The sequence below is a fragment of the Dendrobates tinctorius genome, unplaced genomic scaffold, assembly GCF_039654945.1.
Source record: "Dendrobates tinctorius isolate UK_male_01 unplaced genomic scaffold, ASM3965494v1 ptg000016l, whole genome shotgun sequence".
In the NCBI taxonomy this organism is placed as follows: Eukaryota; Metazoa; Chordata; class Amphibia; order Anura; family Dendrobatidae; genus Dendrobates; species Dendrobates tinctorius.
The window spans coordinates 39,976,644-40,120,822 of record NW_027361684.1 but is presented as its reverse complement, the minus strand read 5'-3'; the positions used below and the strand labels follow the sequence as shown (position 1 = coordinate 40,120,822).

General features: G+C 46.1%; 1 protein-coding gene across 3 annotated transcripts; it reads left to right on the top strand.

Annotated features, from left to right (window-relative positions):
* Window positions 1-70,311: 70,311 nt before the first annotated feature.
* NCBP3 (nuclear cap binding subunit 3) lies at window positions 70,312-138,761 on the top strand. 3 transcript variants are annotated; one of them, XM_073565710.1, is made up of 14 exons: window positions 70,312-70,721; window positions 87,586-87,651; window positions 103,465-103,570; window positions 103,976-104,101; window positions 105,426-105,545; window positions 106,820-106,923; window positions 112,672-112,788; window positions 112,951-113,059; window positions 122,005-122,104; window positions 122,998-123,095; window positions 134,762-135,014; window positions 136,093-136,238; window positions 136,573-136,743; window positions 138,320-138,761. In XM_073565710.1, the coding sequence occupies exons 1-14, from the start codon at window positions 70,530-70,532 to the stop codon at window positions 138,556-138,558; spliced, it is 1,947 nt and encodes a 648-aa protein (XP_073421811.1). In that variant the 5' UTR covers window positions 70,312-70,529; the 3' UTR covers window positions 138,559-138,761. The 3 variants fall into 3 exon arrangements, with proteins under 3 accessions (XP_073421811.1, XP_073421810.1, XP_073421812.1); XM_073565709.1 differs by having other exon boundaries at window positions 70,314-70,721; window positions 134,744-135,014; XM_073565711.1 differs by lacking the exon at window positions 112,672-112,788 and having other exon boundaries at window positions 70,314-70,721; window positions 134,744-135,014.
* The last annotated feature ends 5,418 nt before the right edge of the window (window positions 138,762-144,179 follow it).

Sequence of the window (144,179 nt, the reverse complement as noted above, 5' to 3'; positions counted from 1 at the left end):
TGTTTTCCGGGGGGAGAACCTCGGGAAGAGCCTGTACCCATCCTCCAGAAAGGGGTAGTGGTCTCTGCTCTCACGACGGAGGTCGAGGCGGAGATTGCCGAGGCCCAAGAGGAGGTACCACCAGGACTTCCCGCCAACAAATCATTTGTACCCCTGCATCTTCGGCTTAAGCTGTTGAAGGAACACCACGACTCGGTACTGGCTGGTCATCCAGGGGTGAGGGGCACCTTAGAGCTGGTATCGCGTCGTTTCTGGTGGCCCAAAATCCGGCAGGACGTGGTCTCATACGTGGCAGCTTGCATCACGTGCGCTAGGGCTAAGTCACCCCGTACCCGTCCTGCTGGCACGCTACAGCCTCTGGGGGTACCCAATAGGCCATGGACAGAAATCTCCATGGATTTCATCACTGACTTGCCAGCCTCGGCGGGGAACACGGTCATTCTGGTGGTGGTTGACCGTTTTTCAAAGATGGCGCATTTTGTGGCGTTGTCTTCATTGCCCAATGCTAAGACATTGGCTCAGGTATTTGTGAAGGAGGTGGTCAGACTCCACGGAGTACCGTTGGACATAGTATCTGATAGGGGTACGCAATTTGTGGCGAGGTTTTGGAAAGCTTTTTGCTCACATTTGGGGATCAAGTTGTCACATTCATCGGCGTTTCATCCACAGTCTAATGGACAAACTGAGCGCATGAACCAAAATCTAGAACAGTATTTACGATGCTTTGTGTCCGACAAGCAGGAGGAGTGGTCTACTTTCCTTCCTCTGGCCGAATTCGCGTTACATAATCACCGCCAAGAGTCATCGGGAGAGTCTCCATTCTTTTGTGTGTACGGTCAACATCCTCAGTTTTGTACCTTACGTCAGGGTGACTCGGGGGGTGTCTCGGAGGAGGATCAGCTAGGAGCCCAATTGTCATCAGTCTGGAGGCGGGTGAAACAGCGTTTGTTGAGCATGAGTGCCAGGTACAAACGGGTGGCTGACAGTAGACGCATGCCAGGTCCGGACCTGTGTGTGGGTGAATGGGTGTGGTTAGCTACGAAGAACATAAAACTCAAAATTCCATCTTTAAAACTGGGTCCAAGGTTTATTGGGCCTTTTAGGATTTCTGCCATCATTAACCCAGTGGCTTATCGGTTGGAACTTCCCGCGGTGTACAAGATACACAATGTGTTTCACAGGGCTTTATTGAAAAAGGTGGTAGGCTTGGTGGACACGACGCCGATGCCACCTCCAGTCATGGTGGATGGCGATTTAGAGTTTGAGGTTGCCAAGGTAGTGGACTCTCGAGTAGTACGCCGTACTCTTCAGTATTTGGTGCACTGGCGGGGGTATGGTCCGGAGGAGAGGTCTTGGGTTCCAGCCTCAGACATTAATGCGGATCGGCTGGTCAGTTCTTTTCACCGTCGTCATCCGGACAAGCCGGGTCCTATGAGTCTTGAGGGTCCGGAGGTCCCTCGTAGAAGACGGGGTAATGTCATGTCGGACGCTGTTCACACCACTGCGTCCGGCAGGCAGAGGTAGTTCCACCTCCAGCCACTATAGCCTCAGTGGCGCCGGCTTGATCTTCAGGCTCTCAGGGGTTAATCCTGCTGGAGACCAGGTTGGATGGTTAGTCACGCCCACAGTCTTTAAATAGTCATGCTGGCCTATGGGCGTCGCCGATTATAGCTTGTGTTTCATACCAAGTGGTTCCGGTCTGGAGTGGAGGTGTTGCAGAGAGAGAGAGATTCGTGTCTGGTGGCGTATGATCCGTTGTTTTCCTTTCTCCTTCCCATATTTGTGTTTAGTTGTTCCCTGTTCACATTACTGTATATTCCTGTGTGTGTGCGGCGCAGTGCAGTTTAAGTTCTCCCTGTCTGTCATATTTGTGTGGGGGCTTTGGTGTTGTGACTCCTCACTGGGTGGAGGGTGGAGGGTTAAGTGCAGGGCTGAGCAGGAGATAAGGAAAGGGTGGAGGCTCTGGCATTTACACCATCAGCAAAAACCCTGGGTTGAGGGTCAGACAGGGTTTCCCCTAGTTATAGGGACATCACAGGGGCCCCGGGAGTTACAGCCTTAGTTGAACTAAGCCCCCCGTGACAAGGGGTCTGCAATCTGATAGTTGCCAACTTCTCTGGTTTTCTGGACTTAGCTTGTATTTCTGCTTTTGCCTCCTACGGTGACTCATTCATAACAGAATCACCCGCCATACCGCAGATCCTAGGGTACTCAATAGCAGGAAAGAATTGTAAAAAAAAAAAAAAAGGTGTGTGTATATTTTTTCCTCTATATCTCTGAGGCCGTAGGGGGAATATTTTTTTTCTCTCAATGGAGATAAAGCAATTGTCTGATCGTGTGGAGCAGCTCGCTGCGGAAGTGAGGGGAATTTCCGCCTACCTTGCTCATTCACATGCTGCTGAACCAAAGATTCCTACACCTGATGTATTTTTTGGGGATCGGTCTAAATTTTTGAATTTCAAAAATAATTGTAAATTATTTTTTGCCTTGAAACCTAACTCGTCAGGGAGCTCCGCGCAGCAGGTTAAAATTGTCATCTCTTTGCTGCGTGGCGATCCCCAGGATTGGGCGTTTTCTTTGAAACCAGATGATCCTATTCTGACTAATGTGAACGCATTCTTTCAAGCTTTGGGGTTGTTGTATGACGAACCTAATGCTATTGATCAGGCTGAAAAGACCCTGTTGGCATTGAACCAGGGTCGTGATTCTGCAGAATTGTACTGTCAAAAATTCAGAAAGTGGGCAGTACTTACTACCTGGAATGATAATGCCTTGGCTGCTCTCTTTCGGAAGGGGTTGTCAGAAGCCGTAAAAGATACTATGGTGGGATTTCCTGTTCCCTCTGGTCTTGACGATTCTATGTCATTAGCCATTCAGGTTGATTGGCGTTTGCGCGAACGCAAAGCTGCACGAGAGGTGTTGCCACCTGTTGAACAAATGTCTGAACCTATGCAATGTGATAGAGTTTTTTCCAGAGAGCAGCGTCAGGAGTTCAGAAGGCGTAATAAGTTGTGTTTTTTCTGTGGAGACGCCTCACATATTATTTCTGTCTGTCCTAAACGAGAGAAACGCTTTGCACACACGTTTTCTGTTGGGGGTGTTCAACCTAAGTTTCTTCTGGCTATTACTCTGATCTGCTCCCTGTCCACATTTTCCGCCAAGGCTTTTGTGGATTCGGGAGCAGCCCTAAACCTAATGGACTTGGATTTTGCTAAACGTTGTGGATTTCCGATGACACCTCTGCAGACGCCTATCCTTTTGAGGGGGATTGATGCTACTCCTTTGGCTAAAAATAAACCCCAGTTTTGGACCCAGGTGGTAATGCGGGTCGCCCCAGACCATCAAGAAAATTGCAGATTTTTGGTGTTGCATAATCTGCATGATACTATTGTTCTGGGGTTTCCCTGGTTACAGATTCATAATCCAGTTTTGGATTGGAAATCTGTGTCTGTGGTGAGTTGGGGTTGTCGGTGTGCCTTTAGTGAGGCTCCGGTGTTTTCCACCTCTCCTCAGTCGCATGATGTTCCTGATTATTTGGCGGACTTTTATGATGTATTTAGTGAGAATGAGTCTGCGTCTCTGCCTCCTCATAGGAGTTATGACTGTGCAATTGAACTGAGCCCGGGGTGTAAATTTCCCAAGGGTCGGCTCTTCAATTTATCTGTACCCGAGCACGAGGCTATGCGATCCTATATTAAGGAGGCGTTGGAGAAGGGTCATATTAGACCATCCTCGTCACCCTTAGGTGCCGGGTTTTTTTTTTGTAGCCAAAAAGAATGGATCATTAAGACCTTGTATTGATTATCGTGCCCTCAACAAAATTACTGTTAAATATCAGTATCCGTTACCCCTGATTTCTGATCTATTCTCCAGAGTTAAAGGTGCTTGCTGGTTTACCAAGCTTGACCTCAGGGGGGCGTATAATCTTATTCGCATTAAGCATGGGGATGAATGGAAGATGGCGTTTAATACTCCGGAGGGACATTTTGAGTACCTGGTGATGCCTTTTGGGCTCACTAATGCCCCTTCTGTCTTCCAGTGCTTCATGAACGATATTTTCCGAGATTTTGTCGATAAATTTTTGATTATCTATCTGGATGATATTTTGATCTTCTCCAAGGATTGGGATTCTCATGTGGAACATATTCGGACTGTGTTCCGGATCTTGAGGGAGAATTCCCTGTATGTCAAAGGATCTAAATGCCTTTTTGGAGTACAGAGGATTTCTTTTTTGGGATTTATTTTGTCCCCGTCAACTATTGAAATGGACCCGGCCAAGGTACAGGCCATTCTCGATTGGGTTCAGCCCACTTCTTTGAAGGCCCTCCAGAAGTTTTTGGGTTTTGCTAATTTTTATCGGAAATTTATAGCAAAATTTTCTAGTATTGCCAAGCCATTGACTGATTTGACTAGGAAGGGTGCTGATGTGTTAAATTGGTCTCCGGAGGCTGTTTCTTCCTTTCAGGAGCTCAAGCGAAGATTCACCTCCGCCCGGTTTTGCAGCAACCTGATGTCTCACTTCCATTCCAGGTAGAGGTGGATGCTTCTGAGATTGGTGCAGGAGCTGTTTTGTCCCAAAAGGATCCTGTAACATCTAAAATGAATCCCTGTGCTTTCTTTTCCCGAAAGTTCTCTCCATCTGAACGTAACTATGATGTGGGGAATAGGGAACTGTTGGCCATGAAATGGGCATTTGAGGAGTGGAGACATTGGTTGGAGGGAGCTAAGCATCAAGTCGTGGTCCTCACTGACCACAAGAATTTGATTTACCTAGAGTCGGCTAAGCGCTTGAACCCTAGACAGGCTAGGTGGGCCTTGTTTTTTACACGTTTTGATTTTGTGGTTTCTTTTCTTCCTGGAACAAAGAATGTCAAGGCAGACGCCCTCTCTAGGAGCTTCTTTGCTGATTCTCCTGTGGTGACCAAGCCTGCTACCATCTTAGGTGAAGGGGTAGTTCTTTCTGCCATCTCGCCCGATTTGAGACGTGCTCTGGAAGAGTTCCAGGAGGACAAACCTGAGCATTGTCCCAGTGGAAAGTTGTATGTTCCTGACCAGTGGAAGAAGAGAGTGATGTCTGAAGCTCATTGCTCTGCTTTGGCTGGTCATCCAGGTATTTTTGGTACTAGAGATCTGGTGAGTCGGTTTTTTTGGTGGCCCTCCTTGTCTCGTGATGTCAGGAATTTTGTGCAGTCCTGTGGGACGTGCTCCCGGTCTAAATCGTGTTCTCACTCTAGTGTGCTGTTGATGCCTTTGCCTGTCCCCAAGAGGCCATGGACCCATATTTCAATGGATTTCATCTCTGATATGCCTGTCTCTCAGAGGATGACTGTTATTTGGGTGATTTGTGATAGGTTCTCTAAGATGGTTCATCTTTTACCACTCCCTAAGTTGCCGTCTTCCTCTGAGTTGGTGCCCCTGTTTTTACAACAGGTGGTTCGTTTGCACGGGATTCCTGAGAACATTGTATCTGACAGAGGAGTCCAGTTTGTGTCTAGATTTTGGAGAACTTTCTGTTCCAGGCTGGGAATTCAGTTGTCCTTCTCCTCTGCTTTTCACCCTCAGACCAATGGGCAGACGGAGAGAACAAACCAGACCTTGGAGTCATATTTGAGATGTTTTATTTCTGCTGATCAGGATGATTGGGTTTCATTTTTGCCATTGGCCAAATTTGCTTTAAATAATAGAGCTAGTTCTGCCACTTTGATGTCACCTTTTTTTTGTAACTTTGGGTTTCATCCTCGATTTTCTTCAGGGCAGGTGGAGCCCTCTGCCTGCCCCGGTGTTGACACTGTGGTGGAGAGAATGCACCAGATCTGGGACCAAGTGGTGGATAAGTTATCTCTCTCGCAGGAAAAGGCCCAGCGGTTTTCCAACCGACATAGGACCATTGGTCCCCAGTTTAAGGTTGGTGATATGGTGCGGTTATCATCAAAAAATATTGCTATGAAGGTGGCTTCTCCTAAGTTTAAGCCTAGATTTATTGGACCTTACAAGATTGTGGAGATTATTAATCCGGTCTCTTTTCGTTTGGCTCTTCCTGTCACATTTAAAATCCATAATGTGTTCCATAAATCTTTGTTAAAGAGGTTTGTTGAACCTGTTGTTCCGGGGGTGGCACCTCCGGACCCTGTATTGGTTGAAGGTAACATGGAATATGAGGTAGAGAAAGTACTGGATTCCCGTCTGGCTAGACGGAGACTCCAGTATTTGGTTAAGTGGAAGGGTTATGGTCAGGAGGATAATTCCTGGGTCTCTGCCTCTGATATTCATGCCAAAAGATTGGTGCGTGCCTTTCATCGGGCTCACCCTGATCGCCCTGGTGGCGTAGTTGAGGGTTCGGTGACCCCTCCTCAAGGGGGAGGTACTGTTGTGAGTTCATTTTCCCCTTCATTACTGAGGCCCGAGGAACTCCCTCTTCTGGTGAAGAAAGGTAGTGAGCCTGATTATCAAACACCTGAGGCTAATTTCGGAGCCTCCAAATGAATGGATATGGGTCGCCCTCCCAGGGCTGTGGGGTACTCGGTACTGGGACGGTCTCTCAGAGGGGAATGTCACAGCAGCGGTGACCCGGTCCGTGGCTGTTGTGAGTTCATTTTCCCCTTCATTACTGAGGCCCGAGGAACTCCCTCTTCTGGTAAAGAAAGGTAGTGAGCCTGATTATCAAACACCTGAGGCTGATGATGATGACTGGCTGAGTGGAGTTACTGACTGGATATAAGGCTGCCGACGCCCTTCTGCCCTGCGGGTGATTTCTCTGTGGGATCCTTGGAGACCAGTCTGAATTCCTGCTCCTCTATAGCTAAGTTTGCTGCTCGGCCTTTTGCTTTGGTGCTTTGACTTTGTTTTGCTTTGTTTTTCTGGATTTCTGCCATTCCCTGCTGGGGTGTGCTGAATTCATTTGGCTTTGTCTTCTGAAAATACCTGAGTGCTGATTTAGTTTTTGAAGCCTAGCTGCTTCAGGGCCTTTTTCATATCAGCTTGTTGGCTTATGTCTTTGATAGGGTTTTGGCAGATTGCAGACAGCAGCCTTCCTGTCCTCTCCTATCTAGGTAGTTTTGGGCCCCGTCTTTGCTCAAGTCTATCTTTCTGTCTGTGTTAGTATTTTCATCTTGCTTCCCCATCATTATATGTTGGGGGCTGCCTATTGCTTTGGGGTCTGCTCTGGGGCAGTTTAGATTTCCCCTTTCTTTCTTTAGGCCTATGTAATTCTCCGGCTGTGATCGAGGGGTCTAGGGCATCGTAGGAACCCCCCACGGCTACTGCTAGTTGTGTTGATAGGTTCAGGGGTCTGCAATCTGATAGTTGCCAACTTCTCTGGTTTTCTGGACTTATTCAAAAGGTATATAAGCCAGCTCACCGACTTTCATAGGAGCACGGATCACCATCCCACAATGGTTGATTCAACGAAGAAAAGGAAAAAATTATCCAGCTCCACACGAAATTCAATTTAGGAATTTATTCCAATGAAGACAATGTTCAAGTCAGCTCCAGGGTTGCATAGCTCACACAGGAGCGGCATTTAGCGACGCGTTTCGATCGCTGGATGCGATCTTTATCAAAGCTGCTTCATCAAAATCACACACAGATTAAAAAGGAGCAAAGACCAATCCAAAATCCGATATAAATCACATGATTGGAAGGTCCTGTTCCATTGGTACAATACATACAGACAGCGAATTTGTGAAAAATATCTCAAAAATACATATGAAATATACAGAAAAGACACTATATGAATATAAAAAACACCATCAATAGAAAAGATTCACAAATTTGTCAAAGACAAAAAAACTACAAATATAAATTTATAAATCATGTGACCGCAAAAGCTGACGTAGTCAGTGCAAAGATCAATTAGCTGTATCACATATATTTATCACAAAACATGAAAAATATCATGCACAAAATATATACATGCAAAAATAAATATAAAAAACACCATATTATGAACATGCTCTGAAATACTAATAATGAAACATGATTTCATTCTTTCTGTTTAATCCATCCGGAAATCTCGTCCCCAGGTTAAAAATCCAGAAAGCTTCCCGGGTGAGCAGAGTTCTTCTAATGTCACCACCCCTAGAAGATTTCTTAATTTTTTCAATACCTGTCACCTGCAAAGAAGCAACATTACGAGAATGGAAATTAATAAAATGTTTGGCTGCAGAAGAAATGTTACGGACTCCACTTGTGACATTAATCACATCATATAGATGTTCAGATATCCTAGTCTTTAATTTTCTAGATGTACAACCTATATAGGATTTATTACAAATAGTGCAATCAATTTTGTACACCACAAAATCGGTATTACAATTAATAAAATTGTTAATTTTAAACGATGTGGATTTGTCATTATTGTGAAAAATTTTAGTTTTTACCATATATTTACAAGTCCTACAATTATTACCTCCACATTTGTAGTTGCCCTTATTATCCAACCAAGTACCCCTGTTGTTTCTAGAAGAAAACAAACTTGGTGATAAAATATTACCTAAAGTGGGAGCTCTACGTGCAACTATATTACATCCCTCTCCCAAAACAGCAGCCAAAATGGGATCCTCATATAGTAAAGGTAAAAATTTATTAATAATTTTTTTGATTTCAACAAATTGAGGACTAAATTGAAAACATATAAATGGATTTTTAGACATAACAGATTTTCTATTCTTATTATCAACTAAATCACAACTATCCTCTGTGACTAAATCCAAAGCTCTGTTCAACATCCAATTAGGATAATTTCTATTTTTCAATTTATTACAAGACCTATTAAATTCCTGCTGTAAACTGTTATTATTCTTACAATTCCTTTTAATTCTTGTAAGCTCACCCACAGGAATCGACTTTACTGTATGTCTCGGATGACTGCTGTTAGCATGCAAGATAGTATTTTCTGCCAATGGTTTAGAGTAAGTACGGGTGGAAATAAGCTGACCTGGAACACCCTGCAAAAATAAATCTAAAAATGAAATTTCATTTTTATTGTGGACAAAAGTAAATTTTAAATTGTAATTATTAGAATTAATATATTCCACAAAGTCTGGTATGGCAGACACATCTCCTTTCCATATAATTAAAGTATCATCAATGTATCTACCATACCAGACAATGTAATGGGCAAATTCATTAGACAAAGAATACAAAAAATTATGTTCTCAAAAGGCCATAACAATGTTTGCCAATGATGGTGAAAATTTTGCACCCATCGCTACGCCTTTACATTGTAGATAACAAATGTGATCAAATGAGAAAAAATTGTGAATCAAAAGATAAGAAGTAACCTGTAACATAAAATTGATTAAATCAGAAGAGTAATTACTATATTTCACAAGATGGAATTCCAAAGCTTCTAAAGCAATGTTGTGGGGTATATTTGTATAAAGAGCTGTGACATCACAGCTCAGCCATGAATAATCTAATAGCCACTTTTTCTGTGTCAAAATGTCAAGAACATCACCAGTATCCTTAATAAAACCAGGAATCATACGAACTAAGGGTTGCAATAGGGAATCCAGCCATTCACCCAGATGTTCATTAATGGAACCAATTCCCGAGACTATAGGTCTCATAGATGGAAAATCCTCATTTTTATGAATCTTAGGTAAACCATGTAAAATAGGCAAAACCGGATTTGACACCTCCAAAAAATCTGCTTGTTTCTTCGTTAACACCCCCAATGACAAACCTTCCTGAAGAATTTTATTAACTTTAATTTTATATAATGAAGTAGGATTATTAGGCAATTTTTTATAAACAGAAGAATCAGAAAGCATTTCTTGAATTTTAGCATTATAATCACAGGAATTCATCAGCACCACTACTCCACCTTTGTCCGACATTTTAATAATAATATCCGTCATGTCCTTCAATTCTTGTATTGCCTTTCTTTCTTTAGTAGATAAATTGACTCTTCTACTGAGATCATTTTTCTTATTATGTAGAATTTTTAATTCATGTTCAATAGCATCTTGAAAACGATCCATACACTCTGAACGCGACTGAATTGGATAAAAAAATGGATTTTTCCTTTTTAACGTGGCAGATTGATTGATAGAAACATTCTCAACAATATTACTTCTTGACAATTCTTTCAATGATATAAGAGAAATCTGCTCCTGAAAATCCAAATCATGATATTCATTGAAAAAAACCGCGTCAGAATCTTCCAAAACATCAGGAGAACCAGTCCAAAAATGCTTCCTAATGGTCAAATTGCGGATAAATTTATTAACATCAAGCAATGTTGAAAAAAGATTAAAATCTTTATCAGGGACAAAATTCAAGCCATATGCCAAAACTTTAACATGATCAATAGACAAAGTCCTAGATGAAATATTAAGCACATTATCATTTATTTCCTTCTGTAATTCTTCCTGCGGCGAGTCAGCATACCAAAGCTGTTTTCTATGTTTGCGCCCACCGCGCCTTTTACGTTTTTTGACCTATTAAAGTTGACTGAACTACTGGAGGATGCTTCTGATGTGTCCAAATTATTTTCAATAGAATCTCCTTCTGATGAAAAACTGACATGCTGTCTAGAATGCGTTCTTTTGTGGTTACCTCGCCTCAAAATGGATTTAGGTGATTTAGATATATCCCAGGTGTTCCAATCAAACACTTTATTCTGGGAGTAGTCCTCTAGATCTCTCTGAAATTTGCATTTTTTCCGTTGCATGATTTCATCCTCTAATACATTCATATTGTCCTGAATATTTTTAATCCAACCTTCATACTTAATCAAAGAATCTGGTGCATTAAAAGATTGTTTGATATCGGAAATTTCTTTTTGTATATCAATTAGTTTAATCTCCTCATATTGTATGATCAAACGCATCAAAGTAAGTGAGCAATTACTTAAAACTGCATTCCACTCATCCACAAATTTATCACTGAAAAACGTAGTACATCTTTTCTTAATTCTTAATCCACGAGGAATCATATCCTTAGAAACATAATTTTGCAACGTAGTCAGATCCCACCAGGTCTTCATCTCCTGTGTCATCAGTTTATCTAGCTCTACATAAGAAGCCGACACACCAGAGGGCACATTCACATCCACAGGTGCATAAGAAAAAACCTGGGCGGCTTTTTTTATTCTATCCATTGATGGATCAGACATGTTTCAAAATTGGACACAATCGTGAAATTGATAAAATGCCGTCCTGATATAATGAGAGCAGAAATAAATGCAGTCCCATATAAGTACAAATGCTTGGAGCGCAGTCAGGTGCTCGGCTAGCAGGAAAACAGTCATTCAAAAGGTATATAAGCCAGCTCACCGACTTTCATAGGAGCACGGATCACCATCCCACAATGGTTGATTCAACGAAGAAAAGGAAAAAATTATCCAGCTCCACACAAAATTCAATTTAGGAATTTATTCCAATGAAGACAATGTTCAAGTCAGCTCCAGGGTTGCATAGCTCACACAGGAGCGGCATTTAGCGACGCGTTTCGATCGCTGGATGCGATCTTTATCAAAGCTGCTTCATCAAAATCACACACAGATTAAAAAGGAGCAAAGACCAATCCAAAATCCGATATAAATCACATGATTGGAAGGTCCTGTTCCATTGGTACAATACATACAGACAACGAATTTGTGTAAAATATCTTAAAAATACATATGAAATATACAGAAAAGACACTATATGAATATAAAAAACACCATCAATAGAAAAGATTCACAAATTTGTCAAAGACAAAAAAACTACGAATATAAATTTATAAATCATGTGACCGCAAAAGCTGACGTAGTCAGCGCAAAGATCAATTAGCGGTATCACATATATTTATCACAAAACATGAAAAATATCATGCACAAAATATATACATGCAAAAATAAATATAAAAAACACCATATTATGAACATGCTCTGAAATTGAATTTCATGTGGAGCTGGATAATTTTTTCCTTTTCTTTTCTGGACTTAGCTTGTATTTCTGCTTTTGCCTCCTATGGTGACTCATTCATAACACGTGGCCCTGGGTGCCCATGTAAAAGGGATTAAGTGATGGAATAAAGTTTATGAGTGAATGATTCGTGACGCCACCTGTGGTGTTCGGCAATGGAGATGTTAAGCCGACGCTGCAAGTAGATCCTCTGGGACAGATGGTGTAGTGCAGTAATGATGGTGTGGCCCCCCACAGGTAGGGCTCTAGTCCCAGGGCAGAGTAGATGAAGTGACGGCGAGGGGAGAGACATGGATGGTGCAGTGTTGGGCACAAAGATGTAGCAGTGCGGAATGGGTTGGCGCAGGAATAAGCAGAGGACACCAGGGCATGTAGTTCCAAAGCTTTACTCACAGTCTGTTGTGCATACAGGTGCCCGCATCCATGCTGTGTCCTTCAGGTCCGGGGCCCAGCCAACTTCCAGGCAAGATGAAGTACTCCCTTCCAACACTCCGCCAACATATGTGCCTTTTCTGAACGACTCCCTTTTGCGCCTATAGTGAAGTACTCTCAGTACTGAATTACACTGGAGTTCCTCCTGTCAGATGTTCCTATGAACTCTACTTGTACGGCAGACAACTGTAGCCTGCTTCGGGGACTCCTTGCTATTAAGTCCCGGCTCTCTCTCATTGCTGTTGGGCCCCCCAAGTCTGGTGTGGGAATAAAGTGGTGACAACTTCTATTCCTCCGGTGTCTGCTGCAGGACCATTAGTATCCATACAACCTCGGGGACCGGACCCCGGCCTTGCGCTGTGAACTTGGGAAGGGTTTTGCTCTAACCCTTATCCTTAGTCCTCCTCTCCTTACGTTCCATACTAATCCTTCCTTATTATGGAGAGAGTCAGGCTTTCCATCAATGTTCCTCTCCTGTGCCAGCTGACCCAGGTCACTGAGGTCGGCTGCAGCACTTCTCTCATCCATCCCACTCAGGGGATCTTCACTCTTCCACTGACTCTGTCAGACTGACTAAATCCTAAACTCTTCCCGCTCTTTTGGTGCCAACTAAACTCCACCCGCCTCCAGCATGCTTCGTGTTCCAAGCAGGGAGCCACCAAAGGGTGATTTGCTACTCTACTATGTTGTGTGGGATGCAGGTGTTGGAGCATGGTCAGGTGTCTCCACCTTACCTGAATGGTGGGGTACCACACCTCAGGAGGAGGTGCAGTACTTCTGTGGCGACAGAACCCTCTGGGGCGCCAGAGATACACAGGAAAGCTGCAATACAAAACAGCCAACTATGGGTTTTAAATTCAGCAGCATATGCTGAAAACCACTGATTACTTTCTTTATTTCATTTCTGGAAGGGTGCACTGGTTCTCACTAAGGAGATCCAGCAGGTGTATGGAGAATTATGGGCAATGCACCAGGAAGAAATAGTATGCAAATTAGCTCTTCATACCTTTGAAGAAAACTATCTCAGCATGCTTTTTTCTAAGGCCATTTACATTCATTATATTGTGTCATATTGCATATTTTTGGTGTGTAACTTTCATTAAAATTGAACGCAAATACCGCATATGTGAATACAGTCTAAGACTTAGGAAATTATAAATATCTGAAAATACAGTTTATAGACAGATATATAGACTATATTATATATACACATCCACAGGAGTGTACGGTTACTGCGCATACAAATGTCTGCCTGCAGCACATGGTGATAAACTTACTGACCAAGCTCTAAGTCTGGCTGATTGCTCATGATATAGACTTACTAATGACATCTAGCCTGGTAACAGTCCCAACAATCTGAAGAACGGATGTGACTCATATGAGTTTGTGCCCCGACCATTGGCTAGCACACTCCCACCCTCATATATCTTCTGGGTAACAGGTGGTGACATAGAGAAAAGATCCATACTCCTTGAACAGTATGGCGTCTGTTGGCATCAAAACAGAGTGTCAAGTTCATCCTGATCTCTTGTCTACAGTGGGATCCATGATCTGGAAGGAATGAGGAGCCATCATGGAACGCTTTGAGATGCGAGATCATGTAACATTGAACGTGGGTTCCTGGAGCTTCCACATACAGACCTCATGCAATTTGCAATTGTGTTCTTCTCAATTTTATTAAAAAATAAAAAAAAAATCTCGCCAAAGAGTTCTGTGGATAAATAAAACAAAGAATAATAATAATAATAATAATAATAATAATCTTTATTTTTATATAGCGCTAACATATTCCGCAGCGCCTTACAGTTTGCACACATCATCATCACATCATCACTTCCATCCAGAGAGATGAGTGCATCAGTATAATCTGCGTGAATGAAAAATGCCCATTAACTTCTTAAGGACGGGGGGGGGGGGCAATCTGTAGTTTTTGCGCTTGCTTTTTTTTTCTCCCCTTATTCCACGAGCGATACCTTTTTTATTCTTTTGTTGGCATTGTATGAGGACTTGTTTTTTGTAGGTCAAGTTGCAATTTTGAATGACACGTCTCATTTTGACATTCAAAGTACTGAAAAATAGTAAAAAATTTCAAGTGTGCTGAATTGTGAAAACGAGTGAAATTCTGCCAAGGATTTTTGGGTTTTGTTTTTACCATGTTCAGTTGGTGGTATAAATTACTCCAAAACATGATTCTACAGGTCAATTTGATTATGGTAGACTGGAAGTTGTTGTTCATAGTACTTGGTGCCACCTTCTGTAACCCGCTACCTAAGACACTGGACCAGAGGTCCTGTTCGCCTCACCGTGTAGTTTGCCGTCCAGCACCCTGCGGTGGTCACACGTAGCTAAGATCTGCCATGACTATAATTATATGATTTGCATACAACTGGCATCTCATCCACTTGTCTCAATGCATACTGTTAGGATTCGGCTCTGGATACAGAAAATTTGCACTGGGAAGGAAAACTCTTTAACACTGTCAGGTTGGCAGTGTCAAAGTTGAACATACAGAAAAATAGAAGAGCCATATTTCCCCAATAGTAACCATATACACCCTGTAGTGATGTGGGTTCGACACAATATATGATGAGGATCTAATAGGTATATATATCACAAGATCCAAAATTGTGGTAATATACCTATATAATCAACCGCATCTTTACTGCATATAATATAAAGAGCCTAATTACTTTTATAGCATGATAGCCTCATTAGATAATAACTTTCCTAATAGTTCCCATTCTCCTGATAAATATTGGTTATCAGCATATATGAGGACACATAAGTAAGTTAGTTGTATCTTGATTATGTATTACTTGGCCATATTAGACTAGATACTGTATGTGTGCTTCAATGCACCTCCCTGGTCACACTGGTGAACCAAAATATGGTACATTCAAATCTCAGTTGCCTGCAGCCATTATGGGGGAAATATTATTAACCTTATTATATAATAACTGTCCTATCATGCTATAAAAGTAATTAGGATCTTCGTATTATATGCATTATAGATACGGCCAATTATATAGGTACCTATGGAACGTCAGAAGGAGGTCATACATAAAGCATAGAGTGAGCCGGCCAGTCAGAATTGTTGTGACATCACTGAGAAGATAAGAATAGCACTGGACACCAGAGAGAGCAGCAGTAAGGCCTCTTTCACACATCAGGTTTTCGCCGTCAGGCGCGATCCGGCGCTTTTGACAGAAACCGGATCCGTCGAAATGCAATGTCGGATCCGTTTTCCCCCCCATTGACTTGCATTTGCGCCGGATCGCGCCGGATGGCCATGCGTTTCATCCGGTTTTCGCCGGATCCGGCAATGTGTCGCGATCCGGCGTCTGGAAAAAACGGTGACTGTAACGTTTTTTGTCTCCGTCGAAAAAGCCGGACACGCCGGATCCGGCGCGTCCGGCTTTTTCACACAATGAAAGCCTATGAGCGCCGCAATGCGCCGGATCCGTCGGCCGGATCCGGTTTTTTGGTCTGAGCATGCTCAGTAGCTCTGCCCACAAGACATATATAAAAGCAAGACAGTGGGACCCACAGCTACACCCAACATGCCACCCAAGACAGCAACCAGGCGCAGGAGAAGGCAGGAGACCACTGCAGCACCATCCGCACCACCACCACCCCAAATGGAGCAGCAAATAGAACATGCTGAGGAGGGGAGGCCAGCAGCAGATGAGAGACGGTAATTATCAAATCCCCCATTCCTCCAAACTAGGGCTATTGAATATCAAGATATTCATTGGCCCTTTGTTTCTCTTTATTCAACAGCCGCCCAAGAGATGCAGCAGCAGCAGCACTGGCTTCACTGGCAGCAGCTGTAACACCACCCACAGCCATGGAGTCTGGCCAGCAAGAGGACAGCACATCTTCTGGGAGCCCTCCCTCGCATCGTCAGCGTTTGACGGTAAGTTTTTATTTCCAAAATCCATCTTCTCTGTAATATATGTCTATTCATTGCCTTTTATTTCAAAACAGGAATCACAAGATGAAGAGGAGCTCCCAGAAGAAGAAGGAAGGGGTGGACAGACACTTGGAGTGGGCTCACAATTCGTAAGTTTTTTGCATCAAACGCAGAAACACAACATCACACTACACACAACACATAGAAAACAATGTTCTGCAGACCACACACAGCAAACAAATGCCTACATCCAAAGACATAACTTTTTTTGTTTTCTTCTCTAGTCTTCCCAATCTGGTGCTTGGCCAAGAGGTCCTCGCAGTGCCTCCCAGGGTCGTCGGCGACAGCAACGCGGCGGTCACCAGCGTGTAAGTATAAATATTTTTGCTTTGTTTTTTTGCACTTTTTATTTCATTTCTTTTGTGGAGGCTAATTATGTTATTTTTGTCTTTTTCTTTAACAGCCTTCACAGCGTGCTCCCGACTCTGACGGTGAGGATGGAGGGATTGATGTGGACCGCCTCATCGATCTCGTCAGAGAAAGGGAGCCGCTCTGGAATATGGCTGACCGCCGCCACGCTGACCTGATTGTTACCCGACGACTCTGGGAGGAAATCTGTTCTCTCCTTGTGGGCCGCTGGGAGGACCTCGAAGCTCGGGCCCAGATTAAAGAGCGTAAGTATATACAGTACCGGTTGCTTGATGTAAACCAGTGTTTCCCGAACTCCAGTCCTCGTGGTCCCCACGGATCATGTGTTCAGGATTTCTATTTACTATAGAAATCATGAAAACATGACCCCTGGGGACCATGAGGACTGGAGTTTGGGAAACACTGATGTTGTATACTAACCACTTTGTCCTTTCTCGTTTCAGGGAACAGAATTGTGAATCGGTGGCGGTCTGTGAGGGATCGTTTCAAGAAGGAGTTCAATAAAGAGATGCGGGCCCCGAGTGGATCTGGAGGACGCAGGAGCAAGTACAAGTACGCAGAAGCCCTGTCGTTCCTCCGGGAAACAATGGTCACCAGAAGGTAAATATTACACACCACATGTGAAAAAAAATGTTATATGTAAAAAAAATTTTCAGCCAGGGCCATACCATGTCAGTATTTTAATTGTTTTTTTTTCTCTTTATTCCACAGCACGGTGAGCAGCACTCGGGAGCCGGCACGATTGGACCCTTCTGAGGCGATCCCTGAGGAGACCGGCACCGAGGGACACTTCGACCGCCCCGGTACATCTGCACCTTCCCAGCCTTCCCACACATTCGACCCATCTGTCCCATCCACCAGCACAGGAGCATCGTGGCCGCCTACATTACATGAAGCTGCTGGTGAGGAGATCGCTTTCCCTTTACCCCACCCTTCTGCCCCTGCCACCTCTAGTACACCTGCGGGTACTGGGCGGCAGCGGCAGAGGGGTCAGGAAAAGACTTATGCGCCAGAGTTCTTGCATCTGAATGCATCTTTCCAGAACTGTCTCAAAGTCTTGTCAGAGCAAATCTCCGCAGGCTATCAGCAGATCAACTCCAGCATTCTGGAGGTGAAGACACTTCTGCAAACCATGCATTCAGAAGCAAGATCTTCGCCAAACCACACCTTTTTCAGGTCTGTTGTGGAGCGCATGGAAACGCTCTCTCCTGCCCAGCAGATGCATGTAATGCATTCATGCCACGCTGCTCTCCAGCAAGTTACCTCCCAACCTCCTCCTCCTCCCACCACAGTAGTTCCTCCACCTGCACCCCCTCCAGCCACTTTCCATCCTCCCCCTCCTATTACATCTACACCCCCTCCAGCCACTTTCCATCCTCCCCCTCCTATTACATCTACACCCCCTCCAGCCACTTTCCATCCTCCCCCTCCTATTACATACCATCCACCTCCAGCCACTTTCCATCCTCCCCCTCCTATTACATACCATCCACCTCCCCAGCACCATCCACCTCCCCAGCACCATCCACCTCCCCAGCACCAGCAACCTCCCCAGCACCAGCAACCTCCCCAGCACCATCAACCTCACCAGTACCAGCAACCTCCACAGTACCTGCAAACTCCCCAGTACCAGCAACCTCCCCAGTACCAGACATCTCCCCACTTCCAGCAACCTGCCCCGTACCAGACATCTCCCCACTTCCAGCAACCTGCCCCGTACCAGACATCCCCCCACTTCCAGCAACCTGCCCCGTACCAGACATCTCCCCACTTCCAGCAACCTGCCCCGTACCAAACTCCTTCCCCATACAACTTGCCATCAACATCATCTGCTCCTACAGTCCCTGCCCAACCCTCCACTCCACCACCCACCACCTCTTCTGCTTCCCACATGTCCACCCATTCTGTAGTTTTTTCCACACCTTCACCTCTAACTGTTCCTTCCCCACCACGATCCCAGTCCTCTCTCCACACTCCCAGTGTCGAAGTGTCCCGCAGCCCCTACAGCAGTATTTCCACCACACACTACACAGAATTATAATGTGTGTATTTAAATAAAAATGACCAGTTTTATGGTTTCAGTTTTATAGTTTCAAAGTTTTATTAAACAAGTTTATTAAAATTTTAAAAAAGTTTACTAAAAAAAACATTTTTCAATAAAAGTTAAATTATTTTACACTGGTTGTCTGTCATTTCTTTCTGCGGCGAAAAAGGTTAAATACAGGGTATTTAAAAGGTGAAATGGTATTCAAAACTAGGTATATAACTGTGGGTAAATTTTAGCTTTTTGCCACAGTTGTGTTCCTGGTTGTGTTTGAAGCAAAGTATTTCACCTAAAAAGTTGTGTTTATTGTTGGTGATTTCCTAACAATGTACACAACTTTTGTTAAAAGGTGAAATACTTTGCATAAAACACAACCAGGTACACACCTGTGGCCTAAAGCTAAAAATAGAGACCATGACAAGATAGCCAACTTTGGTTGGCAAAGGTATATACTGTTGGTCCAGAAGGTACACAAGTTTGGTTAGGGCACAAATCTTTCACACTCTGTCATCCTGCCAGTGTACTCTGCCTTGAGGTGACATAAAGTATAGTGCAAAATTGTCCCTCATTACTGAAACCGTCACAGAACTTCTAGTGGTAATGTCATGGTAATCTTGCAAGGTGGTTTCTTCAGAGGTGTCCTCAATGGAAATGGGTTCCTTGCAGATAACAAAATTGTGGAGTACCACGCACGCTTTGATCACCTCGTCCACAGTTTCTGTCTTGAGGTTGATCGCATTCAATAGGACCCGCCATTTGGCTGTCAGAATACCAAAGGTACATTCAACCATTCTTCTTGCTCTTGTGAGGCGGTAATTAAAAATGCGTTTTGGTCTTGTCAATCCTCTGCTAGAGTACGGTTTCAAAAGGTGTTCTGACAGCTGGAAGGCTTCATCCCCTACACAGACAAATGGCATAGGTGGACCAGATGTTTGCGGCAGCGGTCTAGGTGGTGGGAACTGGAAGGTGTTTCCATACAGTTTACGCCCCATGGCAGACAGTTTGAAAACTTGAGAGTCATTGGAGCGGCCATAGGCCCCAATATCAACCGCAATAAATTTGTATTCCGCGTCAGCGATGGCCATGAGGACAATTGAAAAATATTTCTTGTAATTGAAATATTCCGATCCCGATCCGGCTGGCTTTACAATGCGGATATGTTTCCCGTCCACAGCGCCCAAGCAGTTTGGAAACTGACATATCTGTTGAAACTTGTCAGCAATTTCAATCCACCTCTCTGTTGTGGGCTCTGGTAAAAACTCTTCAGCTAAGGAGTCCCACAGTGCACGGCATGTGTACTTCACAATTCCAGATATGGTGGAAATCCCGAGTCTGTACTGGAAATGCAGTGACGAAAGGGATTCTCCAGTTGCAAGAAATCTGTGGGGAATTAAAAAACAATAAATTAGTTTTAAATCACAGCATTACATACCAAAACTGACCTATAACACTTGGAGATACAAATTACCACCAACAAGATTGCAGTGAAAGTGTGCTCTGATGCGATCACATCCAATAAATGTGGCTTACCTTAAAGTCACCATCAGACGCTCTGCGGGTGAAACAGAGAAGCGGCAATAGGTGTCCGCTTTTCTTATGAGGTGTGCAATGCGCTCCACCAAGTAATCAAAATTCTCCATTTTCATCCTAACATATCCAAAAAATTTATCCGGGTTTCGTCGAAGGTCCATGCATAGTGTAGAATAGACCCCACGCGTCATTCTCTTGGCTGTGATGGGGTGGATCCACAAACGTCGTCTACGATGCCTGATGCGCTGCTGTCTCGCTCTCTCCTTCTCCAGAACAATCACCCTCAAACGATTCGCCTCCGCTGTAAAATCCGCCAAATTCTTCAAAATATTTCCAATCACAACATCCATCTTCGCCAGTAACTTGCTCTTCTCTCCAACCTGCACTTTCTCCTCTACAACCTGTCAAAGAAGGGCTGTAGGAACACGCTATATATAGTTTTCCAGTAGCCAATCCCGTTCGGAAGGCCACAAGGGTCAATTTTAAAAACTGGATCCGGCGTAATCCGTCGAAAAAACGGATAGAAAAACGGATGAACCGGATGAGACGGATCCGGTTTTGTCTGTCCAGAAAAAGACGGATCCGGCAGAAAACCGGATCCGTCACATCCGGTTTTCAGAAACATTTGCCGGATCCGGCGTTCCGGCACGACGCCGGATCGCGCCTGACGCCGAAAACCTGAAGTGTGAAAGTAGCCTAAGTGAGTATATTAATAAATATACATTACACACACATATACACACATGTAACAAAAAAAGATACATGGTAGGGCTTATTTAAAAGTAGAGAACAAGAGGAAATCATGTTGACAATATACAGAATAAAATAATATTCCAGTAAAGGAGTGCATGGAGTTGTTCGGAAACTCAGGCCAAAGAACAGGTAATATTAGTTTAAAGTCAGTGTGAACATGACATTGGGAAGCTTAGCACGAGTAGTGATATATGAGAAAATATTGGAAAAAGCTTGGAACCCCCTTGAAATGACCTGGCGTTCTGTAACTCCTACAATGTGATGTTATCATTCTTCATCTAACTCATAACAGTAAACAGAAAATCTAATTTAGCCAACACAGGATCCATCCTGCACCACCACAAATAATGAACAAGACGATGTTTACCGTGAGAAGGTTAACGGAAATATTGTCCTCCCTCATATTTACTAACTAATGTAACATCGATATAGTCAGTTACATCAAGAAAACATTTTCTGAAGTGGCTGGTAATATGTCACCTGAGGAAGGCGGAGGTATTTTGGCTCATTGTATCTCATTTATAGAAGATGTTGGCATCTTGTTCATGTATGGTCTGCTATCAGTCACATCAAAAATTGTTGGTGGGCTTTTTTTTGTACTTTGACTCTTGTTTCACCCTCGAAGCATTGTGCTCTTTCTTTTAGCATTTTTAGATAAGAGATGACCCATGGCAATTTTTACATGTTCCCAATGCATTAGTTTTTTTGTAAAGCTGATAAAATTATGCCATATTATTATAATTATTATTATTATTTATTTGTATAGCGCCACTAGTTCCATGGTGCTGTACATGAGAAGGGGTTACATACAAAGTAATAGATATCGTTTACAGTAAACAAATCTACAATGACAGACTGATACAGAGGGGAGAAGACCCTGTCCTTGCGGACTTGCATTCTACGGGATAATGGGGAAGAGACAGAAGGTCGGGGTGCAGCAGCTCGGGCGGTGGAGAGGCGGCAGAATCGTCATTGCAGGCTGTAAGCTTTCCTGAAGAGATGGGTTTTCAGGTTCTGTCTGGAGGATCCGAGGGTGGTGGATAACCGGACGTGTTGAGGCATGGAGTTCCAGAGGATGGGGGATATTCGGGAGAAATCTTGGAGGCGGTTGTGTGAGGAACGAATAAGTGTGGAGGAGAGTAGGAAGTCTTCGGAGGATCGAAGATTACGTGTGGGAAGATATTGGGAGATTAGCTCAGAGATATAGGGAGGGGACAGGTTGTGGATGGCTTTGTAGGTGACTGTTAGTATAGCCATATCAGTAGGGTATGCCGTCACTTTGTTATTTGTTGGTCTTTGACTTCCTGGGACTCCCACTGATCCCAAGTATTAATAATTGTGGACAATCAATAATTGTGGACAACCATTTTTAATAAAGTAAAAATACTGTCTGTGAATATAGGATATTCTGAAGCACATCTTGTAGGGCTTTCCGGTGGCTAGGATAGGCAGTGGGATTAACAAAGTCCAGTTCCAAGCTCCTGAAAGAGGCCTCTACTTGTCTCTGACTTCTGGCCTATGTCTGGCTGGCTTCCTGCCAGAGTTGCTCTTGCATAGATTGCAGTAACAGTGTCTGTCCACACTAAACATGCAGATATTAAAGGGTTACTCCCAAAATAATAATGTGGTTTCAGTGTGCCATACACGCAGAAATAATCATGTCTACCAATACAACCTATTTTTACATCATCCCTGATTTGCAGCGATCACCCCCGTAATGATGACCCACCCCCTAGGACTATCTTTACCCTCCATTGCCATTGAATCTGTCTTTCAGTAGTTTAAAGCTGTCGATTCAGCGTGCTCACATCACCTAATGACCCTGTGCAATAAAGTTATTTGACACAGTTGTATCACAGTTCAGCTGAAGATCGTAATGATACCATCTAATTTTCACACCAAATGTCTGCTTATTACTGGAAAAAGACTTAATTGACTGATATATAGATTATTTCTGGAAAACACCTGTGGCATGCATAGCTTTATGACTGAAAGCTGGTGGTTCCCTGGAGGAAATAAGCTAATTTTCTCTTTCAGTATGGTGGCTGGGCAGCATTGTAACACTCTTTACATGCAGAGTCATCCAATATTTGCAGGTAAATAGCGTCTCCTGACCGGTTCTGAACTTCCAAAGAGATTTGTAGCATGATGAACAAATTATAAAACAAAACAAAAAAAAATAGTTTTACTCCTTTACCAATCCTCCACCATTCATCTGGTATCACTGCACAGGTCCACTTTCAGCTCTGTAAATCTTGGTTTGCTGTTACAGACAAGTAACCACTGCAGCTAATCGGTTTCTGCAGCGGTCATATGAAGCCAGAAGTCTGCCAGGCGAACCCAGGAAGCGGCACCAAGGTAATTGCAGGGGATCTGTAGATGAATATAAAAAAAAAGTATTTGCCAACTTTTGTAAAAAAAAAATTGTGGACAAACCTCTAACATCTTAAAAACTGCTAAGATACACAATGACAAACAGAACTGGTTGCACTATCATGCATCACACATTCTGATAAATGTATTACTCCAAAATGAGGACCTAGAAATACATTTCCTTATCAGAAATGGAAGCTGCCGTCTGATTAGCTGTATGGGTAACGTGAGCCACGGCAACTTTTAAGTGTTCCCAGTGCATTACATAGATTTTCCCAGCTGATAAAGAAATGACATATCCCTAGGATATACCATCACTTTGTGATCTGTTGGCATCTGACGTCATGGGAAACCCATTAATCCTAAGGATGATGGGGCCACTACCCTGATTTAGCGCTGTGTGTTGTGCAAGATGTGCAGTGTGGTCCAGGCGCGGACACAGACAGATGAGGGCCCCTGTGAAAGAACAAAATATGGGCCCTCTGCCGTACAATAGTTCATCATAATGCACAAATCCACCAGCTTTGGAGGTAGAGGTGGTAGTGGCCCCTTACCTCTTTGGACCCTTTGCGGCTGCACAAGTAACACCAACGGTATGTCTACCCCTTGGCGTGGCCCTATTCACTTCCATAGGACTATGCTACACTTTCCTGCTTGGTCCAGTTTTGCAGCGACAGACTTGAATTGGGCCGTGTAATGGCTTCCTGAATAACCAGTGACCATGGTAGGGGTGAACCGTGAGGGGGCCGCAGTGTTAAACCAGTGCTGTCATCATTTCATTCTCAGGATCCGTTTGGTGGCCTAAGGTGATTTCATAAGGTTTTAAGCATTAGAAAAAAATTCCTATAACCTTAGATAGGAAAATCACTTTTGACCTATTGCTGTTTTAGGTTTGCAGAATCGCAGTAAATTGAGAGTCATGCCATAATAGAGCACAACGGGGCATAAACTATTGGATATTTTATCTATCAGTTCTGTATTCTGCCTGCAATAGCTTAGAAATAATGTAACCATTAGCACTTGTGCCCTAAAACAGTGAGGCTATTTCTGGAGTAATGGGAACGTGGATGTGTACCTCCCTCTCTACAAGCTACATTGTAATATTATTATAACACTGCTTGGCAAGACATTCTTTTTTCTAATCTGTAAGTAAAATATACATTCCCATGTTAAGTAACATTTTGGCTGCAGGGTTGCCCTCTTTTGGATTGCTATTACAGTCTCATTAATTAAATCCCATTCTGAGTTCCAGGAACATGCCGCTAACACTTTACATGTGTCTATATAATTATACTGGGAATAATCGGAAATGCGATCTGTAATACGACATAACAGAACAATCCCCGCTGCTGCCCTGTAGGACTTGCACATGAAAGACGGCGTAGCATGTTCGGACACAGAGTATAATCTTTACAAGGGTCTTGGCTTTTTCTTATGACATGTAAAATAATTATATAACAGTATTAATTCGGAAAATCATTTCTCTTGCGTCTCATTAAATCGGGGGAGAAGAAAAACATAATATACCATTTTTTTTTTATTTCTTCAGGCTAGAGTTCGTAGTTGCAATATAGGGAATATATGGCAGCAATGGGCAGTAAAAAGACTGTAGTTTTTCTGCCATATTACAAATTGGAAATCCACAATACATTTAATGGCACAAGCATCCCAAATAAAAGATTCCACAATTACAATTCCTTTTTGCTCATTGCTCGTTATACTATTTGCACTTTTGGTGACTATATTTTCTATAAAATCTCTAAAACTGCTCCTACGCACCTGCATGAAGGTGCGGTGTGGTTCAAGGCATTGGCCATGGGCAGTTTTGGCACTGCTTATGGAAAAACTAGCTTAGTTTTATAATCCTGGATCACACATTTCACGTGAATGTCCATTTACCTAATGCCATTTTCATATTTAATCTAATTTGTGGAGAGGAACTTTCGCACACTTAGGCTGAGTTCACACGTACCGGAATTCTCGCGGAAATTACCGCGAGAGTTCCGGAATTCCATTCCGCGGGAAAATCGCATTTTAAATTCCCGCGATTTTCCCGCGGAAAAACTAGCATTTTGCAAGCATAATTAGCTTGCAAAATGCTAGTGTTTTCCAAGCGATCTGTAGCATCGCTTGGAGAACTAATTGACAGGTTGGTCACACTCGTCAAACATAGTGTTTGACGAGTGTGACCAACTTTTTACTACTGGGGCTGCCTATGCAGCATCAGTAGTAAAAGATAAAATGTAAAAAAATAATAAAAAATGGTGTTATTCTTACCTTCCGACGTCCCGCGCAGCCGTTCCCAGTAATCCTTTGCGAAAATGCCCGCGATGACGTCCGTTCTCGTGGGATTGCGATGTCTCACGGTAATTCGCGATGACGTCGTGCGAATGACCGCGAGACTTCGCGATCCCGCGAGAACGGACGTCATCGTGGGCATTTTCGCAAAGGATTACTGGGAACGAGAGCGTGAAGAGAGGCGGGAAGGCTGCACGGGACGCCGGAAGGTAAGAATAACAATATTTTTTATTTTAAATTCTATTTTTTACAGGGATATGGTACCCAAAGCCCAGAGGACAGTCTCCTCTCCTCCGGACCGTGGGTACCATCCGCAGTTGTTCTGCTTACTTTCTGCATGGTGTGCACAGCCACATGCGGGAAGTAAGCAGAACAATGCATTCCTATGGGTGCGGGATCGCCGCGATTCCGCAAAATTAATGAGCATGCTGCGGTTTTTACCGCGAAGCGATTCCGCCACGGTAAAACCCGCAGCATTAGCATAGCATTGCGGAATCCCATAGGAATGCATGGGATGCTTATTTTTCGCGGCAAAATCGCGCGGTTAAAACCGCTGCGGAAACGCGAAAAAAGCGCCACGTGTGAACTCAGCCTTAGGGCTTGTGCACATGGTCGTATTTTCGGTCTGAGTGCAATCCGACAAAACATGGGATTGCACTCGGACCATTGTTAGTTTATGGGGCCATGCATATGTCAGAATTTTTCTCGGGCGAGCAGGTCCGATGAAAAAAAAAATCACTGCATGCCATGGTTTGATCCAATATTTGAAATGCACACGGCCATGCAAGTCAACGAGTCTGCGGAAAACATCACACTACACTTCAATTACATCTGAGTGCAGTCCAATTTTCATGAACTGACAGAATGGTGAAAATGAAGACTTTGTTTTCCATTTTCTACTCATCTGAGAGAATCAGATCACACTCTGAAGAAAACACTGATCAGCATAATCAGCCCAATTCTCTGACAAAAGAAAATTTGCTCATTTGACCCCAGACCTAGCCTTATACTTATTGCCATGAAAATACTATGTCAATGTAGGAAAAATATTTTAGGTCCCCTGATGCTTTTACGCTTCTCCTATTGTCACGCTGGGTGAGAGAGAAGCAAGGTGCACAACAACAGGGAGAGGGAGGGGAAGCCCAAACAATAGGGAAGGAAATAATGGGGAAGCCCAAACAATAAGGAAGGGAGTAATGGAGACCCTTTTGCAGATCTCACTGCATCCTGTCTCGCTTGACATCCCTAAATAGGTTCTGCACCTATCGCCAAGCAGGAACCTAATCCCTGCCTGACCCTAGCAATGGTACCTGGATCGGGAGGGGACGGGATATGCGCTAATCAGCCCCCACTACAACTAAAGACAGAGAAGGTGGACAAACGAGGGGATAAACTTAGCTTGAGAAGACCACCGAGATATCAAGTTAGCAATCCTCCAAAAGTATTCCGAGAAGACACTAGCCGACAGCTAGTACTTCCAACCAGACAGAGGGAAATTGAGCTAACACCAGCACCTTGCTGAAGAGACTGAAGGTATTTAAACCTTCAGCAAGGTGTGTTAATTAGCAACAGAAGGTAACTGTTGGGTCCTAGAGGGAGAAGGATATCACTCCGTAACAGAGATGCAAAAATCAAGAGGGTGCTTGTAGAGCTAATCGCAATAACCTTCTACAGCCACATCCATGATGACTGTCTGTCACAACCTGACGTACCCGTGACACCTATGACCTGTTAGAGCTTTATTCAGTAAGTATAGTAATGGTTGTATTGTCTTATGGTTCCCTAATGCTAGACATGTGGTACTGAAACAGCAAGGGAATCCCAGATTTATGAAAGAGGTGGGAATTGGAACTAAAAGATCCTACAGTGTGAATGGAGATGGATTGATAGAATTAGTACAGTCACTTCTGAGGGATTAAATGAAAATATCAGCTTCAGCTGTTCCTTTAGAACAGTTATACTGTATATATTGTAAGGTAGCGCCCAGTGTTCATGTTGAGGGACACTCACTCGGCAGCGGATTAACCACGTCAGGCACGGGTTGTTCACATAAATCAGTCCATCTGGTTTATTGTGCAGCATAAACCATATAGCAGCAACAGTCTTACATCAGACCAAATGAAGATTTAATGTAGAGCTCCGCTCTCTTAGCCCTGTGGTCACACAGGCTGCGCTTTGTCCAGCAAACAGGCTCTACAGTCTCTCAGTTAATTCCCCTGTCCGGGGTTACCTCTCAGCTGCTTCTCAGTCCTGACGTCCCTTCCCTCCTGGGGAGTGTCCAGTACTCACAGGCTATTAGACACAGGCCACACACGGTCAGCGGCGTCCACATGTGCGCTTCAGGAAGGCAGCGCACCTTCTAACACGTCGGCCTTCCGGGAACTTCCACATGGACTAATCAGATCCAGGCATTCACTCATGTGACCTACCCTGGTCACTTTATATGGTCCGTAGCCAAACCCACAGCATCACATGGCTATGACCTCATTGCAGGTCCTTCAGATTCACAACCACACACATAGGCTTTACTTCAGACACACGCCCCTGGGTGGGTTTGTAGGTGACTGGTCCCACCCGTCTCAGCAGCCACCTGGAAGTCTTCCCTGATACACTGTAACAAAAACCTCAGCAGTACCTCTGCTGAGTAACACACATTCAAGCTTCCATCCCAGGGCCACCCACCCTGGGATACATAACGGTCATTTACCAATCCTGCCGTTCATCCTATTTCCATGACCACAATGGACATGCCTGTATGCCTGTCCTGTGGCACCCACACAGTGCCCCCTAGCGGACACAGTGGTCACTGCACCACAATATTAAATGAGAAAAATACAAATATGAGAATTAATATCTATCTTCTTTTAGATCCATGATGCTTTATAATATTTAGCATAGATTATTTGGTCTGATATTTTTAGTTCTATTTTGTGCTATTTATATCTGTGCTAAAATTTAATTTTCTTTAAGTCTGATATGTATAATGATTCCATCCACGCGTTTCAGGTTAGTACACCTTTAGTCATGGTTATTAGTTATTTTTCTATCACAATATTTTAAATAATTTGCACTGGATTTTGCACTAAAATAAGGTCAACTTTGGTTGCATGGCCATGTAGCCATGGTCATGAAGCGCACAGCACCTCGCTCCCCTGCCAGTTACCGGGCACACTGCACTTCCCTCTCTGTAATCCCCGCTGATGACGGCGGGAGTCCACAGACATGGGCCGGCGTAGTCCCGGTGCTCAAAGGACGGAACACTTTCCTGTTTCTGCTGCGCGCTGCCTGTTTCCGCCAAGACTTACTGTCTCTGCGCGCTCTGTGGCTGTTGCGCTTAGCCACACCCCCTGTTTCCCAGTGCAAAGGTCTGACCCGTCTCTTACTCGTTCCCCCGGACAACAGAGGAGACAGCCCTGACAGTTCCGGACCTGGCGTAGGACAGGTACCCACGGCCTAGTTCTCCTCCTTAGATAGCCACTTACATGTAAGACACATTTCATGAATTTGAGAATGCTTTTGGTGATAACTAACGTTAAGATACTATATTGTACAATTTAGAAACTTTCTTATCACAAAGTAATAAGATAAAAGTAATGGTTACAGCATCAAACAATAACATGAGATGCCGATCTAAAGTTTTAAGCTTGCTTTAGCTATACTGAGGTAAGGGTCATACTGTGTATTATTAATAGCCAAACACTGACACCTAGTGACACTTTTTCAATGGCACGTCCTAATGACATGCTAAGTAAATTGAGCCTAGAGGCATCATTCTGTCATTATTTTCTTGTCTACATCGTGCAGCACAGGCTATTATTACACAATAATGTGAAGAATGTGGGGTATTCTTATTTTATTTCATGTGTCATTTATGTCATCTGACATCCTGATCCATCTTCTCACCTAGTGCAGCCTATATTTTTTATGATATTTGATTTTGACACCCTGAGTATTCTCATGAACAGTGTCTTTCTTTTCTTTATTGAAGTAAAGCAAACAACTAGTTCAAGACCAAGCCATTTACCCTTCTCTATCTGAATATTTGCCCTTGTTAAAATAAAAACACCCATGCTCACCTCCGGTTCCGGCACTGTTCCGGAGGTGTCGGCAATAGCCTTCATGGGGCTCATGTGAGGTTGTTAAATCACATGAATCCTGCGCTAAATCGGTGCTGGTGTCAGTGACCCGTCTTTAGCCGTATAGGTAATCAACATGAAATGAGAGCTGTGGCTGGCGGCTAACTTCTTCTTGATTATTTACAGTGGGGGAAAAAAGTATTTAGTCAGCCACCAATTGTGTAAGTTCTTCCACTTAAAAAGATGAGAGAGGCCTGTAATTGACATCATAGATAATTATTCTTGGCTATTAGCAGAAACCTGATGCCTTTATGGGTTTCGCAGGTCTCTGTTTCCCAGTTAATGTCCAGGTAGGTAAAGTACCCATAACAAGGACCTCATTATGGGTTGCAGCTTCATCTATCTGCCTTAGTAGTAAACTTTCCATGATTTCTGTTATATTTGGGGGTTTGTAACAGACCCCAAAGAGAATTTTATTACTATTTTTCCCTCCATGTATTTCAACCCATACAGACTCGACATCCTCATTCCCTTTGCTAATATCTTCCCTTAAAGTGGACTTTAGACAAGACTTTACATAAAGACAAACCCCTCCTCCACTCCGATTTTTACGATCCTTTCTAAACAGACTGTAACCCTGTAAGTTAACTGCCCAGTCATAGCTTTCATCTAACCATGTCTCGGTTATTCCCACTATGTCATAGTTACCTGTAGATATTTCTGCTTCTAGTTCTTCCATGTTGTTTGTCAGGCTTCTGGCGTTTGCGAGCATGCATTTTAGAGAATTTTGTTTTGTTCCAATCTCCTCCCTGTTGATTGTTTTAGAAATTTTATTACCTCCCTTCTGAAAAAGTTGTCTTGGATCTTCTTTGCCACACCTCATATCATTCATCAGTATAATATCTGGTTTCATGTTCGTGTCTAACGTTTTTCTTCCCATCCCCTCTTCTTCTAGTTTAACGCTCTCCTGATGAGTGTAGTGAGTCTTCTGGCGAATGTGTGTTTCCCAGGTTTGTTGAGGTGTAGTCCGTCTCTGGCGAGGAGTTCATCGTACAGGTAATTCACACCGTGGTCCAGGAATCTGAATCCTTCTCAGCTCTTAAGAAATGTTTTATGTCCGCCCCGGTGTTGGTCCAGCCAGACCCGTCCAAACCATTTATTGTGGAGGTGGATGCTTCTGAAGTAGGGGTGGGGGCAGTGTTGTCCCAGGGTCCGGCCACCCTTACCAATCTCAAACCCTGTGCCTTCTTCTCCAAGAAGTTCTCATCCGCCGAGAGAAACTATGGTGTAGGCAATAGAGAACTTCTTGCGGTCAAGCTGGCATTCGAAGAATGGAGGCACTTTTTGGTAGGGGCAGCTCACCCTATCACTGTTATCACTGATCACAAAAATTTGGCATACCTTGAATCTGCTAAGAGGCTTACTCCTAGACAAGCCCGTTGGTCACTTTTTTTTTTCACACTTTCAGTTCTCCATTACTTTTCGACCAGGGTCCAAAAATGTTAAAGCGGATGTCCTGTCCAGAAGTTTTGACCCGGTGTCTCCCCCCCGAGCCGCCGTCCTCCATTCTTCCCCCAGGGGTGGTAGTGGGGGGCTCATCAGGGTTAGAACAAGAAATTTTGAGGGCTCAGGCCCTAGCTCCGACAACCAGGCCAGGGGATAAATTGTTTGTTCCAGATTTATTGCGGCCTAGACTTCTGCAGGAATTTCATGAGTCTAGCCAGAGTGCTCATCCCGGTATCATGGCCACTAGAGAGGCAGTAGCCAGGGTTTTTTGGTGGCATTCAATGGGGTCCGATGTCAAGAAATTCATTGCGGCTTGTGGAGTTTGTGCCTGTTCCAAAAGCTCGCATAACCGGCCGGAACTCATACCTTTACTGGTTCCTGATAGGCCATGGACTCATCTCTCCATGGATTTTATTACCAGTCTTCCACCTTCCTGGGGCAATACCGTGATCTGGGTGGTGGTGGATAGGTTTTCAAAACAGGCCCATTTCATTCCCTTGGCAGCACTACCCTCAGCAGAAACATTGTCAAGGTTGTTTGTGCAGCATGTGGTCTGATTGCATGGGGTACCCCTGAATGTGGTGTCTGACAGAGGTGTGCAGTTTGTGGCCAAATTTTGGAGGGCATTCTGTATGAAATTGGACATCTCACTCTCCTTCTCGTCGGCATATCACCCGGAGAGTAATGGTCAGACGGAACGCACCAATTAATCCCTGGAACAAATTCTCAGGTGTCTGACCTCCGCGAGACAGGAGGATAGGTGTGATGCGTTACCGCTGGCGGAATTAGCTTTTAACAACCGGGTGAGTCAGTCCACCAACATGTCCCAATTCCTAATCAATTATGGGTTTAATCCTCATTTTGGGGAGTTTTCACGGGTGGATTCCGGTTGTCCAGAGGCAAAGGGGTCCGTCCAACGGTTAAAAAACCTCTGGGCTGAAGTCCAGCGTAATATCTCTCGGGCCCAGGGAAGGTACAAATATTTTGCTGACAAAAAGAGGGCCCCGGGACACATGTTTCAGGTGGGGGAGAAGGTTTGGCTTTCCACATGTAACATCGACTTGAAGGTACCGTCAGCTAAATTGGGACCAAAGTTCATTGGTCCTTAAGAGATTGTGGAGATAGTCAACCCGGTGACATATAGGTTGCGTCTCCCCGCCTCCTTAAAGATATCCAATGTGTTCCATAAATCTCTGTTGAAACCTGTGGAGTCTGTCAAGGAGGACTCCGAATCTGTTGTTCCTCCAGTGTTGGTGGAGGGTCACTTGGAGTATGAGGTCGGACATATTGTAGACTCTTGGCGGGTGCACCGTTCTTTGCAGTACCTGGTCCACTGGAAGGGATATGGACCGGAGGATCGCTCATGGGTCCCTGCTCACTCTGTACAAGCAGATCGCCTGGTTCAGGCTTTCCATGCCAAGTACCCAGGGAAGTCTGGGGGTCCAGAGGCCCCCTGTTGAGACGGGGGTACTGTCATGATCCCAGTGCAGAATTTTGACCTGTACGTCAGGGGTTAATGTGTTGAGCTCAGTGCAGGCTTTGACCTGCACGCCTGGGGTTAATTAATATGGCCTCTCTTTGGTTCAGGGAGAGCTTTTTATAGCCCTGAGATCTCCAATCCCTGTCAGTTATACTTTTGCCTTTGGCCGAGTGTTTTGACCCATGCGTGCCTGTTCGTTGTCTTATAGCTTGCTTATATGGTTCTGATCCGGTACTGTCCCTCGTTGTCAGTTTGCCTGTTGATTCTGTACTGTATATCTGCTTCTCTGGTTTCTGACTTCTTGGCTACGTCTTGACTATCCGTTCTGTCTAGCCCTTTGGTAATTGTCGTGCTATCTCGTGCTTTGACCCCGGCCTGATCTGGTTTATGTCCCTGTTTATGCCAATTAGTGACTTTGTTCCGTACTTACCATTCTAGTAGTTTTCCTGCAGCTCCTAGCTCTCTGGAGTTTAGGCCCCCCAGCAGTCACGTGCTTCAGGTCCTGCGGGTCTGAAGCACGCATCTTCTCTGCTGTTGCCCGCTCCACAGGTATCTCTGAGCACAGTTTGTCTTACTCAGGACACGCGCACTGGCTCAGTGAGCAAGTGCAGTGCGGTGTTCCTGACACTTGTCGTGTTTGGAGGAGACAGAATGCTGAGTTACATCCAAAGAACACCATACCTACTGTGAAGCATGGGGGTGACAACATCATGCTTTGGGGCTGTTTCTCTGCAAAGGGACCAGGATGACTGATCCATGTACATGAAAAAATGAATGGGGCCATGTATTGTGAGATTTTGAGTGCAAACTTCCTTCCATCAGCAAGGGCATTGAAGATGAAACATGGATGGGTCTTTCAGCATGATAATGATCCCAAGCACACCGCCAGGGCAATGAAGGAGTGGCTTCGTAAGAAGCATATGAAGATCCTGGAGTGGCTTAGTCAGTCTCCAGGTCTCAACCCCATAGAAAACCTTTGGAGAGATTTGAAAATCTGTGTTGCCCAGTGACAGGCCCAAAACATCACTGCTCTAGAGGAGATCTGCATGGAGGAATAGGCCAACATACCACCAACAAAATATTAAGATGAACTTTTGTTAATGACCCAATATGTTTTTTCCACCATAATTTAAAAAAAAAATCTTGCCAAACCAGACAAGGTGAGTTTCTGGATTTGTTTTCTCATTTTGACTCTCATAGTTGTGGTCCACCTATGATGTCAATTACAGGCCTCTCTCATCTTTTTAAGTGGGAGAACTTTCACAATTGGTGGCTGACTAAATACTTTTATTCCACCCTGTATATGTCTGAATGCAGGTGTCATGATCCAGGACGGGGTTTCGTTTTGGCCAGTCCTAGTCAGACTGGGGGTTAATTGTTCTGCCTCTCTCTGGCAGAGGGTGGCTATTTAATGTTCACTGGACCTAGGCCCGGTGTCAGTTATACTCCTGCCCTCGGCTGAGTTAGTTGACGTCTTGTATACGTGTGCCTTGTGCCTGATAACTTGCTGCTTGTTTGGTTGTGATCCGGTTCTGTCCCTGTTACGAGTTCTGCCTGCCCCTCTTGCACCGCACCGCTCTCTCTTGTATGACTCTCTGCTTGTGACTCGACTGCTCTCTGCTCGTCCCTTTGGTACCGCACCGCCCTCTTGTGTATGACCTTTGGCTTTGTCTGACCTCTCGTCTGTTTACCCCTCCTGTACCTCGTTTGCCCGTACTGTGTATGACCTCTGTTTTGCCCGACTCTGAGTTTTCTACCTTCTCTGAAAGCAGGACACTAAGCCCCGCCCCCTTGCAGTCACATGACCGTAGGTCCTGTGCCGGCTTGCTAAACTTCAGCGCTCAGGTCCTGTGCATCTGTACATTCTGGCTGTTCTTGTCCCCAGGGGTCCCTACAGTGCGGGTGAGTCCCTGCTCAGCGGAGGCTGTACGCCGGTGCTGTCAGGATCCTGATAGCAGGGACAGTGACGCCAGCGCTAATTGTGCGCAGGGTTCACATAAAAATTCAGATCGAGGTGGGGTTGCCACACATCTAGATAAGTTCCTTAGGGGATCTACTTTCCAAAATGGTATCAATTGTGGGGGTTTACACTGTTTAGGCAAATCAGGGACTCTCCAAACGTGACATGGCGTCCGATCTCAATTCCAGCTAATTTTGCATTGAAAAGTCAAACGGCACTCCTTCCCTTCTGAGCTCTGCCTTGCACCCAAACAGGGGTTTACCTGCATATATGGGGTATCAGCGTACTCAGGACAAATTGTACAACAACTTTTGCGGTCCAATTTCTCCTATTACCCTTGGTAAAATGAAACAAATTGGATCTGAAGTAATTTTTTTGTGAAATAAAGTTAGAAGTTCATTTTTTTTAAAACATTCCAAAAATTCCTGTGAAGCACCTGAAAGGTTAATAAACTTCTTGAATGTGGTTTTGAGCACTTTGAGGGGTGCCGTTTTTAGAATGATGTTGCTTTTGTGTTTTTTCTGTCATATAGACCCCTCAAAGTGACTTCAAATGTGATGTGGACCCTAAAAAAATGGTTTTGTAAATTTTGCTGTAAAAATGAGAAATCACTGGTCAACTTTTAACTCTTATAACTTCCTAACAAAAATAATGTTGGTTCCAAAATTGTGCTGATGTAAAGTAGACATGTGGGAAATGTTAATTATTAAGTATATTGTGTGACAAATATCTGTGATTTAAGAGTATGAAAATTCAAAGTTGGAAAATTGCGAAATTTTCAAATTTTTCGCCAAACTTCCATTTTTTTCATAAATAAACGCAAGTCATATCAAATAAATGTTAACACTATCATGAAATACAATAAGTCACGGGAAAACAATGTCAGAATCACCGGAATCCATGTAAGTGTTCCAGAGTTATTACCTCATAAAGGGACAGTGGTCAGAATTGTAAAAAATTGGCCTCGTCATTAACATGCAAACCACCCTTGGGGGTAAAGGGGTTAAAGACCTTTTAGAAGGTTTGATTGAAATATTTATATTTTCATCTTATCTCCCTTGTAACTGGGGCTGGTATATTAGCTCTAGTTATAAAGGGAAATGCAGCTTCCTGGCAGCATAGCACACCTGTCTGTATCTCCAAAGACTCAGCACCGAGTAGCTCCGGCTCCTTACCTACACACAGTCATCACCTTACCGCTGGACCTGGAGCTTCTTTAGTGCTGTGTATACAGCTATCAAGAAGACACAGACAGTAATAAACCATTTCTGCCCTCTTAATGACAACTCTGGCTGTCTCTGCTGACAGTCGGATCCCTGTGTCCGCAGCTACACATTTGCCTGCATTAAAGACAAAAGGAACAACCAGTCACCTACATACAAACTAGTAAATATAGGTTACCATTTGTTATAGATGTGATTACAAATCTATAAGAAGTTTCTTGCAATCTAACAAGCTACCTTTACATGACCCCTATGCCACTGACCCCCTCCTTTGGAAACAGGTAATTGTAGCACTATTGTCCCCTTCTCCCTCCATGCAGGGACGCCATCTTACTCACTGCACCAGACTTCGGTGCAGTCCCCGACGTGCTCCTGTCTCCTGTCACTTCTTGGTGTGCACGCCACACTGTGTCTCTACGGCATGCCTAGTGCACGCACTCCCCTGTTCTTAAAGGGACAATGCACACATGGTAAAATGCCCCCAGCTGTCAGCTGTAGCCCATGTCCTGGATACGTCTGTGTGTGGTGGCTCTTGAAGCAATGACTCCAGCAGCAGTCCACTCCTTGTAAATCTCCCCCAAATGTTTGAATGGCCTTGTCTTATCAATCCTTTCAAGGCTACGGTTATCCCGGTTGCTTGTGCACCTTTTTCTTCCACACTTTTTCCTTCCACTCAACTTTCCATTAATATGCTTGGATACAGCACTCTATGAACAGCCAGCTTTTTTAGCAATGACCTTTTGTGGCTTACCCTCCTTGTGGAGTGTGTTAATGACTGCCTTCTGGACATCTGTCAAGTCAGCAGTCTTCCCCATGATTGTGGAGCCTACTGAAACAGACTAAAGGACCTGTTTAAATGCTTAGGAAGCCTTTACAGGTAGGTGTATTTTGGTAATTATTTTACTGAGATAATGACTTTTGGGTTTTCATTGGCTGTAAGCCATAATCATCAAGATTGACAGAAATAAACACTTGAAATACATCACTCTGTTTGTAATGACTCTATATAATATACAAGTTCCACTTTTTGTATTGAAGAACTGAAATAAAATAACTTTTTTAAGATATTATAGTTTTGTGAGAAGCACCTGTATATATGAACAGGTAAAATCATGATAGGAAAGATAACGGTAATATCTTCCTCCAGGGGCAAAGATATTGTAAAAGTTGGGAATCTCAGAATTTTCTAAGACGCATCCTACAGTTCTCTTAAGTTCAGCCCTGTTATAAGTCACCAGACGGGAGATATGTGTGCGTTAATGAAAATGAAAACCCAAAGCCAATTATGATCCTCGTTCAATGCCAGGAAAATACATTGCTGTGCAGGATTGATCCACGTTTCACTGGAGTTCTTTCCTCCATAAATCTGAGCCATTTCCGTGACTCAGGTTTAGTAATTTTGTTTGGTTATTACTCTTTATTTTTTGTTATTGTATATGCTGTATTGTTTTGTCCCTTTCTAAAAACACTGCCTACTTTTCAGATTAAATATATCAAATTTAATAGTTTTGTTCCTCTTGCTCTATAAATCGCATCACCAAAGTCATACCCTATAGGTAACAAGTGTCAAATCAGCCTGTAAAGCGATTGGTGGATCCAAGTAGTATGTTTTTTTGGCTTATTGTGGCGCTTGGCAGTGACCATACCGGGGTATATATAAATATAGTCCATGCTTTGGAATTGGTGATGTATTTACTATATGGTCACTGTGAGTTTCCCAATAATCCTCGTCCAGTATTTCAGCTGATGTTATTTGCAGGGGTTTTTTTGCATCACAAACAATTTTCCTGGCATTTGTCACAGGTCACAGGTGAGGATGTTACCTTTAGTAGCCATTTAAAACCATTTGCGTCAATTTCTGTGCATGTTATCAGGCCAAAATCAACAGGGTATGTGAACTTTTGATGAGGGTCATTTGAATATTTTGGGTTGTCATTATGATTTCAAGAGAGAAAACACAGGAGTTTGACACTAAATGGCTTCACCCAACCAATAACTATGAGTGGAGAAAAAGTTTTGGTGTTATCATTCATATTCTCTGAAAAAAGGCCAAGAAAGCAAAAATTCTGCCGGGGTATGTAAACTTTTGAGCACAACTATAATTCTTTCTGTACTTTTAGTTTCACTTTTGACCAGCAGATTGCGGTGTTCGCTTGCAGTTACTGTACCCGTGTTCTCTCCTGTCCACCGCGATTGAGAAGGCACAAACGGTAATAAACCATTTGTGCCCTCTTTCTGAGGACTCCAGCTGTCTCTGACAGTCATAGAATCATAGAATCGTAAAGTTGGAAGGGACCTCCTGGGCCATCTGGTCCAACCCCATGCTCAAAGCAGGATTCGCTAAATCATCCCAGGAAGATATCTGTCCAGCCTCTGTTTAAAGACTTCTATTGAAGGAGAACTCACCACCTCTCGTGGCAGCCTGTTCCACTCATTGATCACTCTGTCAAAAAGTTTTTTCTAATATCTAATCTGTGTCTCCTCCCATTCAGTTTCATCCCATTGCTTCTAGTCTTTACTTGTGCAAATCAGAATAAAGATGATCCTTCTACAAAGTGACAGCACATGATATATTTGTAGACAGCTATTAAGTCTCCTCTCAGTCTTCTCTTCTGCAAGCGAAACATTCCCAAATCCTGCAACCTTTCCTCATAAGATAGGGTTTGCAGACCGGTCACCATTCTGGTCGCTCTTTTCTGAACTTGCTCCATTTTGTTGATGTCTTTTTTAAAATGTGGTGCCCAAAACTGGACACAGTATTCCAGATGAGGTCTGACCAAAGAGGAGTAGAGGGCAATAATAATGACTTCACGTGATCTAGACTGTATGCTTCTGTTAATACATCCTAGAATTGCATTTGCCTTTTTTGCTGCTGCATCACACTGTTGACTCATATTCAGTCTGTGATCTATTAGTATACCCAAGTCTTTTTCACATGTGCTGTTGCTTAGCCCTATTCCTCCCATTCTGCATATGCTTTTTTCATTTTTATTGCCCAGCTGTAGTAGTTTGCATTTTTCCCTGTTAAAACCATTCTGTTAGTTGCTGCCCACTGCTCCAGTTTATTTATATCTTTTTGAATCCTATCTCTCTCTTTTCTCTAGTATTAGCTATCCCTCCTAGCTTTGTGTCATCAGCAAATTTAATCAGTTTACCCTCAATTCTTTCATCTAAACCGTTGATAAAGATGTTGAACAATACAGGGCCCAGGACAGAGCCCTGTGGTACCCCACTTGAGACATTCTTCCCTCTGGATGTGCAGCCATTTACGACCACTAAGCCAGTTATGAATCCACCTAACAGTTGCCTTGTCCATTCTATACTTAGCCATTTTCTCAATAAGGATTGTGTGAGATACTTTGCCAAATGCTCTGCTGAAGTCAAGATATACTATATCTACAGCATTTCCCTGATCCACCCAATCAGTGATTCTATCATAGAAGGAAATTAAGTTAGTCTGACATGACTTATTACTTGCCAACCCATGCTGACTCTGTTTAATCACTTCATTCTTGTCCAGGTACTTACATACATGTTGTTTAATAATTTGTTCAAAGATCTTTCCTGGTATAGAAGTCAGACTCACCAGCCTATAGTTGCCTAGGTCCACCTTCTTCCCCTTTTTGAAGATAGGAACAACATTTGCTCTTCTCTAGTCTTCTGGGACTTCTCCTGTTCTCCAAGAATTTTCAAAAATTATGGAGAGGGGTTCAAAAATTTCTTCTGCTATCTCCTTCAGTACTCTGGGGTGTAATTCATCTGGACCTGGAGACTTGAATTCATTTCAGTTAGCTAAGTGTTTCCTCACTATCTTTCTGTTTATAGATATCCTGGATTCTTCTATTCCCTTAATAGGACAATGAAGAACAGTTGATGTTACATTTCCTTTATGAGAGAAAACAAATGCAATATAGGAATTTAAAAGTTCGGCCTTCTCAACATCCTGTCTTACCATTTCATCATTTTCATCCTGTAAAATCCTATAGCATCTTTGACTTTTCTTTTACTTTTGACATATCACCAAAATCCTTTATTATTGCTTTTGACGTCTCTTGCAAGCCTCAATTCATTGTCAGCTTTAGTAATCTGATTTGTGCCCTGCAAGTTCTGCAGACAGCATTGTAATCTTCTTTAGATATGCCTCCCTCTTTCCATTTTATAAACATTTCTTTCTTCCTTTTTAGGATGTACTTAAGTTCTGTGTTCATCCATCCTGGATTCCTATTCTTCCCTCTTTTCGGAATTGTAAGCAATTGTGCTTTGAGAATTACATTTTTCAAGATTTCACATCCTTCCTGGACATTTTTGTCCTTAAGGATATCCAGCCATTGGATCCCTCCAATTCTCTTTCTGAATCCCTTAAAATCAGCTCTTCTGAAATCTAACCTTGAAGTCTGAGTCGTCACAGGTCTTCTTCCTCTAGTTATCCAAAATTCTAAAAGAGCATGGTCGCTACCTCCTAGGGTCCCAGCCACTTTTACCTCCTCAACCATTTCCTCCCTGTTTATAAGGATTAGATCCAAGGTAGCTGTTCCCCTTGTTTTCTCCCCTACCTTTTGGGAGATAAAGTTGTCAGCAAGAGAGGATAAGAATTTCCTTGACCTGTTAGTTTTTCCTGAGAGAGATTCCCAACAAATGTCTGGATAGTTGAAATTTCCCATGACAACTATGTCATTTTTTTGGAGAACTTGGCCATTTGATGCATAAAGAGTTCATCTATATCTTCAGCTTGCACAGGCGGCCTGTAGTAAATGCCTACAATGGTGTCCTTTCCATTGTTCTGTCCTTGTATTCTTACCTAAACAGTTTCCACAGAACTCCCAGTCTCTAAAGCTTCAATCTCTGGGCAGATATACGCGTTTCTAACATACAATGCGACACCTCCTCCTCGTTTATCAAGTCTGTTTCTAGCAAATAAGTTGTATCCTTCTAGCCTTGTATTCCAATCATGTGTAATGTCCCACCAAGTTTGAGTGTTTCCAATGACATCATATTTCTTTTCCTGTGTTAGCAGTTCCAATTCTCCTTGTTTGTTGCCCATGCTTTGTGCATTTGTATAGAAACATTTTAGTTTGTGATTGGTTTCTCTTTCTCCAGTACTTTTATTATTTAGATTCTTTTGTCTTTGTTCTTCCTTCTCACTTCTAATAGCAGAGTTCTCAATAGCATTTGTCAGGTGTGTGGCTTTTTCTGGCCTTTTGCTTCCCTTCCCACATTGTTCTAGTTTAAAGCTCGCCTGATGAGTGTAGCAAGGCGACTTCCAAATACATGTTTCTCTCTCACCCATGACAGCACCACGGAGAGAGGGAATCCGCCCTTCAGGGACAGGAACCTACAGATAAAAAGGGCGGTACCTCTCCTCCGCCTTCAGTTGGGTTCCTGTCCCTGACGGGGGGACCCACAGTACGGCGTACCTGCGTTTCAAGAGAGTCCGGATCCGGGGCCGGCCTGTCCGTTATTCGGCAGTGGGGAGGCCCCTGTCGTGGCAGGAACAGTGCCCGAAGCCGCCACCGCTAGGGCCGATGCGGGCTACCGGTTGAGCGGGGGGAGACGCCGGAGTCGCCACTCCGGAAAGGAGATTGGGGCTCGCGGGGACCCGGTGGAAGTGAGGGCAGAGCCATGGTACAGAGAGTACCAAGATGGCCGCTGCCCCAGAAGTAGAGGCGGACTTCCGGGTCCCTGAATCAGGCGCATGCGCAGGAGCGCGCTCCCCGACCAGCGCGATGCAGGATGGGAGCGGTGACGTCACGGGGGCGGCAAATTTAAAGATGGTGACTGCAGAAACTCCTGGCTGGAAGCGATCCTAATAATGGAGGATAGCGACCAGCAACAGGAGCAGCATGCCAGACAGCAGCTCAAGCAGCAGCAGCAGCACCACCACCACCGACAAAAGGAACAAAAAAGAGAGGGCCGTTCCAGCAGTCACTCCACGCGGCGTAGTACGTCAGCAGCAAGGAGCAAATCGCCACCAGGAGGTCAGCCTATACAGGACCTCACTCCGTCTCCCGAACCGGTACCTGCAGCCGCGCACCTTTTGGGGGTAAGTGATCTTCGTGAATGTTCACCTTTGTAATACAAATCCCTCTCCCTTAGGGAAAGAAGAAAGCGAAAAAGAAGAACAGGGAATGCCCCACTTGCACTAGACCCCTACCGGTATCATGGGAGAAAAAACTATGTGATTCCTGCACAAAAGAGATTCTTTGTCAGGAGACTCTGGATTTTGCATCCGACCTAAGGGCCGCAATCAAATCAGAAGTCCAGAGCTCCCTCGTATCCCTTAAGCATAGGGACAAAACGAGGAAGAAAGACACGATAGAAACCTCCCAGTCAGACTCTTCCACGTCCGGAGAAATTTCGTCTAAATCCTCAGAATCCGGCTCCTCATCCTCAGACGAGGAAACAGGAGGGCGTCACTGTTTTCCCCTAGAAGAGGTAGACAAACTAGTAAAAGCTGTAAGGTCTACCATGGGGGTATTGGACCCCAGGCCGGATAAAACAGTCCAGGACATAATGTTCGGGGGACTGGGCCAGAAAAAACGGAGAGTATTTCCGCTTAACGAAATTGTCAAGGGTCTAATTAAAAAAGAATGGGATAAGCCAGACAGGAAAAATACTACGGTCACTTCCCTTAAAAGAAAATATCCCTTTGAAGAGGAGGCATCTACGTCTTGGGATAAAGCCCCGAAGCTAGACGTAGCAGTCGCAAAGGCCTCAAAGAAATTCGCCCTTCCCTTTGAGGACATGGGCACCCTCAGGGACCCCCTAGATAAAAAGGCAGATACCTTTCTAAAGGGGGCATGGGAGTCAGCAGGCGGTAACCTCAGGCCAGCAATAGCGGAGACATGTACTTCAAGGGCCCTAATGGTGTGGGTGGACCAACTTGAGAAACAGCTGAGGGAAGGGACACCAAGGGAAAAGATCTTAGATTCTATCCCAGTAATAAGGGGAGCGGCTGCCTTCTTAGCAGACTCATCGGCCGATTCAGTCAGGCTATCGTCCAAAACAGCAGCACTTTCAAACGCGGCCCAAAGAACACTATGGCTTAAAAGCTGGCCAGGGAACCTACAGACCAAAATTAAATTATGTTCAATCCCCTGTGAAGGGAAATTCCTTTTTGGGGAGACATTAGATGACATCCTCCAGAAAGCAGGGGATAAGAAGAAAGGGATCCCAAATTTGGGGCCAGCAGCATTTAAAAGACCCTTTCGGAATAGGAGTTTTTTTCAGAGGAGACCACCGAGGGAACAAAAATGGGATGACAAAAGAAGAGATAGAGGGTTCTTCTTTAGTAACTCCTCCTGGGACATAAAGCCCCCCAAGTGACAGTACGCCCAGGGTGGGGGGAAGGTTAACCCTTTTTCTTCCAGCCTGGAGGAGAATCTCAAACAACCCATGGATAGTAAACCTAATCCAGGAGGGCCTAAAAATAGACTTTCTCTCTCTTCCACCCCAAAAGTATGTAATAACGCCGCTGAGATCCAGTATGAGAGAACAGGAAGCGCTGGAAAGCGAGGTCCTAGGCCTAGTAAAAAAAGGAGTCCTCCAGGAGGTTCCCCTGCAAGATATGGGCAGAGGGTTCTACTCCCCACTTTTTTTAGTAACCAAACCGGACGGCACCTTTCGAACGATCATAAACCTGAAAAAGTTAAACGAATACGTCAGGAATCAGAGCTTCAAATTGGAGTCGATCAGGTCCACCACCAAAATCCTGTTCCCAAACTGCTACATGACGGTGTTAGATCTAAGCGACGCCTATTATCACGTCCCTATACACAAAGACTCCAGAAAATATCTCAGGTTAGCCGTTTCAATGAAGGGCAAGGTCAAAGAATTCCAGTATAGAGCCCTGCCGTTCGGAAAATATCGATAGCCCCACGGGTATTTACCAAAATAGTAGCAGAGATGATGGCTCATATAAGGGAACAAGACATAGTAATAATCTCGTATCTAGACGATTTCCTAATAGCAGGCAGCTCGGCGCAAAAATGCAGAGAACAGAGGGACAGGGTGATGGACACTCTACAAGGTCTAGGCTGGCTTCAAAATCTAAAAAAATCAAGATTGGAGCCCAGCAGGGTACAAGAATTCTTGGACCTAATACTGGACTCAAACATTCAGGAGTGTCGCCTCCCAGACCACAAGAAGGAGAAAATCGCTCAAATTACAGCAAGAGCAATCCAAAATCCCTCTATGACATTAAGGAAAGCTATGTCACTGCTGGGTTCCCTATCCACCTCCCTGCCAGCAGTTCAATGGGCTCAGTTACACACGAGAGATCTCCAGTGGGACGTATTAGCCAACCAGGCAGCAATAGGGGGACACCTAGAGGGTCGCATTACCCTAAATTCAAGAACTATTCATTCCCTAGCTTGGTGGGGAAACCAGGAAAATCTGTCCAAAGGGATTCCCTGGGTAACAAAGATAACGCACATAGTGACAACGGATGCCAGTCCCACGGGATGGGGAGCACACATGAACAACGAGGTAGCTCAGGACGTGTGGGGAGATAAAGAATTAAAAGCCTCCTTAAACCAAAAAGAGCTTCTAGCAGTAGGCTATGCACTAACACACTTCCTACCCCTGCTCCAGAATCACCATGTCCGCATTCTTTCGGACAATCGAGTCACAGTGGCCTATATAAATCATCAGGGGGGAACCAGGTCCCAAGCCCTAATGGACACATCCGCCAGAGTCCTCAAACTAGCGGAGGCAAACCTGCTATCTCTATCAGCCCTACACATCCGGTGTGCAGAGAATCAAAGGGTAGACTTTCTGAGCCGCACCCAATTACGACAAGGGGAATGGGTACTAAATGGGTCCATTTTTCGGCAGATTGTAAAAATGTGGGGGACCCCGGATATAGATCTATTTGCCGATTTCAAAAACAAAAAAGTAGAAACCTTCTGCTCCCTAGATCCCAGAGGGAATCCTCTAACTCTGGACGCGTTTATGCTCCCGTGGACACAGAGTCTAACAGATGCCTATCCCCCAATCATGCTCCTTCCAGCGGTCCTAAGGAAAGTCAGGGAGGACGGGGCAAGAATGATACTGATAGCCCCTTTCTGGCCCAAAAGAACCTGGTTTTCCTGGCTATGAATGCTCTCAGTAAACGACCCATGGATACTACCGGATCTCCCGGACCTGCTATCGCAGGGCCCAGTGTTACATCCTCGGGCACCGAACCTCCATTTAACAGCATGGAATTTGAGAGGGCAATGATGAGGGACAGGGGGTTTTCAGAGAACCTTATAACTACATTACAAAAAAGTAGGAAACCGGTTACAATGAGAGCTTACGGCAGGACATGGAAAAAATTCCTATCCACTTCTAGGGAAAAGGTCCAGGACGGAGTGCAGATTGATAAGATCCTAGAATTTCTACAAAAGGGCCTAGAACAGGGTCTGGCGGTTAACAGATTAAAAGTCCAAATAGCGGCGTTAGGCGCCCTCTATAACCATGATGTGGCAGGTGACCCTTGGGTAGCACGATTTATTAAGGCCGCAACCAGATCTAGACCCATAGCTAGCCAAATGTTACCGTCATGGGACCTGAATCTTGTACTATCAACACTGACAGGCCCTCCGTTCGAACCAATTCACTCGGCACCCCTAAAAATCCTATCACTTAAAACGGTGCATCTGGTGGCACTAACATCAGCCCGAAGAGTGAGCGATATCTAAGCCTTATCAGCAAGGCCTCCTTTTACAAACATTCTAGAGGATAGGGTCATCCTAAAACCTGACCCGGCCTATTTACCTAAAGTGTCATCACATTTCCACAGGTCCCAAGAGGTAGTCCTTCCTTCCTTCTGCCCAAATCCAAAAAATAAGGGGGAAGAAAAATTCCACACTTTAGATGTTAAAAGGTGCCTAGTACAGTACTTAGAGGCCACCAAAAAATGTAGGATGGAAGGCTCTCTCTTTGTGTGTTTCCAGGGTCCTCGGAAGGGGCTCAAGCCATCCAAGAGTACCCTGGCAAGGTGGATAAGGGATGCGATTGCCCTGGCATACTCATCCAGTGGAAATACCACCCCGGAGGGGCTGAGAGCCCATTCCACAATGGCAATGGCGACCTCATGGGCTGAAAGATCTGAGGTATCAATAGAACAAATCTGTATGGCGGCGACCTGGTCATCACCTTCAACCTTTTTCAGGCACTATAGATTAGATCTAGCCTCTACGTCTGACCTGACCTTCGGGAGAAGGGTCCTTCAGGCGGTGGTCCCTCTCTAAGCTACCAATCTCTGTAATTTTCTCCGTGGTGCTGTCATGGGCGAGAGAGAATAACTTAGTTACTCACCGATAACGGTGTTTCTCGGAACCCATGACAGCACCCGGTTATTCCCCTCCGATTCACGAGTGTGGTGAGCACGTTACTGTTAGTAGAGTGTTTCCGTTTAGGCACGGTGCTTTTGATAAATAAGCAGTATGATAATGTGGTGTATATATATTTCTGTTGTCTAACTAACATGGAGACCCTCTGATGCTCTGTAACCAACTGAAGGCGGAGGAGAGGTACCGCCCTTTTTATCTGTAGGTTCCTGTCCCTGAAGGGCGGATCCCCTCTCTCCGTGGTGCTGTCATGGGTTCCGAGAAACACCGTTATCGGTGAGTAACTAAGTTATTTCCAGTCTTCGTAAGGTGCACCCCATCTGTAGCAAGTAGTCCATCGTATAGGTAATTCACTCCGTGATCCAGAAATCCAAATCCCTGCTGATGGCACCATCGACGTAGCCAGTTGTTCACCTGCAGAATCTTATTCCACCTCCTTCTTCCATGGCCATCCACTGGGAGGATGGAAGGGAAGACCACCTGCGCTCCCAGTTCTTTCACTTTCTTACCTAAGTTTTGAAAGTCACTGCAGATGGTTTCCAGGTCATTTCATGCTGTGTCATTTGTCCCCACATGTATTAGCAGGAATGGGTAGTCTTCTGTAGGTCTGAAGAGTTCTGATATCCTGTCAGACACATCTTTAATTTTTGCACCTGGAAGACAGCACATTTCTCTTGAGGTTATATCCGGTCTGCAGATAGCGACCTCTGTTCCTCTCAACAGGGAATCCCCCATGACCACCACTCTCCGTTTCTTCTTCACAACATTTTTCTTTCTCCATCCAGGAGGATTCTGAGGGCGTACAAGGTTGCTGTTTGTGGGCAGATCCCCGTGCCCGCAGCTACACATTTGCGTGTTTCTGTGTTACTATGCAGTGACATTTACTAGACAGTTACATTTATATGACCAGTAAGAGCAGACCGATGGCACAACTCTCTAATTGTGGTGCACAAGTAGGATCCCCAATTCGTGACCAATCTTAATATAAACTTGGCACACATATGTGGAATTCAATGCAAATAGTGGTTTAATAAGGTACAGTACATACAGTACATACAGTACAGTGCACATGACTTGTGGTGGATGCTGTGTCCATGCTGTTTCCTGCACTGTGCACCTTCAAAGGCAAACTGGCCCCAAGCCGTTCCCTTATATTGACTACGAATTCTCCTTTTATTGCCCTGACAATAGGAACCACAGTGTTTTCTTAGGGTACATTGATGAAGGTCATACAGACCGAAACGTCATTGTATGTACTGTACCTTATTAAACCACTATTTGCATTGGATTCCACGTGTGTGTGCCAAGTTTATATTAACACTAGATGGTGGCCCGATTCTATCGCATCGGGTATTTTAGAGTCTCTGTTAAAATAAAAAATAGTGATATACTCACTTCCCGACGGCCCCTGGACTCTTTCTCTCCTCTCACCACGCGCCCGGCATCTTCCGGTCCCAGTAATGCTTTGCGTGAAACACCGCTGATGACGTCGTGCTCTCGCGAGAGTGACGTCATTTCCAGCCCTTCTCGCTAAGCATTACTGGGACCGGAAGAGCGTGGTGAGAGGCGGGACAGAGTCCGGGGGCCGTAGGAAAGTGAGTATATAACTATTTTTATAACTATTTTTTATTTTAACAGAGACTCTTGAATACCGGATGCGATAGAATCGGGCCACCATCTAGTGTATCATACTCCTGTTACACCCGGAGCTGCTGTCACTGTTCTGCTGTTACCTAATGTATTGTACTCCAGTTACAGACAGAGCTGCAGTCATTGTTCTGCTGTTACCTAATGTATTGTACTCCAGTTACACCCAGAGCTGCTGTCACTGTTCTGCTGTTATCTAATGTATTGTACTCTAGTTACTCCCAGAGCTGCAGTCACTGTTCTGCTTTTACCTAATGTATTGTAGTCCAGTTACACCCGGAGCTGCTGTCACCGTTCTGCTCTTACCTAATGTATTATACTCCTGTTACACCCAGAGCTGCAGTCACTTTTCTGCTGTTACCTAATGTATTGTACGCAAGTTACACCCAGAGCTGCAGTCACTGTTCTGCTGTTACCTAATGCATTGTACTCCAGAATATGTACAGGACTGTGCCTGTGTAATGAGCAACGCAGCAGTGATGCCTTTAACGGCTGTAATGTGCCTGTACAATAAGCAATGCGGCCGTGTTGCCGCTACGACTAAGCAACTGTCGCTGATTGGTCGTGGCAGTTAGGTCGCGACTAATCAGCGAGGCGATATTTCCATTACAGACAGACAGAATTAGACAATTATATAGTAGATTTATATGAAAACACACACTACATTACATGCACATATACACATATCTAATAAAAATTATAGATGGGAGGGCTTCTTTAAGTGGAGAACAACGCTACCATAAAAAGCCATTACTTCCTATGAGGTTTCCATAGGAAGGTTTCCATTTACACTTTCTCTTTAGACAAGTTTAATGGATAAATATTACTTCCACAGATGCTGCTGATTTTCTGAAAGGTCACAAGTCCCTGCATTTGTGTAAAATTGCCTGTTTAATATGTTGAGTTCCTGTTTCCCCACTTAAAATGCTCATTTTATTTTTGATTTGACAACCAGGCCCATAATCTATCTATGGCTCCCTCTCACGTTAATGCTCTTGCCAGTGAGAATCCTCTCACTCATAGAAATGGTGGTAGAAATAAGAATTTATCCCACTTATAAAGCTCAGTGTCCTCATATCTATCTCCTATTACAACCTTTTGACTTTAATATTGGCAGGGGGCTGGAATGGCATTGCACTAATCTAAGGCATCATATCTTACCTTGATTGGCAACTCTACTTGGAAAATGCACTGACCTGGAAGTTTGATCTCTCCTTCATCAGACGGCTGACGCAGAAAGGCTTAACTGCAAGTATCGTGAATACAGTCATTTCCAGCCAGCCCCACATATCCAACATTCATCTCATTTATTACATTGCTGAGGTTTATTAAATCATTTCGATTTACAACTTTCTTCTGTTAAAAAAAATCCCAATAATTCTTTAGAAGGAATCTTTCACCAGGTTTTTACTACCTCATCTGAGAGCAGCACGATGTGGGGACTGGTCACTTACTGGGCTGCGTGCTGCAGTTTTGATTAAAAACCTACCGTATATACTCGTGTATAAGCCAACCCGTGTATAAGTCGACCCCCCCCCCTAATTTTGCCACAAAAAACTAGGAAAACTTATTGACTCGCGTATAAGCCTAAAGTTAATGGTGGTCCAAGAAGATGCTCCATAGATAAACCCCCCCATATGCTGCTGCACAAGGGTTAATGCTGGCCCAAGAAGATGCTCCATAAATACCCCCTCATATGCTGCTGCACAAGGGTTAATGCTGCCCCATTAGATGCTCCATAAATACCCCTCATATGCTGCTGCACAAGGGTTAATGCTGCCCCATAAGATGCTCCATAAATACCCCCATATGCTGCTGCACAAGGGTTAATGCTGCTCCATAAGATGCTCCATAAATACCCCCCATAATATGCTGCTGCACAAGGGTTAATGCTGCCCCATAAGATGCTCCATAAATACCCCCATATGCTGCTGCACAAGGGTTAATGCTGCTCCATAAATACCCCCCATAATATGCTGTGCACAAGGGTTAATGCTGCCCCATAAGATGCTCCATAAATACCCCCATATGCTGCTGCACAAGGGTTAATGCTGCCCCATAAGATGCTCCATAAATACCCCTTATTTTCTGCTGCTGCGATTAAAGAAAAAAATATGACATACTAACCTGTCAGTCGCTGGGGGCCAGGTGCCGGTGTCCTGAGCCCCCAGCACTGGCGATATTTACCGGTCCCTGTTCCATCCCTGTCCACCGCTGTGTCTCTCAGGTCTCTGCAGTGACTTCAGCAGGGGGCACGCACTGACTACGTCATCGCGCCCTCTGACCTGAATGTCACAGCAGGAGGACCCGAAGACACAGTGGTGCACAGCTATGGAACGGGGACAGGTGAATATTGCTCTGCCCCGTCATACTCACCCCCTCCTGGCACACGGTCGTCTCTGCAGCCCCTGCTTCTCCATCGGTCATCTGCTTCCTGCATTCAGCAGTCACATGGTACCGCTCATTAAACTCATAAATATGCGCATATTCATGAGTTTAATGAGCGGTACCACGTGACCGCTGAACACAGGAAGCAGACGACCGAGGGAGAAGCAGGGGTTGCAGTGATGTGCCAGGAGGGGGTGAGTATGGTCTCTAACACCCCCGCTCCCCCTCCCTCACCCACCCCCGGTATATGACTCACATATAAGCCGAGAGGGGGACTGTCAGACTAAAAAAATGGGTTGAAAATCTCAGCTTATACACGAGTATATACGGTATTTATCTGCTTCAGATCTACCAGTACTCTGAATGCTGAGCTCTGTATGACCCCGCCCACACCACTGATTGGCAGCTTTCTGTGTACACTATGCCTATGCTACCAATCAGTGGTGGGGGTGGGGTTAGGCAGAGCTCATGAATATGGTGGACTACATGGCAGCAGGATTACTAGTCCTCTAGTGATAACCTCCTGCTGATCAGTTATTTTATCAAAACTAGAGCAAGTGAATGACACACTGCTGGAATCAGGGTCTCTGTTTCTACATTATTCTGGTCTCAGATTAGGTAGCAAAAATCTAGTGACAGATTCCCTTTAATAAACTGTAAATGTATATAAAATGTGCTTGATCTGTATTAGGTGTATTGAGGAAGTGGAGCAGTGGAGGATCAGTAAGGTGAGTTTCCTTTATTTTAATCATAGCTGTTACTGGTACAGCACCGGAGAAAAATATTTTGGATGCAAATGTTAGTGCTTCAGTAGACCCTTAGTGTGGTCAAAAGTACAGTGCACAGTTACACCCCTTCATTTTGTGTGTTGAGGTCTTTTTCTGGTTAACAGTCTTCCAGAGTAAGCACTTTCTGAACTCACTCAGCCCGTCTGTGTGGGTGGGCATTTTCTCCCCTTTACATTGTAGGAGGCTAGAGTTGGGCTGTCAGACATGCTCCATTTTCTATTGTTAAAATTAGAGATAATTTTAATTGTAGTCGTCTAACCCAGATGCTAATGGGGACTGCAAGGTCTCCCTCTGTCACCAATTGACATCCAACAAATGTCACGACTTCCATGGCAGCCAGTGGTCTAACTTTAGCTTCCAGGCCAGCAATGGCTGCACACCCATTAGATAGGAAATATGTTGGCAACAGATTATTCAGGATACTGTCCAAGCTTGTGACAACAGAGCTTCTTTATTCAGGAGCAATATATGATACGCTTAATAGATCAGGAATAAATTATTTGTGTGTCTCTATCTGTGGAGCATCTACAGCAGGCTGCTTCTCTCATACACAGACACAGCAAAAACAGGAAATACTTATTCTGTTATGTATTTCCGGTCAAGGATCACACTCCTTGGATATCTCCAGGCTTGTTTATTACATGAGACTTGTGATACATTCCTCCATTACAAGATGTCTGCTAACAACTAACCAACAAGTTCTTACACTCTATAGTACACACATCAAAGTAGTGAGACCCCTAGAGGCCACATCAACATATAACATATTGCTACATCCTCTTTTAACTGAAAGAACAATAAAATTAATAAACAATGTATACCATGACCAAGTAAGAGCTATAACATAATAAGTCCAGTTAGATATAATCCTTGAGGTGCGCCGGTTTTCTGATAATTCTGCCAGCTCTAGTAACATAAGATGTGTCACTGCCTACATCTGGTAGTTCTTCTGATTCTGGTAATATGCCTTCTGATATTATCTGTCTCTGGCCAGAATCCTCACCCTGATGGTCAGCTGTCACTGTTGGTACTTGACTTGTACTTGCTGCCTCATTGTCTTGGGTGTCAGGATACTGCTCAAAAGGCCATGAAAATGAATTATCTCTTTCTTGTGATTTCCTCAGGTATCTCCGATTTCTCCTTAGTCTTCTTCTTTCCTCTGTTAGAATTTCGTAGGACCGAGGTCCTAGTTTCTGGACAACTTTTGCCTTTTGCCAGTGTTTGTCAAACGAGCTGCTTTGCTGCAGCCGAATGGTGTCATTTCTCTGGAGCTCAGGCAGATCCTTTGCAGATTTATTGTAATAGAAAGCTTGCCTATCTTGATTCTTCTGTAATTTAGCTTTGATGTTTCCCAGCAACTTTGGCTTTAACAGATGACTAGCAGTTGGTAAGAGTGTCTTTGTACGCCTACTCATGAGCCTTTGTGCCGGACTGCTGTCTAGGCCTTGAGTGGGTGTGTTTTTATGATCCAGTATAGACAGATATACATCAGTACCTGCTTGTTTTGCTTTCTGCATGAGTCTTTTGGCTGTTTTTACTGCTGACTCTACTTTTCCATTACTCTGAGGATATCTGGGAGAAGACGTCTGGTGTTCAAATTCCCATTTCTTGCTGAAGGTTTTGAACTCTTCCGAAGTAAACTGCGCCGCATTGTCCGAGAAAACGACATCTGGAATGCCATACCTGGCAAAATGGGCCTTGAGTTTATAAATCACTGTTCCCGCCCTTGTGTCCTGCAACAAATCAACCTCCCAGAAGTTAGAGAAATAGTCCACTGTAATCAGGTATTCTTTGTCATTCCATGTGAACAAGTCCGTTCCTATTTTCGACCATGGCCTATGTGGAATTTCATGTGGTTGCAATGTCTCCTTTGGTTGTTTATCACTGCAGGATGCACATATTTCATATTGTGCTATATAATTTTTAATGTGGTCATTCATACCTGGCCTATAAACAGATTCTCAAGCTCGACGTAGACATCCTTCCATGCCTAAGTGGGAAGAGTGAAATGTTTTCAGTATGTCTCTTCTGAGAACTTCTGGTATAACCGCCCTGTCTCCTTTAAAGATGATTCCTTGCTGCACTGACAATTCATCTCTTATGTGGAAGAATGGTGAAACTTCCCTTGGAGCATGTTGCTTGTATTTTGGCCAGCCCTGCAAGATGACAGTCTTTAAACTCTGGAGACTTTTATCCTTCTCTGTGAAAGTCTGGATTTTCTTCAACTTTTCTTTTGACACTGCAAGATAGTTACACATATTGATGGTTTCAATGTCTTTCTCCTCATCATTTGTGATAGGAAGGTAAGCGCTGCTTAGCGTATCTGCAATCAGTAAGTCTTTTCCTGGACAGTACCCGATGTCAAAATCATATTTCTGAAGTCGTAACAGCATGCGCTGTAGTCTCTTTGGGGCATTCAGTAGTGGTTTCTTTGTAATGCTCTCCAACGGTTTGTGATCCGACTGTACTCTTACCCGTCGACCATAGGTGTATTGGTGAAACTTCTCCAACCCAAGTACTACAGCCAGTAGTTCTTTCTCAACCTGAGCATATCCCTGCTCTGTTGTTGTAAGGGCTCTGCTTTCAAATGTGAGTGCATTTGTTCTGCATTAATGTAGCTCCAAGGCCTTTTTCTGAAGCATCACATTGTACCACTACTTCTTGATCTGGATCGAAATACTTTAGGGTTGCTGCATCTGCAATAGCTTTCTTTACTGATTGGAAAGCAGTCTCCTGGATTTCCGTCCATTCCCAGAGCACATCTTTGTGGGTTAGCTGTCTCAGTGGCTCACACATGTCTGACAGATGACTGCAAAATTTGGAGAGATAATTTACCATGCCCAAAAATCGTTTTACTCCACAAACATCAGTAGGGGTAGGCAAATCTTGTATTGCTCTCACCTTTTCAGGATCCACTTTTACACCGTTTGAAGTCAGACGATGTCCAATATAAGCCACTTCTGTCATTTTCAGTTTGAATTTGTCCAACTTCAGCTTTATGTGTTTTGCTCTGCATCTGTACAAAAATTGTATCATCTTCTGATCGGGATCCTTGATTGCAGATTCCATATCTTCACCTTCTCCCACTATTAGTATATCATCTGCTATTGTCTTCACTCCTGGAAGTCCTTCCAAAGCCTGCATTAATGTCTGCTGGAACACCTCTGGAGCAGGTTTTAGTCCCACGGGCATTCTCAGCCATTTAAAGCGTCCAAATGGTGAAGAAAATGTTGTCAATAAACTGGTAGAACATCATCTAATGTCGGCATGGGGTAATGATTTCTTTTCAGCGCCTTGTTGAGTGGCTTAGGATCAATGCATATTCTTAACTTGCCAGATGGTTTCTGCACTATGACCAAACTGCTGATCTAATCCGTGCTCTTATGGACTGGTGCTATCATGCCTCTTCTCTGTAAATCTTGCAGTTCTACTTTCAGAGGTTGCATTAAAGCTACAGGCACTCTCCTTGTAGGTAATCTGGTAGGCTGCACGGTGTTGTCAATTTCTAGCCTATATTTACCTTCAAAGCACCCATCACCTTCAAATAAATCAGCATACTTCGTTTTTATTTTCTGAATATCCAAGTTGTGCTCTGCATTTAGTTTGGGATTTGGTATATCCTGGGAAACTTCAACAGACATAATATTCTGTGACTGTACTTTTATTAAGTCCATTGCCTGAACAGCTTTTACTCCCAATAATGGTACATGGTTACCACCACGCAACACGGTAAATTCAACTCTATAACTCTTTGTTACATGGGTTCCGTATTTTGAGCTTTCAGAACACTTTTGTTGTACATCACCAGTACCTTGTCAGTTGGCTCAATAGAAACCTGTTTGTTCAGCAGAGCAGATGGAATTGGGACGTCCTCACACCCAGGGCTGTGGGGTACTCGGTACCGGGCCCAATGAGCTTCCATGGGAGATGTCACGGCAGCTGGGACCCGGCCCGTGGCCCTGGGCGCCCATTGTAAAAGGGGTTGTTTCAGTGTGCTTAAGGTGATGAAAGTTTATAAGTGATTTGTGACGCCACCTGTGGTGTTCGGTAATGAAGATATAAGCCGACGCTGCAGACAGATCATCTGGGACAGATGGTGTGGTGCAGCGATGATGTTATAGCCCTCCACAGGCAAGGCTGTAGTCCCAGGGCAGTGTAGGTGAAGTGACACGTAGATGGTGTAGTGTCAGGCGCAAAGGATGTAGCAGTGCTGGGCAGGTTGGCGCAGGGAATAAGTGGAGGACACCAGGGCATGTAGTTCCAAAGCTTTACTCGCAGTCTGTTGTACAAACAGGTGCCTACCTCCGTGCCGGGTCCTCTGGGTCAGGGACTCAGCCAACCTCCAGGCCAGATGGAATATTCCTTTCCAACACTCCGCCAACATGTGCCTTTCTGAACGTCTCATCTTATAGCGCCTTTTAAATGAAGTACTCCTAGTACTGAGTTACACTGGAGTTCCTCCTTTCCGATGTTCTTTGAACTCTACTTGTACGGCAGACAGCTGTAGCCTGCTTCGGGGACTCCTTGCTACTAAGTCCCATCTCACTATCCAGTTGCTGTTGTGCGCCCAAGTCTTGTGTGGAAATAAAGCGGTCACTACTTCTATTCCTCCGGTGTCTGCTGCAGGACCATTAGTATCCATACAACCTCGGCGACCGGGCCCCGGCCTTGCGCTTGGAACTTCTAGGCAGGGTTCTCTTCTAACCCCCGTCCTCTGTTCCCTTTTACTCCTCACGTTCCGTACTAATCTTTCTTTTTATGGAAAATCAGGCTTTCAGTCTATGTCGCTCTCTCTCTCTTCCTTTCCCGTGCCAGCAGACCCAGGTCACTGGGATCTGCTGCAGCACTTCCATCCATCTATCCCTCACTCCGTGGATCTTCTTCTCTCTCTTTCCTCAACAAGTGACCTCTCTGCTCAACTCTTCCCGCTCTTTTTAGTGCAAACTAAACTCCACCCACCTCCCAGCATGTTTTGTGTTCCAAGCAGGGAGCCACCAAGGAGTGCTATGCTACACTCCAAGCAGGGAGCCACCGAAGGTGCTTTGCTACACTACTTTGTGGTGTGGGGTGCAGGTGTTGGAGTGTGGTCAGGAGTTTCAACCAGAGGTGTATCTAGGCGTTCTGGCACCCGGGGCAAGAATTCGGTTCGGCGCCCCCCCCCCCCCCCCTCTGCCCAAGTACATATGCGACTTGCACACTTAGCCATGTACCTGCGAGCTGCTCTTCCTAATGCTCTCAATGTTCAGTAAAAAACTGAGAGAAGCAGGAAGAGAAGCTCGATGTCACAGGACCATACCTATGAAAATCGCATATGAGTGAAGTGTCCATGTGATGACTACTGCAACCGGCAGAGCTGAATCCTGACATTGCAACTTCTGAATTCACACAACGAATGCACTGCACACTTTTAGGATTCTCCCTTGCCGATGTACAGTCATGTCAGCACAAGCATGTGATTTATATACTTCTGGCCACATTCCGACTAGACGTGCCCGGCCTCGCTCTGTTCATTTTCATTGAGTGAGGCCACACATGTCTAGTCAGCATGTGACCGCATGTATGTAAATTACCGGCACGAGAGAATCCTGACAGTGTGCAGTGAGCACTGTGAGAATTCAGAAGTCTGCAGTCACATAGAATGACTGCAGACTCCGTACAAACCTGGACAAACCCTTTAATGTTCCTAACAAATAAAAACATGAGAATAAGTCAGTAGCACAAATAACATTTACATCCAGGTACCTTATAGATGACGTCGTCTCTGCAGTCAGTCACCTTTTCTTCTAGACCCCATGATGAGTTTTCTCATCCACATCTCGTCTCTGTAGACTTCCATCTTCTCCGGTCTTCTGCAGCAAATCTCCACACGATCCCCTTAAAGATAGAAGCGTCATTATAATGCCCCTAAATACAAATATCTGCAATATACTGTCGCCTCACACTATTCCCCTCTAGCATCCCACCTGTTCACCTTACTGTCTCCTCATATATTTACCCCCTCACTCTCTATACTGTCTGCTCACACATATCCCTGACTCCCCATACTGTGTCCACTTACATTAACCCATTCGCTCCCCATACTGTCTGCACCAATCCCCCATACTGTTTCCTCATACATACTCTTTATCTTGTGTCCTCAAATCTCCCCACACATTAAATCCCCCCATCCCCAATCCCCCACACACATTAATTACCCCCCATCCCCACTCCAAATCCCCCCCACACATTAAATAACCCCCCATCCCCACTCCAAATCCCCCCACACATTAACCCAATCCCCACTCATTAACCCCCATCAGCACTCCAAATCCCCCCACCCCCACTCCAAATACCCCCACACATTAACTCCAACCCCACTCATTAACGCCCCCACACATTAACCCCATCCCCATTCATTAACCCCCGCACACATTAACCCAATCCCCACTCATTAACCCCATCACCACTCCAAATCCCCCCACACATTAAATAACCATCTCCACTCCAAATACCGCCACACATTAACCCCCATCCCCACTCATTAACCCCCATCCCCACATTAACCCCCATCCCCACTCATTAACGCCCCCACACATTAACCCCATCCCCATTCATTAACCCCCACACACATTAACCCCATCCCCACTCATTAACCCCATCCCCACATTAACCCCCATCCCCACTCATTAACGCCCCCACACATTAACCCCCATCCCCATTCATTAACCCCCACACACTAACCCCCATCCATTAACCCCCACACACATTAACCCAATCCCCACTCATTAACCCCCATCACATTAAATAACCCCCATCTCCACTCCAAATCCCCCCACACATTAACCCCATGGCATCCCCACTCATTAACAACCACACACATTAACCCCCATCCCCACTCTAAATACCCCCACACATTAACCGCCATCCCCTCTACAAATCCCCCCCATCTCCACTCATTAACTCCCCCTCATCTCCCATCTTCGGTGGTTCTTCAGCTCCACAGAGGAGCACACTTACCACCAGCGTTTGCGTTGGGCGCCGGGGAGTGACGTCAGCAGCGTGATCACATGACCTGATCACACTGCTGACGTCGCTCTGGCCCGGCGGTCAGAGCTTCATTTGTACTGGCGTCTGTATTGACGCCAGTACAATTGTTCCCTGGGAGCCGGCACGCGCTCCTTCTCTGCGCCGGCTGACAGCTTGACAGCTGACACAGAGAACCGCCGACTCCCAGGCCGGGGGTCGGCAGAACGCAGCCGCCAAGGAGGACACTGCGGACCGCTGCATTAGGCGGCCCGACTGCGCCCCCCTGCTGGCTGCGCCCGGGGCATGTGCCCCGGCTGCCCCCCCCTAGATACGCCCCTGGTTTCAACCTTACCTGGATGGTGGGATACCGCACCTCATGAGGAGGTGCAGTCCCTCTGTGGCGACAGCCTCAGGGGCGCCACACTCGCGCTGTTGCCGGCAGAGCAGGGAGAATGACAGCCGCATTCAGCACCACATGCAGGGGAACAGTGCTTACTGTAACGCTAGATACCCTGCGGCCGTTCGTGTGATACTGATGCAGCACACAGGCGTCACACGTGTGCCACACGTAGTACACACACGGACACATAGACATGGATATCTCCAGTACCGGTTTTTCCGGTACCGTAAATATCAGGACATGTGAAACCGGCCTTAGACAATCCCTTTAAAAATAGTTTTCTCTCTCAGAGTTTAAGGTCTCCAAATTGTTCACAGAAAATAAATTAGCTCTGGTGAAAATCAAATATAAATAATTTCACCGATAATTTATTATAACTTTAGTTCTGTTTCCAGCAAAAACAGACACCAGCCAAAACATTAAAACCCAATATTGTGTAGGCTTCCTTTTATAAGTCAAAATTGCTTTGTCTGATAAGGTATAGATTCTGCAAGGCTTTCAAAGGTCCTGTGGTATCTGGCACCTAGAGGTTAGGAATGTGTCATAAATCAGGTTTCATGTTATATGCAGTGTTTTTTCTTTTAATTTTCCATTTCATTATCTATATAAAAATCTACATTTAGAAAAATACATTTAACACAAAAATTTGATTTTTACAATAAGTTATTTTCTAAAGAGTCCCATTTTAAAACGTGATGTGAACATAGCCTATCTTTAAAAGGGAAATAGAGCCCTCTACTGGTCATTATTGGAACTTTGATTATAAAGGCATAATTATAAAGGTCACCAGAAAACCTGTTTATTTTAAGGAATTTACAGTATAGGATGCCCCAATAAAGACAAGGAGGCTGAATCTCATCTGCTTATTCACATAAATCAATGAAATGTCACTCAGCAGTACTTGGTTCTATACATATACCCTACCATACTAAATGACTTTTTTCAAACTGTTATCCAAGATGTATGCACCTGCATGTCTATGATATAGCCATCGAGTTCCATAAGACTATACTTATTTTTGCATATAGTATTCATAAGCATGGATGACTGAGATTTCAAATACAGCTAAAGCAGAGGTCTTCAACCTTTCTGACATTGAAAGCCACCATCAGCTCTAAAAGTGGGTCGGGATCCACATCCAGCTCCTGCCCCACTCACAGTAGTGACACCCAGAGTCCCCTATTACTGGTATAATGACAGCTAAAGCTTTCTCGACTGAAATCACAACACGGCAGTGTGCCAAGCTCCTGGGTTTCCTATCTTACCCCCATTCAGATCTGCTCTTCTGTGCAGGGCTACCCACAAAAGTCTAGAGATTTACAATTGATAGTCGTTTGCTACACCTGATGCTAATGCACCAAGCTGGCAGACGCGAGCCTCACATCACAAGCCGGCGAGTCACCAGGGCTGCCACCAGGAATTTCAGGGCTCCGTATTGGTAACATTTTTGGGCCCTCTTGAGACTCCACCCAGACTCCACTCCAGCTCCGCCTCCATCCCGCAAACCTTCCACAGTCCCACCGCCCACTCTTGGAAAAACATCACTTTTGTACCACGACATCACCAATCACACATTAACAGTTCCCATTGAATACCATATCACACACACAGCTATCAGCTTTAGTTTTGGTCAAAAGATTTCTTAAGCCATCACCATGACAAGGTAGACTCTTTTAGCAGGGCCCTACTCTACCCTACTAAGGAGTCGTCTCCATCCTGCCCCCTGGTGTCCTCTCCATCCTGCCTCATGTGTTATCCATCCTGCCCCATATGATCTCCCATCCTGCCCCATGTGTCGTTTCCATCCTGCCCCCATATGATCTCCCATCTGGCCCCAGGTGATCTCTCCATCCTGCTCCAGGTGTCCTCTCCATCATGCTCCAGCTGTCCTCTCCATCCTGCCCCCAGGTGTCATCTCCATCCTGCCCCCAGGTGTCATCCATTCTGCCCAATATGTCTGCTTTAAGTACAAAAGGGAAAAAAAAGTTTCTCCTACCTGGCCGTGGTCCAGCGGTGGCCTCTTCCCCATCCATTTGAGGTGCAGATGCGCTGGCGCTTGGTTGTGACATCATGCGTAGGCAACATGCGCGCCGACGCATGGCTGTTAACTGTTGCGGTGCAGGAAGCTGGTGGCTTTCTCTACAACAATAGATTTCAACTGAATATGTGTCCAAGGTTTGGGCCCCTCCTGCCCACTCATCCTCACCGGGCACCATACACCAGTAAGGACAGTAATGCCCTGATGGCAGCCATTCTCTAAAGTACGCAAGTAGGCAATCCCAGTCTCGGCTATCCTTCTCCACAATCTTCTTAAGCATGGACTTCAGGGTTTTATTGAACCTCTCCACCAGGCCGTCCATTTGTGGATGGTATACCGACGTCCTGGGTTGTGTAATCTGGAGAGCCATACATAGCTCTCTCAGTACTTTGGACATGAATGGCGTTCCTTGATTGGTTGGGATCTCCTTTGGCAGGCCCGTCTGGGAGAAAATATTGACTAGCTCTCGGACTATACTACTGGCAGAGAAGTTTCTCAGTGGTACTGCGTTGCATAGTCTATGGGTACTGTCACACTTAGCGATGTACCAGCGATCCCGACCAGCAATATGACGCAGTCAGGATCGCTGGTACATCGCTAAGTGGTCGCTAGTGAGCTGCCACACAGGCAGATCTCACCAGCGACATCGCTGGGGTCAGGGGTCGCTACTTACCTATCACACTAGGCGATCCTGCGTCCTCCCGCCTGGCTCCACGCTCGTCGCTCGTCTCTCCACAGGAAGTGCCGCAGGAAGCTGACGACAAGAAACAGTCCAGGACGTTCTCGCACGATCAGCGATAACCAGCGGGGGAGCGGGTCGTAGGTATCCTATAACATCACAAGTTATAGCGATATTGCTAGCGATATCGCCTAGTGTGACAGTACCTTATGACCAGCGGGATGTATTGGTGCCCCCTGGCAGAATTAACTAGGGGCCTGACAAGGTCCATGGCAATCCAGTCAAATGGGGCCTCTATAATGTTTAACGGTACTAGGGGACAGCGGAAGAGGAAGACGGGAGCACTTAGCTGAGAGGTAGGACAGGACCGGAAATAATTAACAATCCCTCTTGACACCCAGGCCAGTACCACCTTTGAAATACCCGCTCTTGGATTTTGTCTATTCCTCGATGCCCAACCAATACATGAGAATGGGCCAGGTCTAGTACCCTACGGCATTAGGGTCCCGGTATTAACAGCTGCTCTAATACTTCCCCTCTCAGTTTAGTAAGCCTATGTAGCAAATCATCATTTATCAAGAAATATGGAAACCTGGTGTCGGCACCTTGGGCAACCCCATTTATTGCAGTAACATTGTCCCATGCCCATTTTAACGTAAGGTCCTCCATTTAAGCAGTCCCAAAATTCCCCCCAGAAACTCCCAACTCAGGAATCTTGGCCTCATGGTTCACCGTCTCTTCGTCGCCAGTAAGGACACTCAGGGGGAGCTCATCCACCTCCGGGATTCTTCATGGGTTATCTGGCTCGAGTCTGAGTAACTTAGCACCCCCCGACTTTTGCCAAAAGTCCCAGAATAGGCTGAAGTCCCGTCCTATTATAACTGGGTGCAGCAGGTCTTTAACTCCTCTGACCTCATGGGGTTCCATGCCCAGTTCAATTTTGCAGTGACTCTGGCGACGCAGTAGTCCTTTGCATCCCCATGAAAACAGCGTACGCCCAAGAGGTTTCCAGGGATCAACTGGTGGTGTAGTGTGGCCCTTACCAGGGTCAGTAAACTCCCCGAGTGTTAGGGCTGGTGTAACGCACCAAATTATGAAGCAGTAGTAGGTGTGTTCGCAGCCCGGGGTCCACCGTGCAGAGGTGGTACACTGCTGCTAGAAAATGGCGGTAGAATAGAGCGGCGTAAAAACAGTCACACGTGGGTTACGTCACCCAATGTGAACAGGAGCGAACTCTGTTAATTCACAGATCCGCGCAGCCGCTGAACGTGGATGCCGGAGCCTGTTTAACTCACAGAGCCCAGCCAAAGAGCGCACAGCAAGTGGCCACAGAACTCTACCCCAAGGGGACGGGGTTAGAGTCCTTCTAGGCCCACTGAGCGTGCGACGTCGGTGCCACGAGCGCCGCTATAGACACTGGCTATGGAGTGTGGAGCACGGGCACTGAGGCGTGCTGAGTCACTGATGATGAATAATGCCTGACTCAGACTCTGACCTACCTACGCCTAAGCCTGGGTGCTAGCAGGCTAGGCTGCACAACACATGCGTACCAAGGGTAGGGGTTTCATAATGAGTCAGTCACCAGAGACATTCATACACACATTTCTCCAATTTGGCATAAAGAGAGTTGGCCCGCAGGAGATCGAAAACTTTGCGAACATCTCTCCGGTGGGAGTCAATGTCTGGAGAGTAAATGAGAATATCGTCCAGATAGACTACTACCGAGGTGGTAAGCATATCCCGGAAGATGTCGTTCACAAAGTCTTGGAAGACGGCAGGAGCGTTACATAGCCCGAAGGGCATCACCAGGTATTCATAGAGCCCGTCTCTGGTGTTAAAAGCCGTCTTCCATTCGTCCCCCTCACGGATGCGAATCAGGTTATAGGCTCCCCGCAGATCAAGCTTAGTAAACACTCTCACTCCCGTAGCCTATCAAACAGTTCTGATATCAGGGGCAGAGGATACTTGTTCTTAACGGTTATGGCGTTAAGGCCCCTGTAATCGATGCATGGACGCAACTCTCCATTCTTCTTTTGGACAAAGAAGAATCCCGCTCCCGCCGGAGACACCGACTTCTTAATGAATCCTTTTGCCAGATTCTCCTGATATACTGAACATGGCCTCTGTCTCTGGGAGAGATAAGGGATATACTCGACCCCGGGGAGGCTCAGCACCGGGCAAGAGGTCAATAGGACAGTCGTAAGGGTTTCTGCCGCCTTCTTGGAGAAAACGTCTGCATACTGCTGATATGGCTTGGGAAGCAAGGAGAGATCTGCAGGAACCTCAGAAGTTGCGACCTGTACGCAGTCCCTTAGACACCTACCCTCGCAGGACTTGCTCCAACCGAGGATTTTTCCCGAAGACCACTCTATGTGAGGAGAGTGTGATCGTAGCCAGGGAACCCCAAGGAGGACCTGGTCGATATCTTCGGGCATAACCAGGAGAGACAGCATCTCCTGATGAGGAGACAGTGAGAGTCTCAGTGGAGCCATCTGGTGGGTGATTTGGGATGGGAGTGTCGCACCATTCACCACTCTGATGGTGACTGGTTGAGGTAGCAGGACCAGGGGGATTGCCTATTGTTGAGCGAAGGCAGATGACATGAATTTGCCCTCCGCCCCAGAGTCCACGCAAACCTCCACAATCAGAGTGGAAGAATTAAACTCTAATGCCCCTTTAAACGGGAGCTTGGAGGAGAAAGTCGCGGTGTCTAGTAGGCCCCCTCCGATAACCACTAGAGGGGAGCGTTTCCCGAGCGCTGTGGGCACTGGTTAGCAAGGTGCCCAGTCTGCCGACAGCGGAAGCAGACTGGAGGTACCCGCGCGGACCGGACTCTGGACCCCGTGCGGGACACCTCCATGGCCTCAGGAGGCTGACCGGGAGGATCCAGTAGCCTAGCAAAATTTGGAGCCAACTTATAACGTTGGCGAGACTTGGAGCGCTCCAGCCCTCGCTCAGTGAAGCGAATGTCAATTCTGGTGGAGACCGTAGTGAGCTCCTCTAAAGTGGTGGGCACCTCCCTAGTGGCCAGGGCGTCTTTGACATGATCAGCCAGGCCTCTCCAGAACACAGGTATGAGAACCTTATCTGGCCACTCCAGCTCCGAGGCCAGAGTTCTGAAGAGGATGGTGTTATGATTGAGTCACTGTAGGAGGCAAAAATAGAAATGCTAGCTAAGTCCAGAAAACCAGAGAAGTTGGCAGCTATCGGATTGCAGACCCCTGAACCTATCAACACAACTAGCAGTAGCCGTGGGGGGCTCCTACGATGCCCTAGGCCCCTCGATCACAGCCGGAGGACTACATAGCCTAAAGACAGAAAGGGAAATCTAAACTGCCCCAGAGCAGACCCCAAAGCAAAAGGCAGCCCCCCACATATAATGACGGTGAAGCAAGAAGAAAGAACAAAACACAGACAGAAAGATAGACTGAGCAAAGATGGGGCCCACGCTAGCTTAGATAGGAAAGGACAGGAAGGCTGCTGTCTGCAATCCGTGAAAAACCCTATGAAAATAAGAGCCAACAAACTGACAGTAAAAAAGGCCCTGAAGACGCTAGGCTTCAAAAAAGCTATGTCAGTACTCAGGAATATTCTGAAGACAGAGCAACAGGCAAAAGGAGATTCAGCTCACCCCAGCAGGGAATGGCAGAACCAGAAAAGCAAGGAAAACAAAACACTAATGCAAAAAGGCAAAGCAGAAATCTTAGCTTTAGATGAGCAGGAATCAGACTGGTTTCCTAGAAGTCCACAGAGAAATCACCCGCAGGCCAGAAGGGCGTCGGCAGCCTTATATCCAGTCATTAACTCCACTCAGCCAGTCATCATCATCAGCCCCAGGTGTTTGACAATCAGGCTCAATACCTTTCTCCACCAGAAGAGGGAGTTCCTCGGGCCTCAGTAGTGAAGGGGAAAATGAACTCACAACAGGATGGCATACTGGCTGACCAGAATTGAACCCTGGGTTAGGACCAGCAACTGAAGTGCAGTATCGTGCGTGACCCGAGGACCCAGGAACACCTGCTTCAGAGTGACCAGAAAATGTGTGGCATTCTGTACCAGGGGACCCCCGTGCTCCACAGCAGGGTGGCCCACTCCAGGGCCCTGCCCGACAGGAGATGATAAATCCCACCTTGGCCCGCTCAGAGGGAAATCGTGTGGCCAGCAACTCCAGGTGAATGGAGCACTGACTCACGAAACCCCTGCATGAAGCACTATCACCCGAGAACTTCTCGGGCAGCGGGAGGCGGGACAAGGTCGGGGCAGGACTGACCGTGGAGACACGGGTGACAGCCTCTGTAGCTGCTTGAATGGCGACCGAGGTAACATCCGCAGCTGAGGTGGAACGCTCTAGCGCTGCCAACCTACCCTCCAGCTACTGGATGTACCTATGCAGTCGTTGTTCGTCCGCCATAACTAGTCAGAACCTGGCGCTAGGATAATGTTAGGGCTGGCGGAACGCACCAAATTATAAAGTAGTAGTAGGTGCGTTCGAAGCCCAGGGTCCACCGTGCTGAGGTGGTACACTGCTGCTAGAAGATGGCGGAAGAATAGAGAGGCGGAAGAATAGAGAGGCGTAAAAACAGTCCCACGTGGGTTACGTCACCCAATGTGAACAGAAGCGGGCGGCACGGTGGCTCAGATGGGCGGCACGGTGGCTCAGTGGTTAGCGCTGCAGCCTTGCAGCGCTGGGGTCCTGGGTTCGAATCCCACCAAGGACAACATCTGCAAGGAGTTTGTATGTTCTCCCCGTGTTTGCGTGGGTTTCCTCCGGTTTCCTCCCACATTCTAAAGACATACTGATAGGGAATTTAGATTGTGAGCCCCATCAGGGACAGTGATGATAATATGTGCAAATTGTAAAGCGCTGCGGAATATGTTAGCGCTAAATAAAGATTATTATTATTATAGAAGCGGACTCTGTTAATTCACAGAGCCGCGCAGCCGCTGAACGTGGATGCCGGAGCCTGTTTAACTCACAGAGCCCAGCCAAAGAGCGCACAGCAAGTGGCCACAGAACTCTACCCCAAGAACGCCACGAACGCCGCTATAGAGGCTGGCTATGGAGTGTGGAGCACGGGCACTGAGGTGTGCCGAGTCAATGATGATGACTAATACCTGACTCAGATTCTGACCTACCTACGCCTAAGCCTGGGCACTAGCAGGCTAGGCTGCACAACACATGCGTACCAAGGGTAGGGGTTTCATAATGAGTCAGTCACCAGAGACATTCATACATGCATACACCACTCACTCCTTATAATCTGAAAATACAGTCTATCCTAGCGCATGGCGAGCGGCCATGCGAACCTTTTATAGCCGGGACCTTCCTGGCTTCTCGGATGGGCCAATCCGAACACAAGCAGGACCTGAGCACGTGACCTTCGATCTCCAATGGGAGATCACTCCACGGGCATGCTCAGTGGTCCGACATGAGGACTTAGTCCCTGGAGAATCTCGCTGCTGAGCAGCATGCATTGCCAGTTTGCTAAGCAACCTCCTCTGCGGCTGGAGAGGAATGGGTGACCGCCGGAAGTAAGGCTCGGGATTCCCACTGTGCAGCGACAGGAACCTAACACCGAGTACAGGAGTCCAGACACTAGTGCTCCATTTTTTGTCATGGGACATGCCTGCAGCCCCTATCCATACTGATAGTCCACACTGCAGGCTAGATAGGCATGATATGAACATGCAGTAGTCCATCTTTTCAGTGGAGATAGGACAATTGATGGCTATGTGTTCAGGACCGTGACATCTCAAACAAATTAAATCCTTAGTAGCGGCCTTTGACGACTCCTTGGGACCTTGGACTCCCTCCATTTGTGGCTCTATTACACTTTTTTCAGTGGCAGGCTCCTTTTGTGTACCCCAGTATGGAGATGCAACAACACCCGGTTTCCTTAAGAACTTCTCGACTACCTGGCACCTTTCCACTAGGCCAACCAGGTCGTCCACATTCCGGGAGTCCTCCTGGGTAACCCAGGTCTGCACTGGCCTAGGGCGGGAGTGGATAAATCTGTCCTTGACAACACGCTTGATCATCTGCACAGGGGTGGAGGACTCCGGCTGCAACCACTTCTGTGCAAGATGCAGTAAGTCGAACATTTGGAAGTAAGGGGTTTTGTCACTGCAATGCGCCCAGAGGGGACCCTTTGTGCTCTGACAGTCACTACTGAGAATGCCAATATCTCAGCTTTTAATTTGGCATACTCTTGCATCCTGTAAGGCCAGGACATAATAAGCCTTTTGTGGTTTACCAGTTAGATAGGGGGCCAGCATCTCCGCCCACTTCTCCGGCAACAGCTTCTCCCGTTCTGCTTAAAAGCACGGACGTCGGGGGGTAGCCTCATCAGCTGCTCCAGTACTCATCGTGCTGGAGGCTGCTTCATCCTTGGTACGTTGCTCACTTCTGGGGTTCAAAAGACTGTAGGTAGAGGCTGGAACAACTTTAAACAGTTCAACTTTATTTTCCTCAGAACACAGCACATCCAGCACACCTTTAGGACTCTTGACACGGTACCAGCAATACATCTTCTACAGCAGCACCTAGCTTCTTCAGCTACAACAGGGTGGACCACACAATGACAATGGAATGAGGAGCCCGGTGAAAACGGCACTTTGATCTCTCTTCCTGCGACTGACTTCAGCCCACGAAGGTACCCGTCTATTAGGTCGTCCACCCCCTTTTGGTTATCCTGTCCGTGCACTCGGCTAGTGGCCCACTCGACTCCTTGGTCAGCTCCCATACACTGGCTGTCATCTCCACAGGGTCTCTTCTACTGTACACCCTGTCTCAACAGCTCCCAGATTCAGGCTGACTTCTTCCACAGTGACTCATCCACTGGCTTCACTATCTCATCAGCTCCCAGTCTCAGGCTGACATCTTTCCAGTGGCTCTACCACTGGCTGCTGCTGTAGGCACCACAATCTTCTTCTCACTAAGGATGGCTGAGGGACTCTGCTTTCAGACTAGTACCCGAGGCACCCCCGACTGAACTGAACTACACCTGGAAATCTATCTCCACTCAGTTCCCAGTTAACCACTCCTCTAATGTCCCCCTAGTTAACCCTCTAGTGTCCTCCTAGTCTGCTCCCATATGGATGTGCTCAGTGCCCCAATCTTGTGTCCATTCTCTCTAACTACACTGTCTCTACCTAATATACCTATATAACACAATATGGCAGTGGAAACATATACACAAATTACATATAATGCACAAATCAGTGCATACAGACATGTCAATCATAGAAGCAAACAGTAATAACAATATCTACAGGGCTAGGCCCTGGCACCTCCCCTACACTGCTACCCTTTCAATCACAGTCAAAAATGCCTCAACATCATCACCTGGGGTCATCTTTAGTAAGGCATCGTCTTACCACCTCCCAGACGTATGAGTCTTCATCTGAACTTGGGGGCGTTCCATCTGTCATATAAGCACCTCCTGTTGCCTGTTGTCCCTAAAAAATGGTTTTGTAAATTTTGTGTGAAAAATGAGAAATCGCTGGTCAACATATAAAGGGAACCTGTCACCTCGTTTTTCAGCTATAAGCCATTCGGGGCTTATCTACAGCATTCTAGAATGCTGTAGATAAGCCACCGATCTAACCTGAAAGATAAGAAAAATGAGTTTTATTACACTCACCTGGGGGTCCGGTCTGATGGTCGTAGCAAGTCCGGTGCCACCCATCTTCACACCATGTTGTCCTCCTCCTTGCTTCGTGTCGTGGCTCCTGCGCAGGCGTACTGATCTGCCCTGTTGAGGGCAGAGTAAAAAACTGCAGTGCGCAGGCGCTGGCTTCTGTGACCTTTCCCGGCGCCTGCGCACTGCAGTACTTTGCTGTGCCCTCAACAGGGCAGATCAGTACGCCTGCGCAGGAGCCATGACACGAAGCAAGGAGGAGGACAACATGGTGTGAAGATGGGTGGCACTGGACTTGCGACGACCATCAGACCGGACCCCCAGGTGAGTATAATAAAACTCATTTTTCTTATCTTTCAGGTCGGATCGGGGGCTTATCTACAGCATTACAGAATGTTGTAGATAAGCCCTGAAAGGCGGTGGCTGCAGCTTATAACTGAAAAATGAGGTGACAGGTTCCCTAAATATACATTTTGCAATTGTGTTTCAGTAAAACTGTTTCACTTTGTGCATTCCATAACCTTTCCTTTTTGTTGCTCAGTCTGTTGCTGGCTGCAGAATAAGTTAACTGTGGATATGTCAGTGAGCTCTTCTGACAGTCTAACAGGAGAGTTTGTAACTCTGAGGCTACTGTATGTGTCCACGATCCGGAACTGGCAGCGCTGTGGATGCAGAGCATGTCCAACTATTGAACGCAGGTGAATCCTCATGTGATCCTTGAACCGTGCGGATTCACCGCGTCCAATGCATTGTACGGGTGACATTTCTCTTGTGGAGAAGCAAGATAATTAGACCTGCTGTGGTCTGGAGCGACGCGCCCCATGTCCGCCTCCCTGGCATCTGTGGACACATAGTGGGCATTGGATTTCCTGAGATCCCATCCACTGTGCTGTAACATCTGGCCGCAGCGATCACTGATCGTCTGCACATACATTACTGAGCTCCTTTCAGCTGCTTTTAGACGTCAGATTACATCAAAGCTGAATGTGCAGGAAACAGAGAGCCTGGAAAAGCAACACAGTGCAAAATCTGTACTGAAACACAATTGGAAAAATTAATCTTGGCCCCAAATACACGAATTTAAGGAGCTATGTTAATCTTTATTTCCTAAGTTGATAGTACACATGAAAATAAGCTACTTTGTAGTATATCTTATCACAGAGATCTGCTTCTTTCTCCTCTGGGACTGATCATTCACCTTCATTTCTTAATTCATGGACACAATCTGTATTCCGTGAAGACATATTATTACGTTACTGAGACAGGATGCCGCAGTTGGTGCTGATTAAGTTCTATGGAGGGAGGAGCTCTTTCTCTGGCCCCTCCCCCTACACAGACTCTTGTCAGTAACATCTTCTATGAGGCCGGTGTATGGGGCATTGTTCATCACATGACCAGGACAGATGTTTATTTCCTTCCAATGTAAATGATTACAACCTGTGCTCATTACACAGAAGCGTCACGTGCTCACACCCGGCCCCTGCTGCCCGCGCTGACTGGAAAGCCGGACTCCAAGGGGTTAACAGCGAGGAGGACTGCAAACGCCGACTGGCGCAGGCGGGCTGACATCACGTGACACGCACGTAGCCAACGTCCCGGCAATGTTCCACAACCAAGATGGCTGCCGCCCCTTCACCTGAGGGTCATGTGCTGCGTAACGTCTAGCCAAGGCAACTAGCACTCTATGACCACCGGGCGGAAGACGGAGAGCCTGTCTGCGTTTGTCGGGCTAGCCGAGGAGATGGCGGCGGTCCGGGGACTGCGGGTGTCCGTAAAATCGGAAGTTGGAGGCGTTAATGAACCGGAACCTATGGAAGTGGAAGAAGGGGAGGTGGAGATCGCGCCAGACAAGAGTTCCCCTCCGGAGGAGGTTTTGGTATGTGAGGAGCTGCTGGCCGGTTACATCCTGTCTGTGCCGTGAGAAATGGGATCGCCGTGGAGAAGAGCCTCTTGTGTGCGGCCATCACAGCCGCCCGGAGGAGGCTGCACGGCAGGCCGAGCCCATAGGGACCGGGGCTGGAGGGGGGGATGGGTGCACTATGGACCGGGTGAGGGTGAATAGGGACGTACGGGGGATGGGCTCACTATGGACTTGGTGTTGGGGAATATGGACCGTAGGCAGAGTTGGACTGGCCCATCAGAGAACTGGAGAATCCTCCGGTGGGCCCTGCCTTATCCTTCAGGAGAGTTCATAGTGCAGACCTTGCAGCTGCTATAGGGCTCTTGAGTGGGGGAGAAATGGGGGCCCAATGTTCTCCAGTGTGATGCTGACCGGAGGTGGGGGGCGGCTCACTGTGAACCAGGTGGGGGGGTATGGACAGTAGGGGGGGGTGGGCTACCTATGAACAGAGTGGGTGAATATGGATCAGATAGGGGGGATAAGCTCACTTTGAACCGTAGGGGGGTATGGACTGTAGGGGGGTGGGTTCACTATGAACCGTAGGGGGGTGGGCTCACTATGAACCGTAGGGGGGTGGGCTCACTATGAACCGTAGGGGGGTGGGCTCACTATGAACCGTAGGGGGGTATGGACTGTAGGGGGGCGGGTTCACTATGAACCGTAGGGGGGTATGGACTGTAGGGGGGTGGGCTCACTATGAACCGTAGGGGGGTATGGCTTGTAGGGGGGGTGGGCTCACTATGAACCGTAGGGGGGTATGGCTTGTAGGGGGTGGGCTCACTATGAACCGTAGAGGGGTATGGACCGTAGGGGGGCGGGCTCACTATGAACCGTAGGGGGGCGGGCTCACTATGAACCGTAACGGGGTATGGACTGTAGGGGGGCGGGCTCACTATGAACCGTAGGGGGGTATGGCTTGTAGGGGGGTGGGCTCACTATGAACCGTAGGGGGGTATGGACTGTAGGGGGGTGGGCTCACTATGAACCGTACGGGGGTATGGCCTGTAGGGGGGTGGGCTCACTATGAACCGTATGGGGGGTATGGCCTGTAGGGGGTGGGCTCACTATGAACCGTAGGGGGGTATGGACTGTAGGGGGGGTGGGCTCACTATGAACCGTAGGGGGGTATGGCCTGTAGGGGGGTGGGCTCACTATGAACCGTAGGGGGTATGGACTGTAGGGGGGTGGGCTCAATATGAACCGTAGGGGGGTATGGACTGTAGGGGGGTGGGCTCACTATGAACTGGGTTGGGGGAGATGTGAACCGTGGAGTGGGATGGGTTCCCGATGAACCGGATATGCCCCCCTCCAATGGATCAATGAATATTGACTGGAGAGGGGTGGGGGGTGGTAACTATGGCCCCAAGGGGGCAGAGATCTCACGGAGGCTATATGTAGTAATGCCAGTATAACTATATTGCGCCGCCATGTTCTGCAGCGCTGTCTCCTGCTCCCATAGACCCTGAACAGAGCAGCAGCCCCCCAGGCTCGGCCAGCTCTTCATTCTAATTAAGGGCATGGGACCCTTGTTCTCAGGATTGCTGGGGGGCAGCAATCTCCGGTCATGTGACGATGTACTAAATGTTGATTCTGGGAAGACCTTCTGAAGGATTTTTACAAATTGTGTGAAATCTGCAGAGAGGCAGCTGCACTGCTAAAATGGTAAAATAATACCCCCCCCTTCTCCGTTCCAGCCCTGCGTCCTCGCCGGTGTACCACTTATTGCAGGCGTCGAAGCCCGTAGACCCCCATGTGACTGCGGTGTGCGTCCCGGGGCCAGCGATCGGCTGCAGACATCACATGGGGTCTCCGGTCTGTGACGCCTGCTGTGTGATTGTGTAGCGGCCTCTCTGCAGAGCTTCCCATAAGCAGAGAGAAGAGCGTGAGCGAGCGCAGACACCGGCTGGCTCCGGAGAGAGCGCTGGCTCAGGGCAATCTATCGCCGCCCATCACTAAAGGCGGGGTACCCAAATACATGCACTGACACTGCTCGGCCATGCAATCGGGGCACTGAGACCTCTAATTAGCATAAAGCAATAAAAAGCTTTTCTTGCGCAACAGAGGGACAGTTTTCTAAAGTAAAAGTGTGATTTTATTTTATAGGGAGGGAAGTGCCCCTCATGAGTGTGCTCAGTGTGCGTTGTGTTTTGGAGGTGATTGTCTCCCTTTAAACAGCAAATGTAAAAAAAAAAAAAAAAACCCTGCTTGTCCCCCCCCCCAGTGATCCAGCGCTGGCCATCCTCTCCTTGGGTTACGAGCAGGCAGCCTACTGGCATCAGGGCCCCGATGGCTGAGCATTGATGCCACAGGCTAACCTAGTACAGACTGGATCACCGGCAGAACAAACAGGGGCCGACTGTTTGATAAAATTATCATTATTCTAAATCAGATATTCCCTCTATTTAAGAAATTAGCATTGTCTGTGTTTTATTGTTGAACACAAACAAGTTTCTTTGTTTTCAAAGAAGATAAGCCCCCACTAGAAGTATTTGGCTTATGCTCCTCTCCCCTCAGACAACTCCTGCAGGCTCACCAGACCCCAAGCACATGTATGGGGACGGGATCAGTAGAGAAGACTGTCGGCTGAGTGAGCGTTCAGCCATCGACTGTCAGGCATCTTACAACTCTCTGATTTTGACACTGTGAGAACAAAATGACAATTGCTCTTTGAGGCAAACACTGGTCGTTCAGTAACGCATTAGAGTCTATGGAGGCAAAGCTGTGTATCACGTGTTACCTGTGACCAAAAATACAACAGGATCCTAGTGCAATCCCAATGACAATCCTGAGGTGTGACCCTGCGATCTTCACGTGACCTGGCCTAATTCTAAACTGACCTTTTTGTTGGTTCAGGGTTTAGGAAAGGTAGATGGAAGGTTATGAATACCCATTATTTGGTGTGGATGGGTCTTGATATTTTTGTGGGACGGTTAATAACCTCAAGATGTCGAATTTGGTATGAAGAAGAACTACACTTTAGACCCCCTTCACACATCCGCTTTTCCGGTACGCGTGGCGTCATTTTTCATACGTACCGGAGACATGTACACCAGCACATCCATTATAATCTATGGGGGCTGCACACATGTGCGTGTTTTTACATGCACCATGTTACCCTTATGTAGATATCATCCGTGCTGCCAGAAAAAAAACTGACATAATACATATTGTACACAAGACATCCGCGTGCCGTCTGTGTGACATACCGGAATAGAATGCTGAATCAGGCTTTCACACTTGGCATTTTTATGCACTTTTTTATGCAGATTTTTTGCATTCTACAGTACCAGCAAAGTCTGTGAGATTTCAGAAATCTCATACGTTGCTTTTTTTTTTTTTTGTCCTCCGTATTTTGTGCAATACCTTGGTCTTTGCAAAAAGCAGCATATCTCTTCTTTTAGTGTTTTGCACCCATTGAAAGTAACGAGTGGTGCAAAAAAACACAGGTATCCGTTTTTGGTGTGAAAACCTGATGATCTAGAATTGGATTTTTTTTTCTTTTTATGCACTAAACTTTGTCAGCATGCACACGAAAAAATGTAACATGGGAAAAACACAACAAAAACTAAGCAAAAGCTGCTTTTTTAAAGCAAGTTTCTTACTGCCAAGAGAGCAGATTTTGCCTGCAGGAAAATGCATTAAAAACGCAACGTGCGAACATAGCCTAGAAATGAAAGATTTTTAATTGTTAAAGATGTGAAAGATATGATGTAAATAGATAATAGATATCTGTGAGATATATAATTAGGATCTGTACATGGATTAACCTAAGAAATGAAAAAAAAAAAAAACCAATGTGGGGTCCCCCTCTCATTTTTCTTAACCAGCAAAGGTAAAGCAGACAGTTGAGAGCTGATATCAGGCTTTGAAGGTCGTTGGTTATTGGACCCTTCGCAGCCTAAAAATACCAGGCTTCAGCTCAAAAGTGGAGCTGCACCAATTGTGGCGCTTAACTTCAGCTCTTCCCGATTGCTCTGGTGCGTCAGCAATTTGGGTAATGGTTAGAGTTGAGCGAAACGGGTCGCTCAAATTCAAAAGTCGCCAACTTAAGCTAAAGTCAGGTTTCGCCGATCGAAACCCGACCATAGCGTGAGGTCGGCCATAAGGTCGCCGACCCGAGCGCCAATGTCGCCTTTCAAATAATGCTTCCAACGCCTGTTTTCAGCCAATGATGGAGAACGCACACTGTGGGCAACGCGATGACGTGGGCAGTGGCCACCACCATCTTAGGGAAGGACACTTAAGTGATTGGCTGGCTTTTTGTGGCGTCACAGTGGCTATAAAAGGCCATGACCACCATCTTCTGCCGATCTTAGAATAGGGAGAGGTGCTGCTGCTGATTCTGAATAGGGAGAGAGTTAGGCAGGTAAGAAGAAAAAAAAAAAAATAGCTTCTGCTGATAGTGCTTTTCACTGTACAGTTAGTGTGCAGTGAAAGGGGAGGATTTTGTTGTGTGCAGCAGCGCTGGTGGTTATTAGGTTGCCTTTTAAGGCTACCTGATAGCTGCATTGCTGTGTGCACACTGCTGTTCAAACTGCTTTTTTCGAAGCATTCAAACTTTTATTATTTTGTTCTGGTCAGTTACTGAGCGATATATTTTTCACACACCGTATAGCGGTGTACGCGCCTCACACACTACCGTGTACCGGCTGGTATCACGGACAAACACAAGCTATGTGTGTGTGACTCTGGAAAAACAAAGAGCTTTCCATTTTTCCAGACCTACACCGTATAGAGCTGTCCGCTTTTCAAACAGTTTCGTATATCTGCTGTTTGATTACGGTCAAAACTATACAGAGACAGCTTATCACTCCGTATAAAAATAGACTGAGATTTACAATTTTCCATACATACACCGTATAGCGGTGTACGCTCCTCACAAACTACCGTGTACCGGCTGGTATCACGGACAAATACAAGCTATCTGTTTGTGACTCTGGAAAAACAAAAAGAGGAGATTTTCCGTTTTTCCATACCTACACCGTATAGAGCTGTCCGCTTTTCAAAAAGTTTTGTATATCTGCTGTTTGATTACTGTCAAAACTGTACAGACACAGCGTGTATCACTCCGTATAAAAATAGACAGATTTAAAATTTGCCATACAGACACCGTATAGAGCTGTCCGATTCTCAAACAGTATTGTATATCTGCCGTTCGCATTACGGTCACATCTATACAAAGTCAGCGTGTGTGTGTGTGACACTCCGTAAATAAATATACGGACATTTCCATTTCTCCATACACCGTATTGAGCTGTACGATTCTCAGACAGTATTGTATATCCGCTGTTCGCATTACAGTCACATCTATACAGAGTCAGCGTGTGTGTGGGACAGGGCTGTGGAGTCGGTAAGCCAAACCTGCGACTCCGACTCCTCAATTTCCCTTACACCGACTCCAACTCCGACTCCCACACATATTGCTTATATTTAAGTGAAAAATTTATTGTAGTACAATGTGAACCTCAGACATTTAATCATTTTTATGATCCAATAATCAAGATATTTAGATAGAACAGAATATATATTGGTGTACTACCCGGTTTTCATTCTTTTTGGTACAGATACGATATGGATAGACAAATATGGATAAATGGATAGAGCAGATTTCTAATCTGCTTTTGCTATTGAAAACATTATCTATGAGCTCAAAAACCTTTCAGGTGATGCGGTTTTTTAAAAAGATGATCAGCTTTTGCAGCGGAAAAACGTATCCTCAAAAAACACAGGAAAAACGCTGTGTGTGAATGTAGCCTTAGATCAGGAATAGAACAGCCATTTATAGGATATTTCGTAACTTTCCCAAACTCCTATTAAAAAATATTCAGCACAGCCTGCATTGAATTACTGTACCCAATTTATTATATATTTTAGGAGTCGGTCCATTTTATACCGACTCCAACTCCGACTCCACGAAAATGAGCACCGACTACGACTCCGACTCCACAGCCCTGGTGTGGGACACTCCGTAAATACATATACAGAGATTGTTAGTTACACAAAAAACGTATACAGCTGTACACTTCTGATACAGTACCGTATATCTGCTTGTTGGATTACGGTAAAATACATACTGGGAGAGCGTCTGTGACTTACAAAATATATACGTAGATTTAACTTTTTTAATACGCCTTACACAGCTGGACGCTCCTCATACAGTACCATCTCTCTGCTGGTATTTTTGGTACATTTTCCCAAACATGAGGAAGTATGGCGGAAGAGGCCGCGGACGTGGGCAGGGGGGCGCGGCTGGTACTGATGGTGGTGGTGCATTGGCTGGTTCTGGCAAAAGCACAATAGCAGCTAAGGCAGGAGGTGTTGAGCCTGCGTCATCATCTGGCCCAAGAAGGCCTGTAAGGTTCCCTTTTCTTGGAGTAGGAAAACCGCTTTTAAAGCCGGAGCATCAGGAGCAGGTTTTGGTGTACATTGCCGAAACAGCCACCAGCTCTATTGCCTCCTCTTCTGAATGTTCGAAACCTGCAAGCACGGAGTCATCAGTGCAGGGTTCTGGTCAAAAACAACCCCTTTCCTTGTGTCCTTCACCCCCACCAAAAGTTGAGGATGTGGCAGCCCACACTTCAGATTACTCTATGGTGCTCTTTTCACATACAGTGGGGCAAAAAAGTATTTAGTCAGTCAGCAATAGTGCAAGTTCCACCACTTAAAAAGATGAGAGGCGTCTGTAATTTACATCATAGGTAGACCTCAACTATGGGAGACAAACTGAGGAAAAAAAATCCAGAAAATCACATTGTCTGTTTTTTTTTTTCATTTTATTTGCATATTATGGTGGAAAATAAGTATTTGGTCAGAAACAAGCAATCAAGATTTCTGGCTCTCACAGACCTGTAACTTCTTCTTTAAGAGTCTCCTCTTTCCTCCACTCATTACCTGTAGTAATGGCACCTGTTTAAACTTGTTATCAGTATAAAAAGACACCTGTGCACACCCTCAAACAGTCTGACTCCAAACTCCACTATGGTGAAGACCAAAGAGCTGTCAAAGGACACCAGAAACAAAATTGTAGCCCTGCACCAGGCTGGGAAGACTGAATCTGCAATAGCCAACCAGCTTGGAGTGAAGAAAACAACTGTGGGAGCAATAATTAGAAAATGGAAGACATACAAGACCACTGATTAATATCCATCGATCTGGTGCTCCACGCAAAATCCCACCCCGTGGGGTCAGAATGATCACAAGAACGGTGAGCAAAAATCCCAGAACCACGCGGGGGGACCTAGTGAATGAACTGCAGAGAGCTGGGACCAATGTAACAAGGCCTACCATAAGTAACACACTACGCCACCATGGACTCAGATCCTGCAGTGCCAGACGTGTCCCACTGCTTAAGCCTGTACATGTCCGGGCCCGTCTGAAGTTTGCTAGAGAGCATTTGGATGATCCAGAGGAGTTTTGGCAGAATGTCCTATGGTCTGATGAAACCAAACTGGAACTGTTTGGTAGAAACACAACTTGTCGTGTTTGGAGGAAAAAGAATACTGAGTTGCATCCATCAAACACCATACCTACTGTAAAGCATGGTGGTGGAAACATCATGCTTTGGGGCTGTTTCTCTGCAAAGGGGCCAGGACGACTGATCCGGGTACATGAAAGAATGAATGGGGCCATGTATCGTGAGATTTTGAGTGCAAACCTCCTTCCATCAGCAAGGGCATTGAAGATGAAACGTGGCTGGGTCTTTCAACATGACAATGATCCAAAGCACACCGCCAGGGCAACGAAGGAGTGGCTTCGTAAGAAGCATTTCAAGGTCCTGGAGTGGCCTAGCCAGTCTCCAGATCTCAACCCTATAGAAAACCTTTGGAGGGAGTTGAAAGTCCGTGTTGCCAAGCGAAAAGCCCAAAACATCACTGCTCTAGAGGAGATCTGCATGGAGGAATGGGCCAACATACCAACAACAGTGTGTGGCAACCTTGTGAAGACTTACAGAAAACGTTTGACCTCTGTCATTGCCAACAAAGGATATATCACAAAGTATTGAGATGAAATTTTGTTTCTGACCAAATACTTATTTTCCACCATAATATGCAAATAAAATGAAAAAAAAACAGACAATGTGATTTTCTGGATTTTTTTTTTCTCAGTTTGTCTCCCATAGTTGAGGTCTACCTATGATGTAAATTACAGACGCCTCTCATCTTTTTAAGTGGTGGAACTTGCACTATTGCTGACTGACTAAATACTTTTTTGCCCCACTGTACCATGCCTGGGTTATCCAGTCAAATCCTGAATTCCCCAGTCCAAGATGAATCTGACATGGAGTTCACTGATGCACAGCCACTGCTAGATGATTCTGCTGGTACATTGACCCAGAGCACTACTTTGCCCTCGCAGTCTGAGCCAGACTCTGACCCTGATGAAACTCAGATGCCCTTTCCCGCATACTGTACCACCTTACACAGTGACACAGAGGAAGGTAAAGAGGAAGGTGCAGATGACTTTGAAGAGGAGGTGGTGGATGACCCAGTACTTGACCTGGATTGGCATCCATTAGGGGAGGAGGGTGGCGCTGGCAATAGTTCAGATAAGGAGAAGGATGCAGCAGGCATTGACATTGCAGCAGTGGTTATCTGGCAGGCCCGCAGCTGTACAAAGACCTGGACCAAAAACTAAAAGAGTTGCAGGACAGCTTGGCCAGACGGTCAACTTAGCACAGCGTGCAAGGCCAGAAAATGTATACAATAGTAGGAAGAGTGCAGTGTGGCACTTCTTTGTCCAAAATCCTACTGTTGAGGCAAAGGTTACCTGTAAGAAGTGCGGAATGACTTTTAGCCGAGATAAACAACTTTGAATACCAGTTGCATGCTTAGACATTTAACCAACATGCACTTGCAAAAGCGTGGATGGACTACAAAACCTCAGGTAGCACATGTGCACCTGCTCCGACTAAAGGTAGCCAGCAACGCTCCATCGCTTCCCCCACTGTAAAACCACCGCCACCGTTAAGCACACCACCAGCACTAAATGTTGAGGTGTTGTCGCAAGGCCAAAGCACTCACAATGGTTTTGCAACACAACAGTGAATCTAGGCCATCACCACCAATTCCTCCACGAATACTATCCCCACCCCCTCTCACTCCGTCTGGTCCACTGCTACTTCCCCCATATGCAGCTCTCCAGTCCAGCTCACCCTACCAGACACTCTGAGTAGGACAAGAAAGTGCTCATCCGCATACACTGTGTTTGAATGCCTACATTGCCAGACTAATCTCATTAGAGATGATGCCCTACCGTTTGGTTGAAAGCGAAGCTTTCCGCGAGTTCATGGCCTACGCAGTCCCACGCTATGACCTACCCAGTCGGCACTTCTTTTCTCGAAAAGCCATACCAGCCCTCCACCTGCATGTCATAGACCGCATTGTCCATGCACTCAAGCAATCAGTGAGTGGAAAAGTGCACCTCACAACAGATGCATGGTCCAGTAGGCATGGCCAGGGCCATACGTGTCCATCACTGCACACTGGGTTAATGTGGTGGATGCAGGCTCCACTGGGGACAGCGGTGGTGGAACAGTGCTGCCTAGCCCACGGTATAGGAAACAGTTGGCTGTAGGCTTTCAACCCTCCTCCATAAGGGAAAGCTCGTCCACAGAGCGCAGTCGCACGAGCACTCCATCCGCAGCTGGCAGTGTTGCACACGAGGTGTCCCACTATCGAACAGCTAGTGGTAAGCGTCAGCAGGCTGTGTTAAAGATGTGTTTGGGCGACAACAGACACACCGCGGAGGTACTGGCCGACTACTTGCAGTGACAAACTGAGTCATGGCTGGGCAGTCTACATCTTGAGCCAGGCAAGGTAGCCAGTGATAACGGCCGTAATTTTGTGCCAGCCATAGCCCTTGCAAAACTCACACACCTACCTCGCCTGGCTCACACTTTGAACCTGGTGGTGCAGTGCTTCCTTAATAATTATCCGGAGTTAACATTCCTGCTCCATAAGGTGCGAAGACTGTGCTCGCACATCCGTCGCTCGGCCGTACACTCCAGTCGTATGCAGAAGCTGCAGCGATTGCTCCACCTCCCCAAGCACCACCTAATCATAGACGTTGCAACAAGGTGGAACTCCACCCTGCACATGGTTGAGAGGCTGTGCGAACAGAGGCAGGCTGTAATGCATTTGTGGGAGGATACACGGGCAGGCAGTTTGATGGAAGACATGGAATTGTCGGGTGTGCTGTGGTCAAAGCTGAAAGACCTCTGTAAAGTCCTTCAGTGTTTTGAGGAATGCACACGGCTGGTAAGCGCAGACAACACCATCATAAGCATGCCACTTATGCGTCTGCTCATGCAAAGTTTGATGCACATTAAGGATCAGGCGTCTGCAGCGGAGGAGGAGGGAAGCCTTGATGACAGTCAGCCATTGTCTGGTCAGGGAACTGTCCTGGACGAGGTGGAGGAAGAGGATGAGGGGGATGATTATTTTGGGCAGGAGGATGCTTCTCAGGGGGCAAGAGAAAATGTTAGCGTTCCAAGGTCAGGTACAGGGTTAGTGCGTGACTGTAGGTATGTGGATTTGCCAGAAACTGCTCCTCCACCCAGCAGTGGCAGTGCATTATTGACACCTGGAACATTGGCCCACATGTGCGATTATGCCTTACGGATCCTAAAAAAGGGACCCCCGCATTGCCAAAACGATGAACGATGACGACTACTGGCTGGCCAGCATCCTCGATCCACGCTACAAAGGCAAATTACACAACATGCCACAGGAGAACCTAGAGCTAATATTGGCTAACAAACACGCAACTCTGGTAAACTGTTTGTTTGAGGCTTTCCCAGCACACAGCAGCGGTGCTGGTTCTCCCACGAGCCGTAGTGGGCACAATGGAAGAGGTGTTCGTGGTGCACACAGCCGAAGTGGCGTTGGAGACAGGGGTTTAATGACCATGTTGTGGACTGATTTCTCAAGTACCGCTCACACGACTGCTAATATTGCATCGATTAAAAGTGACAGGAGACAGCAGTTGTCAACTATGGTTACAAACTACTCCCATATCAATGTTCTCCCTCATAGGTCATTCCCCTTTGACTACTGGGCCTCCAAACTGGACACCTGGCCTGAATTGGCACAATATGCCTTACAGGAGCTCGCTTGCCCTGCTGCTAGTGTGTTATCTGAAAGTCTTCAGTGCTGCTGGATCAATCCTGACAGAAAAAAGGACCCGTCTGTCGACCCAAAATGTTGATGATCTAACCGTCATTAAAATGAACCATACATGGGTTTCAAAGGATTTTGTCCCACCTTCCTCTGATAACACATAGGTTGCCAGAAAACTGCCTCGCTTTTGTCCTCCTCTTCCTCAGACTTGCCCAATTCCGCCATTTGCAGCTACTGAATGTCCAGCCTACACATCAACATATGCCATTTTTTAAACCTCCCTAACTGGGCTGCCCCCTCCCCCAAGGGCTGGGGTCAACACCTGGCGCACCCGGGCAAGTGCCATTGCTCGGAACGGGTGGATGGGCCCACTGATGGCCAACGGCAATGGCACAGGGCCCCTCATAGTACAATAGTGTCTGACGGTGGGGTGCCCACTCGCCGTCAGACACACCAGCGTACTATGAAGGGCCCTGTGCCAGTACAGTCGCCCACGAGTGTGCCCCCCTTGCTTGGGCATGGCCACAGCACTTGCAAGTTGCAATACTTACCTCTCCATGCTCTATCGCTGTGTAGTCTGGGCAGTTAAATCCTTCACAGGGACGGAGATTTACTGTTATCCCTAGTCTGTATAGAGCTGTACGCTTCTGATACAGTATCATATATCTGCTGGTATTTTGGGTCCATTTTCCAAAACATGAGGAAGTATGGTGGAAGAGGATGTGGGCGTGGGGGGGCCACCTGTTACTGATGGTGATGGTGCATCTGCTGGTAGTGCCAAAAACACAATAGCAGCTAAGGCAGGAGGTGTTGAGCCTGCGTCATGGTATAGCTCCGGAAGGCCTGTAAGGCTCCCTTTTCTGGGAGTAGGTAGACTGCTTTTAAAGCCGGAGCATCAGGATCTGTTTTTGGCTTACATTGCTGAAACCGCCTCCAGCTCTATCGCCTCCTCTTCTGAAGTTTCAAAAAATGCAAGCACTGAGTCGTCAGTGCAGGCTTCTGGTCAGGAGCAACCCCTTTCCTTGTGTCCTTCACCCACACCAAAAGTGATGGATGCGGCAGCACACACTTCAGATTACTCCATGGAGCTCTTTTCAAATACCATGCCTGGGTTCATTAAAAATGGGGCCCATCATATACTGGAGCATTCCAAATGGACATCAGACACTGGAGCAGCATTTACGGGGCCCATTATACACTGGAGCATTAGAAATGGAGCCCATTATATATGGAGCATTATTAGGGCCCATCATACACTGGAGCATCATCCAGGAGACCCATCATATACTGGAGCATTCCAAATGGGGGACATCAGACACTGGAGCAGCATTTATGGGGCCCATTATACACTGGAGAATTAGAAATGGAGCCCATTATATATGGAGCATTATTAGGGGCCATCATACCCTGGAGCATCATCCATGGGGCCCATCATATACTGGAGCATTGTAAATGGGGCAGATCAGACACTGGAGCAGCATCTATGGGGCACATTATACACTGGAGCATTACAAATGGGGCCCATTATACATGGAGCATTATTTGGGCCCATAACACACTGGAGCATCGTCCATAAGGACCATCGTATACACTAGCATTATGGAGCTCATCATATACTGTATGGAACATTATATGTGACCAATTATTCTGTATGGAGAAATATATGGGTCTCATTATTCTGTATGGCGCACAATGTGGTGGCCATAACACTGTATGGAGTAATATACTGTCCTTTTTTTGAGCTGTTGTACAATTTAAAATAGATCAGTCATGTCATGTAAGCAGTGAAGTATTTGTCATTGTCCTATACCTATATTTCTGTGCTGTATCGGAGCATCATGAGTTGTGGTATGTGTTAAAGGGGCGCACTGACACTCTTTGGCCCAGGGCACACGAAAACCTGGAGCCAGCCCTACCCCCCCACAACTTTAGCCAAATAACCCCCAGTTTTCAATGCGTAACTATTATGAAGTAAATTAAGGTTGACAAGCTTCAGTAATAAGAATTGATGATTTTGGCATTGAAATGGGCGCTGTAGGTGTGTTTACTGTCCTCCACTCCCTGCCGACTTTGCTTTCCCATTGACTTGCATTGGGTTTCGTGTTTGTCGGCCTCCGACTTTTCCCTATAGTCGGCCAATTTTTGTTCGACCCGACTTTTGCGAAAGTCGAGTTTCATGAAACCCGACTCGACTAAAAAATGCAAATTCGCTCATCTCTAGTAATGGTAGTTGGTGTTGATGTCAGCTGTGATTTATCCAAAAACACAGCTGGCATCAAGCCCTGGTGTTAGTATTGGAGAGGTGTCTATCAGACACCCCCCCCCCCATTACTAACAGGTATAGAAGGTTACGAATAGCATAATATTATAGGTAGATGGTTGACCCAGCTTAGGGGAAGGAATTTTTTTCCCTATGGAGAAAATTGGCTTCTACTCTGTGGGTTTTTTGCCTTCCCCAGGATCAACAATGCAGAACAGCTGCACTAAAAATAGGCTGAACTAGATGGACATAAGGTCTCCCTTCAGCCTTCAAAACTATGTAACTATGTAACCCGGTAATAAAAAGGAAAAATACATGCAAACCTACTTTATTTAAATAAACATTACCCCACACTTTCCCTGGTTCACCAATTTATTTTAAAAAAATCCCATGAGGGTGCAACATGGTTTTCAAATTGAAACCTGAAAAACCTAAAAAGAGCTAAATAGAAGACACTGCCCCTCGTTCACCAATTTATTATAAAGAAAAAAAAAAAAGTGCCAACGTAGTCCAGCGATTCCCACGGCATTCCCCAAATCCAGCTCACGCCGTGTTCCGTGAGACCCGGTGACTGTGAAGAGCAATGATGTCGGTAACGTTACTGCTCTTCACAGTCGCCGGGTCTCGCTGAGGGCAACGTGAGTCGAATTTGGGAAGCGCTGGACCATGTTTATGTTTTTCAGGTTTCCACTTGTGGGCAGCGTTTAATTCCCTAGACTATGTCGGACCTGTGTGGGATTTTTTTCTTATGAATTGGTGAAACAGGGGGACTGTTCTTGTAAATTATTTTGTGTGTGGGATTTTTAATTTTTTTGATTTCTGGGTTAGTAATTGGAGTCACGCCTGACGAAGCTTAGGTGAAACTCGCGTTGTGGCTTGTTAACCACACTATACACATCCCTATTTGGGCACATCACTTGATGGAAGTACTTTTTGTTTGTCTTTTTGTGCTTATTATTTTCTGTTATAGTTAGATACGTCTACTGCTGTGCATCCTTGGTATCTTTTACATATACCGTATATTCATGTATAGTTGTGGCCCTTATTTTGGATACTCTACGTGTATTTGAATCTTTATTTTCGTCATGTTTTAATATTTTAAATAAAATGTATATTTTGAGACTTATTAGCACTTCCAATGTTTTCTGTTGCTATTTATTAGTAATTGGGGTGTCTAAGAGATGCCTCTGAATTACGAACACCGGGGCTCGCTGTCTGCTGTGTTTTGGACAATTCACAGCTGACTTCAACCCCCAGCCCCATTACCCCGATTGCCAATGTACCAAGTCAGTTGGGAACAGTGAAGGCGAATCATCAAAATTGGCACATCTAATGTGATGCACTACTTCTGGTGCTGCAGCGGGCTCGTATTTGTAGGCTGAGAAGGGCCCAATAGCCCTGGACCTTCCAAGCCTGTTAATATCAGCTCACAGCTGTCTGCTTTTCATTTGCTGGTTACATGTACAGTAAGCTACACAAGCAAGGCACTAAATATATATCTACCCCATATCTATCTATATCTTTGCACGCTGTTTACACCTAAAAATCTGTAATTTCTGTACTGGTACATGGCACACGGACGGCCAACAGAAAACCACACGGCTAGTAAAAATGGACCGTCTCAAGCATATGTCTTTTTTTAAGTGGAAGTGTGAAGGAGGCCTTAAGCTGTTTTATTCTTTGTTCCAGGTTCGAGTGGAGACCCCCACTGATTGCTCAGGAGCGCGCACACAGCGGAGTACAGAATCAATGCAAAGCATTACCTTTGTACTCATTACTTTCTATTGAATCCATTCTCTGCTTTGTGTGAATAAAAATTGATTTAGTTAAAAAGACATTTTCCTTCACAGACATAGAAGCCTGTGTGTATAAGGCTGGTTTCACATTTGCGTTAAAACAACGCTGCGCCCTGCGTCGTTAAGCCCCGCCCCGAGCCGGCTCCCTGCCCGCCCCATCCGGGATCACCGCCTACTTTCGCATTTGCACGCATGCGATCGGCGCACCCTATCTTTAGCATAGGGTGCGCAGATTATGCGCTGCCAGTGTGAAAGTAGCGTGCTGCGCACTTTTGACGGTGCGCCGTGCGCGCCGAAATGCAGTATGGAGCCGGCTCGGGGCGGGGCTTAACGACGCAGGGCGCAGCGTTGTTTTAACGCAAATGTGAAACCAGCCTTAGATATCTGTACAACCTTAAAGGGGTTTTCTCAAATTGTATTTTCAAGAGCCATGGCCGCCGGGTTGCTCCTCTGCTGGGGGTGTGCGTCCTTGATAGTGGAGACCAGCAGCATGGTCCCACCACTCATCTGAGCTGTGCTTTCTCCCCAGCTGCTAGCCAGAGGCCGTTCTATCTCTGCAGCATGAGAGAAACAGGGACTGAAGCTGACCATTTCCGGGCAACTTCAGCACAGTGTGAACAGGCTACAAAGTATAGTTTGCTCATGCCACTAGCTGCTTACCTAGGTAACCGACCATGCTGGGACTGTAAGCTAAACCAAGCAATGACCACTGTGATACACTATATTGCACTATCAAAGTAAAAATCATTCCTTCCTTGAGAAGACAGGATTTTTAATAAAGAGTTAATTGCAAAGTTGCATCTTTTACAAGCCCTTAGTAATTTTACACATTTATGAACTTGAGAACAAACCCTTTAGCGCCTGTTCTTGCAGGAGACCTTGCAGCAGAATGTCTGTGTGCCTCCTGTTCCTTCCTCCGCATAGAACTTCATAAGCACCAACCTCCATCTCCTATCTCAGTACTGGGGACACCTGTCTTCACTGTATACATATTTTACCAATGAATTGAGCGTGAATGAAGCAGATTTCTCTGCTAAAATATATTACACAATTTTTTTTTTAATGCGTGCAATTGTTTTCCAAAAAAAAATTAAAACAATTGACTCTTTTTAATTGAAGAATTAATTCCCAACAGGTCCTTTACTGTGAATTGTGAATAGTGTAAAAGAATGACAGAAGTAAACCATGCTTGTTTAATATTTAGCTATACAAAATCTATAGTCATTTGTACCTATAAACAGCCCTGTGCTTCTCCCAAATAAAACACCCCTGCTGTATCAGTCGAAAAATAAAAATGTTGCGGCTGCTGAATATCAAGAGACAAAAAACCCAAATGAATGGGCCAGTTATCATCGCCTGCTCATGAGGGATTAAATGTAGTAGTTTTGACACTTGGATCATTTTTGGGTGCCCTCGGTTCTGTTCACGTTTATTGATCTATTTATTCTAGGGACTGTATTTTTGCTGTTGGCTGCATGTTTTTGCCTTTGCGCTTGCTGTTCCTGCACGCTCTGGTGGGACGCTCTGTTGGCGTCTGGGCCTCCATACAGCACACTGACGTTAAGGATGTGGTTGTGTCATGTGTAATACGCCTGACTGTATAATGAGTCATCTGACGGGTTACTAGATGGCCTGTTTATTTTAAGTGTGCCTCTTTTGTATTTCAGGGCAGTACCAGGCGATATGAAAATAAAGCTGGAGCTTTTATTACTGGCATCGATGTCACTTCGAAGGTAAATATCGGACGTATCTCCTTCTATTAGTAGACGGATGGTGATGCTGCAGTGGCGTCTTCGTTATGTGTTTGGTTCCATTGCTAAATACATAACTAATGATTTATGTTACCAAACCAATAGGTGTCAGCCTCAACAGACCGTCCCTCTAACCTGCCGGATTACTGTGAGGAGCGGCGGTTACGATCTCATTGTAAGCCTTGTTGTGAATTCCTACTCAAATAGTGACCTCAGCAACCACTCTGTGATTCGACAGGTCACAATTGCGCTAACTTGGCCCAGAGCAGACCAGTTAAAGGTAGATACTGGGACAAGATGGCAGCCATTGAGTATTGTTGTTCCGCTAATTGCACTCACATACATGATGGGTAGCAGGCCGGAAATTAAAAACCACTGGAGTGCTCCTTTTAAGGTCCTTTTTACACAGGCGGATAACTGTTCTCACTTGCACTCATGAGAATCTTTCATTTGGCCCATGTTAACATACTGATCAGCCGGGGAGCGAGTGCAATATTTGCTTTTTGGCTGATTGAATAGTTTATGCAAATTAAATAATCGTCTGCTGAGCTTTTAGTGTCAACGGAGGGGAATTTGTTACCAACAGAATATATGTTGTATACAGTTTGCATCAGCTCATGCAAATGCGTCCTAAATACACACCGCTAGACTTGTCGACAGTCTGCTCCCACTCTGCATGTGTAGGCCCAGCCTTATGATTGACATTTTCCTGTACAGTAATTTGCAACTGCATATGTTATTATAAACAAAAGCTTAGCGGACAGTTATGTTTTTTTTTCTACTTTTTTGCCAATATTTTTAGAATACTTGATAGCACCCATGTTGGTCACTGCTTGTGCCAAACTGACACCTATCTTTGCATGCACAATCACTGTATAGGACTGTCCACTGAGATCCCTGGTGTTTGGCGATTGAGTCCACTGGGCGGGCCTACTCGGTGATTGACAGTTTTCCTTGTGCATTATAGTAGGACCACCCACAGGACTCATATGCATACAAGCATCAGTGATTTAAAAAAATAAAATCCTGGTTATACTCAATCCGTTCCCTCAAACTTTATACATCATTCTGCTCATCTTCTGCTCCTCTTATACCTTGTTGTCCACAGATTGGATTGCATTCAAAACATGACAGGTTCTCTTTAATGTCTAGTCTATTAAAAAAAAAAAAAAAAAAAAACCACTGCTCATCTGTCCGCTTGCTCGAGCTAAAGTGAAAAAGTTTGATTTACTTGAGTTGCACTAAAGCTTGGAGAAGAAGGGTAAAAATTGAAACTTGTGATTGATTTTGTCCCCGTCAGCTCTTGCAAGCAGGAGGCAGAGGAGCGCAGTGAGTAGCTGGAGTTTCTCCACACAACATGCAGATCGTATGCACCACAAGTGTCAATCAGCGTAAGGTTTATAATGCTGCTAATTATATGGACACATGGATCCACCTACTCCACCTCTGCCTTTATATGTAGAGCCTAGAAGTGATCTCTTTTACTGCATGGGGGGAATATGCGGAGAAACAAGGAATAAACAGTTGTGTTGGGTGTGGCCTGAGACCTGCTAAGATTGATTTTGATAGGTGGTGTTAGGCCGGAGTCACACTTGCGAGTGTGATGTGAGAAACTCGCGCATCAATACCCAGCACTGCCGCCGACGCTCGGGACCGGAGTATGTGGCTGCATGTATTTCTATGTAAATATGTAATAAATTGCCTATTAGGTGACTCTTTTGTATCAGAGGGGGGATTGGGAGAGTAAGGGGTAAAGAAGATCAAAACAATACTTGGATATTACGGTAAATTTGTCCGTACGCATAAACGATATCTAGCAAGGCCAATAACCTCTATTACCTAGCAATAGTTTAACCATAGTAACATGAATAAAATTGGTTAAAAGCGTAAAGTTCAATTTCATGATTGAGACCTTTAGGGGCTAAACTAACAAAAATCCACTTGTACTATGTACTTGACATTTGCTTCAAATAGTTTCCACTTCTCCAGTTATTGGGGTCTATTTGAATTCCAAAGAAACTAGTGTTTTTGCAGGACTAGCTGTGAAATTGACTGTATTGTCTTGATGTTATAATATTCCTTAATTATTGTTGGCATGTGCGTTTTCTGTGTCCCACATGGACACAGAATTACATTGATCACCCCTGATGTGTTACAAGGAATGAGGCCCTTTATTTTAAAGCTTTCAGTACCATCTGTGTTGGTGAAGGTTCACTGCATAGCTCTAGTCATTAGGGTTTTCTTGCAACAGAAACACTGCCCGCATGGAGTGACACCTACTTGTGGACACTTGAAATACAACTGGATATTAGCGGTTTGGTTGTTTTATTGTGAGGGCTATCAGGTTGCCAAGGGCTTGGACCCTTCTGTAGATAAATCTAGGTTGTTATGGTAGGAAGTCCCCCAATAATTATGTCCTGTCTTAGAATGTACCATTGTTTCCAAATAATTCTCTTAAAGACACCATGATTGTTATAGAATTGGGTGACAAATTGTAATTGGCTAATCTGTAGGAATATGTTGGGAGGTGCCTCAGGTTCCTTGTTAGTATGTATCAAGTTGGCTGTAGGGTTAGATTAGATTTTTTTTTTTCATCCATTTGCTTTTGCTTACAGCCTTATTAATAAATTGTTTTACTCTGTCGCCTTATTGGGGGACACAGTACCGTGGGTGTTATGCTGCTGTCCACTAGGAGGCGACACTATGCATAATCTGAAAAAGATTAACTTTGGCTCCTCCTCTGCAGTATACACCCCTGGACGGCGTCAGCCTTCTCCAGTTTTTGCTTAGTGTCGCAAGGAGGCACACCTAAGAGTTTTTACTCCGTTTTTTTCCTTGATTTTTTTTTTTTTCAACGGATTACAGATGAAGAAAAGCGGGTCCCCAGCGAGACTCCCGGCATGGCTCCCACCTCGGTCCCCTATTAAGGGGTACCCGGTTGAGGTCGAGACGGCTATTCCCCATGTCGCTCTTCCCCAGTCCCTCGGGTACTGGCTCGAAGTCGAGACCCCCCCCCTCCTTCCCCAGTTCCCTTGGGCTCTGGGTTGAGGTCGAGGATAGGATGAAGCCCCCCTGACGGTGACAGCAGCACCCTCCCTAATCCCCCTCTGGGGGCATTAGGTTGAGACACCGCAGGTAGGGCCTGTATCAGGCACCATTCGGCCACTTACAAGTCCAGGGACCCCAGCCCAGCTGCGGGCTCCTGTTGGGACCGGGGGAGGTGCGGCAGGCATGGCACTTGTCAGAGACAGGGCTCCCTGCGCCCCTGTCTCTGTGGCAGCACCAGCTGCATAGCGCCTCAAAGGGACCCCCCACAGGGCCCAGGTGGCGCTCATGTCCCCACCGCTAGCCTGCCGTTCAATCCGGGGGGGTCTGGTTTAAATCCGACCCCCCCCTGGACAACCGCGCCGTCCTGGAGCCCTTCTGGGCATGAGGTATCAAATTTAGGCTGCGGCTTCGGCTTAGCCGAAGTCGCCGCCCTATTCCCGCCCCCTGGCCCGCCCCCCGGATGACGAAAATGACACTCTGCAGTGTCATAGAAGGGGCGGATCGAGGCAGGAAGGGCGCGCTTTTACATAGCTCAGCGTGCCCTTTTCAGCTCTCCGCCCCCTTCCCCCTCCACCTCAGAATCCCGGTGGCCATCTTGCTGCAGCAGGAAACATAGCTGACAGCCATACAACAGTCTCCGGGGGGCACAGGACTGTGATTTGTCGGCGCTGGACTTAAGGGCACACTGGTGGGGTAAGATCACAGCTGGGTTCTCTTTACTCAGCTGTGCATTCATATTACCTATAAGTTCTCCCCTTCGCATAGCCCCTGTAGGACCCCTGCTAGCCAGCCTCTGTGCATGATGCTGGGCTCAAGGAAGAAAACCAGGCAAGAGCATTCTGCACAGCCTGCAAGACCACTCCCCAGGGGCAGCACGGACCCACACTGCCGGGACTGTGTCCAAAACACTGGGTCAGAACCAACGCTTCTACAGGTCTTCTTCCATACCGGAATGGGCTACTCAGATGTTGCAGTCTATAACACAGTCCATACATAGCCTGACCTCTACACTACTGCAGGCTTTGCAGGGTCATGTCTCGGCTATGAACGTTACCCAGGCCACCGGCCGTTCTAGGCCGAGCGTGACTGCATTCGTCAGGTGGCGGCCACTAAGCAGCTTGAGCCTTGGCCGGAACCCAAATGGGAGACCAGCCCGCGCTAGCAGGTCCGGGGTCATGCGTTTAAATCTCGGGGGCATTCCACTTCCGACAGTCTCAGACGTAAGCGGACCCACAGGTCGCATTCATCTGCGTCCTCACATAGCACTCGGTCGTCCCCCTCCAGGAAGAGACAGTGGCTCCAGGTCACCTAGTCCGTCCCCTGACAGAGACAGACAATGCGGATCTCCGCAACGATTTCCGACCACAGACTCGGAAGGCATATGTGACTGTAACCCAGACAACTAAACAGAGAATTATCTCGTCTCTTGTCCCCCTAGCAATACTGCAATAGTTGAGGATATCGTCTCTTCCATCCTTCGGGTGCTGGACATTTCAGATCCAACCCCGGAAGCACCAAAACACACAGAAACCTTCGAAGGTCTTCCCTAATCACCCGGAATTTCAAAAAATCCTTTCTAAGCATTTTTTGCAGCCTGAGAAAAAATTCGCCAATCGCAAGTATTTGGAAGCAAATTACCCCTTTCCACAGAAAGACACCAAGGATTGGACAAATTCGCCTGAAGTGGACCCTCCAGTCTCTAGGCTGGCAGCACAAACGCTTCTCTTGCTGCCGGACAGTTCAACCCTCAAGGACACAGCAGACAGACAAGTCGAACGCATGGCTCGTTCAGTCTTTGAAGCGGCAGGTGCCTCTTTGGCTCCCGCATTTGCTTCAGTTTGGGCAGCCAAGGCCATCATGGCTTGGGCTGATCTATATTGCAAAAGGGCCTTCAACCGTCAAATCCTCAGCTGGCGGACCAGGCGGTGCAAATTGCAGTGGTGGCAGATTACATGGTCCATGCAGCGTTGGACTCTGCAAGAGGAATAGCGGGAATAGCATCAAACGCCATCACAATCCGGCGTATTCTCTGGCTAAGAGAATGGAAAGCGGACGCGGCCTCAAAAGTCCTTAACAAATCTCCTGTACTTCAGTGGCCGTCTTTTCGGTGGAAAGCTGGATACAATGATATCCAATGCTACTGGGGCAAAAGTACTTCCCCAGCTAAGACCAAAACGCATGTTTAAAAGGCGTAATCAATCTAGTTTCCGATCCTTTCGGAATTCTTCAGGCTGGTCCGTCTCACGCCCAGCATAAAACCGTAATCGTTCCCCCCGCAGGGACAACACACGTGCGGCACAGAGGCCGGACAGGAACTGGCAATCAAAGACAAGCCAGGCAAAACCTAAAGGAGGAAAACCTCAGACTTTTCCCTCATCCTGACTCATGCCCTCTGGAAGACACCCCACTTGTAGGAGGACGACTGCTACTCTTTCAGCAGGTCTGGCTGCCTATTACAGAAGACAAGTGGGTCAAGGAAATAGTGTCTTCAGGATACAAAATCGAGTTTACTACCAGCCCACCGCACAGGTTTTTTCCCTCTGTCCCTCCAAAATCCCCGCTCAAAGCTCAGGCCTTCCGTCAAGCGGTTTCTTTCCTCCTGCGAGCAGGAGTCATAGTGCCAGTCCCAGCAGAAGAGCGCTTCCGAGGGTTCTACTCTAACCTGTTCGTGGTGCCCAAGAAGGGAGGCAGCGTCCGACCCATACTAGACATCAAGCAACTCAACAAGTATGTTCGAATTCGTCACTTCCGCATGGAATCCCTCAGGTCAATCGTTGCGTCTATGGAAAAAGGAGAATATCTTGCCTCCATAGACATACAGGACGCATACCTGCATATACCGATTGCTCCCGCCCATCAGAGGTTTCTCAGATTCGCAATCAACCAAGACCATTACCAGTTTGTGGCCCTCCCGTTCGGTCTCACCACGGCTCCCAGAACATTTACAAAGGTCATGGCAGCTACCATGGACGTTCTGCACTCCAGAGGCATAGTAGTCGTTCCATACCTGGACGACCTTCTCATCAAGGCCCCCACCCTCAAGGACTGCGAGGTCAACGTCTCGATCACGATCGACACTCTGACGCGCCTGGGATGGTTAGTCAATTTACAGAAGTCCTCGACTACCCCGAGTCAGTCTCTGACCTTCCTGGGGATGCTATTCGACACCTCCAAGGGTCTGGTGATCCTCCCCAGGGACAAGGCACTGGCTGCTTGTCTGGGAGTTCACACACTCCTCCGCAAGTCCCCCAGATCTCTCCGGTATGCCATGAGAGTACTTGGCAGGATGGCAGCAGCAATGGAGGCGGTACCATTTGCCCAGTTTCACCTCAGACCCCTTCAACTGGCCATCCTCAAGTCCTGGGACAGGAATCCGTTCTCCCTCGACAGGGAGTTCCGGTTATCAGCAAACACCAGGAGGTCCCTGCACTGGTGGCTCAAGCCAACCTCGCTTGCAAGGGGAAAATCCTTTCTCTCCGGTCAATGGAAGGTTTTGACCACCTACACAAGCCTTATGGGTTGGGGCGCGGTGCACCTACATCAGAGCGCAAGGCAGGTGGTCACCAAGGGAATCGACCATGCCCATCAACATCCTGGAAATTCGGGCCATCTTCCTGGCGTTGAAAGCCTTCCATCACTTGCTGGCAGACTCTCATATCAGAGTACAGTCGGACAATGCCACGGCAGTGGCATACGTGAACCATCAAGGCGGCACCCGCAGCATCCAGGCGATGACCGAAGTAACGCGTATCCTACAATGGGCGGAGGCTGCAAGGTCGGTACTCTCCGCGGTCCACATTCCGGGTGTGGACAACTGGGAAGCCGACTATCTCAGCCGACAAGGAATGGACTCGGGGGGGGGGGGGGGGGGGAATGGTCTCTCCATCCCGAAGTCTTCTGTCAGATCTGTCATCGTTGGGGGACCCCGGATGTGGATCTGATGGCATCCCATCTCAAGGCCAAGGTTCCCAATTTCATGGCCAGGACGCGCGATCCGCGGTCGCTCGGAGCAGATGTCCTGGTTCAGGACTGGACCCAGTTCCAGCTTCTGTACATTTTTCCACCCCTCCCCCTGATCTCCAGAGTCCTGAGGAAGATCAAACAAGAGGGTGTGCCCACCATTCTGATCGCTCCAGACTGGCCCAGGCGTACATGGTAGGCCGACGTCGTGCAACTCACAGCAGACGCCCCCTGGCGTCTCCCCACACGTCCCGACCTCCTGTCACAAGGCCCGTTCTTCCACCAGAACTCAGGGGCTCTCAATTTGACGGCGTGGCCATTGAGACCTGGGTTTTGACCCAAGCAGGTTTTTCACCGGACGTTGTTAAAACCATGATCAGGGCTCGAAAGCCAACTCCAGCCAGGATTTACTATCGTACCTGGAAGATTTTCTTCACATGGTGCGACTCTCGTGGGCAGATTCCACTTCCCTATTCTCTTCCAAAGGTCCTCGGTTTCCTTCAGTCAGGCCTGGACGCCGGGCTATCCCTGGGCTCGCTGAAGAGCCAGGTGTCAGCGCTCTCAGTGCTCTTTCAGAGGCGTATTGCTAACAAGCCGCAAGTGAAGACTTATCTCCAAGGGGGTTCCCAATTGGTTCCCCCCTACAAACGTCCGTTGGAGACGTGGGATCTCAACCTGGTCTTGACAGCACTACAGTCACCTCCTTTTGAAACCCTTAGGGTGGTCTCACTCCGCGTTCTATCACAGAAAGTGGTTTTTCCTGGTGGCAATCACCTCGCTACGCAGGGCGTCTGAACTTTCAGCTCTTTTCCTGCAGACAACCCTTCCTGGTTTTTCACCAGGACAAGGTGGTTCTCCGTACAGTACCATCCTTCCTTCCGAAGGTCGTGTCCAGCTTCCAACTCAATGAGGAAATATCACTACTGTCTCTTTGCCCGGCTCCCGTTCATAGGGTAGAGAAGGCTCTGCATACGCTTGACCTTGTCAGGGCATTGCGTATTTACGTGTCTAGGACTGCTCCCTTCTGGAAGTCTGATTCACTTTTCCTTCTTCCAGAAGGCGTTCGCAAGGGCCTACCGGCTTCCGAAGCCACCCTTGCTAAGTGGATCAAGTCCACCATTCAAGAGGCTTACCGCCTCAACAATTCTCCCCTTCCGGCCGGTATCACGGCACACTCTACGCGGGCGGTAGGGGCCTCTTGGGCCATTCGGCATCAAGCCTCAGCTCATCAAGTGTGTAAGGCAGCCACTTGGACTAGCCTGCACACATTTACAAAACACTACAGAGTGCATACCCAGTCCTCAGCAGATGCGAGCCTGGGTAGACTGGTCCTGCAGGCGGCAGTACCCCAAGTCTAGAGGACTGTCAGCACAATATTCGTCCACTGCTTCCCACCCAGGGACTGCTTTGGGACGTCCCACGGTTCTGTGTCCCCCAATAAGGCGACAGAGTAAAGGAGATTTTTGTGTACTCACCGTAAAATCTCTTTCTCTTAGCCTTTAATTGGGGGACACAGCTCCCACCCTGTTGCCCTTGCGGGCCGTTGTTACGGTTGGGTTCTCATATTGTTGTTTGAGCCTGTTTATAGTAGCCTTTTTTTACAGGCATGGTTATGTTTCTGGTATATTCCTCCTAATGCTTTTGCACAAAACTGGAGAAGGCTGACACCGTCTAGGAGTGTATACTGCAGAGGAGGAGCCAAAGTTAATCTTTTTCAGATTATGCATAGTGTCGCCTCCTAGTGGACAGCAGCATAACACCCACGGTTCTGTGTCCCCCAATTAAAGGCTAAGAGAAAGATTTTACGGTGAGTACACAAAAATCTCCTTTTTAAATGTTCCGCTTCCCTGGCAAAATGATCCATATATGTGCAGTTACAGTGAATGCGTGTGAATTGTTCCTTCCGGATGTTGGTGAGCCATACTGGACACATGGATTAAACAGTTTGAATCCACCTCTTTGTGGTAGCTTTTGGTAGCTATATAGTTCTGGTCCACAAAGATGGTAAGGTCAAGGAAGTTGACATTTGCCCTACTAACTGTAGGTTTAAACTGTAGGCCAAACGTATTTTGATAGAGCATTCAGAAACAAGGTGAGTTGATTTTCAGAACCATCCCAGATGAACAATGTCATCAATAAATCAGTGCCATAATATGAACCCTTTACTTAGGTCTTCAGAGTAGATGAATGACTTCCTACCCATGGAAACACTGGGAGAACGTACAAACTCTTTGCAGATGTTGAACTTGGGGCAAATTTCGTGACCATAGCTGTTCCCTACTTTAATAGATAAAACTGTTTGCCATACATAAAATACTTATGGTTAAGGATGAAGCGGATGCTTTCAAACAGGAAATCTACCTGGGTATCCCTGTATGTATTGGTCAACTGTAAAAAATGGTTAGCTGCATCACACCCTTTTTTCTGTTCTGTATATAGAGATTTAATGTCGAGAGTACCCAGAATAAAACTAGTTTTCTATCCAGTTGCCTGCAATATCTTTTTAGGACACGGTTAGTGTCCTTTAGGTAGGCTGGTAAATGAGACGTGCATCTAGGCTCATCTATTCTTTTCTGGGTGTCCCAGTCTCATATTATTTAGAATACAATCGTTGTGTGGGGTTTCTATTTTCTCAGGCTCTACTTGTTAGCCCATTACGTCTGGTGAAAAGCAGTTTCCAGCATGGTAGTTTTCTCCTTCACCTCATTGGGGGACACAGATACTGTGGGTGTATGCTTCTGCCGCCAGGAGGCTGACACTAAGTGAAAAAAAGGTTAGCTCCTCCTCTGCTGTATACACCCTCGCCCCTATTGCGGGCGGAAATCAGTTTTTTGCTTAGTGTCCATGGAGGCACACGTCTGTTTTTTTTTTTTTTTTTTTTTTTTCTCCAGGCTTTTTTTTTTTCGTCTTTTTCCATGAAGATGTGACAGGGGCAACGGATCCTATTGAAAGGGTCCGATTTTCCCAAACCAACGGGCGAGCACGTGCAAGTGTCCCTCCACGTATCCTCTCCCGTGTCGTGGGATTCAATGCCGGACTTGGCTCTGACCACCCCTAGGTATTGAAACCATGGGCTGTACAGAGGCACAGGACTAGTCCGTGCGGCCCCCACTGCTCCACAAATGCTTAGACTGCGGTGCTGCAAGGTGGCGGATGGTCCCTCTCCTCACCCCCGGAAGGGGTTAGATGGAGCTAGGGTGCCTTCACCGTCCTATTTTATCAAGGCCCCCTCACATACCTGCGCTCAGGCTGAAGAGGATCATCGGTGAGGAAAGGGTCTGGGAGGGCTCCTGCAAAGATCCCAGGGTTGGAGCCCCCAGCCGGCGGAAGCCACCGGCCATGCAAGGCTGAGGGTGGCTGGTTTTTGTGTACCGCGAAAACCCCCCCCCCCCCCGGTCGGGTAGGGGAAAAATTGAGGCTGCGGCTTCAACCGGAGCTAGGCCGCGGCCGGAAGTCCCGCCCCTGGGGTCGCGCGTCACTTGCGGCGGCGAAGAAATTTAGGCCCCGGCTTCGGAGCGCGGCTAGGCCACAGAACGGAAGCACCATCCCTAGAGCGGTTTTACATGCTGGCTCACTCCCACAGCTGGTGGCGCGTGATTTGAAGGAAGCAGCCAGGACGGGGGGGGGTGCAGGACTGGGGTAAGTGCTGCCCGATAGGCCACGCTACAGGAAAAACGAGGTGCTATCTCCTTCCCACATCCCCAGCAGCGGACAGATACCGCATGTCCGAAAAAGCAAAGACGCACACGTTCTTTTACGCTGCATGCATCTCTTTTCGGGTTGCGTTTCCGCAGGCGCAGAGCAAGCGATTATGCGAAGCCTGCGAATCCGAACGCACCACCCCTGCGACCGTAACCAATGTGTCATGGCCCACTCCGGGGGATTTATCACTGTCACAGTCCATGGCGTCGCTTACGAGAGCAATAGTCCCGTCAAGCCCTAGATAGGGGCAAGGACGATGGCTCGCCGGCCTTAGAGGGAACCTCCACCTCACAAAAGCCTCCGGCCTGCAGGGGCCGCTCTCACTCCAGGCAGACCCGGAGGAAACGAATCCACACGGTGTCGCCCAGTCCATCCGGTGCCTTGGCATCCGTAAGCGCTGCTTCTTGCTCCTCGTCAGCAGTGGTTGATAGCGAGCAGACCTCAGATTGCGACTCAGACTAGCCCCTTGACCTGGACACTCCAGGGTCACGTGAAACAGTGGACAGCCTCATAGAAGCCGTCAATCAGACCCTGGGGATTGAGGATGATCCCGCAGCGGCTATGGGGCATAAAGTGGCAAGCGAGTGAAGCGCCCGCACAGAATTTTTTCCTCGCACCCGGAGTTTGAGGACATAGTGCAGCGGCACAGAGAACGTCCAGTCAGGCGTTTCTCGGGTCAAAAGGCACTCGAAACAAGGTATCCGTTTGCTCCGGACCTCCGTAAAAGATGGATGGAATCCCCTATGGTGGATCCTCCGGTTTCGCGCCTAGCCACTTAGACCCTTCTATCTGTCCCTAGTGTTTCCTCGTTTAAGGATCCCACGGATCGCCTTATACAGAGCTTAGCTCGCTCAGTATATGAGGCGTCAGGGTCAGCACTCGCTCCCTCGTTCGCAGCAACTTGGGTAGCCAAGGCTATGATATCATGGTCAGAAACATTAAACAAGGTTGAGCAGGATCTACCTGCAGAGATTTGAGGTCACAGGTCAGATGGCAATGGCCGGAGACTATGTAATCAATGCGTCTTTGGATGCGGTCAATTGCTCGGCACTTGCTGCCGCTAATGCAATTTCTATCAGAAGAGCCCTATGGTTAAGGACATGGTGAGCCGATTATTCTTCTAAGAAGTCCTTGACTTTCCTGCCTTATCAGTGCGGCCGCCTATTTGGGGAGAAGTTGGATCAACTTGTCTCCGACTCCACAGAAGGAACGAGCGGGTTTCTCCATCAACAAAAGGTCAAACCGCTTTTTCGTCAACCGTTTCAGGCACGTTTCGGGCCTTTCGCAACACCGGGTGGACTACAGCGGCCAATTCCGCCACCTCAGGCCGCCCCAACCAGGATAGGGAGCGGCAGGTCTCATATAGAGCCAACCCATTGGGGAGAATGCGTACTCAGCAGCCCAGATCGAGGGGATCCAGATCCCAAAGATCGTCGGCCAAATGACTCGAGGCCTTTACCAGACGACACCAGCAAGGTAGGCGGCTGCCTACTTTGGTTTTTCCACGTCTGGGTCAATGTCACTCACGACGCATGGGTAAAGGAATTGGTGGCCTCAGGTTACAAAATAGAATTTCTCAGATACCCTCCAAGACGGTTTTTTTCTTTCCCGGCTTCCCAGGGTGGATGCCCAGGCAAGGGCTCTATTGGGAGCCATCAAATCGCTCCAGCACAACGGAGTAATTGTTCCAGTGCCGGAACACGAAAAAAATCAGGGGTTCTATTCCAACCTTTTTGCGGTTCCCAAAAAGGACGGGTCTGTCAGGCCTGTTTTGGACCTGAAGCTTCTGAACAAATTCATCAGGATCAGACATTTCCAGATGGAGTCTCTCCGGTCAGTCACATCGGCCATGGAGCAGGGAGAATACTTGGCCTCAATAGATATCCAGGACGCATATCTGCATATTCCCATTTTTTCCTCCTCATCAGAGGTTTCTACGCTTCGCCATCAGCGATCTACATTTTCAGTTCGTAGCACTACCCTTCGGGCTAGCCATGGCTCCCAGAGTGTTCACAAAGGTTATGGCAGTTGTCATGACCATACTGCATTCTAGAGGCATAGTCGTCTTGCCTTATCTGGACGACCTCTTGGTCAAAGGCCCTTCAATACGGGCATGCGAGGAAAATGTCAACATCACGCTAGATACTATTGTCCGCTTAGGGTGGTTGGTCAATGCGAAAAAGTCATTCCTTGTGCCAGCTCAAAAGATCTCCTTCCTAGGAATGATTCTCGACACTCGCTGAGGGTTAGTAATTCTCCCTCAGGAAAAGGTGCTAGTGCTCCGGCAGGGAGTCCGGAAACTTCTTCAAACAGTCCCTCATACCATCCGATCCGGGATGAGGAGTCTAGGGAAAATAGTGGCAGCAATGGAAGCGGTACCGTTCGCCCAGTTCCATCTTTGCCCCCTGCAGCACGCCCTTTTGTTAGCTTGGGACAAGAATCCCTTCACGCTCGATCGGCAGTGCCGACTGTCCTTTCAAGTCAGGCAGTTGCTTGGATAACCAGTTCCTCTCTGACCCCGGGGAAACCTTTCCCCCCAGACCATTGGTTGGTGATGACAAACGACGCCAGTCTCCTCAGCTGGGGAGCGGTGTTTCGCCACCACACGACCCAGGGACGGTCGCCACCGGAGGCACACCTCCCAATCAACTTATTGGAGATACGAGCAGTTCGGCTGGCTCTGCAAAAGTTTCATCACTTTCTAGCAGGCCGCCCTGTCCGGATTCAATCAGACAACGCCACGGCGGTGGCTTACATAAATCGCCAAGGGGGCACCCACAGCAGAGCAACCATGCGCGAGGTGGGGCACGTTCTGCAGTGGGCCGAAGACCACTCGGTGATTTCGGCTGTCCACATCCCGGGCGTGGAAAATTGGGCGGCAGACTTTCTCAGCTGGCAGGGTCTTGCATCCGGAGAGTGGTCTCTACATCCCGAAGTCTTCTGGCAGATTTGTCAGCTGTGGGGAACTCCGGATGTGGACCTGATGGCGTCCAGAGTGAACGCCAAGGTGCCCACATATGTCGCTTGGGCCAGGGACCCGCAGGCAATCGCTGTGGACGCGTTGGTTCTGCCATGGAATCAGTTTCGCCTCCCATATCTATTTCCCCCGCTGCCACTGCTTCCGAGGATCATCAAGAAGATCAAGACAGAAGGGGTTCCGGCGATTCTGCTGGCCCCAGACTGGCCCCGTCGAGCGTGGTGCAGCTGCTCGCCGACGTTCCTTGGCGCCTGCCAGAGCGCCCAGATCTACTTTCTCAAGGGCCGATTTGCCACCCGAACTCGGGGGCCCGGTGTTTGACGGCATGACCGTTGAATCTTGAATTCTAACCCAGGTGTAGGGTTCGGGAGCAAGGTGGTCGCTACAATGATGAGCGCCCGGAAGCCTGCTTCAGCATGAATTTACCACCACACCTGGAAGGTGTTCTTGGCTTCGTGTCGAGGCCGCTGTGTTTCTCTGCTGAGATTCTCGATCCCCAACATCTTGACTTTTCTCCAGTCGGGCCTAGCCTCGGGCTTAGCCCCCAAGTTCCCTCAGGAGACAAATATCGGCCTTATCTGGCCTGTCTCCTGCTACCAATCTGCAGGTGAAGACTTTCATCCAGGGAGTCTCCCACTTGGTACCTCCCTATAAGGCGCCTATGGACGCTTCGGACATTAACCTGGTCCTAAGCGTTCTGCAGGAAGCTCCATTTGAACCACTTCAGGATATCTCCTTGAGGTACTTTCCTGGAAAGTGGTGTTCCTAGTGGCCATCACTTCTATCAGGCGGGTTTCAGAACTGGCAGCCCTATCCTGCCAAGCCCTGTTCCTCACTTTCCATAAGGATAAGGTGGTGCTCAGACCAGCCCCTCCTTTTCTGACGAAAGTCGTGTCCTCTTTTCGCATTAATGAAGATGTTGTCTTGCCTTCATTTTGTCGTGCACCGTGTGGAAAAGGCTCTTCACACGCTAGACCTGGTTAAGAGCCCTCCGGAGGTACGTGTCGAGGACGGCACCCTTTCGTCAGACGGACACGCTGTTCATGCTCCCCGAAGGGCGCAGGAAAGGACTCGCTGCCTCAAAATCGACCGTAGCCAGATGGATTCGTTTGACTATTTAGGAGTCCTACCACATTAGAGGCACGCAGATTCCAGCAGGGATCAGAGCGTACTCTACTCAGGTAGTGGGTGCCTCTTGGGCGCTTCGGCACCAGGCTTCGATGGAACAGGTTTGCAAGGCAGCAACCTGGTCCAGCCTGCACACATTTGCCAAACATTATAATATTCATGCTCAGGCCTCAGCGGATGCGAGCCTGGGTAGAAGGATTCTCCAAGCAGCAGTGGCGCACCTTTAAACAAGAGGTGCATGTAGCTTGGATCAGTGAGTCAATCTCCCACCCAGGGACTGCTTTAGGACGTCCCACAGTATCTGTGTCCCCCAATGAGGCGAAGGAGAAACATGGTTTTTTGTGATAACTGATAACTCACCGTAAAATCCTTTTCTCCGAGACGCTCATTGGGGGACACAGCACCCACCCTTTTAGCCAGTTGACTCTTGTTTTGTTTAAATTTATATGCATTTGCTAATTTGATATAAGGGTGGTGTTTTGGACATGTTGTACCTGTATTAGGGCTGATTTTGTTGTCCTACTGCTTTGGCACCAAACTGATTACCGCCCACAATAGGGGCGAGGGTGTATACGGCGGAGGAGCTAACCTCTTTTTTTCACTTAGTGTCAGCCTCCTAGCAGCAGAAGCATACACCCACAGTATCTGTGTCCCACAGTATCTGTGTCCCCCAATGAGCGTCTCGGAGAAAAGGATTTTACGGTGAGTTATCACAAAAATCCATGTTTTTTATACAAATATTTTTCTATTTCTAGCAGGTTTCACACACAACCCACTTTCTACCAGCAGCTATAACCTACAATTTCATTGGGAAGAGCGCCAGTGTTTGTGTATCTGGATTGTTTTTCTGTGTTTTTCTTTTCCTTATTATTGTCACTGCTCCAAATTTATTGTTGTTCTCTCTTTTGTTTCCATGTTGTGTAGGCCGAACACAGCAGCTTCATGAGAATATCATGTAATTTCTTCCTTTTTTCTACCAGGAAGCCATTGAAAAGAAGGAGCAGAGAGCAAAGCGTTTCCACTTCCGTGCAGAAGTCAACGATAATCAAAGAGATGTTGTATTGGATCTCGAAATGATGAGAAAAGGTGACTATTCAGCCTGTATATCTATAAATCATAGTACCTTTCTCGTGTCTTTATACATTGTGGACTTCCGATAAAATCTGGTGACACTTGTGACTCTATTGTCTTTGCTGGCTGAATAGAAATCCAGCTCACTATTTGAGTGTTCTTAGGTTTCCTAGGCGGTGACCTACCAATTATGTTCATGTGTAAGTGATGTTCATTCACCTGTATGCAGGTCTTTGGGAAACTCAATCCTGAGTAATCCCGAAGGGAACGATGAAAGCTTTTTAGGCTGCTCCCATGTTTCAGTATGTGTTGCTAGGCCAGGACTTCCCAGGCCACGTATTCCCTGCGGCATAATCTGACATCGTTCTTGTGTCAAATATTGCAGAAAAGAAGAAAGTATTAATGCCTCATGTTTTTCAGCAATTCCCAAAGTCCGCCTGGAAACCCTTCATGTCAGTGGTGTGGATGAGATGAGCACACAGGATATATTTGCCTTCTTCAAACAGTATCCGCCCGGCTACATTGAATGGCTGGATGATACGTCATGTAAGTTGATACATGTCCGCAATGTATGAGGATTTGTGATTATTAAGGTATATCTTATTGTCTGTAGCAAGCAATATAAAACCTTACCAAATAAGTTGTTGGATTTATCTTTACAATTAAAATGGTGTTAAAAATGTGTTTTCTTTTTGGAAAGCTGGATGACAGCCAATATGACTGCCATTAGAGTTCCCGCAGGATTTATTCTTCAGCAGTTTCAGATAAATAAACACTAATTCTTCTAGTTCTAAATGGATCACCGCTGCAGGGGCAGTATATCTACAGAACTAGAGTGATTCAGGTGACACAGCGGGCACATGTGTTATTGACTTTTACTGGGTGCTGTGCAGTGAAGACCCCCAGCGATTAATGGCCCCAGCCAGACCCCTGGCAATCCGCTGATATCTGGTATTTATTTGACAAGCAGGTCTGTCCTCTCCTTGTATTATGTAGCTGCATATAGAAGTCTAAATCCCAGCAGCCATCATGACTGCTCTCCCATACAGAGGAGTGTGCTCCAGTGTCCTCTGAGACAGCTACTGCCAGACAATTCTGGCGGCTTCTCTCCGGGGGAACAAAAAGATCGAAATATGATATGTCAGATCAATATATTTCCGAAAATAAATTGTGTGGTGACTACTGGTTACGTTCCCACAATGAGTTTTTGATGAGGCGCAAAAAATGCAACATCTTCCAGTTCTGGTAACGTGGCTAGGATTTATGGCAATCATTTTATCGAGCATAGCAAACAGATCTGCAGTACGTTTTTTAAATCTGCAGCATGTCCATTTGCCTTGCGGGAACGCAGTGTTTTATGTGTGGATTTTCCCCATAGGATTCCATTACAAGCAGATAATCCGCATGTTAAAAAGCATGTGATCCGCACAAGACTGTATCAATAAAGTTTTGTGAAAGCCAACTACCAGGAAGTACCAAAAACAAAGCAAGCAACGCCAAAAAAGGCAAAAAAATGTAAAGCAATTTACCCGATTAGTACAGAAAATCTGCAACGTCAAAAATTCACCAAATACTCATCGTGGGAACGTAGCCTTACTGTCAGTGTTACAAAGTAGCCGTGGTATTTCTTCCGGCAGTGTGGATAAGTGTATGATCCAGCACCCTTCCAACTCTCTGCTATTTATACTCCATCGCTGGTACACACCGGCTTTATCGCATCATGGAGCAATAGTTCAGAATCCAGAGAAGGGAAGGAGCTTAGTGAGGTCTATGTTTAACCTTCTATTATCGGTGGATGTTAGGGTAAGCAAAGACATTAATGACTGCCCTTGTTTAGCTGTGTGATATATGTGGAATTTTTTGCTTTCAGGTAATGTAGTTTGGCTGGACGAAGTGACCGCAGCTCGGGCCTTGTTGAATTTAAGCACTATGCCAACAGATGTGAAGAGCAAGAAAAGCGACGAGGGTGCATCTGCAAAGTCGAAAACTGGTAATTATGCTATTTCTGTTGCCAATTCTTTATATTATTATTCAAGACAAGCCACTGGCCTGGCATAGCTCTTATCAGTGCATAGACTTTCGTTGACTCCTGACCAATGTCGAAAATGTATGCCTCAGTCCAGTGCTAGTGTTTCTTTGCTGCACACCTTTTTTATTGCTGAAAATTATTTATGCAAATGGGTTTCCTTGAAGAGAAGCAGGTAACTTTTATTTAAGCTCTGTTTTGCATAGTGTCTGGCTGAGGAGTGAGTTAACGAAGAATGTCAGTGAGCTTGTGAAAGAGGTTATAATTGGGGTTGATCGACTAGCTTCGGATAAGTACTTATCCGAATAGCTATAGCACTTTCCGAATAGCTGCCTCGGAATCCTGGATACCTGGAGCGCTCCCGATAGTCAGCTGTTCGGCGCCACAACTGCATGTGTTGGGGCTTTGTGACAGTCACAGCACAAGCATGGTGAGCCTGTTTGTTGTACTCTCCATGCATGTGTTGTGACAGTCACACAGCCACGACACATGCAGCTGCGTCACCGAACAGCTGATTATCGGGAGTGTTCCAGGATACCGGGGCAGCTATTCGGGAAGCGCTATAGTTATTCAGACAAGCTCTTATCCGAAGCTATTCGATCAACCCTGCTTTGTTCTGCTGACAGCAATTCATAAAAAGAAATATAAGCATAATAAATTCTTTGCAAACATCACTGATGGAATCTCCGATAAGTCATTCTGCAACCTGTAAGACAGTGCAATACATAGGCGGTAAAAGGTCAATGGTACAATATTTTTAATAATGCCCAGTTGAAAAAAATATGCATTTAAGTAAAAAAAAAAAAAAAAAACAGATGTTTTTCTTCATTGATCCCTATTTATGGGTTAGGTTTAGTGATGAGCGAGTATACTCGTTGCCCAGGCCTCCCCGAGCATGCTTGGGTGGTCTCCGAGTATTTTGGCGTGCTCGGAGATTTAGTTTTCATCGCCTCATCTAAGTGATTTGCGACTGCTAGACCGCTTGAATACATGTGTGGAATGCCTGTTTGTTAGGGAATTCCCACATGTATTCAGCCTGTCTACAAGTCGCAAATCATGCAGCTGAGACGAAGAAAACTAAATCTCCGAGCACGCCATACTCGGAGATCACCCGAGCAACGATGCTACTCGCCCATCACTAGTTAGGTTCCCTGATGACCAGCTGTTTGCATGTGATACTGGCCAGAAAACCACTCAGAAGTTACGGATTGTGCTTTGCCCATGTTCTTTTCTCCTAGATAGATACAATGACAGCTCTGGAGATGAGACCGAAGAAGGTGAAGTGGAAGAAGAAAACCAGAGTGATGCTGAAGAGGAGTCTGAAAAGAAGGTTTTGAGCACGGTGTGAATTTATACATGTTTCCATTATGGAGGTTTTCATGCATAAAATGTCCACTGCTAGCATTACACACCTGGGCCACCCCTTGTGTTTACTTGTCTATGACTATTCCAGGATATAGCAATAATTAATGACCTAAAGTGCGTCTATGGCAAAGGAGGCAGGACGTGTTTGTCACCCTTGAACAGCTGCATAGTCCCTTGATCCACAGTGCCGCACTGGTCCATGTGCCAGCCACAGGGCAAAGTTAAGATAATAATATAATAACAAATTTTATTTTTATAGCGCCGACATATTCCGCAGCACTTTACATTTCAGAGGGGATTTGTACAGACAATAGACATTACAGCATAACAATAATCACATACAGTAGATTATAACAAATACCAAGAGGAGTGAGGGCCCTGCTCGCAAGCTTACAGTCTATGAGGAAAGAGGTAGACACGAAAGGTGGGTGGTAACAGTTGCCCTGATTGTATGGACCAGCCATAATGTTAAGTGTGTAACAGTACAGACACAGAGGGCTAATGGATGCATAAAGCATGTGGGAACATGATGCTGGTAACCTGGTTATGGTAAAATTTTTGGCTCTGCCACACAGGGATAGGTTAGGTTAATGTGTTGAGGCGATAGGCCAGTCTGAATAAATGCGTTTTCAGGACACGCTTAAAATTGTGGGGATTGGGGACTAATCGTATTGACCTGGGAAGTGCATTCCAAAGAATTGGCGCGGCACGTGTAAAGTCTTGGAGACGGGAGTGGGAGGTTCTGACTATTGAGGATACTAACCTCAGGTCATCAGCAGAACGGAGGGCGCGGGTAGGGTGGTATACTGAAACAAGGGAGGAGATGTAGGGTGGTGCTGAGCCATGGAGGGCTTTGTGGGTGAGGGTAATAAGTTTATACTGAATTCTGGAGTGGATGGGTAGCCAGTGTAATGACTGGCACAAGGTAGAGGCATCGGTGTAACGATTGGTGAGGAATATGATCCTGGCTGCAGCATTCAAGACAGATTGGAGAGGGGAGAGTTTTGTAAGAGGGAGACCGATTAGAAGAGAGTTACAATAGTCGAGACGAGAATGAATAAGAGAAACAGTAAGAGTTTTTGCAGAGTCAAAAGTAAGAAAAGGTCGAATTCTAGAAATGTTTTTGAGGTGCAGATGACAAGAGCGAGCCAGTGATCGAATGTGGGGGGCAAAGGAAAGCTCGGAATCAAGTATGACCCCAAGACAGCGGGCATGTTGCTGGGGAGTAATAGTGGAACCACAGACGGAAATGGCAATGTCGGGTGTAGGTACATTAGTAGCGGGAGGAAACACAAGGAGTTCAGTCTTTGACAGGTTCAGTTTCAGATATAGTGAGGACATGATATTAGACACAGCGTTTAGACAATCGCCAGTGTTTTCTAGAAAGGCTGGCGTGATGTCAGGAGAAGAAGCGTATAATTGGGTGTCATCAGCATAGAGATGGTACTGGAAACCAAATCTACTGATTGTTTGACCAATAGGGGCAGTGTACAAGGAGAAGAGGAGGGGGACTAGAACCGATCCTTGAGGAACCCCAACAGTAAGGGGAAGGTGAGAGGAGGAGGAAATGGCAAAAGAAACAGTAAAGGAGCGGTCGGAGAGATAGGAGGAGAACCAGGAGAGAACGGTGTCCTTGAGGCCAATGGAATGGAGCATAGTGAGGAGGAGCTGATGATCCACAGTGTCGAATGCTGCAGAGAGATCCAAGAGAATTAGCATGGAGTAATGACCATTTGATTTAGCTGTTAGCAGATCATTAGAGACTTTAGTGAGGGCAGTTTCAGTGGAGTGTAAAGAGCGGAAACCGGATTGGAGAGGGTCGAGAACAGAGTTTTCTGAGAGATAGCAGATAAGACGGGAGTGGACCAGGCGTTCCAGGAGTTTAGAGATGAAGGGAAGATTAGAGACAGGTCTATAGATAGCGGCACAATTTTGGTCGAGGGATGGTTTTTTAAGTAGTGGATGTATGATGGCATGCTTAAATGAGGAGGGAAAAATACCAGAAGAGAGAGAGAGGTTAAATATTTTAGTTAGGTGAGGGGTGACAGCAGGGGAAAGGGACTGGAGGAGATGTGACGGAAATGGGTCACTGGTGCAAGTAGTTGGGCGAGAAGATGCAAGGAGCCTGCTTACTTCTTCTTCTGTGACTGGTTCAAAATCAGAGAGAGAGTTAGATGCAGTGGGGGAGGGAGGACAGTGCATGGTATGAGGGGATTTGGAGATAATTTCCTGTCGGATCTGGTCAATTTTTTCTTTGAAGTAATTGGCCAGATCGTCAGCTCGGAGCTCAGTGGTTGGGGCCTGTACTCTTGGATTGAGTAGAGAATGAAAAGTGTCAAAGAGACGTTTCGGGTTATTGGACAGTGAGATGATGAGGGTGTTGAAATAGGTTTGTTTGGAGAGGTGAAGGGCAGTGTTGTATGTTCTAAGCATAAACTTAAAATGGATGAAATCTTCGTGTAGATTGGATTTTCTCCACAGACGTTCGGCGCACCTGGAGCACCGCTGCAGGAAACGTGTTTGCACCGTGTGCCAGGGTTGTCGCCGTCTGCGTTGTGGTGTTCTATTTATAGGGGGTGCAAATTCATCCAGGGCAGTTTGAAGTGTTTCATTGTAATGCTTCAATGCAGAATCAGGACATGAGAGGGAGGAGATAGGGGCCAATGAAGACTGCAAGTTCTTCAGAAGTTTCTGGGTGTTAATGGCCTGTGTGTTTCTATAAGTCTGGACAGTGGGGGTGACCTGAGCAGCCTGGCAGTTCTTTATAGAGAATGAAAGAAGATTGTGGTCAGAGAGCGGGAGAGGGGAGTTTGCAAAATCATCCACTGCACAAAGCCGAGAGAAGACCAAGTCGAGGGAGTTTCCGTCTTCATGCGTTGGAGAATTAGTAAGCTGCGAAAGGCCAAATGAGGAGGTTAGAGATAAAAGGTGAGTAGCAGATGGGGAGAGGGGAAGAGCAATGGGGATGTTGAAATCTCCCATGAGGAGGGTAGGGATGTCACAGGAGAGAAAATGTGGAAGCCAAGTGGCAAAATGATCCAGGAACTGATGGGAGGGGCCGGGAGGACGATATACCACCGCCACTCGCATGGAGAAGGGGGTGTAGAGTCTGACGGCATGGACCTCAAAAGAAGGGAAGACAAGTGAGGGTACTTGAGGGATAACCTGAAAGGTACATTTTGGTGATAGGAGCAGACCAACGCCTCCACCAGCTCTATTGTCTGATCTTGGGGTATGAGAGAAGTGTAGCCCCCCGTATGAAAGAGCAGCAGCAGCGGTAGTATCTGACTGCTGGATCCAGGTTTCAGTAAGAGCCAGAAGGTTAAGAGAATTAGGAAGAAGTCATGAATGAAGGAGAGTTTGTTACACACTGAGCGAGAATTCCAAAGTGCACAATTAAGAGAGACAGATGGCATGCAGGGAATATTAATAAGATTAGAGGGGTTTCTGAGTGTAGCAGTGGGGGGGTTTGACTTTCTATAACATAGGGGACCAGGGTTGGGAGCAATGTCTCCTGCAACTAGGAGAAGGAGGATAGAAAGAGTGAGCAGATGGTTAAGTGATTTGTGAGAGCGTCTCTGGTGTTGAATGGTGGGACTGGCTGGATCTGTGCAATTTAACAATGTGAAAAGAGCATGAGTGCTATACATAGGAGAGGAAAGGAGCGAGGGGCCAATATGGATGGAGTTTGGAGAGTTAATGCCAGGGCGGTGGATGTGTGTGAATGCAGCGGCCAGGATAAAAATTACACAAATGCATATGGTATATATTTGTTGTACTCCAAATGTACAGGGAGTAGATGTATATAAATGTCTTACCTGTCTCCTGCCCTGTCTAAGTGCCATGTTATAACTGCCAGAAGTACTTTGATACATGTACTTCGATTACATGTGCATAAATGCCACCCCTGCATAAATGCTCCCCCTAGCTAGGTCTGAATATATAGGAGGTTACGGCTAAGTTTTTTTTTTTTTTTGGGCTCTCTCTTCTCGTTAATCAATCACACTAAATTGAGACACCAGGACCCAATAAAATGTTGTGGTCAAATAAACACATGTCCAGCACTACATGGATCATAAAGCACTTTGAAAAGTTTCTTGACCTCACAACATAAGGGGACAAGCAGAGTAAGTTGAAATAACTATATACCAGATATAAGCTTGCAGAGTTGAAAACACATAGATAGCATTCAGGATTAACTGCTTGCTGACATTGAATGGAGACACAGGAGTGGATTCAGAGCAGAGATTGGAAAAGCTGGTTACCAGATATAAGCTTGCAGAGTTGAAAACACATAGATAGCATTCAGGATTAACTGCTTGCTGACATTGAATGGAGACACAGGAGTGGATTCAGAGCAGAGATTGGAAAAGCTGGTTACCAGATATAAGCTTGCAGAGTTGAAAACACATAGATAGCATTCAGGATTAACTGCTTGCTGACATTGAATGGAGACACAGGAGTGGATTCAGAGCAGAGATTGGAAAAGCTGGTTACCAGATATAAGCTTGCAGAGTTGAAAACACATAGATAGCATTCAGGATTAACTGCTTGCTGACATTGAATGGAGACACAGGAGTGGATTGCCACCTAATAACTAAACTTTGACATCAGGGTATGAAAGGTCCTGGAAGGGCTACAGTGAAGCCTTTTCTATTTCAGTGTCTACAGAAAGATTTCTCATAGATCCTTCAGCTGCTGCTGTACTCACTAAACCTGTATATGTGTTCCACAGATCCTGCTGTGTCTCAATCTTTCAATCTTATTTTGAGAACGTGGCTTGTGTATGCTCGTCACGAAGTTATCCCCTTCTCATAGCTTTTTGCTGACATTGTCTGCATCCAGGTTGTTATTTGGTGTCCCCCACTGTTTCAATTTTGGAATCCATCCACCTTGAGAAATGAGTAGTGCAGGTAATTTGTTAGGGAATTGCTTACAATGCTTTTCTTTAAACTGCTGACAATGGCATAAAATAAGAAAAAGGGTAAGGCCAGGTCTACACAGTGGAATGTCTTGCACGACAAAACATTTGTGCATATTGTCTGTGACTGGTTTTGCTGTAAATGATGCAGTCAGGTTGCAGACTAGTCGTGTGAAACTTCCATTGAATGCTATGGTAAGTATATCGCATGTGACTAGCAACCAGCGACTGAAAATGCAAAATATTTGGAAATGTAGGCGACTGTCGCAATGAGACACCATAAGAAATCGTTACATCTAGTGTGTCACAGCGATTTTGGTGCCACACGACGTGTGTATCCCTTAACCTTATACCTTTTTTTTTTATCCGGCTTCAGCTATGTTCTCTTGACGTTTATTGCGACCATATTCTAAGGGACCAGGGAAGCATCAACAAGGAAGCAGAGAACCATTAAGTGTATATATTAGACCCTTTGGTGTTATCTATAATGTCAGCTGCTTCATCTGCTACAAAATTCCATTATTAGTTCATTAAAGGAGTTATCCGGTCTTCCAGTTAGTCGGCTGTCATAGTATGACTGCAGACTTTTATCGGAAGACGAGGCATCCCCTCAGTCCCTACAGTGTTCACACCACACGTCGCTCCAGCGGTGTCAGCACTTGTGGTCTTGGGGCTATTGTGCGGTTGTTGTGAAATTGGGCGCTGGGGGTCACATCAGTGCCAGCGTCACTTTGCGTTTGGACTAATTGGGCATGATGAGGAAGTCGTGCTGCAGCTGATCTGACTTCCTCTTCATGTTCACAGGAGGCGGAGCCAGTTACATCAGCGGTGATTGGGCGCCAGGCTCACGTGTCACAACACTGCACGGGAGCCCCGAGGACAGCACGTTCCAACACCATAGGAATGGCACCAGCACGAGAAGTGAGTGTAGGCTTTTTTATTTGATCGGGGCCAAGTGTGGGATATGAGAAGTTGTCTAAGTAGTGGACATCTTCTTTAGTCATGGCTGTTTCTTGGCGTAATCTATCTTTTGTGGGAATACTGTGGATAAACAGGCTACTTTTTTTTTTTCTTTTTATGCAGATGGATACACTCTCTCAGGCAGAGCAAGACTCCCTAATGAGAAATGATCTTCGGCTCTCCATGAAAGTATTCAAGGGGAACCAGCTTCTTATGAGATTCGCTACCAAAGGTATACAGACTAGGAGGAGCCCAGTGTTCTTCAAACTTCTCTTTCAGGAAATTGGGATTGATTACAGAAGCATAGTGCTGCACATGAATGAGAATTTTCTGCATCATGTTGGCATGGCCTCTGGGCAGTGTCTTCTCTACAGGACAGATATAGAATAGCTGGTAAACACATCCCATTAAAAATGTAACTTATGTTTTTCCACAACCAAACTACGTTTTAATTAACAGAGCTTGGAAAAATAAGTTCCACAATTGGATGTGTTAAAAAATAATGTTCCTGTGCTGAGATAATCTTATAAATGTGTCCCTGCTATGTGTTGTGTAATGGCTGTGTCTGACCATGCAGGAAAATGGTCTGATCATACCACAGCTCCTGGGCAGGGGAGGAAGTAAAACAGCACAGTCAGACACAGCCATTGCACAGTACACAGCAGGTACACATTTATAAGATTATCTCAGCACAGGAACATTTTTTTTGTATCGCATTCAATTGTGGAGATTATTCTTCCACAATCTATTAATTAAAATGTACTTTGTTCGTGGGAAAACCCCTTTCATGAGGCCTAACAGTGAATCCCACATAAAGCTCTTTCTCTATCGCTTCATTGGGGGACACAGGAACCATGGATGTATGCTGCTGCCACTAGGAGGCTGACACTATGCAGAAAAAAAGTTGGCTCCTCCTCCGCAATGTACACCCCACCGACAGGAAGTAGGATGTTCAGTTTAGCTTAGTGTCAGTAGGAGGTGGACACGGGTCTTTCACTAGACCCTTTTCAACCTCAATGTGCGTCGTTTCTTTTCAGGGTTTCCAGAGGGATACAGTGTGAAGTCACTACTGTACTCCCACACAGACTGAGTACGGCGTGTACTGCCACCCCGTATCCTCATATGTCTGGACGGCAGGACCCCATCCCCTAGCACAGAAGCGTGCTTAGGTGTTCCAGCCTGGTCCTGGCCCACCGTCTCCCACCTACTCGCCCACCAGAGCCTGTTAGTTGGATGAGACGTGACGTCCGGCAACCGTCAGGACGACTTCACCATAAGAAGATAAGTAAAGAAGAGGAGACCCCTTGGCAGGTGTAGACGGTTACTGGTAATCTCGGCCCCAGCTTATATTCGGGCCTAGTCCTCCCTTTTCCCTGGCCGCTCTCCTGCCGCACTTGTGGGGAGCTCACTTCCCGGCTGAGGCCGGCGGATCATGCACCCTCCTTTCGCCGGGCGCTGTGCGCTTCAGGCTTTCCCCCCCCCCCGGCTTCTCTGTATTCGGGCGGGCTTTTTTCCCGCCGGTCAACCCTCACTTCCCCGGCGCAAGCTCCGGCCTCACATGTGGCGCAGAGATAGTAACCATCACCGCCATCTTCCTGCACGCAGAGCTGACGTTTAGCTCCGTCCTCTTGCGGGCTGTGCAGAGCGGTGTTTTTCACAGCGCGCTCATTCTACGGCGGCGAGAAGCGTCTTCCTCGGCATCCTCCAGCGGTCGCATTCTCCCAGCGTTGGATCCTATTAGTGCCTTCACCTGGCAGGACCAGCTCTTTCCTGCCTATCTCCGCTCAGCCTAATCAGGTACTATGCGGAGTATAAGCCCCTCATAGTAAAACTAAGCAGGGCCACACTCTCTGCAGGTCCAGTGAAGGAGCAGAGAATCCATCTTTGCTAGTGTGTCACATGTGATATGCGCTATAGTCGTGCCGTACAATCGATAGTGGTATAGAGACAGTCATTAGCGGAATAGCACCCTGCAGCCGTACAGTCCCTGACGTAATGGTTCTCTGGAGCCGTACAGTCACTAACGTAATGGGTTTTCTGGAGCCGTACGGTTTCTGACGTAATGGTACTCTGGAGTCGTGCAGTCACCGACGTTACAGTACTCTAGAGCCATACAGTAACATAGTTTTGAAGGCTGAAGGAAGACCTTATGTCCATCTAGTTCAGCCTATTTTTAGTGCAGCTGTTCTGCATTGTTATAGAATCATAGAATCGTAGAGTTGGAAGGGACCTCCTGGGCCATCTGGTCCAACCCCCTGCTCAAAGCAGGATTCGCTAAATCATCCCAGTCAGATGTCTGTCCAGCCTCTGTTTGAAGACTTCCATTGAAGGAGAACTCACCACTTCTCGTGGCAGCTTGTTCCACTCATTGATCACTCTAACTGTCAAAAAGTTTTTTCTAATATCTAATCTGTGTCTCCTCCCATTCAGTTTCATCTCATTGCTTCTAGTCTTTCCTTGTGCAAATGAGAATAAAGTTGATCCTTCTACAATGTGACAGCCCTTTAGATATTTGTAGACAGCTATTAAGTCTCCTCTCAGTCTTCTCTTTTGCAAACTAAACAATCCCAAATCCTGCAACCTTTCCTCATAAGACAGGGTTTGCAGACCGGTCACCATTCTGGTTGCTCTTTTCTGAACTTGCTCCAGTTTGTGGATGTCTTTTTTAAAATGTGGTGCCCAAAACTGGACACAATATTCCAGATGGGGTCTGACCAAAGAGGAGTAGAGGGAAATAAATGACTTCACGTGATCTAGACTGTATGCTTCTGTTAATACATCCTAGAATTGCATTTGCCTTTTTTGCTGCTGCATCACACTGTTGACTCATATTCAGTCTGTGATCTATTAGTATACCCAAGTCTTTTTCACATGTGCTGTTGCTTAGGCCTATTCCTCCCATTCTGTATATGCTTTTTTCATTTTTATTGCCCAGATGTAGTACTTTGCATTTTTCCCTGTTAAAAACCATTCTGTTAGTTGCTGCCCACTTCTCCAGTTTATTTATATCTTTTTGAATCCTCTCTCTTCTCTAGTATTAGCTATCCCTCCTAGCTTTGTGTCATCAGCAAATTTAATCAGTTTACCCTCAATTCCTTCATCTAAATCGTTGATAAAGATGTTGAACAATACAGGGCCCAGGACAGAGCCCTGTGGTACCCCACTTGAGACATTCTTCCAACTGGATGTGCAGCCATTTACGACCACTCTTTGGGTCCGATCACTAAGCCAGTTATGAATCCACCTAACAGTTGCCTTGTCCATTCCATACTTAGTCATTTTTTCAATAAGGATTGTATGAGATACTTTGTCAAATGCTTTGGTGAAGTCAAGATATACTATATCTACAGCATTTCCTTGATCCACCCAATCAGTGATTCCGTCATAGAAGGAAATTAAGTTAGTCTGACATGACTTATTAGTTACAAACCCATGCTGACTCTGTTTAATCACGTCATTCTTATCCAGGTACTGACATACATGTTTAATAATTTGTTTAATAATTTGTTCAAAGATCTTTCCTGGTATATAAGTCAGACTCACCGGAATATAGTTGCCTGGGTCCACCTTCTTCCCCTTTTTGAAGATAGGAACAACATTTGCTCTTCTGGGACTTCTCCAAGAATTTTCAAAGATTGTTGATCCTGGGGAAGGCAAAAAACCCCCAGAGTAGAAGCCAATTTTCTCCATAGGGGAAAAAATTCCTTCCCGTCAACCAGCTATAATATTATGTTGTTCGTAACCTTCTATACCATTACTCACAAGAAACAGTCACTGACGTAATAGTACTCTAGAGGCGTGTACTTCACTGGCGTAATAGTAATCTGCTGCGCAGTCTCTAGTGCATCAGTATGTCTGGTGTCATAGCACACAGAGCCATGTAGAGCCAAGCTGCTGTCTACTGTAATTGCCGCATGGCGTTTGGTAGAAAGTTCCACCGTAAGCAATTGCAGATGTGCCTTAATTTTCAGTAGAGCGAGTTTCGACCATTGCCTCACACATATTGATGCTGGAACGCTGGCATAGCAACTGCTTCCATATCTACTGCTCACAGGCACTTGCACTTCCTTTTTCTGCAGCCCCCTTTGGACGCTGGCTTCACACTGCCCTAAGGAGAATGAGCTGCTTCTATCTCTTCACGTCTGCAGTGTTTTGGGCCGGACTTCCAGCTGGAGAGAAGTCCCTGTTACCTGGCAATTGTCGGCTGTGGCTCAGTGGATAAGGAAGCTGTCCACAACTCGCAGGTCCAGGAGTTGGGACCCTAGCGCACAACAGAGTGTAGAGTTTAGTCTCTTTCTGATCCCAGACCTACTGTTCTACCGTCAAGAGAATTGACTGGTCAGAATCTGCTTTAATACAGACTTCAGGGTACGGCTTTTTACACGTGAAGCCGTTATTCTACCTAATGTCGTCAGGTATCCAGACCGCAACACAGAAGCCGTTATTCTGCCTAAGGTCGTCAGGTATCCAGGCCTAGACCGCACCGCAACACAGAAATGGCTGTCTCCTATATCCTTCTCCGGGTTCTCTCCACGCTGATTTGTTCACAGGATACTTAGAGCCGATGGCAACTGTGCTATATCCGCTATCCAGGCTTCAGACGCACCACCTACCAGGTACAGTGGTTGAAATGGCCGTATTACTGTGGAGACGTGTCGGGGGTTGACTGCTTCGATGGTACTGGTGTTCTGTACCGTATTCAGGTGAGTCAGACGCCCTCGTCATCAGGTTCCTCGCGTCCTATTGCAGCAGTATTCTATCCCTTATCGAGCACTTGGATAGTCCTCTACCGACAGGTTTATTAGTCAATACACGCCATCTTTCCGGGAACTCAAGCGTACCCGAAGTCCATCAACTACACCGGCCCGGCTCTACTGTCCCATTGTCAGATGAGCCAGGAGCGCCCTCCCGTATAATCACCACTCGAGGTGAGGTGCCGGCATTTATTACTTCTGGCGGGCTGCAGCTGCAATTTCAAGCCTCTTTCATGTGAGTCTGACATCTTTCAGCTGCATATTTCATAGTCAATAACATCGGTGGTTTGTTAACAGTTAAAACGTAAAAGGCTACCATGTCCAAACGCAGTGGATCCCTGTACCACAAAGCGGATCTCGGTAGCAACATAACTGGATACTCCACCTTCAGGTAGGTCAGACACTCTCGTGTCAGGTACAGATGGTCGAGGTTTACTGTGGCATGATCTGGACCCTAAGTGTGAGTTGCTCCACAAGAGTTTTGTCCCACCTTCTGATCAGTTTACAGCACCGTCCGCAGGCTATCTTTACTGCCCGGTGTGTTACGCCTATCATTAATGTTTGGCTAATAGTAGTTTATAGGTTCTAGTATGTCCTAAGGGCCTTCGAGCTACCATAATACCTAAGCTCCTTATTTGTCGGAACTTACCTATTCTTTCTTACAGACACCGGATATAGCCTCCAGCAGCTCATAGATGTGACTGGGACCGTGCGCAAGTATCGACCAGGGTAGAAAGCTGCTCCAGTCTTGGATCTAAAGATGCGTCTAGTGATAACACGTTTCTTATTTCAGCTAGAATTGTATTTTTTACTGTGATCTTCGGGCGCGTGTTGTCTTAGACTTAGGCATGCGGATCTACACACTGCAATCCCCTCCCTACTCCAGAGGGTCCAGGATGGATTCGGTCGTTTACATCGTCATAAGGAATGACCTTCCTTTCATCAGACTAGTTGTCTTTCTGGGGTCTATCTGATCTACCTAGAGCCAACTTTCTTTGCAGTTGACATACTCCATGTTTTGCCATGGACTTTCCTTGCTCGACTATTCACTTTTATAAGTCCAGACTATTTTTTCCCATATTCACCCTCATCCCTGTATGCTGGGTTTATCTTCCTCTTGATCTCAGTCTGAAAAGTCATCCAGTAGTCTTCAGTCTACCTGCTTAATCGAGCAATCAGTTGTTTCTTCATAGCCAACCTGTGCCTACATCGCAGCGATGAGATCCAAGTTATCCCCAGGTTCCATTCAGTACGTTTTCAGTGTTCGGTTCTTTAGCAGGTTCTCATAGTTTGCTCTCAGGTCTTGTCATATTCTCATGGAACAGACTTCAGCCGTTTCCAAACAAGGGGGCGCCTCAGTATATCTTTTTTCTCCTGAGTGCTTCACAAATTAGACTACTTCTGCGACTACGAACCCTCCGGTTCCAAGTTCTCCCCCACTATGGTCCTTCCTCGCCCAGACGTTCATCCCTCAGAGGTACCAACATCGAATTCACACAGTAGTTAGCAGGGTCAACCTTGAAAGCACCCGCCGCTATAGCGTGTCCTGCCTTAGCCCCCCCTCGTGTTGCAAAGTTCTATAGACGCGTTGCCTAGCTTGCTCAGAGCATTCTTTCTGGAGACCGGTCGGAAGATTTGACCGTCCTCACTGTCCAAAAATTTTTCTTGCATGAAGACATAGTTTTTCGCCTAATCGTTCTCATCTAAGGGTCCATTTGGCTTTCGATTTCACGAGCGAAATTATCCCCGAAGAGGTCCCTCACCAACTTTCCGTTCCTTCCGTGTGGCTCCAATAGGCCAAATTATTAAGGAGCTCACCGGAAGGACAAGCACTCCCCTTTCTCAGGCTAAGCCTCGTCGTTCTTCAATGCTTTTTCCCTCAGCATGACGTTTGGGGATCTAGGATTGAGTCCATCCTTGTTTTTTTCGGGAAGAAATTTTCTTCGTTCAACATTTACCTTCTGTGAATCACATGATGTTTTCCTTGTTCCATGAAGCTCTTATCCAGGTCCTGGTTTCTTCAGGGCTTTGGCGATGTCTACTTTTGCAACGAATGGGTTCATTTTCCTTTTTCAGTTGGTATCTTTCCCTTTCAGACTCTCAACCACTCCTGGGGTCTTACAGAGTCTGTAGCAGCTGTAGTGCACTTCCTGTGGATCAAGGGTCCACTCTCCATCATTCTGTATTCCCTTTCTTTCGTCCGCCTCGGACTTTTCCTTCATGACGCCCTCTCATCAGGCTACTTGGCCACAGCAACGGTACTTCTCAAGCTCAGGCTTGAAGTGTAGAGGTCCTCTGGCCTTCAGGTTAGAGTTCTGTTCGTGGAAACTGGTCAGCATTAGTAGGGTTCCTGGCTCAGAAAGGACTGCGTTCTTTTGAGTACGACGCGCTCTGCCCGGGCAGTGTGTGTCCTCCTGACGGTACTCTTTGGGACTTCGTCTGGCACCTCGGCAGTGTGATACGTCCTCCACAGGTCCATAAGGTTTTCAAAGCCCATGCCTGGTTTCGGCAAGTGCCGATCAGGGTAAAAAAAGACCTCGCAGGTGACCTTGCAGGTGACGAGGGTGACTTCCTCGTCCTGATGGAGTTGTTTGCTGTTCCCTCCCCTTGGGGACTGCTTTGGGACGTCCCATGGTTCCTGTGTCCCCCAATGAAGCGATAGAGAAAATAGGATTTTTAGTTGCTTACCGTAAAATCTGTTTCTCTGAGCCTTCATTGGGGGACACAGCACCCTCCTAAGTTGAACAGCTCAGTTTACTGTATAATATTGTTAGTTTGGATTTGTGTTTCTGTGGTTTTTATCTCGTTTACAGATTGCTTCTCCTACTGCTTTCTCACTAACTGAACATCCTACTTCCTGTCGGTGGGGTGTACACTTCGGAGGAGGAGCCAACTTTTTTTCTGTATAGTGTCAGCCTCCTAGTGGCAGCAGCATACATCCATGGTTCCTGTGTCCCCCAGTGAAGGCTCAGAGAAACAGATTTTATGGTAGGCAACTAAAAATCCTGTTATAGTCTATTTCCTACTGCACTGTCAGCTCTGTACAATCTGTTAATAAACAGAAGTAATGAAATCCAATTGTTCCTAGCCTATTGATATGATATCCGTATCAGATTGCTGCTATCCCAACTGTAGGCATGTCCACCCACCAGTTGTTTGGAGGAGCTGAAGAACCTAATGGTGATTTTATTTTTTCCTTGTTTATTTTGCACAATTGCTGCTTTTATCAATTGATTTACTATCTTTGTGAGACTAGCAATCTGAAGGAGCACAATGGCAGCTGTAGTTTTGTCCTTCCATGTACTGTTTTACTAGCACAGGTCCTGCATGCAATATACAGGTGCCTCTCACAAATCTAGAATATCATCAAAAAGTTAATTTATTTCAGTTACTTCAATACAAAAAGTGAAACTCATATATTATATAGAATCATTACAAACAGAGTGATCTATTTCAAGTGTTTATTTCTGTTAATGTTGATGATTATGGCTTACAGCCAATGAAAACCCCAAAGTCATTATCTCAGTAAATTAGAATACTTTATAACAACAGCTTTAAAAATGATTGTAAAATCTGAAATGTTGGCCTACTGAAATGTATGTTCAGTAAATGCACTCAATACTTGGTCGGGGCTCCTTTTGCATCAATTACTGCATCAATGCGGCGCGGCATGGAGGCGATCAGCCTGTGGCACTGCTGAGGTATTATGGAAGCCCAGGTTGCTTTGATAGCAGCCTTCAGCTCATCTGCATTGTTGGGTCTGGTGTCTCTTATCTTCCTCTTGACAATACTCCATAGATTCTCTATGGGGTTAAGGTCAGGCGAGTTTGCTGGCCAATCAAGCACAGTGATACTGTTGTTTTTACACCAGGTATTGGTACTTTTGGCAGTGTGGACAGGTGCCAAGTCCTGCTGGAGAATGAAATTTACATCTTCAAAAAGCTTGTTGGCAGAGGGAAGCATGAAGTGCTCTAAAATTTCCTTTTAGACAGCTGCGCTGACTTTGGTCTTCATAAAACACAGTGGACCTACACCAGCAGATGACCTGGCTCCCGAAATAATCAATGATTGTGCACACTTCACACTATCGCATGGACTCATTGCCTCCATGCCATGTCTCATTGATGCAGTAATTGATGCAAAAGGAGCCCAGACCAAGTAACTGGTGTTAAAAAGTATTCTAATTTACTGACATAATGACTTTGGGGTTTTCATTGGCTGTAAGCCATAATCATCAACATTAGCAGAATTACGTGAAATAGATCACTCTGTAATGACTTTATATAATGAGTTTCACTTTTTGTATTGAAGAACTGAAACAAATTAACTTTTTGATGATATTCTAATTTTGTGAGATGCACCTGTAATTAGAATTTTTATAGTAGAAGCTTTTATTCAATACTCTGTCTTTGGCTTATTGTAGATGACAAGAAAGAGCTGGGAGCAGCCCGAAGAAGCCAATATTACATGAAGTATGGAAATCCAAACTACGGTGGCATGAAAGGAATCCTCAGCAACTCATGGTACTTAGTGTGTAGGAAAATGTTTCTCGTTTATGACCTAGCTTTCATTTTTGGCTTTTTTTTCAGTGCTCCTTATCTTGAAAATTGGCTTAAAAAATGTGGCAACTGTCTGTCCATAAACAGGCACTTGGAAGGAAACCTTTTGTTCTTGACAAAAATGTTAAATCTTTACTGTTTTTTTTTGCTTTTTCTAACTTTGTAACTTTTTTTATTTTAGTTACATTTACTATAGACGTTGATATTGGTCAGCAGGGACTCCAGAGCACTCATGAAATCGTCCCCATTCTTAGCCCATATTGTTCTGTTTCCCCCCCCATGTAGCATTGAATATGTTTTTAGGAGAGGATACTGCAGTCATGCTGGATTTAGGATTGATGTCTGTAGGCCGTAGTTCTGGACTATTATGTCCCCTTTATGCCTCTTACAAAGCTTATCTGTTAGCAGCTTTAGGCTATATTTGTTGGATACAGTAGATATATTGGTGACAGTCTAAGGCAATGGTAATTGTATGAATCAACATTCATGTTGTTCTGAAAACTCCTCCCAAAAATTGACAGCTGCGGATAGGCTTGTCAAGTGCATTCTTGGTACATAAGAGACAGCAGTGACATCAGACATCATGCGAAATTGGATGGGAATTTATCTTTTTTTGTATGGTTTCTCTTTATTATCAGCTCTATTCCCAGTGGTGATTTTTTAGAGAGGAGCGTATGTACACATAAAGAAAGTTACTGCCTTTAGTAGATGTCTGTCTATAGTGTGAGTTTCTGTAGAAAAGTCTGGCAACTCCTACAAATCACACTGCCTAATCCTGTGTATTACACTGTTAAAATTAATGTGATGAAGGATTCACACGTCTATGCAAGATTAACACAACTTTGCTTTATATGTAGGAAAAGGCGATACCATTCGCGCCGGGTTCAAAGAGATGTAACGAAGAAGAGGACATTTATTGGCGATGACGCACCCGCCTACCAGCACCTTCATTCAGGTAACAGGACGTTAGTTGCAGTGAGTTAAGATCCTAAATAAAAAATGTCAGTAATGGAAGCAGAGTGCTGTTTGTACCTTTCTTTGTTGTAAACCTCAGGAAATACTTTTAGCATACATGTCTATACTATGGCCCCAGTTGTCCTTTCAAGACAAAAAAAAAATTAAATCAACAAATATACTCTAAACATACGTTTTGCTAAGTATACCATATACACTGCTCACAAAAAGTTAGGGATATTTGGCTTTTGGGCGAAATTTCAGGTTGTACCTAAATGCACTGTAACTTTTTCTGGTGAGCTTAATGTGACATTCCTTTTTGCACAACTTGCTGTTCTATAACAAGTAGCTTAAAGGCAAAATTCAGAACAGGTGGTTGATCCATGAATTTGCCAATAAATCTCTGGATTCAATTAGAATTGGTATTAAACAGTCCTCCACATCATGCTGTTCACCTTTTGACATCATGAAACCAAGACGACGCCTAACAATTGATCAACAGGACCTCGCCATTTTGAGGCATCAAGCAGGATGTTCTCGGACAGAAGTGGCCACTGAGTTCAGAGTGCAACAAAAATACAGAGAGACTGGAAGAGTCACAGAAAGGCAGAGAAGTGAACGTCCTTTGGCCACATCCCACACTGACTGCTTCATTGTGAATAATGCACTTTGGAACTGGATGATGAATGCCACACAACTCCAGGTACATTTAGGGAGGTGAGAGCCACCCAAGTGTCATGGCAGGCCATTCAAAACAGTTTATATCAGCATAGTCTGCATTCTAGGCGACCTGCAAGGGTACCTGACCACACCACCAGGCATCCACATGGGCCAGGGAGCATCTACCCTCAATGAGGGGACCAGTGAGCCTCAGTGCTGTTCACTGATGAAAGTCGATTCACTCTGAGCAGAAATGATGGCCACCAATGATGTTGGAGACGTCAAGGAGAGCGCTATGCATCAGCCACTTTTGTCACTGGTGGTGGTGTTAGTGTGGGGAGGTGTATCTAGTCAATGCAGAACTTCCCTACACTTTGTGAATGGTACAGTGACGAGCCCCTACTACTTGAATAACATCATATATCCAGCCATTGTGCCTCTACATGAACAACACAGGCCTAATTTCATCTTCACGGACGACCATACTCCAGCTCATTGAGGTCGTATCATTAGGAAACGGCTGCTGGACACTGGGGGACCTCAAATGGATAGCAGTCGTTGTCAAGCTATAGTTAATACTCAAAGCCATATGACAAGTTGAGACATATATATTTGGGGGAAGGGGCTATACCTACCAGTATTGTTGGCTTTTGTGTCAAATTGTTTGGGATGAGGAAATCGCTATTGAATGCTTCTAATTATAAATGCCCTACTTTCATGATAAAATATCACTGTAGCTTGAACTCTCTTCGTTTTCTGTAAATTTTGCCCAGAAGACAAATATCCCTAAATTTTGTGATATTAGAAGAGGGAGGGAACAATTCAAATAGAATTATTTAACTCGATGGTTCAATGTGGTGAACACCTATGTGGACGAAGTGCCCTCTCCCAAGCGTTTGGGTGGCAGACCACCCGGTATGGAATAGAAGAACCAACTAAAGATAGTGAGTGAAAACCTGGTAAGGACCGTGAATATAGGTGGATAAAAGTGAGGAGAATAAATTGCTTGTTAAAATGGCCTTTATTGATTATTTTTTGGCACAACAACATAAATATATATATATATATATATATATATATATATATATATATATATATATATATATATATATATATATATATATATATAATGAAAAATTAGTGCATAAGGCAGTTACACCGCTATATAACATAATGAGTATATGTAGCCAAATTTATAGGCGATAGTTAATACGACCAGTGTCTACTCAAATAACAGGATTTGTGGGTCGCTTACCGTAAAATCTGTTTCTCGGAGCCTTCATTGGGGGACACAGAAACCATGGGTTGTATGCTGCTGACACTATGCATAGAAAAAGGTTAACTCCTCCTCTGCAGTATACACCACACCGACCGGCAGTAATTTCCTCAGTGAGAAAGCAGTAGGAGAAGTAACAGAATAGATTAAAACAGAACAGACAACTCAACTGTAAGAACAAGCAACATGAAAACAGGAGTTGTAGAACATGGGAGGGTGCTGTGTCCCCCAATGAAGGCTCCGAGAAACAGATTTTACGGTAAACGACCCAAAAATCCTGTTTTCTTTATCGCTTCTTTGGGGGACACAGAAACCATGGGACGTCCCAAAGCAGTCCCTGGGGAGGGAAAACAAACTTCCATCAGGCCAGCGGACTCACCACCGCTGCCTGCAGGATCCTTCTTCCTAGGCTGGCATCCGCCGAAGCGTAGGTGTGGACCCTGTAGAGTTTCACAAACGTGTGAACAGATGACCAGGTTGCAGCTTTGCAAAGCTGCAGTGCGGAAGCTCTGTGGTGCACCGCCCAGGAGGCACCCACTGCCCGGGTAGAGTGAGCTCTAATTCCAGGAGGCGCCACTCAATGTTTGACCCGGTAGGCTTCCAAAATTGCCGATCTGATCCAGCGAGCAATTGTAGCTTTGGAGGCCGGCTGACCTTTCCGCGCCCCATCTGGAATGATGAAGAGAGAGTCAGTGTTCCGCAAAGGAGTCGTCCTAGCCAGGTTAGACCTTCATCGCCCTGACCAGGTCTAGCTTGTTCAAGGAGTGCTCCCGAGGGTGAGTTGGACCCGGACAAAACGACGGGAGAACAATATCCTCATTCAGGTGGAAAGTAGATACCACCTTAGGAAGGAAAGAGGGCGGGGGCCGCAGGACCACCTTATCCTGGTGGAGCACCAAGAAAGGAGAGCGACAAGAAAGGGCCGCCAACTCTGACACGCGCAGGATGGAGGTGATTGCCACCAGGAAGGCAACTTTCCAGGAAAGAAGGGAAAGGAAAACTTCCCTGAGAGGTTCGAAGGGAGGACCTTGTAGAACCTCGAGAACAAGATTAAGATCCCATGGATCCACAGGTGCGCGGTACGGAGGTGCCGCATGAGCCACTCCCTGAAGAAAGGTCTTGACCTGCGGATGGGAGGCCAACGTCTTCTGGAACAGAATGGAAAGCACCGAGACTTGACCCTTTAAGGAGCTGAGGGCAAGGCCCGCATCAAGGCCTGACTGGAGGAACGCTAGGACAGAAGGGAGAGAAAAGGCCATGGGCGGAATGTCATTGGCCTCGCACCAAGCGAAATAGGCCTTCCATGTACGATAATAAATCTTGGAAGACGAAGGTTTTCTAGCCCGGATCATGGTGTGAATAACCCAATCAGAAAAACCTGAACGTTTCAGAACCGCGGTCTCAACAGCCACGCCGTTAAATTGAGCGGCCGAGAATTGGGGTGGCAAATCGGACCCGGAGACAGCAAGTCTGCTCTGTCTGGAAGCTTCCAGGGGGCATCCGCGAGCAGGTTGACGATGTCCGAGAACCAAGCTCTTCTGGGCCAACTGGAGCGATAAGGGTGACCGGAACGCCTTCCGCCTTGATTTTCTTCAACAGCTTGGGAAGGGGAGGGAACAGGTAGGGGAACTTGAACTGAGACCAGGGAAGGGTCAGAGCATCGGCGCCCACTGCGAGAGGATCTCTGGCTCTGGACACGAACTGTGGGACCTTCCTGTTCATGCGAGACGCCAGTAGATCTACGTCCGGAGTCCCCCAGCGACAACAAATCTGATGGAAGACGTCTGGATGTAAGGACCACTCTCCCGCCGCGAGACCCTCGCTGCTGAAAAAATCGGCGGCCCAGTTGTCCACGCCGGGAATGTGAAGAATCTTGGACACTTCCGCTAGAGCAGAGAAACTGTGTTCCCCCTTGGTGGTTGACATATGCCACTGCTGTAGCGTTGTCCGTCTGGATCCGGATTGGCAGACCCCTGAGAAGTCTTTCCCAGTGAGTGAAAGACAGATAAATCGCCCGTGTCTCGAGGACGTTGATAGGCAGACTTGTCTCTTGAGTCGACCACCGACCCTGAACAGTGTGATTGCAAAACACTGCACCCCAGCCGAGAAGGCTGGCGTCCGTTGTCACAATCTGCCAGTGAATCGGGAGGAATGACTGGCCTAGAGAAATGAGGGGTGACGTCAGCCACCAATTGAGGGTTTGTTTGACTCTGGGTGAAAGGCGAATTGGACGATCCAGGGAAAGGACAGACCTGTTCCGAGACAGGATGGCCTGTTGAAGCGGTCTTGAATGAAATTGGGCAAAGGGGACCGCTTCAGCCGTCGCCACCATCTTTCCCAAAACCTTCATGGCTGACTGGAGAGATGGAAGCCGAGTGCTCTGCAGTGATCGTATGTCTCGCCGCAGAGAGAACATCTCTTGTGGAAGAAAAACCCTCGCTTGACGGGTGTCGAACAATAGGCCTAGAAACACAAGGCGTTGAGTCGGAACCAGGCAGGACTTTTTGTTGACGAGCCACCCAAAATTGGACAGTGTGTCGAGAAGGATGGTAAGACTTTGGCGAGTCTGGTGAAAAGACGGACCTTTGATTAGAATGTCGTCGAGGTAGGGAAAAAGGACGAGACCTCTGCTCCTCAACGAGGCCATCAACGCCGCCATGATCTTTGTAAATACTCTGGGCGCAGTGGCGAGACCGAACGGCAGGGCGACAAACTGGTAGTGATCCTGGTGAATCGCGAAACGCAGGAATTTCTGATGCCCGGAAAAGATGGGAACATGCAGATAGGCGTCTTGAATGTCTATTGAGCACATGAATTCCAGCGCTTCCATGGAAGCGATTACTGAACGAAGAGACTCCATTCTGAAATGTCGTAGGCGGACTCTTTTGTTCAGTAACTTGAGGTCCAGGATGGGCCGGACCGCGCCGCCTTTTTTCGGTACAACAAACAGGTTTGAGTAACACCCTGTGAAATGTTCTGACTCGGGAACGGGCACAATCACCCTGGAACTGAGGAGGGAGGCGATGGATGCAAAGAAACCCAGAACCAAGGCAGGGTCCTTTGGAGGTCGGGACTCGAAGAAACGATCCCGTGGCCGAGAGGTGAACTCTATCTTGTATCCTGAGGATACAACTTCCCTGACCCAAGCATCTTCTACTGAAGCAAACCAGACGTCTCTGAAGAAAAGGAGTCGACCGCCCAGTTGGGAAGGCGCCTCGGAGTTCCGTTGATAGTCATGCTGAAGTGGACCGTCCAGTTCTGGACCTGGAGGATCTTCCCTGGGAAGAGTGAGATCGCCAGGAGGGAGTGGGCCTAAAGGAGACTTTCTTCCTATCCTGGCGTGCTTGCGGCCTTTGTTGGTTGGAAAAGGATTCTGCCGTCGCGAAGCGGCGGAAAGACCAAAAGGGCCGAAACTGACGTCTTGGAGGAGGTCTACGAGGCTTGGACTGAGGAAGAAGAGAGCTTGTGCCTCCAGTGGCGTCTTTAATAATCTGGTCCAGCTGGGATCCGAAAAGACGCGCTCCCTGAAAAGGCAGATTGGTAAGAGACTTTTTTGAAGACAAATCCGCCTGCCAAGCCTTGAGCCAAATTGTACGCCGGATTGCTACCACGTTGCTGGACGCTTGAGCTGCGCAAGATGCAGCATCCAAGGAGGCCGAGACCAGATAAACCCCTGCATGGGAGATCTGGTTGGCTAGCTCCGCCAAACGCTCTGCTTGGGCTTTATCTAAAATGCCCTGTCGGAGATCCTCCGCCCAAGTAGCTATGGCCTTAGCTACCCAAGTTGAAGCGAAGGCAGGGCTCATCGCCATCGCAGCCGCATCAAACGCTGACTTTGCTAAGGATTCTATGATCCTATCGGTAGCATCCTTCAGAGACGCCACACCTGAAATCTGGAGGACCGTGTTGTTAGTCTGGACACGTGAACGTCTACAGAGGGAGAGGCCGACCAATTGTCGGTGAGCTCTTTTGAAAATGGATACAGCACGCCGATGCGCTTCTCTTTGAAAGCGCCTAGTTGGATTTTCTCTCTCCCTGGTAAGGAGCTTGTCAAACTCCGAGTGCGGGGCGAAGACTCTGGAAGGTGTTTCTGCCCGTCTGAACGAAACCTCCTGATCTGAGGGTTTCGCAGGGGGAGTCTGATTTCGAAAGTGTGGTTAATCGCAGCAATGAGGTTCTGTACCGTAACCTTGATGTTCGTGTCATGGTCTGAATCCAGCTCTAAAATCTCCTCGGATGGCGCGTCCGAGAACGCCTCGCCTGACTCGGGTGAGGAAGTATGAGAAGGAGTCTGCTGGGAAGGACTATGCGGTGAGATGGGGCGAGGGGAGGATTCCAGCCTGGAATCCTGCCTGGGCCTTTTGCGGCTGATGCTGGCTGGCTCAGATGGAACCTCTTGTGCCCTGCTGGATAGAAGTGTCCAGGGGCAACTTAACAAGAACGGCCACTAGGGACTGAGACACCTTAGTAAGATCCGCCACTGATTGTGATAGAGAAGAAGCCCAGCCAGGAATGGGGGATTCACCCTCACGGGTAGTCATAGGGAGCTCCTGGGCGGCGGATTGAATGTGATTGCTGCAGTCGAGGCAGAGGGGGAGTGGGCTGACCTGAGGGAAGTTTGCGTTTGCAAGAAGAACATGCAAAGAACTTGACTAAAGTGCCCGTGGCAACAGGGGGGCGGGAATGGTCAGGCTTAGAGGTAGACATAATGGGACAGTCGCTGAAGGAGTGCCGGAAGGTTGGGGGACAGGGAGGAGGGTATCAGTCTGCAGAAGCAGAGCTACTCACGGTCTGTTGTCCTGTGGATAACCCCAGTAAGCGATGTTGCGCAGCTCGTGTACTTGCAGGGTCGCAGGAGAGTGCGGAGTCCGGCTGACGGTGTCCGGCTGCCAGATCAAAGAAAATGGCGGCCGCCAGAGGAGACTGAGGGAAAAGTGCGCTCTTTTTGAGACGACGAAGGGCGGCGCCAACCGCGCTCTGAGAAAAAGGTACCGCCCGCTGTAAAAGGTGGGCTGAGCGCTGTGACAGTGCGACAGGAGCATGAGGAGAGGCGGTGGGCGGGCCTAGGATGGGCGGGAGGGAAGCCCGCCTGAGAGTGACTGCTGGGGGCGTGGCCGCGATGCTGTAGTAGGCCCAAAGTGAAGCCGGGGCCTAAATTAATAGTGGCGGCCGCCTGTCAGCACGAGGCGGCATGGAGGTGACGCACCTGAACACTGCTGAGAGAATCCTGGCCGGGGTGAAGGGAGCGGGCTCGAAGGCAAATGCGGAGGTTGCCTGGAGGCGCGGGACAGTCGCGGAAGCCCGCAGCGCTGCCGCAGCCACCCGCTCCAAAGAAGACGCTGAAGCTGCGACCGTGCCGCCTGAGGAGAATGGGGGCCCAATACTCACCCTATCCCGGACCCGAGTTGAATAAAGGTACTTTGTTTGTCCTGAGTATGTCGGCGCCTCATCCAACCGACAGGCTCTGGTAGGCGAGTGGGTGGGAGACAGAAGGCAAGGACCCTCTGCATCGCTGACACGCATTTGTGTTGGCGGCCGCCCGGAGAGCTGCTGGTCCTGCTGCGGAGAGCTGTGAGGATACGGGGTGGCAGTACACGCCGTACTCACAGTCTCTTTCTGGGAGTACAGATGTGACTTTTCACTCTGTATCCCTCCGGATAACCTGAAAGGAAACGACGCACATCGAGGTAGATATGGGTCTAAAGAAAGACCCGTGTCCACCTCCTACTGACACTAAGCTAAACTGAGGAAATTAGTGCCGGTCGGTGGGGTGTATACTGCGGAGGAGGAGCTAACCTTTTTCTATGCATGGTGTCAGCCTCCTAGTGGCAGCAGCATACAACCCATGGTTTCTGTGTCCCGCAATGAAGCGATAGAGAAAATTAAAAAAAAAATAGTCCTCAATACCACACAACCTATCGCAGATTTAAAATGAACCCTTTGAAAAAATTGTGTAAGCAGCTCGGGGTTGTATAAAGTGCAATAAGTGCAAAAAAGTGTGCAAACAACAAATATCACAATAAGATACATGGACCTGTGCCAAGGTGCAAGTGCACCGTGCCGGAACTGTAAAAAATAAGTATACAAACAAATGTGCAAAAAGTTCAAAAAATGCTGGAAAAATGTGAAGTATATAACACAATAAACGATGCTCAAGTTTTGCTAAATGTGCAATAAATGCAATGTGCAAGGAATATGCAAAAAGTGTCTATGAACCGTGAGCATATATATCCAAACAGATCAAGGTGGTAAATGTCACATGTGCGCTGCTGACTTAAGAATAGTGCCAACAAATAGGGCCATGAAGGGCTGTAATGGTGGAATTGATTACCTGCAGATGCCAGGAGGTGGGAGAAGCGGTGTGCCAGTGGACCGCGCCCCGACGCGCGTTTCGGAAGTCTTCCTTTCTGAGAACTGACTGTTGATGTGCAGTTCAGGCGAGGCTCACACTGGTGTTAGGGGTTCCAATTTTCTGGTCTGTTACAGGATTAGAAAACTGGTACATCTGGAAGAAACTGATCCATTGTACAACACAATCGGTGCCAGTGCCCTTAACTATTGTGGGGTCTGTGTGGTTTCTGTTGGGATGGGCATAATTTTTATGGCAAAGAAAAAAAAACTTTGCACGCTGTACTTTTTATTTTGGTTAAACTTTTGAAACTTGTGTGAGACACAAATGTGAACCTAGCCTTGGTTTTCTGTTAGTTTTTGGTTTGCATTTGGATTTTTTTTTTTTTTTAGCCTACCAGATGAATAAAGTGGTCATACAATGCAGCTTGCTGCTTTTTTCTTCAATAAGTGTGTTTGACTAAGCTATTTCTTTATATGTACCTGTTTATCAGTCTCCTAACTATTAAGTTTACAACTTTGTCCATCAAGCAAATGAAGAAACACGTGTTTTGTACATTTAGAGACAGTAGTAGATGGGTAAAAAAATAAAACTACTTACAATGCATTGCTGTGAAAACTCTATATTGTGCAGACAAGCCAGCATGATGTGACCTTGTTTTGCTGTGTAATGATTTGCACCATGCCAGGTCAGCAGCAAAATCGTTTTACTGCAAAAATCTGACCAGCACCTCGGAAAAAAATAAAGTGTGAACAGGTGCAAGCTGCTATAACTGCGGAAAAGCAAATAAAAGAACACAGCAGCACTCAGTAAGCACTAAGATGCATGCAGAGATTGACCATATGAAATTGGGATTGCATTACTGCTATATAGAATATGCTTGAAGAAAGGTATGCCTTGTCGTGAGTTGTGGGCTCTCATGAATTAGCCAATTTAGGAGCTATGTACTTTCATTTTTAGAAGTATAGCCTACAAGTGCTTCTCACTGAATTAGAATATCATCAAAAAGTTAATTTATTTCAGTTCTTCAATACAAAAAGTGAAACTCGTATATCGAGTGATTACAAACTGAGTTATCTATTTCACGTGTTTATTTCTGTGAATGTTGATGATTATGGCTTACAGCCAATGAAAACCCAAAAGCCATTATCTCAGTAAATTAGAATACTTTATAACACCAGCTTGAAAAAATGATTTTAAAATCCGAAATGTTGGCCTACTGAAATGTATGTTCAGTAAATGCACTCAATACCTGGTCAGGGCTCGTTCTGCATCAATGTGGCGTGGAGGTGATCAGCCTGTGGCACTGCTGAGGTGTTATGGAAGCCCAGGTTGCTGTGATTGCAGCCTTCAGCTCGTCTGCATTGTTGGGTCTGGTGTCTCTCAAATTCCTCTTGACAATACCCCATAGATTCTCTATGGGGTTAAGGTCAGGTGAGTTTTCTGGCTAATGAAGCACAGTGATACTATTGTTTATAAACCAGGTATTGGTACTTTTGGCAGTGTGGACAGGAGCCAAGTCCTGCTGGAGAATGAAATTTCCATCTCCAAAAAGCTTGTCAGCAAAGGGAAGCATGAAGTGCTCTAAAATTTCCTGGTAAGACGGCTGCGCTGACTTTGGTCTTGATAAAAGTGTACCTACACCAGAAGATGACATGGCTCCCCAAACCATCACTGTGGAAACTTCCCACTACACCTCAAGCAGCTTGGATTATGGCCTCTCCACTCTTCCTCCAGACTCTGGGACCTTGATTTCCAAATTAAATGCAAAATTTACTTTCATCTGAAAACACCTTGGACCACTGAGCAACAGTCCAGTTCTTTTTCTCCTTGACCCCCCAGGTAAGACGCTTCTGGCATTGTCTATTGGTCATGAGTGGCTTGACACAAGGAATGTGACACTTGTAGCCCATGTCCTGGATACGTCTGTGTGTGATGGCTCTTGAAGAAATGACTCCAGCAGCAGTCCACTCCTTGTGAATCTCTCACAAATTTTTGAATGGCCTTTTCTTACCAATCCTTTCAAGGCTGTGGTTATCCCGGTTGCTTGTGCACCTTTTTCTACCACACTTTTTCCTTCCACTCGACTTTACATTATTATGCTTGGATACAGCACTCTGTGAACAGCCAGCTTCTTTAGCAATGACCTTTTGTGGCTTACCCTCCTTGTGGAGTGTGTCAATGACTGCCTTCTGGACATCTGTCATCAAGTCAGCATTCATCCCCATGATTGTGGAGCCTACTGATACAGACTAAGGGACCTTTTTAACGGCTTAGGAAGCATTTGCAGGTGTTTTTTGTTAATTCTAATTTACTGAGATAACGACTTTGGGTTTTCATTGGCTGTAAGCCATAATCATAATAATTTTATTTTTAGATAGCGCTAACATATTCCACAGAGCTTTACAGTTTGCACAGATATTATCATCGCTGTCCTCGATGGGGCTCACAATCTAAATTCCCGATCAGTATGTCTTTGGAATGTGGGAGGAAACCCACGCAAACATAAGGAGAACATACAAACTCCTTGCAGATGTTGTCCTTGGTGGGATTTGAACCCAGGATTCCAGAGCTGCAAGGCTGCAGTGCTAACCACTGAGCCACCGTGCTGCCCATCAACTCTATATAATGAGTTTCACTTTTTGTATTGAATTGAAATAAATTAACTTTTTGATCTTCTAATTTTGTGAGAAGCACATATAGCAGTAATGCCGTCTCAATTTCATATATTCAATGTTTGCATACATCTTAAGCTACTTTCACATTAGCGTTTTTTAGCGCTGTGCTTCGTGCGCAATAGAAACGCATGCAAAAAACGCATCATGCGTTTTGCATGCGTTTGCGTTTTTTAGGCGCAAGCGTTGTAACCAATTTCAAGCCATGTTAACTCTTAAAACGCATGCGTTTTTTAACGCAGGTGTGCGCATGTCCATTCACATGCCTGTGTTCCCATAGACTGTAGTGTGTTATTTTGTCGCGTTCCGTGCACAAGCATGCGGTTTTTTTTACGCCGTTGGACGGACCCAAAAATGCAACAGGTTGTGTCTGGCGCGCCTGGGCGCACACCTTAAAAACCGCATGCGCACGAAAACGCATAAGAACGCATTGAAACGCTAGACCAGGCGCCCCCCCATGTTAAACATAGGTGCGCATGACGCATGCACATGGACGTGCACGATGCGCGGTGCAAAAAAACGCTAATGTGAAACCAGCCTGTGATTGCAGAGTGCTGCTGTATTCTTTTGTTTGCATTATAAAGTAAAATGATTCTGCAATGTGTCTAGGCTTATTCATAGATAATGAGCTTTCGGGGCCTTTGGCTCCGTAGCTTGGCTCAAAGGTTGAATATTTGCCTGATATGTAGGCCTGGTGAATGTTCCAGAAGAGCCAATAGAAGAAGAAGAGGAGGAAGAAGACATGGATGAGGATGACCGTGTTGTTGTGGAGTACAGAGATGAACTTCAGGCTTTTAAAAGAGAGCGAGAGGGAGCAAGACGTTCTGCAGCCAGCACCTCAGACTCCGATGAGATGGACTATGATCTGGAACTGAAGATGATCTCCACTCCATCCCCAAAAAAGAGCATGAAGATGACCATGTATGCTGATGAAGTGGAGTCACAACTAAAAACCATCAGGTAAGGCCCTTTCTAATAAGGTTCAGGGTGGAAGGGGTGTATCCTAGAAAATGATCTTCTGAACAATGTGTTGATTCCAAAAGTGATCATGAGCCTATATATGGGAGTCACTGTACAATACTTTTTCCTTCTTGGCCATACACATTAAATCACTGTACATGAACGCTTGTTGGATTGACAGCTATACGCAGCTGCAGACTGCTCTGATGGCACCTCTTCTCCCCTGAGAGTAAAATCAACTGGAGTGTTAAAATTCCGCCCTTTTTTTCCAAGAACATCACAGGACAGTCTGAGCGCCCCATAATCGTCTAATGTGTATGGCTACCTTAAGAGTTGTGCCCCTAATGGGAACTGCACATAGACAGGGCTCTCGAGTCCTTTGTTTGAAATGAGCTGCAGTCGATGATGCGCACTACCGCTCCATTGAAATTCTGTGGGACTGACAGACAAGTGCTACATTCAGGTAGCACCATAAACTTTGAAGACCACTCTGTCCAAACGGATGGGTCGGGACCACCATTGTGTTTATTAGTAAGGATGCCCCCCAGTAGTCAACAACTTGTTTATACCTTGGATAGATGCAATGCTGATACAGCCCTTATATTGGTACTATAGTAGGCCCCAATATTGCTAAAACAAAGTATACTAAAGGGGGGGGGGGGTGTATAAAAAAAAAAAAAAAAAAGTTGTAATAAGGTTTCTTTGGAAACATGTTCTGTGAATGTAAGGTAATGAAATGAGTGTTTACATTAAAAAAATTAAAAAAAAACTACCAAAGCGGGGTGGCACATACAAAAAATATAAGGTTCCCTTAGAAACATACTCTGAATGTAAGTTAATGAAATAGGTGCTTTTTAAAATAAAAAAAAAATAGTACTTGTGCATCATTGTGAAATATTAGCCACATAAAGTAAAGATGTTTATTGTATGTTCCCTTCTAAAATCCTTTTCCTTGTGAGTGTATATGGTTTCACTGTGTCGTATTTGTAGCGACGTTTAGCCTTTCCATTCAGCTGCTCGGCTGTATTCTATTATTGCCTACTAAATGGTTAACATCTTCCATTCTTTCCCTGTACAGGAACTCTATGAGATCAGATTCCACTAGTAGTGTGAAAAACCGGATTGGAAGTAAAACCCATTCTGAGAAGCCAGCTGACATCCGGCTCTTACTGGAAGAGAAGAGACAGAGCGGTACAAGTAGACAAGCAATCGGTGTAAAATCTGGTAAGACCGCCTAAACATGCTTGCTGTAGTGCTCCAAACTGCTGTCAGGAGAGCCTCATGTTTGGTCTGTATTTTTATTATTTGGATTGATGGACATATTAGAACAGCCACTTTACCTTACTAGGACCAGGTGTGGGGGTCACAATCACTAGGATTGGGACAGTTGAGAGTGAACGATCAGTCCATGATTGGGGGGAAGAAAAACTGATTTCTCCCCAAAGCTTCCTAATTTCATTTGTACTCGTTGAGTTATGAAATAACCATTAGGTGAGTTACTCTTTAACGCTTTGAGCTGAACGGAATCTTAGAATCTGTTTTCGGTTCCTCTATGTAGATGTGCGGCAGAGGCTCGGAAAAAGACAGCATTCACCAGAACCAAGGAAGATTTTGAGTAAGGTTACGGAATCTCGCAGAGAACCCGTGTCAGATGTACACAGCCGGCTTGGTGTGCCAAAGCAAATGGAAGGGAAGGGACTCTACTCCGACAGCAAAGAGAAGAAAGCAGGTTGGTTATAGATATTCACGAATTGTGTGAAATAAATAAATCTGGTTCACTTAACTCTGCTGTAACTGCAGCACTGACATCTTCTATTAAATGGAATCGATGTATTCTTTAGCATACGCCTGTGTTTGGGTTTCTCCACATTTTTTGGTATTTCTTTGCCATATCTCACTGACTTAACACTCTAACACATGCCATTGTATATCCCTTCAGTGGCATTGCATACATCAGCATTTAATACCCATTGTAAAAAAAAAATACACAGGCGTATGCTAAAGAATAAATCGATTCCATTTAATAGAAGATGTCAGTGCTGCAGTTACAGCGTCCTTATTCACCAGTGATGTCCATATAATGGATGTCATTCCGGAGTTGTATCACTGACTCCAAATGTTTTCAGTGTGTCGTGTTTCTTGTAGCAGTTTGATTTCCATAATTCTCTTGGTCACTGTAACGGGACCATCTTCTTTAGATGCACGGCCATCTGAATTTTGAGAGAAAATGACATTTAAAGATTTGTGTTTTTTTGATGCATGACCTTAGAAATGTGCTGCAACTAAAAAATACGGATTAGATCGTAGTTATCAAAATGATATGAGGATGAAAATCTCTCGCTTCACAATAGTCTGGTTGAATCACTTGTGGTTGGAAAGCAGCCATCTTGGCTTGTACTGCCATGGGAGGAGTGCAGGGTGGAAGAGGCAAGTGGCAGCAGGGAGAAAGGTTCGGCTCTATCCCCGCTACCCTCCTGCACCTGTTTGTCCCATGAACTGTGTCCAAATGCCTTGCATGGCTGAATAAAGGACTTCATTTATTACTGGTTATTGGTGAGTGCTGCATTTTTTCTACAATTTTCTACTTCTGGATGGTTTTTTCAATTCTGTGCACCAGTAACCCGAAGCTAGTATACCGCTGTTCACTTTTTGCCGTTCATCCGCTACCGCAGGCTTGATGGTTTGGTCTTGGTGCCATTCATTTCTTCTGTTTTTCAGTTTGTAGGACACTGTTTAACTTTCACACTTTGCTCTGCCATTGAGTTGCTCACACATTGTGCTAACTCACACCTTGGTCAGCCATAGGCATTGTTCAATCTCTCACCTTTGTCTGACAAATTTAATGAAACTACACTAATCCAAACTGCCATCTCAGGTGACCAAGACAAGATGGCAAACCTGGATAAATCACAAAATAAATGGGGGTACTTGCTTTTTTTTCCATTGTCAGCATCTTTTTCATCACCCATTGCTTTCAGTGGGTGAAAAACACTGTAAAAACGCTGAAAGTGACATGCTTTGTCCAAAAACTATGCAAAGCACAAAATACTGATGACAAAAAGTGTGTGCATGAGATTTCTGAAAATGTCATGGGTTTTGCTGGTGCTGTTAAATGCAGCTGAGAATTAGCATAAAAAAAACAGCAAAAACGCCTAGTGTGAATGTAGCCTTAACATGCCAGTTTCTTTTCACGGAAGGTTTCCTCTTTATAATTTTTTTTTACACACAGTGTAAATCTGGGGCATCATTATTTTTGAAATATGACCTGATGTTAGAGTAACTTTGCTGATTCTCATTAATTCCAGGAGGCTTGTGGAATCGACTAGGATCAGCGGCACCTAAAGACAAACTAAAAACCCCCGAGAAGGGGCAGAAGGCCAGTGCAGCTCCAGAAGAAGACGACTCCGTGTTGCAGAAGGCCTGGGGAGCTTTAATCAAAGAGAAGGAAGAGATTCGGCAAAAGAAAAGCCGCCTGGACAACTTGCCTTCTTTACAGATTGAGATCAGCCGGGAGAGCAGTTCTGGCTCCGACACAGACTCATGATAATGACGATAGACTTGATTTTCGTTGGACAATGGCTTCCTGTAGCATGGCAGCAACTTGAAGATGTGCCGCTCCTGCCTTTCAGACAATTATTTGTTTTTTTTACTGAATTTGAGACACCAATAGTGGCAGCGGTGTCCTCAACAAGGCTCTACATAAGTGATGTCCCGGTGTAACCGGGGATTAAAGTGTATTGGTTCATATGAAGTCTTTCCTTTTTTATATCTTATGTAACTTACTGTGAATGAGTATAAATGCACTTGTCTCCCCCCTCCCCCCCCCTCCTTTTTTTTTTTTTTTGACAGGGGTGTAGTTTAAATCTACAGACCTGATGATATCTGCTTGTGCATCTTCATTCTCCGTAGCACTGTGGTCCATCAGATAAGTGATGGTATTTCTCTGTTTTGCAAGCCTTATTTCTTAATGTGATCGTATCCAGAACTATTAGGCTATACAGGAGCCCTAACTTCTAGTTACTACATGATCCATGGCAACTGGGGATCCACATAAGGCTCAGCGCCATTGAGAATCAATTGTATCAGTCTTCTGCTTTACTAGGAGGAATCTTTCAAAATAAGTAGATTGAGAATGCTACTTATTTCTGAATCAGGCTTTTTTTTCCCCCTTGGCGCTGCCAAAAATGCTTGCAAAAATATTGTAAATCTGACAATGAGGTTGAGGAAATCCTTGTACAGTGCATGTAATGCAGATTTTGGAATAGGATCTGAACCAAAATCTGTGACCAATCCAACACAACTGAATGGTGCCTTAAGACAAGACTACAGAAAAGCAAAATGTTCACCAAAACAAAACTGTTTTCAATTCATCCTGGATTAGGTTCGACATTGCATTTGGAAATATATGGAGGAATAATACCCCAGTCTGCCCATTGCAGTTTATGGACTACTGAATTTGGCAAAACGATTTATTGATCCTTTGGACGTTTTCAGGTTAGAGCCCTTTTTGAGGTACGGTGTTTAAGATTGTTAATCTTGTTAATCTTAAACACTGTACCTTAACAGATGCAAAAAACATGATCCTTACATTTATTGTTTGTTTTTTTTTTTTTTTACCACTAAAACTTGTCATTTTCCTTAGACACACACGGCAGCTTATTCCAAGTCATTTGTAACTACAGTTGAGGATCAGTTGCACAGATCATATATGCTATGGATTTTCTTCAATGGCAAAATATGCACCAAATCTTGCAGGGGATTTGCAGTGTGAAAATCCGCAGCTTAGATTGACATTTCTGATACTTAATGTAGTTAAATTTCTGTTTTATTTTTCTCCCCATGTGGGTGAAATTGTATAAACTCAAAGGCTGAATGGAAAAGCGCTTTGCCATATTTTTTTTTTAAACTTTTACATATATATAAAAATTTCCACTAGAAAGACAGATAACTGAGAAGTGTGAACTCTTTTATCTGAGCTCCTATAATACAAATAGTTATTTCAATACATCACATCCTGAAATGACCTTGATTTATGGTCCGTTCTGCTTTCCTCTTCCTTTAACAGTACAAAAGAAGAAACAGTATTCTTATAGGTGATGTGAATTATGTACTTGGCATACTTGACTCTTCCCATTGCCAGACTATAGGATATATACCCAAATATAAAATCCATTATTCACGCTGTTATGTTGCACCCGAGTATAGAGACGCACATTTCTTTTTTTTGAATCAGATCTTTTTTATTAAACATTCAGGAATCAATACAGAAAGAATATGACATCTTATATAGCTAGTAAAATTTACATTGAGAGCAAATATTATTTAAAGGGTAAAACTCTTCCTGTGTAAGAATAAATAAAAAGAAGAAATCTCAAAACACAGATATTTGCATAAAATTGAGCCTATAAACAACATGGCTCCACAAATAAACAAAAATCAAAATTATACATCAGTGCCTCATTTCAGCGGGAAAACCATCCCCGCCAGCCGCGCCACTCCGCATCATATTTCGCCCCCCCCCGCCCCCCACGGATATCAGGTCCAATCCACCCCAGCTCCCTCCCACCGCGCCACTCAAAATCTACTTCGCCACAAAGGGCACTAGACTTTATTTTCACCCCCCAAGCATCCCCTCATCGCAAGCACAACAGCAACTGGTCCAACATCGCATCCCGTACCAGTGCGCCCGAGGGGAGACCCGGTGACTCCATCCATGGCTGCCAAATTTTGTAAAACTTTCTTAATGCATTTCTTTTTAAATAAGCCCCCCTTTCCAATCTGATGACATTATTTAGTTTATTTTTAAGCTCTGACAATGTTGGTGGCATAGGATCCAACCAATGATATGCAAGTATCTTTCTTGCCTGATACAGGATGCGTGCTATTCCCAGGGCCACTGCAGAGTCCGGGTCAACCCCCTCCTCCCACAAATTCAACAAACATAGACGAGGTGACGGTCGTATTGTGATATGGTATACTTGGGCTATGAGTCCCAGGGTCTGCCTCCAGAAATCCCCAATGTGCCCGCACTCCCACATAACATGCATCAAGTGGGCATCATCCTGCCCACACCTAACACATTGTGTATTGGGCCTAAGTCCCATTTTAAATAATAAGCTGGGTGTTTTATATACCCTGTGAATGAGATATATTTGCGAAAGCCGCTGGCACTCAGAAACCGCCATTTTAGGGACCTGTTCTAGAATATCGGACCACTGGTCCTCCGTCAGGGGGCCAACGTCCCGTTCCCACTTATTCTTAGCAGCAGTCAGTGGATATGTCTCCAGATGGGCAGGTAATAATCTTTTATATAATTCAGAGATAAGTCCCCTAGAAGACTCAGATGTAAGTAGCATATGTAGTGTTTGATTATGTGTCACTATCACCGGATTTGTCCTTCTCTGTTTTTCCAATGCATGTCTTAGCTGTAAGTACTGATAAAAGAAGACGTGCGGGAGGTGAAATTCTGTTCTCAATTGTTCAAAACTCTTAAGAGTATTATTTTGCAAAATTTGTGACACCAGATAAATCCCTTTATCTTCCCATCTTCCGAACCCCACCAGCTTTTTGATCTCTTGCAAATCCGGATTTCGCCACAATGGCCACAATTCCGTAGGCCCATTTATCTTCAAAAGAGACTTACCCCTATCCCACACCTTGAAAATCATAGCCAACGTGGGGTATCGTGCCCCATTTATCTGCCGTCTTCCCACCTCCAACCGGCACCCTGGATTTTTCCATACCGATCCTTCCCTCACAATATCACCACCATTGTCACACGCCCCGTCTCTACCCCAACCCTTAAGATGTTGCATCTGGGAGGCTATAAAGTATATGAATGGGTTTGGCACCGCCAATCCTCCCTCCTCCTTCCCTCGCTGCAGTATCTCCAAGCGAATCCTAGCCTGTTTTTTCTTCCAAATTAATTCCCGGAATAATGTATTTATTTTTGCAAAAAAGTCCCTACAGATCCACACCGGAGAATTATGTATCAAATATAATAATTGTGGCATCATTACCATTTTGATTAAGTTAGATCTACCAATATTCGACAACGGCAGGCGACACCAAGTATGTACTTTTGCTCTAAATCGCTGCAACAGGGGCTCCAGATTCAGAGCCCGAAAATCCTTCGGGGCAGGACTAACAATTATACCCAGATACTTAAACCTCCGAACTACAGGGACCGGTATCTGCAAATCTGAGAAATCCGCCGGGAGAGGGTCTATCGGCATTAAAGCTGATTTGGACCAATTAATCCGAAGACCAGACCTCAGCCCAAATTCTCGAATGACCTCCATTGCCGGCAAAATCGAGGAATGTACCTTATCTAAATATAGAAGTAAATCATCCGCGTACAATGATATCCTCAACTCCACAGTTCCACATCTGAATCCCATTATTTCTCTGGACTTCCGAATTGCAACTGCCAATGGCTCCACCGCAGTAGCAAATAGCAAGGGCGAGAGCGGGCACCCCTGTCTAGTACCTCTCCCAAGAGGAAAAGACTCAGAGACCCTGCCATTAGCCCCAACCTTCGCCACCGGCGAGCCATACAACAGCCTCACCCAATTTATAAATCTGTGTCCAAAGCCCATTTTCCGAAGTACCGCCCACAAAAAACCCCACTCCAAACTATCGAACGCCTTAGCGGCGTCTAAGGACAAAATTGCTCTTCCCCCCAACTCCCCAGAACTATGTTGAATCCCCAAGTATAGTTTCCTAAGGTTCATAGATGTGGCTCTGCCTGGGATAAATCCCGTCTGATCCTTCTGTATAACAGATGAGATAACTCGGGACATCCTATTGGCGAGTACCTTGGCCAATAATTTAACATCTGTTGATAATAGGGAAATCGGGCAATATGAATCCGGAACCTCTGGATCCTTTCCGGGCTTTAATATTAAAACTATCAAAGCTTCCCTCATAGATGGCGGGAGGACCCTCTGCCTTTCAGCCTCTTCAAATACCTTAAGTAGCTTAGGTAGCAGTAAGGGTGCATAGGTTTTGTAAAACTCGCCAGGCAGGCCATCCATTCCTGGAGCCTTTTCATTTTGCATCTGACCAAGCGCCTCCTCCAACTCCTCCAACAGGATGTCCCGATCCAATGAATCCCTATCGCTATCAGCCAATGCAGGGAGAGAGAGAGCATCCAGGTACCGCTCAATCTCAGTCTCCGTGAGACTGCAATCTGATGTGTATAGTCGCATATAATACCTCCTTATCTCACTCACTATGTCCACACTGTCTGTCACAGGACCACCCGAGTCCGTTTTTAGCCTATTGATATATGAAGATCCGTCCTGTGCTCTAATGACCGTGGCCAATAAATGTCCTACTCCCTCCCCCTCTATAAAATATTTTTGTTTGAGGAAATAACGTTTATTTGCTGCCGCCGACATGAGGTTTTCCCTGAGCGACCCCTGTGCCTTCTCCAAAGCTTTTTTAGTTTCCTCTGTCGGGTTGAGTATCACCGCAGCCTCCGCAACAGACACCTCCTGGATCAGACTCTGGGTGTAGCGTCTATTTTGGCTTTTCCGTGTGCATATTTCTCTAATATATAAGCCCCTGACATAGGCTTTCATGGAATCCCAGACTATGTGTGATGATGCAGAGTACTCATTAAGTTGAAAATATTCTAGAATGGCATCATGCAAAGATCCCCCTATAAGCTGGATCCAGAAGGGATTAAGCTTCCAGATAGGTCTAGATAGGGTGAGGGGGTGTCCCCATGAAAGTGTGACATGTAGCGGCGAGTGATCAGATACACTTCTAGGCAGGTAGGCCACCCCTCGTACATATGGGGTCATGAGTGTATTCCCAATGGCCAGGTCTATCCGTGACATAGCGTGGTGGGAGCTAGAGTAGCAGGAAAACTGTCTGGCTGTGGGGTTTTGGACACGCCAAAGATCTACCATACCCAGCTCCACTAACGTTCTAGCAAATGAGGTTGAGGCTGCATCCTCTGATATGTTTCCCGAATGCAACTTATCCAAATAGGGATGCAAATATGTATTAAAATCTCCTATTAGAAGAGTCGGCGCAGGGGGAAAGGAACCCAAAATAGACAAGATTCTTTTTACTGGTTCGACTGAATAGGGCGGGGGGATGTATATGGCAACCAAAATAAATTGTATACCGTATAACGTGCAAAGCAAACATACA

Bases quoted from the DNA above. Each gene is read 5' to 3' on its own strand.
- NCBP3 (XM_073565709.1), top strand. From the start codon at position 70,530: ATGACCACCGGGCGGAAGACGGAGAGCCTGTCTGCGTTTGTCGGGCTA. The intron at 87,652-103,464 runs GTAAATATCGGA...TTTTTCTACCAG, and splicing joins GCATCGATGTCACTTCGAAG to GAAGCCATTGAAAAGAAGGA. The intron at 135,015-136,092 runs GTAAGGCCCTTT...TTCCCTGTACAG, and splicing joins TCACAACTAAAAACCATCAG to GAACTCTATGAGATCAGATT.